This window comes from Oncorhynchus tshawytscha, linkage group LG08 (genome assembly GCF_018296145.1).
Source record: "Oncorhynchus tshawytscha isolate Ot180627B linkage group LG08, Otsh_v2.0, whole genome shotgun sequence".
Lineage (NCBI taxonomy): Eukaryota > Metazoa > Chordata > Actinopteri > Salmoniformes > Salmonidae > Oncorhynchus > Oncorhynchus tshawytscha.
In genome coordinates, this window is record NC_056436.1 from 71,684,128 (window position 1) to 71,826,498 (window position 142,371).

Consider the following 142,371-nt stretch of genomic DNA (forward strand, 5'->3'; position numbering starts at 1 on the left):
AAGCAGAGCCAATACGGGACTTTGCCTTCTCCTATCGAGTTCTATGTAGGAGAATAGAATGTTCTTAAGAACATGGTTCCCCGCCTTGCTAGTCAACCTCGAGAACGTGTGCAGAACGTGGATGATCTGGTGCGTCTTGGGACTCAGTTTGAGAAGGACTGGAAGCACCACCTCCAAACTAAAAACCCTGTTCCCTCATCCCAGTATACCCATAACTCTCCTGGGGCTAAACCATCTCAGATATTTGTACCCAAGATCCAGGACAAAAGTCCAGTTATATGTTGGAGGTGTAAAGTCCAACATCCTCCAGATTCTTGCCCCCTCTATGTCCAGCGTCAGGATTCAGGAAAAGCTCAGAAAGGACAGAAAACTGAAAGTCTAGACAGGCGTGGTGGCTTGCATACAATTGGGTCAGCTTTAATGCCCACCATGAAGCCTTTAGACAGCACAACTAGTGGTCTTATTCCTATTCTGCAACAACTATTGGTTCCTCTGACTGTTAGGAACTGGAGAGGTCATAATCGACACGGGCATCTTACACCCTGATGCAAGAGGCCCTGTGGCAGAACATGGCATTACCTCATGAGGAGCTACGAACATGGGAGGAGGGACCATTGTACTTGGCCAATGGAGAACCTACCACCCCCTTGGGCTGGATTGGTATAATAATAAAACTGCATGGTGAGACTATTAACCTTCCTGTGGCTATTCTTGCAGATTCAAGCCTTGCATTTGCTGTAGTCCTTGGCCTAGATTTCCTGTTCTTCAATGGACTGACCATCTCTATGTCCAAACCCTCCTATCGGCTGCACTCTGACTATTCCCATTTCAACCTGGTAATGCACTGATTTCAGGCTGGAGCCTGCTACATTATGCAGAGTCCGGACAAGGTCAAGTCAGAGACAGAGAAAATATAAAGAGACCAAGACAAAAACATGTTCCACCAGTGAAGTCCGAGAACCCAACTATCACCCTGATTACCGCCGTACCCCCCCTTCTATCCGAGAGCAAAAGCAAACCTGATGCTGATTTCTACATCAAACAAGCGGTGGAACAGGCATGTCTGTCGGATGATGAAAGGTGTTAGCTCTCCCAGATGTTGGACATGAACAGTGAAGTCTGTACTCTTACACTCGGCCGTACAACCGTATTCAAACACAAAATCTATACCCGGCATGAGGTCCCCATTAAGCAGCGTCCCTACAGGCTGTCCCCTACCAAACTGGCAATTCTCAATGAACCGCTCAAAAGCATGTTGGAGAATGGAATTGTGGAATCTTCTTTTTCCGTATGGGCTTCTCCGGTTGTCCTGATTCCTAAGAAAGATGGTGGATATCGATCTGTGTGGACTACAGGAAGCCGAATGCCATAACAGAAAGCGATGCTTACCTTCTACCAAAAATAAATGACATACTGGAATCTCTGGCAGGAGCATCCATCTTTAGTAATCTGGATCTGAACAGTGGCTATTGGCAGGTGTCAATGGATCCCGCTAGTCAGGACAAGACTGCCTTTGTCACCCCTGCTGGTTTGTACTCCTTCAAAGTCATGCCTTTTGGTTTGAAGAATGCTCCAGCAACCTTCCAACGGTTGATGGAGACTGTCCTGGGAGATCTGAGGGGTAGAAATTGTCTTGTGTATCTGGATGACATCATAATCTACTCCTCCTCTGTCGCGGATCATCTGCAAGACATACAGTCCGTCTTCGACAGACTAAAGGCTGTAGGTTTGACCTTGAACTTGAAGAAGTGTCATTTCTGTCTGCCAGAACTCAAGTTCCTTGGTCATGTGGTTAATGCTGAAGGTATTAAGTTGCAGCCGTGCAGGAAGACCACAGCTAAGATCTCTCTTGTTCTCTTTCTCTCCCCGCTATTGTTCCAGTGCTTTACCCTGCAACCAGACGTTCTATTTTTCAAATGCAATTCCCATTGAAGTTCATTAGAGCTGGACTATTATTACCCTGCCAGAAGTATTTGGGTGGACATTTTAGTTAAAAGTGAGGTTGCTTGTAAGTTGTGTATTGTTATTTGAACTGTATTGAGGTGGGGTGTACTAATGACATGTGGCCGAGAAGATTGTGGACATTTTTAAGGCCTTTGTTTCTATGAAGGGGGAGACACTCTACACAACTGTTATAGACCTATAACCATCCTTCCCTACCTTTTCTAAGGTCTTCGAAAGCAAATTTAACAAACAGATCACCGACCATTTCGAATCCCACCGTACCTTCTCCACTATGCAGTCTGGTTTCCGAGCTGGTCATGGGTGCACCTCAGCCACGCTCAAGGTTCTAAACGATACCATAACCGCCATCAATAAAAGACAGTACTGTGCAGCCGCTTTCATCGACCTGGCCAAGGCATTCGACTCTGTCAATCACAGCATTCTTATCGGCAGACTTAATAGCCTTGTTTTCTCAAATGACTGCCTCGTCTGGTTCACCAACTACTTCTCAGATAGAGTTCAGTGTGTCAAATCAGAGGGCCCGTTGTCCGTACCTCTGGCAGTCTCTATGGGGGTGCCACAGGGTTCAATTCTTGGGCCGACTCTTTTCTCTGTATATATCAATGATGTCGCTCTTGCTGCTGGTGATTCTCTGATCCACCTCTACGCAGACGACACCATTCTGTATACATCTGGCCCTTCTTTGGACACTGTGTTAACAAACCTCTAAACAAGCTTCAATGCCATACAACACTCCTTCCGTGGCCTCCAACTGGTTTTAAATGCTAGTAAAACTAAATGCATGCTCTTCAACCTATTGTTGCCCGCACCCGCCCACCTGACTAGCATCACTACTCTGGACGGTTCTGACTTAGAATATGTGGAGAACTACAAATACCTAGGTGTCTGGTTAGACTGTGAACTCTCCTTCCAGACTCACATTAAGCATCTCCAATCCTAAATTAAATCTAGAATCGGCTTCCTATTTTGCAACAAAGTCTCCTTCCCTCATGCTGCTAAACATACCCTCGTAAAACTGACTATCCTACCGATCCTTGACTTCGGCGATGTCATTTACAAAATAGCCTCCAACACTCTACTCTGCAAACTGGACGTAGTCTATCACAGTGCCATCTATTTTGTCATCAAAGCCTCATATACTATCCACCACTACGACAGTGGTATGCTCTAGTTGGCTGGCCCTCACTACATATTCGTCGCCAAACCCACTGGCTCCAGTTCATCTATAAGTCTTTGCTAGGTAAATCCCCGCCATATATCAGTGCACTGGTCACCAAAGCAACACCCACCTGTAGCACGCGCTCCAGCAGATATATTTCACTGGTCATCCCCAAAGCCAACACTTACTTTGGCCGCCTTTCCTTCCAGTTCTCTGCTGCCAATGACTGGAATGAATTGCAAAAATCACTGAAGTTAGAGTCTATATCTCCCTCTCTAACTTTCAGCATCAGCTGTCAGAGCAGCTTACCGATCACTGTACCTGTACACAGCCAATCTGTAAATAGCACACCCAACTACCTCATCCCCATATTGTTATTTATCCTCTTGCTCTTTTGCACCTCAGTATCTCTACTTGCACATCATCATCTGCACATCTATCACTCCAGTGTTAAAACTAAATTGTAATTATTTCGCCTCTATGGCCTATTTATTGCCTTACCTCCCTACTCTTATACATTTGCACACACTGTACATAGAATTTTCTATTGTGTTATTGACTCAACATTTTTTGGGGTAACCGTGTTGTTGTTTTTGTAGCACTGCTTTGCTTTATCTTGGCCAGGTCGCAGTTGTAAATGAGAATTTGTTCTCAACTGGCCCACCTGGTTAAATAAAGTTGAAATAAATAAATAAAAATAAAAACTCCATATTAATGCCCATGATTGGTAATGAGATGTTCGATGAACATGTGTCCACAACTTTTGGTCATGTAGTGTATGTTATACCCACCTAATTTTTGCCTGCTTGAACGGCAATAGCTCAGATACACATGAAAACATGAAATTACCCAGGGAATAGGTAGAACATCGCTCAGAGATGCACAAAAACAATGGAACATTCAAAATGGGTGAACCTTTACTTTAAGTACTATGGAAGAAGTTAGTACAATGCTGCCACCTACTGCAGAAGAACACAAACTAATCAAATTTTATTGGTCACATACACATGTTTAGCAGATGTTATTGCGGGTGTAGCGAAATGCTTGTGTTTCTAGCTACAACAGTGCAGTAATATCTAACAATTCACAACAATACACACAATACACACAAACCTAAAAGTAAAAGAATGGAATTAAGGAATATATAAATATTAGGATGAGTGGCATAAACTAAAATACAGTAGAATAGAATACAGTATATACATATGAGATGAGTAAAGCAAAAATATGTAAACATTATTAAAGTGACTAGTGTTCCATTAAAGTGGCCAGTGATTTCAAGTCTATGTATATAGAGCAGCAGCCTCTAAGGTGCAGGGTTACGTAACTGAGTGGAAGCCACCTATTGATGGCTATTTAACATGGCCTTGAGATAGAAGCTGTTTTTCAGTCTCTCGGTTCCAGCTTTGATGCACCTGTACTGACCTCGCCTTCTGGATGATAGCGGGGTGAACAGGCAGTGGCTCGGGTGGTTGATGATCACCCTCTGGAGAGCATGCAGTTGGCGTGCCAGGCGGTGATACAGCCCAACAGGATGCTCTCAATTATACATCTGTAAAAGTTTGTCAGGGGTTTAAGGTGGTAAGCCAAATTTCTTGAGCCTCCTGATATTGAAGAGGCGCTGTTGCGCCTTCTTCACCACACTGTCTGTGTGGGTGGACCATTTCAGATCATCAGTGATGTGTACGCCGAGAAACTTGAAGATTTCCACCTGCTCCACTGCGGTCCCATCGATGTGGATAGGGGCGTGCTCCCTCTGCTGTTTCCTGAAGTCCATGATCAGCTCCTTTGTTATGTCGACATTGAGTGAGAGGTTATTTTCCTGACACCACACTCCTAGGGCCCTCAAGCTACACTCTAGGCAGTCTCTTCTGCTGATGTGTGTGGGTCTGGAAGTGGTACTCTCTCTATTCTACTCTTTTCCTTTTGGGCATGGTTAATACCTGCCTGGCGCCCGAACAAAATCTTTATCTTTATCCCTCTCAAATAAATACCGCCACAAGCCTTATCAGGTTATTTTGTTGAGTCTAGTCAACCTATCTCTGCAGCAGTAGCATTATAAATTAGCAGAACCAAACCAAGAACCAATCTGCGTTCATAAACGTTATGTTGAATAAATATTGTAGCGACCCTTCTGGGGTAGGGTGGGCAAACCACGTGCCAGAGTAGGTCACTCCCACTAAGGCAAACTTTGAGTGGTTAACATCCCCAAATTAGTGTGGATATAACTAGTGGGGAGAGCCCCATTTGGCTCTCTCGTGATTATCTCTCTGGGTGGATACTTCCCTCTGGACTGTGAGTTACGGTATGGCTAGTTAGGTTGTTTTGTGCAGCTCCCCATTACCTTGTGCAGTCTCTCCATTCATTTGTTCTTTAAGCTAGTAATGTTATAAGATCGGGAACCCCGTAAACACCACAATATATTCTTTCAGTATTAAAAAACGAAAATTATGTATTTTTAAGAAGGTAATCTCATGGTCAAAAAAGTGAGACATAATAGCCAACTTTAAGTTTATTTCAACCTCTGTCAACCTCTGTCTGCCAAGTGGTCTTGACCTTTATGACACTTTGTAATGCTGGTTCAAGATCCACTCCTGTTCATCAATAGTCCAATAAAAGATAATTCAGTGTAATGTGACAAAGTAACAGTTAATATAGTATTTGTTGGAAAGAGGAAAACAAATTAACAAAACAGATGTGCCTCCAAATGAGTATGATGAACACCATATTTTAACTGTACGATCCTTACAAAAAAGTATGAATTACCTCACCAGAGCTGCACAGCAACAGTGTCAGCTGGAAATATTTACTCTTGAGACCTGGTGGCGGCCTGGCGTCAGCCAGGGCAGAGTACATGCCAGAGGAATTTAATATCAGGAGGAAGCAGCAGCAGGTCGCTCAGCGGCTGGCACTCTGCCCAGGAACAACTGGAGGCCTTTGTGTTAAATAGAAAATAAAGAGAGCCCAAGCCTGTTTGTATCTCTTTACTCCCGAAAATGTTTATAACATTAAAGCCTGTCTATATACAGTGCCTTGCGAAAGTATTTGGCCCCCTTGAACTTTGCGACCTTTTGCCACATTTCAGGCTTCAAACATAAAGATATAAAACTGTATTTTTTGTGAAGAATCAACAACAAGTGGGACACAATCATGAAGTGGAACGACATTTATTGGATATTTCAAACTTTTTTAACAAATCAAAAACTGAAAAATTGGGCGTGCAAAATTATTCAGCCCCCTTAAGTTAATACTTTGTAGCGCCACCTTTTGCTGCGATTACAGCTGTAGGTCGCTTGGGGTATGTCTCTATCAGTTTTGCACATCGAGAGACTGAATTTTTTTTCCCATTCCTCCTTGCAAAACAGCTCGAGCTCAGTGAGGTTGGATGGAGAGCATTTGTGAACAGCAGTTTTCAGTTCTTTCCACAGATTCTCAATTGGATTCAGGTCAGGACTTTGACTTGGCCATTCTAACACCTGGATATGTTTATTTTTGAACCATTCCATTGTAGATTTTGCTTTATGTTTTGGATCATTGTCTTGTTGGAAGACAAATCTCCGTCCCAGTCTCAGGTCTTTTGCAGACTCCATCAGGTTTTCTTCCAGAATGGTCCTGTATTTGGCTCCATCCATCTTCCCATCAATTTTAACCATCTTCCCTGTACCTGCTGAAGAAAAGCAGGCCCAAACCATGATGCTGCCACCACCATGTTTGACAGTGGGGATGGTGTGGTCAGGGTGATGAGCTGTGTTACTTTTACGCCAAACATAACGTTTTGCATTGTTGCCAAAAGTTCAATTTTGGTTTCATCTGACCAGAGCACCTTCTTCCACATGTTTGGTGTGTCTCCCAGGTGGCTTGTGGCAAACTTTAAACAACACTTTTTATGGATATCTTTAAGAAATGGCTTTCTTCTTGCCACTCTTCCATAAAGGCCAGATTTGTGCAATATACGACTGATTGTTGTCCTATGGACAGAGTCTCCCACCTCAGCTGTAGATCTCTGCAGTTCATCCAGAGTGATCATGGGCCTCTTGGCTGCATCTCTGATCAGTCTTCTCCTTGTATGAGCTGAAAGTTTAGAGGGACGGCCAGGTCTTGGTAGATTTGCAGTGGTCTGATACTCCTTCCATTTCAATATTATCGCTTGCACTTGGGATGTTTAAAGCTTGGGAAATCTTTTTGTATCCAAATCCGGCTTTAAACTTCTTCACAACAGTATATTGGACCTGCCTGGTGTGTTCCTTGTTCTTCATGATGCTCTCTGCGCTTTTAACGGACCTCTGAGACTATCACAGTGCAGGTGCATTTATACGGAGACTTGATTACACACAGGTGGATTGTATTTATCATCATTAGTCATTTAGGTCAACATTGGATCATTCAGAGATCCTCACTGAACTTCTGGAGAGAGTTTGCTGCACTGAAAGTAAAGGGGCTGAATAATTTTGCACGCCCAATTTTTCAGTTTTTGATTTGTTAAAAAAGTTTGAAATATCCAATAAATGTCGTTCCACTTCATGATTGTGTCCCACTTGTTGTTGATTCTTCACAAAAAAATACAGTTTTATATCTTTATGTTTGAAGCCTAAAATGTGGCAAAAGGTCGCAAAGTTCAAGGGGGCCGAATACTTTTGCAAGGCACTGTACGTATACAGATGAGATGAATAATGTAGGGTATGTAAACATTATATTAGGTAGCATTGTTTAAAGTGGCTAGTGATATATTTTACATAATTTCCCATCAATTCCCATTATTAAAGTGGCTGGAGTTCAGTCAGTGTGTTGGCAGCAGCCACTCAATGTTAGTGGTGGCTGTTTAACAGTCTGATGGCCTTGAGATAGAAGCTGTTTTTCAGTCTCTCGGTCCCAGCTTTGATGCACCTGTACTGACCTCGCCTTCTGGATGATAGCGGGGTGAACAGGCAGTGGCTCGGGTGGTTGTTGTCCTTGATGATCTTTATGGCCTTCCTGTGACATCGGGTGGTGTAGGTGTCCTGGAGGGCAGGTAGTTTGCCCCCGGTGATGCGTTGTGCAGACCTCACTACCCTCTGGAGAGCCTTACGGTTGTGGGCGGAGCAGTTGCCGTACCAGACGGTGATACAGCTCGACAGGATGCTCTCGATTGTGCATCTGTAGAAGTTTGTGAGTGCTTTTGGTGACAAGCCAAATTTCTTCAGCCTCCTGAGGTTGAAGAGGCGCTGCTGCGCCTTCTTCACAATGCTGTCTGTGTGGGTGGACCAATTCAGTTTGTCTGTGATGTGTACGCTGAGGAACTTAAAACTTACTACCCTCTCCACTACTGTTCCATCGATGTGGATAGGGGGGTCTTCCCTCTGCTGTTTCCTGAAGTCCACAATCATCTCCTTAGTTTTGTTGACGTTGAGTGTGAGGTTATTTTCCTGACACCACACTCCGAGGGCCCTCACCTCCTCCCTGTAGGCCGTCTCGTCGTTGTTGGTAATCAAGCCTACCACTGTTGTGTCGTCCGCAAACTTGATGATTGAGTTGGAGGCGTGCGTGGCCACGCAGTCGTGGGTGAACAGGGAGTACAGGAGAGGGCTCAGAACGCACCCTTGTTGGGCCCCAGTCTTGAGGATCATCGGGGTGGAGATGTTGTTGCCTACCCTCACCACCTGGGGGCCCGGCTGGGGATGCCGTCTGGGCCTGCAGCCTTGCGAGGGTTGACACGTTTAAATGTTTTCCTCACGTCGGCTGCAGTGAAGGAGAGTCTGCATGTTTTAGTTGCGGGCAGTGTCAGTGGCACTGTATTGTCCTCAAAGCGGGCAAAAAAGTTATTTAGTCTGCCTGGGAGCAAGACATCCTGGTCCGTGACGGTACTGGTTTTCTTTTTGTAATCCGTGATTGACTGTAGACCCTGCCACATACCTCTTGTGTCTGAGCCGTTGAATTGAGATTCTACTTTGTCTCTATACTGACGCTTAGCTTGTTTGATTGCCTTGCGGAGGGAATAGTTACACTGTTTGTATTCGGTCATGTTTCCAGTCGGGTGGGCGGGTGCGGGCAACAATCGGTTGACGAGCATCCATTTAGTTTTACTAGCATTTAAAACCAGTTGGAGGCCACGGAAGGAGTGTTGTATGGCATTGAAGCTTGTTTAGAGGTTTGTTAACACAGTGTCCAAAGAAGGGCCAGAAGTATACAGAATGGTGTCGTCTGCGTAGAGGTGGATCAGAGAATCACCAGCAGCAAGAGCGACATCATTGATATATACAGAGAAAAGAGTTGGCCCAAGAATTGAACCCTGTGGCACCCCATAGAGACTGCCAGAGGTACGGACAACAGGCCCTCTGATTTGACACACTGAACTCTATCTGAGAAGTAGTTGGTGAACCAGACGAGGCAGTCATTTGAGAAACCAAGGCTATTAAGTCTGCCGATAAGAATGCGGTGATTGACAGAGTCAAATGCCTTGGACAGGTCGATGAAAACGGCTGCACAGTACTGTCTTTTATTGATGGCAGTTATGGTGTCGTTTAGGACCTTGAGCGTGGCTGAGGTGCACCCATGACCAGCTCGGAAACCAGACTGCATAGTGGAGAAGGTACGGTGGGATTCGAAATGGTCGGTGATCTGTTTGTTAAATTGGCTTTCGAAGACCTTTGAAAAGGTAGGGCAGGATGGTTATAGGTCTATAATAGTCGTGTAGAGTGTCTCCCCCTTCGAAGAGGGGGATGACCGCGGCAGCTTTCCGATCTTTGGGGATATCAGACGATACGAAAGAGAGATTGAACAGGCTGGTAATAGGGGTTGCAACAATTTTAGCAGATAATTTAAGAAAGAGAGGGTCCAGATTGTCTAGCCCGGCTGATTTGTATGGATCCAGATTTTGCAGTTCTTTCAGAACATCAGCTGTCTGGATTTTGGGGTAGAAGCTGGAGGGGTTTGGGCAAGTTGCTGCAGGGGGTGCTGGCCGGGGTAGGGGTAGCCAGGTGGAAAGCATGGCCAGCCGTAGAAAAATGCTTATTGAAATGATCGATTATCGTAAATTTATCGGTGGTGAAAGTGTTTCAGTGCAGTGGGCAGCTGGGAGGAGGTGCTCTTATTCTCCATGGACTTTACAGTGTCCCAAAACTTTTTGGAATTAGTGCTACAGGATGCAAATTTCAGTTTGAAAAAGCTAGTCTTAGCTTTCCTAACTGACTGAGTATATTGGTTCCTGACTTCCCTGAAAAGTTGCATATCGCGGGGACTATTCGATGCTAATGCAGAAAGCCACAGGATGTTTTTGTGCTGGTCAAGGGCAGTCAAGTCTGGAGTGAACCAAGGGCTATATCTGTTGTTAGTTCTACATTTTCTGAATGGGGCATGCTTATTAAAGATGGCGAGGAAAGCACTTTTAAAGAGCAACAAGGCATCCTCTACTGACGGGATGAGGTCAATATCCTTCCAGGATATCCGGGCCAGGTCGATTAGAAAGGCCTGCTCGCTGAAGTGTTTTAGGGAGTGTTTGACAGTGATGGGGGGTGGTCGTTTGACCGCGGACCCATCACGCACACAGGCAATGAGGCAGTGATCGCTGAGATCCAGGTTGAAGACAACAGAGGTGTTTTTAGAGGGCAAGTTGGTCAGGATGATATATAAGAGGGTGCCCATGGTTACATATTTAGGGTTGTACCTGGTAGGTTCCTTAATAATTTGTGTGAGATTGAGGGCATCTAGCTTAGATTGTAGGACGGCCGGGGTGTTAACAATATCCCAGTTTAGGTCACCTAACAGTACGAACTCTGAAGATAGATGTGGGGCAATTAATTCACATATGGTGTCCAGGGCACAGCTGGGGGCTAAAGGGGATCTATAACAAGCAGCAACTGTGAGAGACTTGTTTCTGGAAAGGTGGTTTTAAAAAAAGTGGACGCTTGAATCGTTTAGGCACAGACCTGGATAGTATGACAAAACTCTGCAGGCTATCTCTACAGTAGATTGCAACTCCGCCTCCTTTGGCAGTTCTATCTTGTGGGAAGATGTTATAGTTAGGGATGGAAATTTCAGGATTTTTGGTGGCCTTCCTAAGCCATGATCCAGACACGGCTAGGACATCAGAGTTTGTGGAGTGTGCTAAAGCAGTGAATAAAACAAACTTAGGGAGGAGGCTTCTAATGTTAACATGCATGAAACCAAGGCTTGTACGGTTACAGAAGTCAACAAGTGAGAGTGCCTGGGGAACGGCAGTGGTGCTGGGGGCTGCAGGGCCTGGGTTAACCTCTACATCACCAGAGGAACAGAGGAGGAGTAGGATAAGGATACGGCTAAAGGCTATAAGAACTGGTCGTCTAGTGCGTTAGATTCAAGACATAATGTACATACAAGGGTATGGTAGGATGTGCGTACAGTGGAGGTAAACCTAGGCATTGAGTGATGATGAGAGAGGTTTTGTCTCTAGAGGCACCAGTCAAGCCAGGTGAGGTCACCGCATGTGTGGGTGGTGGAACAAAAGGGCTATCTAAGGCATATTGGGCAGGGCTAGGGGCACTACAGTGAAATAAGACAATAATCACTAACCAAAACAGCAATAGACAAGGCATATTGACATTAGGGAGAGGCATGTGTAGCCGAGTGATCATAGGATCCAATGAGTAGCACTAGATGAGTCAGGGAGACAATACTGTAGTTGCTGCTACGCTAGGCGAGCTAGAGACACAGCGATTCAGACAGCTAGTGGGCCGGGGATAGCAGATGGGCATCCGGCGACATCCCAACGGAAGAGCCTATTGAGACCACCTTGGCCGGTTACATCGGCAGACCAGTCGTGATGGATTGGTAGTAAAGGGTCCAGGCCAACTGGCAAAAGAGGTATTGTAGCCCAAGAATTGGCTGGTTGACCTCTTTTGCTCGCCGGGAGATGGGCCTAGCACGAGGCTAGCTCCAGGCTAACTGGTGTTTGCTTCGGGACAGAGACGTTAGCCAGGAGTAGCCATTCGGATAGTAGCTAGCTAGCTGCGATGATCCGGTGTAAAGGTAAAGGACGGGACAAGACAGAGAAACACGTCCGACTGCTACGCCATCTTGGAAGACCCATGAGTTGGTCTCTCCTTTGCCGCTATAACAGTCTCCACTCTTCTAGGAAGGCTTTCCACTAGATGTTGGAACATTGCTGCAGGGACTTGATTCCATTCAGCCACAAGAGCATTAGTGAAGTTGTGTACTGATGTTGGGTGATTAGGCCTGGCTGAGGTGAGGTTAGGGCTCTGTGCAGGCCAGTCAAGTTCTTCCCCACCGATCTCGACAAACCATTTTTGTATGGACCTCGCTTTGTGCAGGGAGTCATTGTCATGCTGAAACAGGAAAGGGCCTTCCCCAAACTGTTGCCACAAAGTTGGAAACACTGAATCGTCTAGAATATCATTATGCTGTAAGCGCTGAGATTTCCCTTCACTGGAACTAAAGGGCCTAGCCCAAACCATGAAAAACAGCCCCAGACCATTATTCCTCCTCCACCAAACATTACAGTTGGTACTATGCATTTGGGGAGGTAGCGTTCTCCTGGCATCTGCCAAACCCAGATTTGTCAGTCAGACTGCCAGATGGTGAAGCATGATTCATCACTCCAGAGAACGCATTTCCACTGCTCCAGAGTCCAATGGCGGCAAGCTTGGCACCACTCCAGCCGACACTTGGCATTGTGCATGGTGATCTTAGGCTTGTATGTGGCTGTTTGGCCATGGAAACCCGTTTCATGAAGCTCCCGACAAAGCTCCCGGCGTTGCTTTCAGAGGTAGTTTGGACCTTGATAGTAAGTGTTGTAACCGAGGACAGGTGATTTTTACGCACTACAAGCTTCAGCACTCAGTGGTCCCGTTCTGTGAGCTTGTGTGGCCTACCACTTTGCGGTTGAGCCGTTGTTGCTCCTAGATGTTTCCACTTCACAATAACAGCACTTACAGTTGACCGGGACAGCTCTAGCAGGGCAGAAATTTGAGGAACTGACTTGTTAGAAAGAAAAGCAATGCATGGCTCTGTCCTCAATTTTATACACCTGTCAGCAACGGGTGTGGCTGAAATAGCTAAATCCACTAATTTGAAGGGGTGTCCACATACTTTTGTATATAGTGTTACAATGGAGGCTGCTGAGGGGAGGACAGCTCATAAAAATGTCTGGAACGGAGCGAATGGAATGTCATTAAACCATGTGTTTGATAGTTTATGATTGCGATAAAGCCGCTCTCACTACACTTGAAGAGAATAAGAATACGACTTTCAGATCGCGAAAACGTATATCATACATAGTCAATACTGGCCGATGTCATAACGCGGGAGGTTGTCTTCTCTCGAATGCGATATTCCTATCACGAAAAATGTGTAATCTAACAGAGGGTCTAACACATTTCTCCTCTCTGTGTGCCTCATCAGTCCAGGGTGCATTGCATTACCTTTGCGAATGTCAGACTACATTCGGCGAGGAACATATATCTGCAGGTTGAACATGGTGAGATTGTAGTCCCCTAAATTGATAGTGCAGTTTGTTTAGGCGATTTTAGAGATAACTAGCTACTTCACATGCTGATATTGACTTTGGTATTATTTTGTAGCTACGTTTGCGAGCTAGCTTGCCAGCCCATAGAGAGAGCATTGCATTGTGGGTTTTGTAGTCGATTTAGCTACAACAGATTTCCACGATTTTTTGCTACCAAACTTATTATAACGACCAAATTAAAAATGTTTTCTCAAAAAATATTGTTATAACATGTTAGTGTTATGTAACACTGTAAATTATAGGAATGAGTGTTTTTTTCCTGGACTGTCCCCCGTTGTCTGCCCTGTTCCAAAATCTTTCTTTGCTATCTAGACACATCAAAAAAGTCTAGGTTACACTGTTAGCGGTTACCATGTGCACTTAGCTACAAGTTTTGCTTGCTAAATGAAGACCAAAAATAATATGATGGGTATGCTCCCCAGCTCTAGGAGGCCTATAGCCTAGACCTAAGTTGTAAGGCATACAGATTGTGATATAATTTAAAAAAAAATTGTTATTATACTGAATTTATGACGATAATTATTGAAATGCAATTATAATTGTCCTTCTGTTGGCCTGTCCATAAAAGTCACCAAGTAGCCATGCGCGTAATCAGTGGTTTAATATGTTATTACGCACGGCGAGAGATATTTTGGGCGGTCTCTCGCTGTCGGCGGCGTGGCGACTTATCTCACCGACAAGGGCTTCTATGTAAACTGAGGCAAAACTAAAACAGATGAAACTCAGAGCACATTCACAAAAAATGCTGCCAATTTTGATGGCTCCAGAAGACGCGGAATCCACGGGAGAAACACGCGCCTGCACATGCGGTCTATTCTTTATTTGAGTTATTTAAAGTAAGCCTGTCGATGCTTGTAATCAGAGTACTACATTGCATAGTGATTTGTCTGGCTATATTTTATTGATTAGGTTACAATATAATATTATTATACTTTTGCGCGATATTAAGGCAGTGCTGTCGGTTTTCAATAGTCCCTTTTTTTGTGTAGAAATGAGGAATCCACATCTACTCAGCGATGGCTGGAAGACAATCAATGCAAAGGATTCAACTGGGAATAAAAAGTTTAAACGGAAAGGTCGGGACCCCAAACGTGTCACCAGTGATGAAGTCAAACATTTCCAATATGATTCAATAATGGACGACGATTCTATGGGGGAACTGATGGAAGAGACATGTAGAAACATTGTAAAAAAAAGACTACAGGACCCTGGTTCAGTTCTATCTGTGGAGAAATCCATTATTTCATCTGGAAACCCGAATACTGCTCTTGACATGAGGATAAATGCTTTACCATCAACAGTTACTGGGAAGCTCCCATCATCACAGTCACAGCCTTCATCCGAGTCAACACCGACAAGCAGAGACTCTTTTCTCAGCACATTCCCGCATGTTACAAGTTATGGCCATCAACAGTCATTTGGGACTGATCACACATTACAGTCCCGGATCGTCCTGTGCCAGCGCTCCGAGAAGTCCCTCTCCTCGGCCTCTCAGACAGCCTACATCAATAGCAGCGACCCGGTTGAATCGCCAAAGAAACGGCTAGGAGAAACGTCTGGCGTCGTCACTGAGATCAAAGCCGTTCAGCAGACACGGAGGCTACTGGCGAATGCCAGAGAGAGGACCCGGGTGCATACCATCAGTGCAGCCTTTGAGGCGCTGAGAAAGCAGGTATTAACACTGAATTCACTAAACAAACAATCCGTACAATGACGCCTCTTGTTCAAAATGTGATGTTCATGCTGAACTCAGAGTAACTTTTTGCACTTAAATGCCCATTTCAGTATGCCACTGTATGGAGATATGGAAATTATGAAAATAACTGTGAATGTCATCATAATATATCATACTTGAGTATGAATGTAGGCTAATATATCCCACTTGAGTATAAATTGTATGGCCTCTTCTATAGATAGTTTATTAAATTAATTTTAGTGTCAACAATTTACAATTTGGTATTATTGACATTATGTTCAAAATATGTGCTCAGTTTGCTACATTAAAGATATGAGAAAGAACAGTCTGTAAGACATGTCAGTCCAAACCGCTGAATTGTCACTCTGATTCTTATTCTGTTCTACATACACAATTATTTGTCTGGTCCCCCAAAAACATGTTCCCCTTCTGCAGGCCTATGTAATAGTCTATTCATGTCATTTATATGCAATCAAAATATCAGTGAAAATCATATCCACATGACACCTCTCACAATGACAGAAAAATATGTCAAATGCATATGAAACAGGGAACAGGCTTCTTAATGACAAAGCTCTTCACACTCCAGGTAGTCCAGTTGGTCTGATACTTGTAGGTGTACTATGAAATATCAATATCAAATACAACTAACTCTTAGTTAACCAAAACCAACATGGAATATCTATCCTTTGAAAACAAAATCAGAGAAGTTGTTGTGAACCATTTTTACTGGGTCATGTCATCACCAGCTGTTTTGGCACTTAGAAAGATATGTTGGAAAACTGTCACATGACATCACCTGACACCGGCAATTGTATCTAAAGAGCATGCATACCGTAGCTTAACTGAAAACTTCCTCAACTTGGTTCTACCATCCTCTCATATCAGTATGATGGGCCTCCTTAACCTAACCAAATGTTAACCCTATACAGGTGCCCTGCTACTCCTATGGACAGAAGTTGTCAAAGCTGGCTATATTAAGAATCGCCTGTAACTACATCCTGTCGCTAGCTCAGCTGGCAGACCTGGACTACACCCCAGATCACGGCAACATGAGCTTCAGAGAGTGCGTGGAGCAGTGCACCCGCACCCTGCAGGCCGAGGGACGCTCCAAGAAGAGAAAGGTAAATTGGATCTAGAGAAGAGGAGGAGGGAGGGGGATGCAGTATTTAGGCTACTGTCCTACGACGGTCTGGCCTGAGATTTTATCCCGTGCATGTCTTCTTTGGCTGAAGGCCTCATGTTGCAATGACTAGGTGGGGTGAGACATTGACATGGAAATGGACTCCTGCAAGTGAAAAGTATTCAAGCACACGTTTGGAGACATTGCTGAGGCATTGCAATAAGTTTATTTAAAGTTAAAGGCTATCAAAAGAAGAGCATGGCCTCTGAAGCATCAGTAGTTACAGAGAGGGAATGGAAAGATAAGTCAAAGCCAACTTCTCCTTCAAATGTGTTTATTGCAATATAGCATATCAATAACATGAAACATATTTCAGTGGATTCAACTATGCTTATAAAGAAGGCTGTTGATAAAGAGCAACCGGTGACCATACAAGGCCAATTAAATCATTGGTCATGGATATTTGACTTTAAAATAAAGCTACATGAATGGAGGTTTTCTTTCTGCTCATTTAACATCCTTCCTCCTACACTGTCATGTCACATACTAACAAATCTATCAGACATTTTAGAAGGACTGGTAAATTGATGACATCATAGCATTGAAAACTTAGCAGAATCGCATTATTGATTTATTTTATTTGACATTTTGCAGGATGAAATCTCTTGACATGCATTCTCATTTTCAAGTGTCCAAATGAAAAAATAACTAAACAAACTAACAACACTTAGTCACAAGAATAATATGGCAACTACTGTCTAATAATAATAACAATGAAATAATAAGAATTAAAATAAAACAACTTACCTTAACAGTATAAAAAAGTTGTTGTACAACTACTAATAGGCCTACAACTAATAAAAACTACTTCTACAACTGCTACTACAACTAATAAAATCTACTGATACACCTACTAATATAACTAATAAAACTACTGCTACAACTGCTACTACAACTAATAAAACTACTGCTACAACTAATAAAACTACTGCTACAACTAATAAAACTACTGCTACAACTACTAATACAACTAATAAAACTACTGCTACAACTGCTACTACAACTAATAAAACTACTGCTACAACTACTAATACAACTAATACAACTACAAATACAACTGCTACTACAACTAATACAACTACAAATACAACTAATAAAACTAGTGCTACAACTAATAAAACTAGTGCTACAACTAATAAAACTACTGCTACAACTACTAATACAACTAATACAACTACTGCTACAACTACTAATACAACTAATACAACTACTGCTACAACTACTAAAACTACAAATACAACTAATAAAACTACGAATACAACTACTAATACAACTACTGCTACAACTAAAAAACTACTGCTACAACTATTAATAGAATTAATAAAATTACTGCTACAACTACTAATACAACTACTAAAACTACAAATACAACTTTATTTATTTTTATTTATTTATCCGTTATTTTACCAGGTAAATTGACTGAGAACATGTTCTCATTTGCAGCAACGACCTGGGGAATAGTTACAGGGGAGAGGAGGGGGATTAATGAGCCAATTGTAAACTGGGGATTATTAGGTGACCATGATGGTTTTGAGGGCCAGAATGGGAATTTAGCCAGGACACCGGGGTTAACACCCCTACTCTTACGATAAGTGCCATGGGATCTTTAATGACCTCAGAGAGTTAGGACACCCGTTTAACGTCCCATCCGAAAGACGGCACCCTACACAGGGCAGTGTCCCCAATCACTGCCCTGGGGCATTGGGATATTTTTTAGACCAGAGGAAAGAGTGCCTCCTACTGGCCCTCCAACACCACTTCCAACTAATAAAACTACTGCTACAACTACTAATACAACTACTAAAACTACAAATACAACTAATAAAACTACTGCTACAACTACTAATACAACTAATAAAACTACTGCTACAACTACTAATACAACTAGTAAAACTACGGCTACAACTAATACAACTACTAATAAAACTACAGCTACTAATACAGCTAATAAAACTACTAATACAACTAATAAAACTACTAATACAACTACTGCTACAACAACTAATAAAACTACTGCTACAACTACTAATACAAGTAATAAAACCTATTGCTTCAACTACTGATACAACTAATACAACTACAACTAATAAAACTACAGCTACAACTAATAAAACTACAGCTACAACTAATAAAACTACAGCTACAGCTACAACTAATAAAACTACTAATACAACTACTGCTACAACTACTAATACAACTAATAAAACTACTGCTACAACTACTAATGCAAGTAATAAAACCTACTGCTTCAACTACTAATACAACTAATAAAACTACAGCTACAACTACAGCTACAACTAATAAAACTACTAATACGACTACCAATACAACTAATACAACTACTGCTACAACTACTAATACAACTAAATGCAAGTAATAAAACCTACTGCTTCAACTACTAATACAACTAATAAAACTACAGCTACAACTAATAAAACTACTAATACAACTACTGCTACAACTACTAATACAACTACAACTAATAAAACTACTAATAAAAATACGAATACAACTACTAAAACAACTAATAAAACTACTATTACAACTAATACAACTACTGCTACAACTACAGCTACAACTACAACTAATAAAACTACTAATAAAAATATGAATACAACTACTAAAACAACTAATAAAACTACTATTACAACTAATAAAACTACTGCTACAACTCCTATTACAACTAATAAAACTACTGCTACAACTACTAAAACTACTATTACAACGAATAAAACTACTGCTACAACTACTAATACAACTAATAAAACTAAGTACCTATAATATATGCATTCATATTTACAAATATCTTCACATGGTGATGTTTCTATTAGTTAAAACACAAACAGTTTGATTTTAATGCCCTGATTTCTATAGATCAATTATTCCAATCATTTGGGCATTTGTATCCGAAAGATAACCTGCTGCGTTAGTTCCCCTAACCTGCTAGTCAAAACCGGCAGATCTGCCCTATCTACTAATGCAATACAGCAAAAACTTCCCTTTGACTGATCAGGAAGCTGCAAATAGAAAAACATGGGGCAGTGTGACAGACAGAGGATGGTATTTCTAACAAAAACGACAACAAAAGAGGGAAGAATACACTCTCTCCAATTAAGACGGGCATTCCTTTGCCTACTAAGGATCCCATTAAATTAAATCATCATCAACTCGTGTTTGAAAGGGAACTGGGTGTTTTGCCAGTTTTTTGTCCAGAACAGAATAAAAAGTGCCCCTGATGAATAAAAGGGGTGATTGATGCCTTTGTGTTTTATGACACTGGGAGTCATGTAAACTGAGGCTGAACTTCCTCCAGCTCTCTTCTGGATCCACACATCTCCATGGCCTCTCTATAAATCAACAAGGTTTTTAATGCATGAATGAGACCCAAGTATGGAGAACGTTCATTTACACATTAACTTCTTCACACTGATTGATCAATTACTGTCCTTCCAGTTCTTAATCTGTCCCCTGTCAGTCCTCTCCTCCAGTTCTTAATCTGTCCCCTGTCAGTCCTCTCCTCCAGTTCTTAATCTGTCCCCTGTCAGTCCTCTCCTCCAGTTCTTAATCTGTCCCCTGTCAGTCCTCTCTTCCTCCCAGTTCTTCATCTGTCTTGTCAGTCCTCTCCTCCCCCAGTTCTTCAAACTGTCCCATCAGTCCTCTTCTCCTCCCAGTTCTTCATCTGTCCCCTGTCAGTCCTCTCCTCTGTCACTTAATCTCTCTCATTTATTCTCCAGATTCTTCTGTCACCCTCTCATCCATTCCCACCCTTTTCCTCCCATCTTTCATGGTGAAACAACATTATAAATGAATCTAATTTAATCTATAATTGTGTAGTTAAATCAAGGTTAAATAAAACAATCTAATCTACATTTTAAACACACATTTAGTCATATCTGTAATTTAATGTTTTAAATGTCATTTAGCAACTCACCTATTGCCAAAACCCATAACATAACATAGTAACATCACACCATAGGTTGATTACCCTGAACTTAAAAACTGTAAACAAGTTGTTTTTCACTTAAAATAACTACTGTAATCTATACATTTTGTAAATTGCAAATTACATCAAAGTTGATGCAAACATTTAAACACTTTTCTTAAAGATAAAAAAAACTTGTCTAATATAACATAATGATGAATTAGGTGTTTATTCATAGATTACATATCCAACATAATTACATGCATACAACTTTTCCCTGCACTCCCAGTTCTCTGATCCCTCTAGCTCTCTCTTCCTCGCTGGGAGCTAATGTGTTTCCCTAGCATAAAGCACATTCAATAGCTGAGCGGTTGTTTTCCTGGCAGTCCCAGACACCAGATGTTCGTAACGCTAGTTGGGAAGTCCTGCTGGCGCCACTCAGGGCAGAGGGCAGGGTGAAGGCACGCGAGCTGGGGCCCAGAGAACTCACTCGCTACAGGAATTGGCACATTCCCCAGTGCGGTACTGGCACATTCCCCAGTTCTCCCCTGGCCATCTGTTCCAAAAAAACACTTTGAAAAAAAAAAATACACTGATCATCACTCTCTCAGGATACAGCACTGAGCAGCAGCTGTTACAGAGGCCGGGGAAAGAGAGGGAGGGAGAGAGAGGGAGGGGGAGAGAGGGGTGGGCTCTGTGAAAGAAAGAAATCCCTTTGTCAGAGAGAGCCAGTGAGTCTAAGGGGAAACTTTCGAGGGGATAAAAAAACTTTTTCCCAATGCATACTTATTAAAGACATTTAGAACGTATTCCTGCGCTTTGCTTAAAGCCCTGCACTCTGCTCGTAATTCACTTATTGTCTACTTGTTGGAACTCTTTTCAATAACATTTCAAATCTAGCACTTAATTAATACTTTATATTTCACATTTGATCAACATGTTATTTAAATCACAGTTTTGTGGATATTCGCATGCAAACTGGAAGACCTATTTTCAGAAGTATTTGGAAAACAAATGAATGGAAATGGAATCAGAGAGTTTTGAAAGTCAAGTCTTCAACAAACAAACATCAAGTCATAAACAAATGTTACAATTCCCTACCATGTGTTAAAGATGGGGAAGAAGGAGCTGTCTTTTTTGTAGACACATTAAGGAAAATATTTTGGTTGGTTTGCATCCAACGCTAAAGAGAGGGAGAAAGAATGTTGTTGTGTCCCACTCAGTTGTATGCTACATCTGATCTGACCAAGCAGTTCCTTTACTGGTATGGGTTATATTCTTCTACCCCTTGTATTTACATAGACAACTCTGCACCTATGAAGTCATCGGATTTGCATGCTTTATTTTTACAGTTCTATTTGTACGCATCTCACCACCTCTTGATATGCACCCACAGGAGATTGTGTTTTCAATGCCTGATACATTCTTTCTTGTCTTTTATAGGAGTAAAATTCTCACAGCATCGGTGGCGTGAGCCAGGCTTTATAACAAGGCCCTTGAACAAAAGAAATTCTTTACAGCTCTGTTATTGAGGTTGTTCAAGGTCACTCCTGGGGGAGACTACAACCAATCACTTGGACATACAGTATGATGGACCTAATTTCATAGGCCTACTTGATACCTGTTGAGCTAGCAGAAATATCAAGAATCTCCAGTTATGGATATGTTTCTGCCCGTTGTGAGTTGGAATGAATCTCATTCGCTTGATGTTTGAACAGTTAAAAGAGGGAGACAGCATTGATGTTCTTTAAGCAAACAAGAAAACATGTCTGGTGGATGAAATCAGATTGTTCAATCATATGACAATTGGAGGCAGAGACAGCAGTGACTATAACCATTCATAACAGTGATTATAACAGTTTTATTCAACTATGAACCCCGATGCCTTTTCAATGACATACAGGTTGTTGTTTTTCTTTATAGTATGATTGGTCATTTCTGCTTGATGGAAGCTAACTAGTGAAAGCTCTAGTAACATATATTTGATTACAAGATAACTTAAAATGACATAGCAATGGTATTTTATTCAGCAACTGTTTTTATGTGTTGAAATATGAATTAAGTTACATGGGTTATTGTCTGCTACCTGAGCTCAGTATTTTAAAATATCCCAGATTGACACATTTAAAAGTGACCTCCCTTTCAGCTGGCCTTTTCTAATGACAAATCTCTGACTGTTGTGTGCTAATCAAGCACTTTTTAACCAAAAATAAAGGAACTGTTGTTAATTTATTTGAATGGATATGCATGATCATTAAACACCTCTAACATCTTTAAATCATTATCTCAAGTACTGCCAACCTAAATCTCACACAACAATCACACGCTACACCTTTAAAGAGCTTATAGCAGCTGTCAAGCTTCCCTCAAAACAAAGTTGTAATTATGACTAGGATCATGAAAGAAAGTAATTTCATTTTCTATCTGAATCTACCTCGTGTATGTGTGTCTAAATCTTGATGTGTTCATGTGTTGTGTTCTCTTAATCCTAGACTACAATACGTATTTTTGAGGCACGTCATAGAAAGGACTTGTCAAGATCACCACTGTTGGTGGCCTACAAGATAATCGATCAGTATTTTCCAGTCGATTTAATAGAATTTGGTGACAGCTTAAAAATGTGTAATGGTAATTTGTATAGTCTATTCGCATAGGATACTGGATCCAAAGGTTAACAGAGAGGATTGAATGATGTTGTTCTGCATTACATTACCTTGTGCCTTTTCAACAAAGTACTTACTTTACAATAACAAGTTACAAATATTAAAATAACTTACTTTTCTAAAAGGGTACAAAAAAGTCACGATGTAATTGCAAATATATTCTAATAAATTAACTGAATTATCCTGTAATAAAGGGCCCATGTGCTGTATTATCAAGAAAATAAGTCCTTAACTTTCACTTCTCATACAGAGGATAATTTGAATAAATAGTAGATATTTTATATAAATGAATAGTATATCTAACAACGTTAGAAACAGGAAAACCTGGTTTTCAAGGTATTTACCCGAGCACATTGCTTTCACTGACAATCTGTTTTCTTCTAGCGTTGCTAAGCTTTGGAAGCTGGAAACCGTTCAGGCTTTTACAGTCCTTAAAATTGGGTCTGGAGCCGGAGAGGAAACACCAGTATCCTGTATATACAACTTCTGTCTGTCTGGAAAAAAGAGGCAGAGCAAATGGAAAGCAAGCTGTGGCGGCCAGGAATCAATCTCATCTGAAAACAGTGAAAATATACAAAACCAACACATTGTTGAATGTGTAGATTTAATTTATTAATGTTCCATTTTAAAGATTGTTAAACAATGTGCTCTCTTAAAAAATAAATTACACTGAATATTACACTGAATATTACACAAAATAAATTACACTGAAGTTTTTGAAGCCCTCAAAAAAATAAAGGGAACACTTAAACAACACAATGTAACTCCAAGTCAATCACACTTCTGTGAAATCAAACTGTCCACTTAGGAAGCAACACTGATTGACAATAAATTTCACATGCTATTGTTCAAATGGAATAGAAAACAGGTGGAAATTATAGGCAATTAGCAAGACACCCCCAATAAAGGAGTGGTTCTGCAGGTGGTGACCAGAGACCACTTCTCAGTTCCTATGCTTCCTGGCTGATGTTTTGGTCACTTTTCAATGCTGGCGGTGCTTTCACTCTAGTGGTAGCATGAGACGGAGTCCACAACCTACACAAGTGGCTCAGGTAGTGCAGCTCATCCAGGATGGCACATCAATGCGAGCTGCGGCAAGAAGGTTTGCTGTGTCTGTCAGCGTAGTGTCCAGAGCATGGAGGCGCTACCAGGAGACAGGCCAGTACATGAGGAGATGTGGAGGAGGGCAACAACCCAGCAGCAGGACCGCTACCTCCGCCTTTGTGCAAGGAGGAGCAGGAGGAGCACTGCCAGAGCCCTGCAAAATGACCTCCAGCAGGCCACAAATGTGCATGTGTCTGCTCAAACGGTCAGAAACAGACTCCATGAGGGTGGTATGAGGGCCCGACATCCACAGGTGGGGGTTGGGCTTACAGCCCAACACCATGCAGGACGTTTGGCATTTGCCAGAGAACACCAAGATTGGCAAATTCGCCACAGATGAAAGCAGGTTCACACAGAGCAGATGTGACAGACGTGACAGTCTGGAGACGCCGTGGAGAACGCTCTGCTGCCTGCAACATCCTCCAGCATGACCGGTTAGGAGGTGAGTCAGTCATGGTGTGGGGTGGCATTTCTTTGGGGGGGGCTGCACAGCCCTCCATGTGCTCGCCAGAGGTAGCCTGACTGCCATTAGGTACCGAGATGAGATCCTCAGACCCCTTGTGAGACCATATGCTGGTGCGGTTGGCCCTGGGTTCCTCCTAATGCAAGACAATGCTAGACCTCATGTGGCTGGAGTGTGTCAGCAGTTCCTGCAAGAGGAAGGCATTGATGCTATGGACTGGCCCGCCTGTTCCCCAGACCTGAATCCAATTGAGCACATCTGGGACATCATGTCTTGCTCCATCCACCAACGCCACGTTGCACCACAGACTGTCCAGGAGTTGGCAGATGCTTTAGTCCAGGTCTGGGATGAGATCCCTCAGGAGACCATCCGCCACCTCATCAGGAGCATGCCCAGGCGTTGTAGGGAGGTCATACAGGCACGTGGAGGCCACACACACTACTGAGCCTCATTTTGACTTGTTTTAAGGACATTACATCAAAGTTGGATCAGCCTGTAGTGTGGTTTTCCACTTTAATTTTGAGTGTGACTCCAAATCCAGACCTCCATGGGTTGATACATTTGATTTCCATTGATCATGTGTGTGATTTTGTCAGAACATTCAACTATGTAAAGAAAATGTAAAGAAGTATTTAAGAATATTTCATTCATTCAGATCTAGGATGTTATTTTAGTGTTCCCTTTATTTTTTGGGCCAGTTGTGATACTGCCTGGAATCAAATCAGGGTGTCTGTAGTGACGCCTCTAGCACTGAGATGCAGTGTCTTAGACCGCTGAGCCACAAACACAGAACCATGGGGTCTGTAGTGACGCCTCTAGCGCTGAGATGCAGTGTCTTAGACCGCTGCACCACTCGGGAGCCCATGTATGATACTTGTAGCAGACTACTGTACTTTCCACTCCATCTAATGGAAGAATAGAATTACTGCAGGGGGAATTGAACCCCTTTGGTCTACTACAAAGGCAAATGAAAAGGGTTCTGATATGTTCCATGACAAATATACATTGTTTAAGCCTATAGTTTGATAAAGACAGGGTGGATGGGAAATTTTATCACGCAACCCAGTCTCTCCACAAAGCACTAACTACCTGCATGTTAATCAACATGGTACAGATTGGTTTCCCACATTATTGGGTATAAAACAAGGAGATGCCTTATCAGACTCTGTTTGCTATGTTCATGAATGATTTGGCAAAATAAATTAAACAGTAAAATATTGGATTAAGATATGACATCTTAGATGCTGATGATATTATTTTAATGGCAGAAACTGAACAAGACCTACAGAAAAAGGTATTATGTACAGTCAATTGTTGCAAAAGATGGAGATGCATGATCAATCAGAAAAACATACAGATATTGCATTTTAGAAAACCTGGTACCAAGAGAAGTGTTTTTCAGGTGTGTTTTGGTGAATAAATGCAAGGTTACTAGCAATTCTAAATATTTGGTCTTTATTTTGATGAACATATGACCTCTCTATACGGCACATCTGCCCGGGCCGACTCAGCAAGTAGAGCTCCTGGGGGAGTTCTAGGAAAAACAAAACCACTCAAAGATATTGGTTATGCTACGTATTCCAAACTGTATCAGACATGCGTGTGTCCTGTCTTGGATTATTCAGCAGGAGTGTGGGGTGCTAAGAGGTGTCTCAAAAATGAACACGTCCATAACAGAGCAGTACGTTATTTTTTTAGGTCTCCACAAGTTTGCACCTATACTGGAAATAACTGGGACATGGGCTGGGATTCCTGTGAGGTGAGATGGTAGGCGTGTATGGTGAGACTTTGGAATAGACTGTTGGATATGCCAATTGCCAGCAGCGTTTTTCAATGGGATCTCTCCATAGGGGGAGCCTGGACAACTGAAATGTCTGACATTTTCCAACAGTCTGACTGTGAACAGTTGTACGAAAACCAAATGAAGTGAGACATAGACGCTATTAAAACACAACTGATGATGCAATATGAAAATAAATAAGTGGAGGAGATTAATCATAAACCTTTTCATTAATGGGGAATTTCTGTGTAAGAAATATAATGTACAACCTCCCGAAAAGCAAGAGATCGCTATGTAAGATTAGGGATATTGCCTCCGCGTATTGAAATAGGTAAGATCAGGGATATTGTCTCTGTGTATTGAAACAGGTCGGTATTGTGGTGAAATGGAAGAGGAAACACCATGTAACTATTGTGACTTCAATGAAATAGAGAATTCTATTAATATGATCCTATGGCCCTTTCTACCACGTTATGCACGTGTCCTTATTCCAGAAAGCCCACCAGATATACCCTGGCATTATGTGGCTCAGCCATGAGGAGAAAGCCCACCAGATATACCCTGGCATTATGTGGCTCAGCCATGAGGAGAAACTGTCCATTGTGTATTTCCATTTGTGGAATTCTTTAATAAAGCCTGGAATAAAAGAAAAACGGTGACTGATAATTAAATTATAAAAATATTTAGCAAATGGCACATACATATATAGGTTGTGTGTAGGCCTGCCTCCCATTTGAATCTTCTCTTTGTGCCAAAGAGTGAGAGGGCAAATACTTATTTTCCACCATAATTTGCAAATAAATGAATTAAAAATCCTACAATGTGATTTTCTGGATTTTTTCCCCTCATTTTGTCTGTCAAAGTTGAAGTGTACCTATGAAAATTACAGGCCTCTCATCTTTTTAAGTGGGAGAACTTGCACAATTGGTGACTGACTAAATACTTTTTTGCCCCACTGTAAATATAATTAGTACCGGCTCCCATCTTAGTCCAAGTCAAGCATTGAGAACATACATTATTATAATAAAAACAATCTAATAATTACATTAGAAAAATGTAAAAACACAACCAAATTCAGACATCTTGTGGACAAACTAAACATTCAACTTAAAATCGAAAGCATAAAAAGGGTAATGTTAATTATCTGTTGTTAGTCCATCTGTTCATTATTCACAATATTTATGGTAATGTTTGTACACTTTTTAGCATCAACTTTATGCTAAGATTTAATTAAGTAATTATACATTATCTCTTAATAAATACAAAAAACATTTAAGTTTAGCAGTGATAATACTTCCCTTATAGAAGGATTTAGGCTTGTCGTTTTCAACTGTGCAGGGGAGAAGTGTACAGCTTCACTGTTCCCCATCATGTCAGCACATGTAGTCCATGCAGATTCAATATGCTGGCATGCACTAGAACATAAAAGAGTTTGCAGTCAAGTCCCCAGATCCATAGACTCAAATCAACTTTTTGAATTCCAGGGTGAAAAGTATTGGAATGATAAGTCAGTGGAAGGTAGATCGTTGGTGTGTCGCTAGCTGCGCTGCGGGCCCAGATCAGTCTCTTTCAGCTGGGGCAGAAGGTGCAGTGCAGGCCCCCTGTGAGGTCTGATACAGTCCCTTCCCTCACCAGGCTCTGGAGGAGAGCCCTTTCACGGTCCACGTTGTGCATGTTCTGCCCCAGCATAGCGGTCATGGGTATATTGTCATAGTAATGCAGGGGCGTCTCCTTCTGGCTGAGGTTGTAACCAAAGCCTGCTAGGCTGACCTCGTCACACAGGTAGGTGGCCAGGTTGAGGGCTGAGATGCCCATGGTGGGCACGTTCTGCACAAAGAGGAGAGCAAACAATGTCAAGTTAGAGGACAGTGAATACAAAATGTACACTGCTCAAAAAAATAAAAGGGAACACTAAAATAACACATCCTAGATCTGAATGAATGAAATATTCTTATTAAATACTTTTTTCTTTACATAGTTGAATGTGCTGACAACAAAATCACACAAAAATTATCAATGGAAATCCAATTTATTAACCCATGGAGGTCTGGATTTGGAGTCACATTCAAAATTAAAGTGGAAAACCACACTACAGGCTGATCCAACTTTGATGTAATGTCCTTAAAACAAGTCAAAATGAGGCTCAGTAGTGTGTGTGGCCTCCACGTGCCTGTATGACCTCCCTACAACGCCTGGGCATGCTCCTGATGAGGTGGCGGATGGTCTCCTGAGGGATTCCTATCAGACCTGGACTAAAGCATCCGCCAATTCCTGGACAGTCTGTGGTGCAATGGTGGATGGAGCTAGACATGATGTCCCAGATGTGCTCAACTGGATTCAGGTCTGGGGAACGGGCAGGCCAGTCCATAGCATCAATTCCTTCCTCTTGCAGGAACTGCTGACACACTCCAGCCACATGAGGTCTAGCATTGTCTTGCATTAAGAGGAACCCAGGGCCAACCGCACCAGCATATGGTCTCACAAGGGGTCTGAGGATCTCATCTCGGTACCTAATGGCAGTCAGGCTACCTCTGGCGAGCACATGGAGGGCTGTGCGGCTCCCCAAAGAAATGCCACCCCACACCATGACTGACCCACCGCCAAACCGGTCATGCTGGAGGATGTTGCAGGCAGCAGAACGTTCTCCACGGTGTCTCCAGACTGTCACGTCTGTCACATGTGCTCAGTGTGAACCTGCTTTCATCTGTGAAGAGCACAGGGTGCCAGTGTCAAATTTGCCAATCTTGGTGTTCTCTGGCAAATGCCAAACGTCCTGCACGGTGTTGGGCTGTAAGCACAACCCCCACCTGTGGACGTCGGGCCCTCATACCACCCTCACGGAGTCTGTTTCTGACCGTTTGAGCAGACACATGCACATTTGTGGCCTGCTGGAGGTCATTTTGCAAGGCTCTGGCAGTGCTCCTCCCTGCACAAAGGTGGAGGTAGCGGTCCTGCTGCTGGGTTGTTGCCCTCCTACAGCCTCCTCCACGTCTCCTGATGCATTCAAAAGTGACCAAAACATCAGCCAGGAAGCATAGGAACTGAGAAGTGGTCTGTGGTCCCCACCTGCAGAACCACTCCTTTATTGGGGATGTCTAGCTAATTGCCTATAACTTCCACCTGTTGTATATTCCATTTGCACAGCAGCATTTGAAATGTATTGTGAATCAGTGTTGCTTCCTAAGTAGACAGTTTGATTTCACAGAAGTGTGATTGACATTGTGTTGTTTAAGTGTTCCCTTTATTTTTTTGAGCAGTGTATTAGAAAACAGGCACGGCCCTCTCCTGTGCTACAGGTAAAGATTGCTGCTGGTTGCTAGCAGAACAATCAGTTTACAGAAAAGGCATTGACACATTTTTTACACCCACAATTTGAACAGTCAATATTGAGTCTCCTTTATCTTGCCAGGAAATGGCAAAGATAAACATTCTACCAACTGGGATGATTATGTGCATAGAATGTCCGACTAGTAGACAACTCTTCCAAAACTGCCCATTATGTCTATACATCAAAGCTTTTTTTATTATTGTTCCTTTAATTTCAGTTTAGTTAGGGTATGAATATGTTTTGTAAGTCTTCAGTGTAATATGCACTGTTTAACTGGTGAAAGGTTGTCTGACCTGGTCCCAGCCCCAGAGGCGTTTCTGTGGGGAGGAGTAGGCTAACAGGTCCATCGCCATCTGCCTGATGATCTCCAGATTCAACAAACGGAACTTTGATAAGTCTACTGGAATCTTCTCTGGCACCTTCTGCCAGAAGAACAGCCAGTCCCAAAGGGACTGAAACAAAAACAAATCTAATGTTAGGTAAAGTAGTAGGCAGTGTCTGAATTTGCATTTCAAATTGCTCAGCCATGTCTGTGCTCCTTATTAAAATTTCAACAACTATGCCTACACATTACCTAATTTCATTCTCTTTAAATTAATATTTTGTTCATGTTTCTGGTGGTGGGCTTTACAACTCACAACTCTCTGTTTGTTGATCATTGCTCTGATCCACTTGAAGTCTACAGCCTTGTAGACCACCGCCACAAACTGCAGCTCAGGGTCCACATCTTCCCAGACCTTGGGGCTTCCCTCTGGGTAGCTCATCCGGATAGAGGTCCGGTTCCCCACGTCTTTACTGTAGTTCCTCAAAGGACCACTATTGAGCCTGTGGTGCAGTGAACAGAATGTCAACGTGACACAGGTCCACTCATGTAACCATTCACTCTTTGGATGAATCAACAATGATATACTATAACAGTTCTACCCTTCTTACTTAGAAATGTTATCATTATAGTGATGACTTCTGTTCCACAGAAAGTCTCATCCTGTTGATAAGCAGCAGGGGACGGCAGGTAACCTGATGGTTAGAGAGGCGAGCCAGCAACCAGAGGGTTGCTAGTTCGAATTCTGGGTCAAAAGTGGAAAATCTACCGGGAAGTGAGCTGGCAACCTGAGGGTTACTGGTATCAAATTCTAGATGCCATTGCCTACCATTGTGCCTTGAGCAAAGCACTTAACCCCCCACAACAACTGCTCCCCGGTGCCTAGTGTGGCAGCTCTCCACACCTCTCCAAAGCCTGTATATGTACATGTATGTGTGTCTTACGGAGGGGTTGGGTTAAAAGCGGAAGTTATTTCAGTTGGACCTTGTATGCATTTGACCAATAAAGTGACCGTAATCTTAATGTGCGACAATAAATTGCCGGTCAAAGGTGAATTCACTACCTGGTCTAGAGATGAGCCATTTGAAAATCCAGGTACACAAAGCAGGTGTAGTCTCACCTAATGACAACATCAAACTGGTCAAGCAGGGCGCCCAGCTCAAGGCCACGGAGGATTCCTCCATTTCCCAAGACCACACAGCGTCTGCACTCTTTCTTCAGCTGCTCTGGTTGAGCAGGGAGGAGGTTGAGGACATCCTTCAGTTTGCCATGCATGTCACGGAACCCGAATGGTGGGGGGTACTTGAACATCTCTCGAGTCAGCAGTGTGTCCCGCCACAGGAAAGGATCAGTCACATGACTAGAGCTCTGGAGCCTTGCTTCTACTCCCTTTCTGGCAAAGGCTGGTCTGCACTGGTTCGAAAGAACACCCCGTACAAAAGAGTGCACAAGCTGGAAAGATCATATAATTGTATCAAATGCACCACTATAAATAAAACACATTAAAAGAAGCTGTCTTTCCAATTCATGATAACGACACATTGATTCTTGAAGAATATAACTTATAAATGCCTCATGAGCTTAGCTCAACTGTACTATACACCCCATCAGAACTCAAAATATAAGCTTGTTTTACTCCATTGTTTATAAACAATGTAATTGTAAACAAATACGGTATAGCCTCAAAACATGGTTAAAACTGTAATTTTAACAACATGAATGGTTAGTCCTTGCACCCATATGGTTACATTTACATTATTCCAGCCACATCCCTGTGTTGTTGTTTGAACAGCAGATTACCCCTTTTGGGGCTCCTGCAGTGGCGCAGCGGTCTAAGGCACTGCATCTCAGTGCAAGAGGCGTCATTACAGTCCTTGGTTCGTATCCAGCCTGTCTCACATCCTGACGTGATTGGGAGTCCCATACGGCGGCACACAATTGGCCCAGCGTCGTCCGGGTTTGGCCGTTTGTAATGTTCACATTGTAATAAGAACTTGTTCTTAACTGACTTGCCTAGTTAAATAAAATGATTATAAAGTCAACGCTGAACGGTTACAAACAAAGATGAAGAGCCTTACCTTTCGGTGGTTGGGATCCACGTGCCATGCCAAAGGCATCTGTGATTCAGTCTCAAACCAATTAAGGGTTACAACTGCCAGTAAGATCATCAACCCAAGGACCATCAAGGGCAACAACAAACGTCTGCAAGAATAATATGTTCACTGTTACACAGTGAACAATGCTTCTTTATATATAATATCATACATGATCATGACGTAATGCCTCCAGGACAAGTTATGTAGTGTGCTTCTGAGCCAGGTAAGGAAATTAAGCTAGTATTTCTAAACAAATTTGTGGCTGCATGATGAAATGCCCATGAGCTCATTCCTGACACAGGGACATGCAAGCACCTGGAGTAGCCTAATAATAACTGAGTAACAACTGAATAACTTATCAAGTAGGCAGTTGGAACTCTGTAAAACAGGGTTTCAATAGTCTTCATTTAGCTAGTGATTATTAATAAATAGGGTGAACAAGCTAACAACATGTACCTGTTGGAGCCACAACGCTTTGAAATCCTCATCTTGTTGTTGTCAGGAAGTTAATGTGCCTCGCTCTGTCCTTAGCGCTGATTAGCCTGTTCCTCATGGGACAGTTCCTACACCCAGTAGCAGGTCAAAGGTAATTCAGCACAGCCAATCCAAAACAGTACAGTATGTGTATGGGGTAAATCCATTTGAATTCAATCACTTTTTGAAAGCATCCCTTTGAATTTGAACGAAAGCTTCCATACACATTTGCCCATTGTAGAAGTGCTCAGAAAGTGACTCTTTGGACCTCAATGCAAAAACATTCAAGAGATAAAGGTGCTCAAAGTTTACCTATTTTGCATACCCCACCATACCATCTGACATCCATGTCTTCATCACTGGAAAAAATAAACGGTTCAGATTTATATGACTTAAGTTTACAAACAACGTTATCCAACTATTTTATTATATATTTGAATAAAACGTTTATATTAAAAAAAATGCATAAATGTCCATTTGTTTTTCTCATATTCGCATATGCTGTAGCTTAAACCCTATTTAAAATCAGATGAGGTTTTTGTGTTGTGCCTGCCGTCGGTTGAGACACAACACCCTCTTGAATACAGGGTGGGTGTCATGTTTTGGCTGATAAAATGTACTAAATGGGGAATACAATTGAAAAAAAATGTCTACTTTGAAATGATACCACAAAGATGGTTGGAGGTCCACACATAAGAGATTGTTGACTTGAATGGGAACATCTGTTTTAAAATTATACTGTCAATACGCCATAGGAAAAATATTGAAATATAAATAATAGAATATAGAATAGACCATTTAAGTTTACATTCGACAGTGGGTGGACCAGCGGCCATCTTTATGCTAGAGATTACAAGTAAAACTGTCCATTCAAATTCAAATGGTGCACCAGCTAAATTGCAGTGGTCTTAAGGGATAAGTCCATTCTATGAATTATATTTATATGATTGAAATGACACTATATTGGATCACTCCAACATGGTATCTTTCCATTCCGCAGAATACATTCCGAGTAAGAATTTCAGATTAGTCCTGTGTACCGGGTAGTGCTGCGGGGGAGTGCCGCCGCACTCCTTCCACCTCTTCCTTTTCACGGCTCATTACAGAGAGGATTTACTTGGTAAGAGCTCTATGTTAGAGTGTACAGTGCATTCGGAAAGTATTCAGACCCCTTGACTTTTTCTACATGTTGTTATGCTACAGCCTTATTCTCAAATTGATTAAATTGTTTTTCCCCCTCCTCAATCTATCTACACACAATACCGGATAATGTCAAAGCAAAAACAGATTTTTAGAAATGTTTGCAAATGTATAAAAAAAAAAGCAGAAATATAATATTTACATAACTATTCTGACCCTTTACTCAGTATTTTGTTGAAGCACCTTTGGCAGTGGTTAGAACCTCAAGTCTTTTTGGGTATGACACTACAAGATTGGCACACCTGTATTTGGGGGGTTTCTCCCATTCTTCTCTGCAGATCCTCTAAGCTGTCAGGTTGGATGGGGAGCGTCGCTGCACAGCTATTTTCAGGTCTCTCCAGAGATGTTCGATCGGGTTCAAGTCCGGGCTCTGGCTGAGGCACTCGGGACATTCAGAGACTTGTGCCTAAGCCACTCCTACTTTGTCTTGGCTGTGTGCTTAGGGTCGTTGTCCTGTTGGAAGGTGAACCTTTGCCCCAGTCTGAAATCCTGAGCTCTCTGGAGCAGGCTTTCATCAAATCAAAGTTCATTTGTCACGTGCGCCGAATTGGGTGGTAGGACACACTGCAAATAGTCCGGGTAGCCATTTGATAACCTGTTCAAGTCTTATGGCTTGGGGACCAAAAGGATTCTGTTGAGAAGCCTTTTGGTCCTAGACTTGGCTCTCCGGTACCGCTTGCCACGCGGTAGCAGAGAGAACAGTCTATGACTGGGGTCTTTGACAATTTTTTGGGCCTTCCTCTGACACACACCTGGTGTAGAGGCTCTGGGTGGCACGCACTACCCTCTGTAGCGCCTTGCGGTCAGAGGCAGTAATGCAACCAGTCAGGATTCTCTCGATGTTGCAGCTGTAGAAACTTTTGAGGATCTGAGGACCCATGCCAAATCTTTTCAATCTCCCGAGGGGGAATAGGTTTTATCATGCCCTCTTCACGACTGTCTTGGTGTGCTTGGACCATGTTAGTTTGTTGGTGATGTGGACGCCAAGGAACTTGAAGCTCACAACCTGCTCCACGACAGCCCCATCGATGAGAATGGGGGCATGCTCTGTCCTCCTTTTCCTGTAGTCCACAATCTCCTTTGTCTTGATCACGTTGAGGGATAGGTTGTTATTCAGGCACCACCCAGCCAGGTCTCTGACCTCCCTATAGGCTCTTGTCGTTGTCTGTGATCAGGCCTACCATTGTTGTGTCCTCTGCAAACTTAATGATGGTGTTGGAGTTGTGCTTTGCCATGCAGTTGTGGGTGAACAGGGAGTACAGGAGGGGACTGAGCACACACCCCTGAGGGGCTCCAGTGTTGAGGATCAGTGTGGCAGATGTGTTGCTACCTACCCTCACCACCTGGGGGCAGCCCATCAGGAAGTCCAGGATCCAGTTGCAGAGGGAGGTGTTTAGTCCCAGGATCCTTAGCTTAGTGATGAACTTTGAGGGCACTATGGTGTTGAACGCTGAGCTATAGTCAATGAATAGCATTCTCACGTAGGTGTTCCTTTTGTCCAGGTGGGAAAGGGCAGTGTGGAGTGCAATAAAGATTGCATCATCTGTGGATCTGTTTGAGCGGTATGCAAATTGGAGTGGGTCCAGGGTTTCTGGGATAATGGTGTTAATGTGAGAAATTACCAGCCTTTCAAAGCACTTCATGGCTACGGAAGGGAGTGCTACGGGTCTGTAGTCATTTAGGCAGGTTACCTTAGTGTTCTTGATCTACATATTGGAGTGATTCAATAGCTCACATATGTAACCTTCGTTCTCCTGTATTCAATAGCATGTTGTCTCAACTGATGGTGGGAAAGACACAAAAACCTCAGATGCAGTCCAAACACGTTAATTTTACTTCCTTTACACACTTTTCCTCAGGGGAATCCCCATCAAAAAAAATGAATGCAGTTGGATTGCCATTTTAAGTGGTAGTCCAATTCACAAACATTGCCCCCTCTGCCCTCGATTTAGTTTTAGGAAGCGAGTGAAGAACTTTGATCAATTGTGGGGTTGATATGACCCAAAATTCAATGCAAACATGTCCAATTTAAATCAACATAGCTGCATTTTTGGCATGTGAGAACAAAATGACTCAATCTTGCTAAAACATATATATATATAAACCCCTTTCTGTGTTTACAAACATTGCAGCACGAGGGCGATGCGCGCAAGTGGATGGCAGAACAAGAGTTCTTATAGAACACCAGCTAAAATAAAAGCCTCTATTTACATGTTGCTTATGTGTGCATTTCACACTACTTTTGGATTATAATTGGATTTTAAGGCTCGTATGAATGTCCTGCTTAATATAAATGTTTGTGTCATCATCGCAAATCAACTGCATTATACTTTTAAAAACACTTCAACCTCACCCTGCAAAATGGCTCGTTATAGCTTTTGCTACAGCCTATATCAATGAGTGTTAGCATCTAGCTAACAACTTCTGCATCCAAAAGTTATTTTGCAAAGAGCACAACCAAATACCTTAGCAACTGTTCAAGAAAGAAAAACAACATCATTGTACGCGTAAGAGAAGCCCCCCCAAATGTTTGTTTAAAAGTAACACAAGTCTAGATTAAAGTTATGTTGAATGGGCGCAGATGGCGATGGCCTTCTTACAGCCACCAAGAGTCGCGCACATCTGTGCGTGACGTCAGTGTGTCGTGTCCTGGAAAAAGGTCAATATAGACTACATTGATTTTGGCGTTGGTAAATGCGAAATTTGCGTAGTCTCGTAGTGAGGAGCCTATAAAAACGTTGCTAGCTTCATAAACATATACATTGTTTTAGGGGGGAATTCTGAAATGCATTGGAATAAATGACCAAGCTATAAAACTAGCTAGCCAGCTATGGGTAACTGTAGCTAGCTACCTGACAGGAGTGTGAGCGACTTTAGGCTGGTAGGTATATTTATAGCTTTAGGTTGGTTGTTTTTAAGCTCAACTTCAAGACTTCCACCAAGGACGTTACCTCTCCGATCATCACTCTCCCTCGCTTGGGTAAGCAACATTTGAGGTACACTCGAATGTGACGATATAAAACGTCATTCAGGGGGTGAGGGTTCAGGTCCGAGGGCTCTTCGCGTTTGGACTGTAGCGATGTAAAGTATGTTCAAGTGCTTTCAATAACTGTTTTTAGAATATTGGTTCCGAAATAATATCCTATTGGTGAGCCAACTGGTAAATGCAGAGGGTCTTTTACTCAGTTATAAGGAATTCTTATCACTTTACAAGGTCCCCTTTCGGAAAAGCTGACCACGACTCCATTTTGTTGATCCCTGCCTACAGACAGAAACTAAAACAAGAAGCTCCCACGCTGAGGTCTGTCCAACGCTGGTCCGACCAAGCTGACTCCACACTCCAAGACTGCTTCCATCACGTGGACTGGGAGATGTTTCGTATTGCGTCAGACAACAACATTGACGAATACGCTGATTCGGTGTGCGAGTTCATTAGAACGTGCATTGAAGATGTCGTTCCCATAGCAACGATTAAAACATTCCCTAACCAGAAACCTTGGATTGATGGCAGCATTCGTGTGAAACTGAAGGCACGAACCACTGCTTTTAATCAGGGCAAGGTGTCTGGTAACATGGCTGAATACAAACAGTGCAGCTATTCCCTCCGCAAGGCTATCAAACAAGCTAAGCGCCAGTACAGAGACAAAGTAGAATCTCAATTCAACGGCTCAGACACAAGAGGCATGTGGCAGGGTCTACAGTCAATCACGGACTACAGGAAGAAACCCAGCCCAGTCACGGACCAGGATGTCTTGCTCCCAGGCAGACTAAATAACTTTTTTGCCCGCTTTGAGGTCAATACAGTGCCACTGACACGGCCTGCAACGAAAACATGCGGTCTCTCCTTCACTGCAGCCGAAGTGAGTAAGACATTTAAACGTGTTAACCCTCGCAAGGCTGCAGGCCCAGACGGCATCCCCAGCCGCGCCCTCAGAGCATGCGCAGACCAGCTGGCCGGTGTGTTTACGGACATATTCAATCAATCCCTATACCAGTCTGCTGTTCCCACATGCTTCAAGAGGGCCACCATTGTTCCTGTTCCCAAGAAAGCTAAGGTAACTGAGCTAAACGACTACCGCCCGTAGCACTCACATCCGTCATCATGAAGTGCTTTGAGAGACTAGTCAAGGACCATATCACCTCCACCCTACCTGACACCCTAGACCCACTCCAATTTGCTTACCGCCCAAATAGGTCCACAGACGATGCAATCTCAACCACACTGCACACTGCCCTAACCCATCTGGACAAGAGGAATACCTATGTGAGAATGCTGTTCATCGACTACAGCTCGGCATTCAACACCATAGTACCCTCCAAGCTCATCATCAAGCTCGAGACCCTGGGTCTCGACCCCGCCCTGTGCAACTGGGTTCTGGACTTCCTGACGGGCCGCCCCCAGGTGGTGAGGGTAGGCAACAACATCTCCTCCCCGCTGATCCTCAACACTGGGGCCCCACAAGGGTGCGTTCTGAGCCCTCTCCTGTACTCCCTGTTCACCCACGACTGCGTGGCCACGCACGCCTCCAACTCAATCATCAAGTTTGCGGACGACACAACAGTGGTAGGCTTGATTACCAACAACGACGAGACGGCCTACAGGGAGGAGGTGAGGGCCCTCGGAGTGTGGTGTCAGGAAAATAACCTCACACTCAACGTCAACAAAACTAAGGAGATGATTGTGGACTTCAGGAAACAGCAGAGGGAACACCCCCATCCACATCGATGGAACAGTAGTGGAGAGGGTAGCAAGTTTTAAGTTCCTTGGCATACACATCACAGACAAACTGAATTGGTCCACTCACACAGACAGCATCGTGAGGAAGGCGCAGCAGCGCCTCTTCAACCTCAGGAGGCTGAAGAAATTCGGCTTGTCACCAAAAGCACTCACAAACTTCTACAGATGCACAATCGAGAGCATCCTGGCGGGCTGTATCACCGCCTGGTATGGCAACTGCACCGCCCTCAACCGTAAGGCTCTCCAGAGGGTAGTGAGGTCTGCACAACGCATCACCGGGGGCAAACTACCTGCCCTCCAGGACACCTACACCACCCGATGCTACAGGAAGGCCATAAAGATCATCAAGGACATCAACCACCCGAGCCACTGCCTGTTCACCCCGCTGTCATCCAGAAGGCGAGGTCAGTACAGGTGCATCAAAGCTGGGACCGAGAGACTGAAAAACAGCTTCTATCTCAAGGCCATCAGACTGTTAAACAGCCACCACTAACATTGAGTGGCTACTGCCAACACACTGTCAATGACACTGACTCTACTCCAGCCACTTTAATAATGGGAATTGATGGGAAATGTAAATATATCACTAGCCACTTTAAACAATGCTACCTTATATAATGTTACTTACCCTACATTATTCATCTCATATGCATACGTAGATACTGTACTCTATCATTGACTGCATCCTTATGTAATACATGTATCACTAGCCACTTTAACTATGCCACTTGGTTTACATACTTATCTCATATGTATATACTGTACTCGATATCATCTACTGTATCTTGCCTATGCTGCTCTGTACCATCACTCATTCATATATCCTTATGTACATATTCTTTATCCCCTTACACTGTGTATAAGACAGTAGTTTTTTTTTGTTGGAATTGTTAGATTACTTGTTCGTTATTACTGCATTGTCAGAACTAGAAGCACAAGCATTTCGCTACACTCGCATTAACATCTGCTAACCATGTGTATGTGACAAATAAAATTTGATTTGATTTTAACACCTAAAGATTTTGCAATTGTTTTAGATGCCATTCCCTCAGGTGTTGCTCTGTTATTCAGGAACGTGTCAAGACCTGACCCTCAGAGCCTACCTTCTATTGACCCTGTTGACTCATCAGTAGGAAAGATTTGTTTCTCTTTTGGTCCATTCAACAACAGAGCGATAAGAACCTTGTTTCAGCAGGATGTTGTATACCTTATGTCATACATTATTGGAATGGATTTATTGGTAATATCTGTTAGAAAAAAGTTTGGATGTTGCCACACACATACCTACTTGTTAACAAAAATTATTCATAAATATTATCCTGCCAACCACTATATGAAGAAATTTAATTAAAACATCAACTCAAATTTCTCCTTCTGTAATGACCACCCATAAACAATGTTGCATCTTTTTAAGAAAACTGTGGCAAAACATCAGATTTATAATTGAACACTTTTATGAAGGTCTTACACGATTGTGGAGAGATGTACTGCTTGGATTCTTTACCTACAATAGGAACAAGCCGAAACATTTTTGTTTAATTCATTTCATTATTCTTTTGTTCAAATTTCTTATTCACAAATGTAAATTTACAAAAACAAAAATTTTTCTTACCCCACAAAAATAAATTGAACTGGATTTTAAGACAATTAAATACTCTACTAACAAAAAAGCTGTTAGAATTATAAGTGTATATGTCCCTTAAGGTCCTTGTGTAATGTATACACACACACGTGTGTTCCCTCATATACTCTCTGTATTGATTTGTTGTTAATGGAAGAAGAAAAAATATGTTGAAAGATGCCTCCGGTTCAGAGTTGGATTTTCAAGTCGGACCATTCAAAACGATTTTCTCCAGTTAGAGCTTGTATTTTTTCCGAGTTCCCAGTTTAAATGTACGATTATATAAACAAATAAGAGTTTGTTTTTGTAGACGTTAAAAAGGTTTAAATTTGTATTTATTTAAATGATTTTCTAAATCGTTAGACAACCCCGTTGTACGCTTTTTATTGATAGCAAACGCAACCGTTTAGCTATATTTTCCAGTGATGAAGTATGTCCATGTTTCATGGTATGGCGGTGTATGCAAAATAAGTCAACTGAGCACCTTTAACTAGTCCTGAATGTTTTGGCACGATGTCAAAAAACAATTGAATTCCAATGGATTTACCCTATGGCTTGACAGTTGGTTAGCTACTGAAGCCCACAGCTAGATAGCAAACGTTAACGCCCTAAAATGTCTGGGAAGATCACGTATTTAACGTAACATAGGAATCGAAAATGTCCAAAATCCAAGGCAACTTGTTATTTTGACACAAACGGTTACGCGCTAGCTAACGTTAGCTAGCTTTTATCATACTATCTATCAACAGCAAGCGAACGTTGGATGCTTATTTAGCCAGCTACTGTAACTACTTACCCATCAGCGGACGTTTATAAGCAGTCATCTTGACAGTATAATGAATGTTCACGTTATCTGACGATATGTTATTTGATGTAGCCAGCAACAGTAACGTTGATAATCATGGAAGGGACGTGGTTGTCACGAGTAGCCACAAAGTCATAATTATGACTAACCCCGTCTATTTCTACAATGTATCTTCTTAAAACCTGGTTTTAAAGATTAGCCTAATCACACGGCTAGCATTATGCCTAACCGTACATTTACCCCAAAAAGCAGGGTTTTCATACAATTTTACGACAGCCAATATACCGACTTTGTAGCTGTGGTAACTAGTGGGAAATCGTACTAATCTGCATAACCAATGAGCGGGGAGCAGATTCATAATTGCTTCCGGTATGTGACCTATCCTTCAAAATAAAAGACCACCCATAGCTTCTTATACCTCAGTGACCCAGAATGGATGGTCTGTGGATGTACACACGTTCATAGAATTACATATAATAGCCACAGCCATAATAATAACCTAATAATACATTTTAATAACCTCAGCCACGCTCAAGGTGTGAAATTATATAATCACCGCCATCGATAAGAGACATTACTGTGCAGCCGTATTCATCGACCTGGCCAAGGCTCTCGACTCTGTCAATCACCACATTCTTATTGGCAGATTCAACAGCCTTGGTTTCTCAAATGATTGCCTCGCTTGGTTCACCAACTACTTCTCAGATAGAGTTCAGTGTGTCAAATCGGAGGGCCTATTGTCCGGGCCTGTTGTCCTCTGGCAGTCTCTATGGTGGTGCCACAGGGTTCAATTCTCGGGCAGACTCTTCTCTGTATACATCAATGATGTCGCTCTTTCTGCTGGCGATTCTCTGATCCACCTCTACACAGACTACACCATTCTGTATACTTCAGGCCCTTCTTTGGACACTGTCCCTTCTTTGGACACTACAACTCTCCTTCCGTGGCCTCCAACTGCACTTAAATGCAAGAAAAACTAAATGCATGCTCTTCAACCAACCACTGCCCGCACCTGCCCCCTCGTCCAGCATCACTACTCTGGAAGGCTACAAATACCTAGCTGTCTGGTTAGACTGTAAACTCTCCTTCCAGACTCACATTAAGCATCTCCAATCCAAAATTAAATCTAGAATCGGCTTCCTATTTCACAACAAAGCATCCTTCCCTCATGCTGCCAAACATACCCTCGTAAAACTGACCATCCCCTACCGATCCTCGACTTCGACGATGTCATTTATAAAATAGCCTCCAACACTCTACTCAACAAAATGGATGCAGTCTATCACAGTGCCATCCGTTTTGTCACCAAAGCCCCATATACTACCCACCACTGCGACCTATATGCTCTCGTTGGCTGGCCCTTGCTTCATACTCGTCGCCAAACCCACTGGCTCTGCTAGGTAAAGCCGAGCCTCATCTCAGCTCACTGGTCACCCCCAAAGCCTAACTTAGCCGCCTTTCCTTCCAGTTCTCTGCTGCCAATGACTGGAACGAACTGCAAAAATCACAGAAGCTGGAGACTCATATCTCCCTCACTAGCTTTAAGCACCAGCTGTCTGAGCAGCTCACAGATCACTTCACCTGTACATAGCCAATCTGTAAACAGCCCATCCAACATCCTCATCCCCATACTGTATTTATATATTTTGCTCCTTTGCACCCAAGTATCTCTACTTGCACATTCATTTCTGCACATCTACCATTCCAGTGTTTAATTGCTATAGTGTAATTACTTCACCACCATGGCCTATTTATTGCCTTAACTCCCTTATCTTACCTCATTTGCACTCACTGTATATAGACTTTTTCCCCTACTGTGTTATTGACTATGTTTTGTTTATTCCATGTGTAACTGTTGTTTTGTGTGTCAAACTGCTATGCTTTATCTTGGCCATGTCGCAGTTGCAAATTAGAACTTGTTCTCAACTTGCCTACCTGGTTAAAAAAATATATAATCTTTTATCTTTATTTGGCCCACCAGAGTGACTGCTAAATACAATTCATACAAATAGGTTCCAATATCAACAGCTGCTTCTGGTATGGATACTACATGGCATGCATTGGTCTTCCTTTAGCCTTAGAAACCAAAGCTATTTTGACTCCACACCCAAACAGACCGTGTTATTCAAATGTATTCAAATAAAGAGGCCATACAATAACCACTTCAATACATATTTAATAGTCAAATACAAGACAACATACAACAAATAAAAAAACGGTCCCTTTCCTCATTGTCATAACAATGGCACTTGCAGTGAACTGGTGCGTTCACTTCCTTCCTTTGAAATATCTAGACATGGAGGCTATGGGTACCTGATGCATTAAACAACATTTATTGCAATGGCTGCTTCAGATCAAAGATCCCAGTCCCTCCTTTTACAACCTTACCCACCACTAAGCAAGCTGAGGGAGAGACCAACTTATCATGGGAGCCTGTTGAGAGAGCAAAGATCAGGCACCTCGTTAAACCAACAACTGATGAGGGGCAGACCATGTATTGCTCTATTTATTTTATGATGCATTACGTCTCCTGTTGTATTATGTGTACAGCCTACAGATGTTTTGTGTAATAATGCCTACCCAACATAGTGGCCTGCTTCAGGAACTTGTAGCTCGTCTCGAAGGTCATCTGTTGCAGTGGAGAGGAGTTGGACTGAATGGCGAAGCGGTTGAGAGGTTTGTACACGCCCTCAAAACACATGTAGTCTGCCACCAAGGATAAATGCCTGGGGTCCACCTCAATACCTGCAAAGGAAAGGAGAGCAGAGAGACAGAGAGGAGATCACACAGCTCTCCAGAACCTGTTGTTGGGAAATGAGTAGATAGCTAAAGAAGTTGTGAGCCTGTTTGTACCGTAGACAGCGAAGACATCTTTAATTTCCTTCTCAATGACTCTCAGGGCCACCTCAATGCCGTACGTGTTTGCCATGGCGTGGACCTCATTGGAGTACAGCCGATTCACATCAAGAATCTGAGATTAAAACAGCATAGCATAGAATGTATAAACAAAGATACCCACATTAAGAAATTATGTTTTTACTGTACAAGTACTCTATACATGTGAAAGTTTGTGGATTTACTTCACTGTGGTTAAACAGCTCGTGCATGTTGATGCCCTCAGTTTTGAGCTCCAGCTCCTTGGAGCCATCTTTCTTAGTGACCTCACTGAGCAGACATCTGGTGATGCCCTTAGTCTCCATCACCACTGCATTTTGGGCCACGGCCACCACCAGAGAAGTCAGGTCAAAGTGCACCTTGCTGACAGGCAGGATGAGCGTAACCTGACAAACAGAGAAATGCAAAAACTCCACTCAATCCACATTCAAAACATTTATATTCAAGTCAAGTACTTGGTTTTGTGAGAAACAATGCGGACCATCAATGAGGCAACCATTGGCTGAAATAAGTATTTTAGTATCTTAAACCCAGAAAGTAATATTCCAAAATCAGACAGAAGGGCACAGACTGGGGGTACATACCTCACACCAGAGACCCTGCTGGCTGTCATAGGAATAGTCCTCGATGCTGGAACTAGTTTCCAGCACAGTGTTGACCCTCATGCTGTCCTGTGTGTGTGTGCTTTTCTGCTTCAACCTCTTCCTTGCCCCAGCACCACCAGGCTCTTCAGTGGCCAGGTCACCGGGCACCTCAACAGGCACCTCTTCAGAGTTCTCCTCTGCCGGCTCCTCTTTTTCCTCCACCAGGTCCTCTCCCTCAGCATCCTCTCCCTCCTCACTCTCATAATCCACTTCTTCCTCCTGATTCTCTCTCCTTTTCGCATCCGAGGCGTCAGCGTCTCCCTCATTCCCCACATCGTCCACAATCATGCTCTCCTCCTCCCCATCCCCTTCTCCACTCTCCTACAACAAAGAAATGACTTACACAAATTAAGATTGGGGCAAAAGTAGCATAATTCTACATTTAAGAACAATGGTCACTTTGGTAATGATTAACTCCAGGCTTTAAAGACAAATGTAAAGTTATGGCTGAAAGGAACAGATGAATAGGGAAAAGTCCATGCTTGTTTAACACACCTGTCTAGCTGAGGAGTCCCCTACATCCTGGTCATTATCTCGTACTGTAGCCTTGCGTGTTTCCACTGCGTTGATAGAGGCCAGCTTGGTATTGCGCTTCTTAATGGCCTCCAGTAGTAGGCGGAAGAATCTGGAAAAGACAAGGTAGCAAAGAATGCCTTACATTGGTTCAGACCGACAACACAGAAGTACATTTGTCAGACTAGTAACCGTGATCTGATTCTCACTCTCTCACACACACACACACACACACACACACACACACACACACACACACACACACACACACACACACACACACACACACACACACACACACACACACACACAGGTTGTGTTGGCAAGAGAATGTGTGGGCCCAGCGCTGGTTATAATAGCTCACCTGTTCTCCATGTAGTGGAGGATCTGATGGGGAGTCAGCATCTTGTCTTCCTGGTAGCGCTCTGGGGAAAGAAAGCGGAAGATGATCTTGAAGACGCGGTCCTTCTGTTGTTTGTTCTTCACCCGGAGTGTCTCCAGGACATCCACTTTGTGCAACACCTTTGAACAACAATGGACAGAATAATGACTCTCACTCACAATTCATTGAAACACAAGAATGGAGTGATAACCATAGAAAAATGTATTATATTTCTGTGGTAGTAACGATTGAATTACTTTAGGATGTAATGGTTCATAAACAGTAAGTAGATAGAGCCAATATAATAACCTCAGCTAGACACACGCGAGTCAGCTTCTTCCTTAGTGTCTTCACCCGCTTGATGGCTTTTTTACTGTTTAACACAGGAATACTCATCATCGGCGTCTTGATGCTGGAACTGGCAATCATCAATATTTCTCTAAGCCTGTGGGTGACGGAGAAAATATTCAGCCACTAATGTCCAGAGTTTGTACATTCTATTCCGGCAAAGAGTCATTGCACCGTTATATTCCAGTGGAGACCATACTGTACCTTGGGATACCGAGGGTAACGTTCATCTCCCCCCTGCCGGCAAAATGGAAAGTGTTGAGGGTCATCTGGGTGGAGGGCTCGCCGATGCTCTGAGCAGCCAGCAGACCCACCGCCTCCCCTGGGTCACACAGGGCTCGCTGCCACTTCAGCTGCAGCAGATGCTTTAGTCTGCATAGACAGTGTTGAGACCATGACATAACCTAAGCACTCAGTAAAAAATACAGTAGCTACAATGGCTTCTAAAATTATGTACAACAGCGCAATCTTAGTTTCTACACCTAAAGTTTGTCATTTTTAGAAGACGTATTCTTTATTTTACCTTTTTTTAACTTAGCAAGTCAGTTAAGAACAAATTCTTATTCACAGTGATGGCCTAAGAACAGTGGGTTAACTGCCTTGTTCAGGAGCAGAACGACACATTTTTACCTTGTCAGCTCAGGGATTCGATCTAGCAACCTTTCGGTTACTGGCCCAACTCTCTAACCACCAGGCTACCTGCCGCCCCTCTAAAATGTCCATTTACGTAAATGTCCATTTAGGTAAATACTATATGCAATATAGACGATCTGGATTGAAATCTCACCTTTGTGCATCAAGGTTCTTCGAGCTTCCCTCAGGTAACTGCTTGACTTGGATGTCCTTTAGATAGGACTCCACAATGCTTTCAAACGTCTCTGACACTGACCCAAATGAGATGTCAGGCCTGAACAGGCTCAGGCAGGGCTCAGGACAGTGTGAAGTCTTCTTCAGGTACTTAGATCTGCTGTCCTGGTCTAGAGAACTCCATCTATCCACCAACTAAGAAACATGGGAAGGTAACATATTAGAATGTTTAACAAAACAGCAAACTACCAGAGTTTGATATGATACATTGAAAAAGTAGAACGACAAATAATACATCCCAAAAAACTGGTATGTAGTTGTAGAGGGATATTTCATCTGATAACATTGCGGGGTTGCAGCAGTGGGACAACACATTACCTTCAGAGTGGCAGTATCCCTGCCATTGGCCAGGTTCTCTAGAGCCTGGCGCTCTGCCTTCTTCAGTTTCTTCTGGGAGAAGAGCAGGAAGGCCCCCTCCCTGGGAGAAAGATGCTCCCTCTTGGCTTTCCACTTCCTGATGGCTTTGAAATGGTTGGTGGCAGCCTGAGGGTCCAGTTTGGCCAGGACCTCATCCAAGCACTTGGACTTTCTGATGACCTGTGAGTAACAGGAAATTCTAAATGGGTGCTGCAAAAAGTAATCTTTAAAAAAAGAATGGATGCAATGTTTGCCATGCACGGTCTTGAAATAAAGACTGAAAGCACGTCTCAATAAACACTTTAGAAAACAGGATCAGTTGACTAGAGCAGGGGCAAATCCTACCTCATAGTTGTCCTGTATGAAGGGAAACTGCCTTGGCTGGAGGAACTGTGTCTTGGGGACGTCCAGGCCATCCTCTCCATAGAGAAACTGGACCACGCTGCCATCACTGTCCCTCACAGTCAGGTCATACTGAACCACCAGGCCCTCCAGGTGTTTGATCACACATCTGGAACCACAATGAGTCCGTTCAGAAAGGGGGAAATGTAAATATTGTGTGAATCCCACAGGACTCTGGTCGAAAGCTGTGTACTATATAGGGAATAGGGTGCCATTTGGGACGTAGACATTCACACTTCTGTAAAAACATTCAGACTTCTGTAATGCCAACTCACCTCTGAAGGTACCCTGATCGACTGGTCTTAACAGCTGTATCTACCAGACCCTCCCGGCCAGCCATGCAATGGAAGAAAAACTCCTGCAACAATGAATCATGAACATTCAGAAACCTTCAATTATGAAGTGGAACAATAAAAACACACAACTTGGGGCAGAGAGAAGTCATGTACCGGGGGCTTGATTCCTGTCAGGAACCTGCCAGACACAAAACCTCCAGAGCGGGGCGAACTTTCATACGGCTGGAAGCATGGCAGAGATTTCCCAGAAGGCATCAGGGGAGGACGTCGACCCTCCAGCTCAATCTGACCCAGCAGACAGGAGATCTAAAAAAATAAAAAAATAAAAAACGTACTCATCAAGTTGCGATTGGTACACAGAGACAAAATGCATATCGGTTGTGTGTCTTAATGGTTCGATGTCTGCTTGGTTCCTTAAAGGAGTACCTGCATGGTATTGACAGTGGAGCCTTTAGCCCCAGACTGCACCATCAGCTGGAGGTTGTTCTCAGGGAAGCTGCAGTGGAGACCCAGGGGCATGACCACCTGGCAGGAGAAAATAGCATCAGTCAAAACCGTACAGCAGTTAACAGTGTTTTCTGCTACCAGGAACTCCTATCAACTTTCCTATCAAAGTCCATTAGAAATATATGCAGAAACTTTAATCCAAAGCGACTTATAGTGATGTGTGCATACATTTTTTACGTATGGGTGGCCTCGGGAATCGAATCCACTATCCTGGCATTGGAAGAACCATGCTCTACCAACCGTGCTACAGAGGACCACTAAGGAATATATTCTTCTTTACAGTGATAGCCTGACATTCACACGCAAACAGATGATGACTACCATCTGATGGTAACCTCTTCACAAAACTGAAGGATGAGCAAATCAAACAATGCAAACTCCCATGTAGCTCACCTTGTTGATGTCGTTGTTGACCTGATTGGCCACCTCCTTAAACTTGAGGTCCACCATGTTGAAGTCTCTCTGGTCTGGGTTGAGGTGGGCGTCCTGCCAGCGGCCCCTAGCCTCACTCTCGTCCACGGTGTCAGGCAGGTTAAAGGCTGCCTGCAAGGCCTGGGTTACACCAGAGCAAACAACTGTTACTGCCACACTAATGCAGGTCATTAAATTTGTTTATTTGTTCCTGAAACGTGGATCAACTGATTGATACTGGCATCTTTACCTTAGTCCCACATGTGACAGACTCTTTTATGATCTGCTTTCTCTGTCTGTTGGCTCCTCGTTTCACCAAGATATCCTCCACACCTGAAATGCATTCAATAAATAACTCTTCAATTTTGAGAGAGCCTTGTGATGGATCCATGAGTCTGTTCAGATAGATCTAGAACACCTGTTAGTATGTCCCAAATAGCACCCTATTCCCTATATTGGGCACTACGTTTGTCAAAAGTAGTGGGCTATATAGGGAATAAGGTTGAAGTTGGGATGAAGCCCATGCCTTACCCATAGTGAACCCCCGGTACAGCTGGAGGTAGGCAGTGAAGAGGCGAGCCAGGCAGCTGAGGAGTTTACCGCTGGTCTCTCCTCCATATAGCTCGTAGCAGCAGTGGACCAGGCCGTATGCTGAGCTGCCATAGTGGGCCTTGTCCAACACCCCCACCAGCAACTCTCCCTGACGGAAGATCACCTGCAGGATCAGACACAGTTAATGGCAAAGTCTAGGACTATTGCACAAAGTTTTTAAAAAATGTTTTAACATACAGCTAATACAAACCATGACACTAATAATAAAATAAATCAAATCAAGGTGGGTACATGTGCAACATTGGTAAGTTGAGTAGTACTTTTAGTGAACAGTCTGACCTGGGAGTCACACATGGTTTCAGGCTTGTAGCCAGGAACACAGCGTGGAGACTCCTTGATCCAGGCCTTACTGGGGATCTTGGCCTTCCCAGTCAGGTTCAGAGGGATGTGGTTTCCTGGGATGACGTTCATCAGTAGTGTAGACACCACCTGAATGACAAAGGACACCTGTGTTATTACCTGTACAATTATGAATTATGACCTACTAAACCTCTCAACCCATGGGTAGGTCCTTCTGCACCTGTTTCCCAGTCCAGAGAGGGAATGGTTTGAGTATGGCGGGCGGCAGCAGCTTGACTCTGCCGACCTTGTCGGTCAGACCTCGGTAGACCAGCTCAGTGTACTGGTCACGGGAGAAGAAGCAGCCGCGGATAGTCATCCTAGTGCCTGATACCATGTGATCCTGGATCAGACCTGCCAGAGGCTTCCCATCCTGGGGGACATAGACAAGGCAGTGAGGCTGTATAGCAACAGTAGGTGTTGAGGGTGAGAAAACAATAGCTTATCTAGCAAAAAAAATAATACATTTAGTAAGGCTGAGCAATGAGCATTCACCTTGGGCACAAGGTACTGCTGGTCAGTGCTGACAAGTGTGTAGGCCTCAGCCCTGCCCAGTTCACTCTGAGGGAAATGGGCATTCATCTCATCCCCATCAAAGTCAGCGTTGTAGGCCTTACAGTTAGCGTAGTGAAGCCTTAACACTTTCTCCCCTGGCAGGATGCGGGCGCAGTGAGCCTGGATGGACGGCCGATGCAGTGTTGGCTGCCGGTTGAGGAGCAGGACGTCGCCATTCTTGATGTGACGATTCACCTATGAGAATATGAACATTGCTCAATAGATGGCAAATATAATAGAAAGATGAAATGGAAGATTAAAATGTTGCTTCATTAAAGATGATATAACTAGTGGGAAAGTATATGAGATTACAATAAAAAATGAATTAAGGAATCAAGGTTAATAAGGAATCAAGGAACCATTAGATAGGGAGAGGAAACGGCTGGTGTAAGTGGTGTTAGAAAGATTGGCCTTACTATCTTCATGGGCATCATGTGCTGCCCGGTGCAGGGTGTGAGGAGCTGCTTGGCGATGGCCTCTCTCTGGGTGAGGTTAGTACTGCTCAGGATGGTGCGGGACCCGTCCTCGTTAATGACCATGGAGGCCCCAGGGTGAACATTGGGCCCGTTCAGAACTGCCTGCCTCAGCTCCTTAACATTCCAAGGCGTCACAGGTTGGGGGTAAGTCAGCTTGGTGGCAAACACCTGTAGCAAAACAGATGGAGTTTATCATGCGAGCTCACACAACGCTCCAACTATCAATGGACATGCAGAATGCAGGCAAAGGCAATGACTCTTACCATGGGTACCCCAATCTCATTGGTCCCAATGTACATGTCAGGACAAATAACAGAGCGTGCTGCATAGTCCACACGTTTGCCCATCATGTGCTTCCTGAACAAACCATCCTTCTTCTCTAAGATCTGAAAGAGAAAACAGGGACAGCATGAACAAAAAAAATGTATGGGTTGGAAGATGAAAGTATACTGACATTTTTCACTCCCTTTGGCTAAAAGGCTGCATTTATAGAGCAGGTGGCAAGAGATTTCCATGGGAAAACATACCTGACGAATGCCAGGGTACTTCTCCGTCATCAGTTTGTCCATGTCACTGTCAAAGACTATATTGACGTGACTCTGGAGCCGAATCCAGGTGTTGTAGAGTTTATCTGTGAGTGTGGCACCGGGGATCCCTGCCAGGAAGGCCTGGTCTGTCTGAGAGGGGTCGGCTTCCTGTACCTTTAAATTTAGAGTACAGAGGAATGGCAACACTTTGCACACAATTGGTTAACTTTATTTCATGCAAAAGACCCAGATATATATTTCTAGGTATGTGGAGCCGTGTTTGTGTCTTGACTTAATATAATGTTTACATACCCTACATTACTCATCTCTTATGTATATACTGTACTCGATACCATCTACTGTATCTTGCCTATGCTGTTCTGTACCATCACTTATTCATGTCTTTATGTACATATTCTTCATCCCTTTATACTTGTGTGTATAAGGTAGCTGTTGTGAAATTGTTAGGTTAGATTACTCGTTGGTTATTACTGCATTGTCAGAACTAGAAGCACAAGCATTTCGCTACACTCGCATTAACATCTGCTAACCATGTGTATGTGACAAATAAAAATTTGATTTGACTTTGCTTTTGTTGTTTTTCCCAAATGTTCTGTATGTTTTTTTCCTTAAGACTTAGCGAGGTAAAAGAGAATCAAAATACAGTACGAGATGACGAACTAATAAAAGGTTAATTTATAGACATACATGGAAAATCAAGTGTGTCACCTTTGACCTTTTCATTCCCTCAAAATAATGTTTAAAGAGCAAATGCGACCCCACTCCATCAGTTCACATACCTCCTCCAGCTGCAACTCCTTTTCCTTCAGCTTCTCTCCAGCTAGAAGTGCTAGGAGCTTCTGGATAACGCCACTGTCCTTCATCACTGCCTGCATGTTAACCGTCTGGCCGTTAGTGAACATCTGGTCTCCCAGACGGTTAATGGGCCGATACCTGGGGAAAACAAGAGGGTTACTCTCATAAGTTACTGGAAAGCTTCACAACTAGGAGGTTTTTGTGATGCAATTCCAGACACCATAACTAACAGAAGCAAACAACTACATTCAAAACAAACCCACAAATTGTAAGGCTGTTCTCTGAGAGATTCCTCACCTGCATGGAGGGACCACCATAAGCTCCAGGAAGAAAAGGTCAGGGTAAAAGCCACTGGGTGAGCTCTCCAACTCCTCCAGTCCAGAGAACAAGCACTTCAGGAAGAAACCTTCTTTATCCCAAAGTTTGGCGATGTGATCCCGTGCCGTGCTAGGGGTCAAGTATCCACGTTTTCCAGCCATCCCATCTTCTGAAAAAGGAGAAGAGACCAAGGGCACTCATTCAAACTTTCCAATTCAGGACAACAGAGTTGCAGAAATGTCAACATCTTTTAGTCCTCTACCGTATTACCAATCTTGAAGCAGAAGACTGAATGGAATGCATTACCTTCATCGGGTCCCTTGATGGCACCATCTTTATACATAGCCGCAGGCAAGGTGACAATCAGTTTGCTGTTGTGCTCCCTGCGCACTTGTGATCGGCCACTCCTATTTGGGAATAGTAAAAATCAGTGTGAAACTTCACACAGGGGACAGAATTGCTATGAAATAAATGGTAATTGGTCAGAATGGTATATACTTACTTGCAGTGAGGGCATTTCCTGGAGTTCATTTGGACCCTCCAGAAGAGTGTTATAAGCTTGTTCTTCTTCTCACAGATATGCTTGATCTGAGAACACAAAACATTACATTTCATCACATTGGCCTGAATTGTGATGTTCAGTTTCTATGACACATTCACAATCAGCTCTTACTGGTGAGCTGTGATCGTCGCCTGTCTTCCGTTTGTTGACATGAGCACAGTAGTCCTCTAACACCACCTGGATCTCAACCCCAGAAGCTTGGGCATTGCCTTCCAGGAACTGCAACAGAGATAGGGTCAAAACCAGTTGTGTGAGTGATTAAAACTCAGAACTTAGATGAATTTTATGAATCAAACACTATCAAATCAAAAGACATGCATACATTACCAGAAACAGGAGTGTGATTTCAGAGATATCATTATTTTTGAATATTACCACTCCTGTCTGTGTGATGCTCACCTGGTTCAGCACATGCTCCAGCTCATAGACCTCCTGTAGAGCTCCCACATCCAGCAGCTTCAGCTGGTTCAGCAGGAGATGGATCGCTGCTCTGGGGCAGGACAGCATGTGGCAGTTCAGACATGACCCTCGGATCAGCAGGTACAGTTTCTGGTGCCAGAGTAGAAGTGGGAGAGGGTATTACTTTAAAAGAAGACTACCACACTGTAACTTGTAGCCTATCGACTGTGTTTTGGATCGTGTAGCAGTTTATCTGGGAACAGGCCATGTACTTGTAATAACTACTGGGATAAGCGTGTTCAATGTTGTTCACTTACATCAAAGAAGAGTGGGTTGTATACAGGTAAGGGTAGCTCAATGTGCCCAAGGTGCCCAGGGCAGTTGTTGAAGTCTTGCATACAGGTGGAGCACACCTCTTTGGAATCAGCTGGGCCCAATGACAGGTCATAGAGGCCATTGGGGGCAACATTACCAACATTATCCAGGAATCTGAAGTTGGTTATGTTCTTGACACTCAACTTTCTGTGGAGAAATGGGAACATGACATGATATCGCTACATGACTGAATGCAATATTTTATCAGTTAACTAGTAGCATAATATCCATAGTAGCAGTACCACAAACGGACAGTCCAAGAACAGTGAACACTAACCAGTTATTAACTATAGTTAGCTAGTCCAACACACTCCAATACAAACGCAAAAGTCATGCAGGGGCATGTTATTATGGCTTCAGAGCATATGCACTCATAACAACTTGTATTCTTACCTTATTTCTTCTGCAGTGTACATTCCAAATGTCATTCCCTCCAGCCGCCTCCATGGTACTTCTTTCCCAAAAAGCATACTTTAGAAATTCCAAGTAAATTGTTTCTATGAATGTATGCGTTTCTTACTTGAACTGTGTAAAATCCACATGCGCTACGAAGTTACAATTCTCCAACACGTGGGACATTCCTCTTCATGGACGGTACCATTAAGAGATAGGGGTGAAAAGAAAGCACGTATTATCATTCAACTGAACATGTGAATACATAACCGGTTAATTGATATGAGTCATTACAAAATATGTATTGTGTCATTCACCATAACCAAAGCTACCTAATCAATCACATAATACTATCCGTTGGTGGGTGTTACTGCAGCTCCCCCCTATGAACAGTTAAATCGTAATTCCTTACCATGAGCCTCCGGGGTTGTTTCCAAAATGGCGGCCCCCGGTAAATACGTAGGGCATTACATTTACAAGAATGGTCGCTTTCTTCTAAGTAATTTTGAACAATTCTGTTTTCGGAGGTAAGTTTTACTTTACGCTGGCATTGCAGTGACAGCTGTTAATGTATTGGTTGTGTGTTTGTTCCAGTGACTGACAAGACAGATCATTATAATTTGCTTTGTCACTGACATGAGGTCACATAAGTAACTGCTAGCTTGCTGTCAATGCACAACCGAACTATTTTCATGAACCTAATTCTAAATGTGTTGATATGATTGATTAATGCATCATTAATTTCAGGAACTTTGGATGGAGTGTAGTCGTTTGTCAACAAAATGCATCAACTGAAAGAGGTACATTTAAATCCAATGAATGGCACCCAGTAAAGTATCTCAAGCATAAAGAGCCAGACCAGGATAGTGTACTTCATAGATGGTGTTAATTGTAGAATCCTTCTTTTTCTAAATATATTACAGAGTCTGCAGAGGCAATTGTCATTCCCAAAAAGAAAACGTGGTATGTTGTATTCAATTTATTTGAAATCACTCAAGACCGAGTTACCAATTTGATATTGTGACGAATAATAACCATTCTTGCTCTGACAGGAGCAAATGGGCTGTGCTGCAGGCTCTTGCATCCACCGTCAACAGGGTAAGAAGTCTGCATTGCATTTCCATGTATATTTTGACAGAAGTAGTAGTAGGCCATGATAGCCTAAACAATGCACAATCATCATTTTCAGGACCCCACTGCACCACATTACATGTTCCAGGATGATCCTTATCTTACTCCAAGGACGTCTGCAGAGTTTGTAAGTAATGGACAGGAGTTTTTTGGAACTGTGCTGCTTCTTTTTAGCCAGTTTGCACTGATGTTTTTTTGTCTTCTGTTTTTTTGTCCTCTACAGAAATTATACTCCCTCTCCCAGGAGTCTGGCAGAATGGCAGCTAACCATATTGTCAACAAAAACCCAAAGTTCTTCCAGAAAGACTTTGCTGAACCACATATTCCAGTAAGATTGATTCTAGTGTGTTATTTTGAATTGGGAAAGCTGCACGATGATAGATAGGTAATTGAGACTGCTGTGTGTCTGTCCTACAGTGCTTAATGCCAGAGACCATGGAGCTGTGTATTGAGGAAGTGAGTGAGGCAGCGCTGCTGGAGCGCATCATGCTGAGGAAGGTGAAGGCTGCAGTAGACATGTATGATCAGCTGCTACAGACGGGTAAGTCACCCACATTTCTATTAATTGTCATGTATTATTTACAGAGTACAATTGACATTGGGGGTGTATTAGGGGGGGTTCAATAAGGCTGTCCTCCTCCTTAGAAATGTTTGTTTGGCAAGTGTCTGCCCGTTCTCTCTATGCAGGCACCACCGTGTCTCCTGATGCTTCTAATGACCTGCTGGACCTTATTTGTCTCTATGGAGATCGTGACCCTGTGCAAGATGACAAGCCAGAGGCAGAAGATGTGGTAGGACATTATTTATGTGGCCTCTACTTGTTTATACTTATTTTATTTTTTTTCCTTTTTCTCCACAATTTTGTGGTATCCAATTGGTAGTTAGTCTTGTCTCGTCGCTGCAACTCCCGTACGGACTCGGCAGAGGCGAAGGTCGAGAGCCGTGCGTCCTCCAAAACAAAACCCAACCAAGCCGCACTGCTTCTTGAAACAATGCCCACTTAACCCGGAAGCCAGCCGCACCAATGTGTCGGAGTAAAAACCTGGCGACCGTGTCAGTATGCACTGCGCCCGGTTTGCCACAGGAGTTGCTAGTGCTGGATGGGACAAGGACATCCCTGCCGGCCTAACCTGGACGACGCTGGGCCAATCGTGCACCGCCCCATTGGTCTCCTGGTCGCAGCCGGCTGCGACAGAGCCTGGACTCGAACCCAGAATCTCTAGTGGCACAGCCTTAGACCACTGTGCCACTCGGGAGGCACCGTTGTTTATACTTTATAGCTAGTTCTTCTGTCACAGCTCAGTGTTTACCTCTGGACCTCTGTTGGTTTTCCCTCAGGCTCAGGAGGTGCAGGAGGAGGGCAGGAGGAGGAAAGGGAGGCTGCGGAGAGCCTCCGACTTAGTGAGGATAGTTTGGAGGTGAGTTGTTTGAGTGGCGTTACGTTTAGAGAGAAAACGATGCAAGTAATGCCTTAAGTTGACATGTACTATCCTATAAACGTATCACCCCGTCATGCAGGGAGAACAACAATGCAGAGAGGATCTTTAACCTTCTTCCAGAACGTGACACACGAGCATACTCTGCTTTGATCAGAGGCATGGTGAAGGTGCGTCAGATGTTGAATTAGACAATGTTTTCTGTAGAGTCGGTTTGTTTCTAAGGTGTTTCTGATTACATGTGTGTATTAAATCCCCAGTATGGAGCTCATGTGAAGGCATTCAATACATACACAGACATGCTGAACAACAGACTGACTGGTGAGTATATTTACAAAGACAACATGCCAAACAATACAACTTTATTGTCCATGCGAACAGATGATAATACTTGGTGTGTGAATTGGAACATTTCTTGTTGTTACCACCTCCAGCGGATGTCCACACCTTCAATGCTCTGATCTCTGCGGCACCAGAAGTCCGGGAGAGGTACACTGAGAAATGGGACCTGATTGTTGTAAGTGTATAGGAAGCAACTTACACTGTTGGACCTTTTCCTGTTGTCTAAGGACTGCCCTGTTTTTATGTCAATCTCATATCTTTCTCCTTTTTTTTCTTCTTCTCCTTCCTGGGTTCTTAGGACTTACTAAATCAGATGAATGAGCAGAAGGTGAAGCCCAATCTGCTGACGTTTAATGCTTTGCTGAAGGCCCTTCGTCGCTGTGGCTCCTTAGCCAGGGCTCAGTCTCTGCACACGCTCAGTGAGATGAAGGCTATGGGCATTGGTGAGTAGGAAAATGCATCACTGACCAGTAACACTCCTGAAGGAAATGAATGTCAGTATATGTGACTTATAGCAGTGTCCTAACAGATGATTTATTTTCTTTTAGCACCCAGTTTGGCTTCTTTTGACCATGTTCTGGGCATTTTCTACAAAGCAGGTGAATACCTACAGTACCAGTCAAAAGTTTGGACACCTATCCATTCAAGGGTTTTTCTTTATTTTTTTACTATTTTCTACATTGTAGAATAATAGTGAAGACATCACAACTATGAAATAACACATATGGAATCATGTCGTAACCACAAAAGTATTAAACAAATCAAAACATATTTTAGATTCTTCAAAGTAGCCACCCTTTGCCTTGATGACAGCTTTGCACACTTGGCATTCTCTCAACCAGCTTCATGAGGAATGCTTTTCCAACAGCCTTGAAGGAGTTCCCACACATGCTGAGCACTTGTTGGTTGCTTTTCCTTCTCTCTGTGATCCAACTCATCCCTAATCATCTCAATTGGGTTGTCGTCAGGTGATTGTGGAGGCCGGGTCATCGGATGCAGCACTCCATCCGTCTCCTTCTTGGTCATATAGCCCTTACACAGCCTGGAGGTGTGTTTTGAGTCATTATCCTGTTGAAAAACAAATGATAGTCCCACTAAGTGCAAACCAGATGGGATGGTGTATCGCTGCAGAATACTGGGGTAGCTATGCTGGTTAAATGTGCCTTGAATTCTGAATAAATCACAGACAGTGTCACCAGCAAAGCACCATCACACCACTTCCTCAATGCTTCACGGTGGGAACCACACATGCAGAGATCATCCGATCACCTACTCTGCGTCTCACAAAGACACAGCGGTTGGAACCAAAAATCTCAGATTTGGATTCATCAGACCACATTATAGATTTCCACCAGTCTTATGTCCATTGCTCATGCTTTTTTGCCTAAGCAAGTCTTTTACAGTAGTTTCTTTGCAGCAATTCGACCATGAAGGCCTGATTCACGCAGTCTCCCCTGAACAGTTGATGTTGATGGGTCTGTTACTTGAACTCTGTGAAGCATTTATTAGGGCTGCAATCAGAGGTGCAATTAATTGGCCATTTCTGAGGCTGGAAACTCTAATGAACTTATCCTCTGCAACAGAGGTAACTCAGGGTCTTCCTTTCTTGTGGCGGTCCTCATGAGAGCCAGTTTCGTCATAGCGCTTGATGGTTTTTGCGACTGCACTTGAAGAAACTTTCAAAGTTCTTGAAATGTCCATATTGATTGACTTATTTGAGCTGTTCTTGCCATAATATGGACTTGATATTTTACCAAGTAGGGCTATCTTCTGTATACCACCCCTACCTTGTCACAACACAACTGATTGGCTCAAATGCATTAAGAAGGAAAGAAATTCCTCAAATTAACTTTTAACAATGCACACCTGTTAATTGAAATGCATTCCCGGTGACTACCTCATGAAGCTGGTTGAGAGAATGCCAAGATGCAAAGCTGTCATCATGGCAAGGGTGGATATTTTGAATAATCTCATATAAAATATATTTGGATTTGTTTAACACATGAGTCCATATGTGTTATTTCATAGTTTTGATGTCTTCACTATTATTCTAGAATGTAGAAATAGTATAAAGAAAATCCTTGAATAAGTAGGTATTGTAGATATTTTGTCTTGATTTCTATTAAACAGTTTCTTGATTGGTTTGAGGTGGTATGTTAGGGGAGAGTGGTTCCATGTTTCTGTTATTGTCTTTTTCTCTCGGTCCTGTCTAGCGTCTCCTTCCCAAGGGCAGACTGATATCCTACAGGAAGTGATGACTGAGGTGGCAGGAAGGACATTCGTTGCTCAGGATCCAGATGATGGTATGCCTGTAGCATTTCGATCTAAAGGCTGATAGTAGAGGTCCATATATCAATAACTTAATTGACAAAGTGATTCATGCCATTTTGAATGTAGCTTTGACTTTATTTTCCCTCCCAGTAAACTTTTTCTCCAGTGCCATGAGAATTGTAAGTAGTCTAGAATACATCTATATATGTTTTTGAATATTTCAGTATGTTTGTGGTGACTGTTTAAGACCTGATGTCTCTGTTCCCAGTGTCTGGATACCAAGGACATTGAGGCAGCATACAAGGTGCATGACCTGCTCAGTGTGGGAGAGAACTGGAGGATGCTGGGAGATTCCTTCCAACAGAGTATCTATTAGTGAGTAAACCTTCTAAAAAAAGGCTTGCAAATCCACATCGGAGAGTAGCATTTCTTCACCTTATTTCTGGTGGTTTTGCGCCAATACACTGTCACCTCTGACCTCTTGTTGTTTGTTCAGTGGCAGAATGTTCAACCTGCTCTGCATGATGGAACACATAGATGTGGTGCTGAAGTGGTACAAAGAACTGATTCCTTCTGTAAGCACTGACATGGCAACATTGACATGTACATTTTATTCATACTCTCACATGCATTCTAAGACTAATGTTCTGAACTTTTTTGGTCCATAGCTCTATTACCCCAATCCACAAGGAATGAGAGATCTGCTCCAGGCACTGGACACTGATAACAGATTGGACATGATCCCACAGATATGGAAAGGTGGGTTGGAAGTAAATGTACTGCCTGATTCATTAACTAGGTTTCCATCCAATTGGTAACAGATTTTCATGCAAATTTTCCAGAATCTGCATAAAGAACATTTTCTCACCCGTGGTATGTTTCCACCAAATGGACTAACAATCTGTTTGTGATAACGTAGAGCAAACAAAATATACATTTTCACGTACCGAATAAAAGTTCAACATCTTTCAATCGCATGATCAACTCTACCAATACTTTTGTCACCACTGTTGCGTTACATAGCAAATGCACTCTACCCAACGGCTCGTTAATAGTGCGGGTAGGCTGGTCTACATGAGATTATTTACATTTCTCAAACGGCAGTCAAGCATCATGTCACCAGAATAGGACCCTCAATATTTTTTGGAAAGGAGCATCAAGATCACACTGCACTTTCACCACCCTGTGAAGTTCATCATTTACTTCATCTGTAGCCTAATAAACTGCATGGTTTCCCGAGTCGTAGTGGGAGGACAACACACCATGTCATCGTGTGCCTCCAAATTTACTTAGATATGTTATTCTATCAATATTTGCACAAAGCTGTTTCCACTGGCATTTCTTGCATAATTAATTTGAACTGAGAAAGACCACAATTGTCTGCATTCATTAAATTACGCCAAAACTTGTTGCTGTCGTGATTAAAAATATACGATATGACTTCACTCAAATACTGTGGATGGAAACATGTTTATAGTAGAGGAATGAAAAATACAAAACAATAACCAACATGTGGATTGTCTGACAAAGCAGTTTGGAATCAACCTCTACTTTGGTTTCCCCCCCACTCCAGACATCCGACGGATGGGGCATGACAACAAGTCCGATTTAGTGGATGAGCTGCTGTCACTCATGGCCAGGGACAAGCACAGTCCTGAGGTGAGGCATGGAGAGACAGACACCTAGCTAGAAAATAAACTACCATTTATTTTTACTGTAAATAGTCATCTATTCTACATTCTGACTGATCTATTGGGATTCATGCAGATCCAGGAGTCTTTTGCAGTGTGTGCGCTGGATGTTAAGAGCCTGTATGAGCAGGGGCAAGGAGCCAGGATGGCTCTGGAGTGGACAGCCACTGCCATGACCAACATAACCTCTGTCCTACTGGCAGCCCAGAAGAAGCAGCAGGCATGGTGAGTAGACCTGGACACAGAAGCCACATGGTACTTAAGTTGGAGCCAATTGACATGAAACATTCAGTATTTTAATCCTTCTTTTAAATCTAGGGATATGTTGAAGCTCTTCAAGACCAAAAACAGAGTTCCATCGTAAGTCTATTTTACATAGTGTTTACATTAAGTGAATACTATCTAGGCACCCTAGTTCTGACCCATCTATTAACTGTAATCTTTTAGTGAGGAGCTGATGGAGGAGTTCCTGGCCAGCATCAAGAGCAGCAACGACCCTCAGCACGCCATGGAGCTGGTACAGATTTCAGCTAGCTTCTGTCTCCCCAGCACCCCCAAACTGGCGGAGAGGGTACTGCAGGCGTTTGAGCTCTCTGAAGAACAGAAGTATGACTACGTAGTCTATTTTTCATGTGTTAGCAACTCTTTTTGGCACCAGATGTCTTACGCCCTTGTTCCCTTTCCCATGTAGGACTATTCTGTCCGAGCTGGAGGTCTCAACTGAAGTCAGCGAGTGATGTGAAGTCTAATACAGAATCCAGGACTTAATCTACAGTTGAGCCAAACCTCTGACATCAATACCATTCTGAATGGCCACAGAGGTTGAAATGCAAAATATGAATTGAACAGTAACATTTGTAGCCAACACCAGTACTACAATTAATTCATTGTAAATGCAGAGACTGTGATTTTGAAGCTAAGCCATTAGCTAAAGTGTGAAAATTGTGATTAAGTGTACAACAGACCACAGATTAATAAATATGTACCAACTCACTCAACAGCCACAATTTATTGATATCCAATATTAACAGGGAGGAAATAGCATGACAATTGATTCTGCACAACATGATCAAATTGAACAAAGCAAGAAACACATTGTGAAAGAGGCTAGTGAGAAACATCTTACAGGACCAAGGTTCCAGCTATCTAAACCAGTGGTTCCCAACTCCAGTCCCTTTAACAGTACACATTTTGTTGTAGCCCCAGACAAACTCACCTGATTCAACTTGTCAAGCTTTCAGGTGAGTGTCTGGGGTTACTGGAGTTGGGAACCACTGATGTAAACAGCACACCCAGTAAGGGATCTCATCCATTACACCTGCTGAGACCACAGGTACATCAAACGCATTAGTACTACTCAGTAAGTCATTTTCTTGTAGATGCTTGGGAAGGTTCTAAAGAGGGCATGTTTTAATACATTTCTGGGATACACCCATCAGTGGTATAGTGGTGCTTCAAACAGATTTCCTCTATTCATAAATTAACTCCTCATGGAGAGGGCAGAGCTTGCTGTTGATGCAGATGGGGCCACTCCCATGACCTGGACTCAGCTAAGGCGCCATGGTAGTGCCCAACCCCACTGCATTGGCGTATGCAGACAGGAGGCTGACCACCTGTTTCGTTTCTAGTGTGAGCCGGGCCTCTTTGAGCCAGTCCTGAGCCACCCTGCGCGACTCGCCCTTCAGCTGGTTGACAAGCTTGGCGGCCAACTCCAGGTCTCCATGCTCCAGGCTGTAGGCAGCGTAGGAGAGCAGCTTGAATGTGTCGAGATCTTCGGCAGACAGCTTGGCGGGGGGAGCCTCCTGTGCCTTCTCAAAGAGCAGCATGGCCTGCAGGTAGGACAGGAAGTACTGGTAGAGGCTGTTGCGGGTCTCGTCAATCAGGGCAACACGGCGGGCCAGCTGGCGGATGGCGTAGAAGCGGGCGCGGAGAGAGGCCTCGCTGTAGACGCCGCGGCTGAGTGACTCTGAGGGCAAGGCAGTGGCCAGGGCCTGGGCAAACTCATCCTCGGCACAGCTCTCCTTGATGGCCTGCACAGCGCCCTCTAGGGGCTCGGTGGGGTCGTTTAGGGCAGCAGTCTTCAGAGTGTAGTTCAGAGCCTCCACTGAGAGCCACAGCTGATGGGCCTTACGGGCCTCCTCCTCTGCTATAACATGACCTGTAGGGTAACATGACTACATTTTAGTATCTCGTACAGAACCCACCACAAAAGCATGTGTCTGTCTCACTCACTGTCAATGGCCTCCTCCATGCCCTTGAGCCTGGCGTAAGCTGCATTCATGTCCAGGGTGAAGCTGTCCAGTTGGTCCTGCGTCAGACGACGGTACTCTGTCTCCTTCTCCATCAACGAGCTGTTCAGGATCTGGAGACAATTAAAATCATGTTCATTCAGTTAGCATTAAATATGATTACGGGTTCTTAATGTTTGCATTGTTAAATATTAACAGGAAGTAGTTCAGCTGTAGCAGTGACAAGCACTCAAAACAAATAAACTGGTTTGTTGAATGGCTAAACTTATCTCCTGGATTTCAATATGAAGGATGTTTGATAGGCTGTGGTTATGTGTCACAGTAGATGGGATGTTTAATATGGATATACTTGCCTCCTCTGCCTCGGAGCGCAGTTCCTGCTCCTGCACCTTGAGGACGTCACGCAGGTGGTCTGTGTGTGCTGCAGCCTGCCTACGCAGCTGGGTCCGCATCTCTGCCTCCATCACCTCCCGAGTCTCCTCTACCTGGTGATGGACACAGATGGGTCTCATTCTACTCGGGTGTCCAACAGAGCAAACGTTTAGCTAGATTGCTACAACCTACTGTGCGAGGAAAGGAAAAGTCCAGCCATCAAAACAGATGAATGCTGCCCTGTAACAAGGCAAAGACCTTAGACAAATAAAGGCCCTTGAGCTCACCTTCTTCTCCTGCTCCAGACGCATCTGTTCTCGGTTGTGTTCCAGTGCAGTGGAGATGGCCACCTCCAGGGCCTTCTTGTCCTCTAGCTTCTGCTGCTCTAGGGCAGAATCAATGTGGATCTGCTCCCTCACCCTCTGCTCAGCCAGCTCTCGGTTCAGCTGGTCGATGCGTCGGTGGGCATGAGCAATCAGGGAGTTGAGGTCATCTTGAGTCAGCTTCCCTGCTGGGAGACGGCCGAGGCCAGTCCGTGAATTTAAGAGCCGATTTATCCTGTGCCCCCCTCTCTCCATGGTTCTATGGCCTAAACCAGTTATCTTCCCTTGCATCCTCTCATCTCAAAACTCAAAGGTGGGGGGCTTGAACCTTCTCCAATACGGTTGACAAGGAGAAGAAGAGTCGCAGAAAGACTACCTGAACCTAAGCATGTTATTGATGCTGTGCAAAGTTTTTCAAAGGCTTACTGCAAAGCCTGTTAAAATGTGGGTGGGTAATGGGAGTAAGATGTAGGGGTGAAGCTGACTTACTGAGTCCCTTCCAGTTGGCCTGGATCTCTGGAGTGATGCTGTTCAGCTCCTTCTGGAACTGGGCCTTGGCCTCGTTCACCAGCTCGCTGTACTGGGACACAATCTTAGCCTCAGACTGGGCTGTCTGGACCTGCAGTAACGATGCACCAGGATAGGTTAAACAGACATCTAACCAGAAAGACAAGTATGCAGAGTATGACGTAAGAAAGACAGTATTGATCATTCCATGTATGTGTCCAAAATAACACCCTATTCTTCATGTAGTGCACTACATTTGACGCGAGTGGTACACTAATATATATACAACAAAAAGATAAAACGCAACAATTTCAAAGATTTTACTGAGTTACAGCTCATAGAAGGACAGCCACTGGGGAGCCAGGCCCAGCCACTGGGGAGACAGGCCCAGCCACTGGGGAGACAGGCCCAGCCACTGGGGAGACAGGCCCAGCCACTGGGGAGACAGGCCCAGCCACTGGGGAGACAGGCCCAGCCACTGGGGAGACAGGCCCAGCCACTGGGGAGACAGGCCCAGCCACTGGGGAGACAGGCCCAGCCACTGGGGAGCCAGGCCCAGCCACTGAGAATGAGTTTTTCCCCACAAAAGGGCTTTACGAAAGAGAGAAATACTCTTTAGCAGCCCCCCTCACCAGACGATCCCACAGGTGACCAAGCCAGATGTGGCGGTCCTGGGCTGGTGTGGTTACACGTGGTCTGTAGTTGTGAGGCCGGCTGGACGTACTGCCAAATTCTATAAAAACGACATTGGGTGATGGCTTATGGTAGAGAAAGTAACATTCAATTCGCTGGCAACAGCTCTGGTGGAAATTCCTGCAGTCAGCATGTAAATTGCACGCTCCCTCAAAACTTGCGGCTTTGTGTTATGCGATAAAACTGCACGTAGAGTGGCCTTGTCTCCAGCACAAGGTGCACCTGTGTAATGATTATGCTGTTTAATTAGCTTATTGATATGCCACACCTGTCAGGTGGATGGATTATCTTGGCAAATGAGAAATGCTCACTAACAGGGATGTAAACTAATTTGTACACAAAATATGAGAAATAAGCTTTTTGTGGTTATGGAACATTTCGGGGATCTTTGATTCGATCTATTGAAAAAAATGGGAACAACACTTTCATGTTGCGTTAACTTTTTGTTCAGCATATGAAATAGGTTGGAATGCAACCCATGTGTTAACAGTGTAAAACAGGGCCAGTTTACCCTGGTCACCACGCTGTCCAGATCTACCACCATGCTGTGAAGGTTCTCCTCTGCAGCCAGGATAGATGGCCGGGCTGCAGCAATCTTTAAGTGCTTGGCTCCATCGATCACTCCTCTCAGCTTGTCCAGCTCAGCCCTAAACACCAGAGATGCAGAATGAATCCCTCTTGCACAAAGCCAAACATAGAAAGCACAGAGTCATTGATCCTTTAAAAGTTAGTTTTCTGTTGTATAATTTTATAAAATAATATATACAGTACTGCAAAAGTTTAAGGCAGGTGTGAAAGAAAATGGTGTAAAGAATGCTTTCAAAAATAAACATGTTAATAGATTATACTTATCAACTAACAAAATGCAAAGTGTGTTACCAGAAGAAAAATCAACATCAAAATCAATATTATTTGTTGTGACCACCTTTTGCCTTAAAACAGCATAAATTCTTCTAGGAACACTTGCACAGTTTGAAGAAACTAAGCAGGTAGGTTGGCCCAAACATATTGGCAGCCTCAGGTGCTTCTCTCTCTCTTCTAATCCCAGACAGACTCAATGTTGAGATCAGGGCTTTGTGGGGGCCATACCGTCACTTCCAGGACTCCTTGTTCTTCGTTACACTGAAGATACAGCGAAAGTCATTAAGAACTGTTTGGGGTCGTTGTCATGCTGCAGAATAAATTTGGGGCAAATCAGATGCCTCCCTGATGGTATTGCATGATGGATACGTATCTGCCTGTACTTCTCAGCATTGAGGAGACCATTACTTCTGACAATCTTCAACTCCATTTTCAGAAATGCAGCCCCAAACTTGCAAGGAACCTCCACCATCCTTCACTGTTGACGGCAGACCCTCATTCGTGTACCGCTCTCCAGCCCGTCGGCAAACAAACTGCCTTCTGCTACAGCCAAATATTTGACTCATCAGTCCAGAGCACCTGCTGCCATTTTTCTGCACCCCAGTTCCTGTGTTTCGTGCATAGTCGAGTTGCTTGGCCTTGTTTCCACATCGGAGGTATGGCTTTTTGTCCGCAAGTCTTCCATGAAGGTCACTTCTGACCAGACTTCTCCGGACAGTAGATGGGTGTACCAGGCTCTCTCTTTGCAGTTGGTAATCAAGCCCACTACTGTTGTGTAGTCTGCAAACTTGATGATTGAGTTGGAGGCGTGCATGGCCACGCAGTTGTGGGTGAAAAGGAAGTACAGGAGGGGACTGAGTACACACCCTTGTGGGGCCCCAGAGTTGAGGGTTAGCAAAGTGGAGGTGTTGTTTCCTACCGTCACCACTGGGGGCGGCCCGTTAGACCAGGACCCAGTTGCACAGAACGGGGTTGAGACTAGAGGTCGACCGATTATGATTTTTCACCGCCGATACCGATTATTGGAGGACAAAAAAAGCAGATACCGATTAAAAATGGATTTGTAATAATGACAATTACAACAATACAGAATGAACACTTATTTTAACTTAATATAATACATCAATAAAATCAATTTAGCCTCAAATAAATAATGAAACATGTCCAATTTGGTTTAAATAAAGCAAAAACAAGTGTTTTTACTTCTCCAAGTGTTGGAGAAGTAAAAAGTGCAATATGTGCCATGTAAGAAAGCTAACGTTTAAGTTCCTTGCTCAGAATATGAAAGCTGGTGGTTCCTTTTAACATGAGTCTTCAATATTCCCAGGTCAGAAGTTTTAGGTTGTAGTTATTATAGGAATTATAGGACTATTTCTCTCTATACCATTTGTATTTCATATACCTTTGACTATTGGATGTTCTTATAGGCACTATAGTATTGCCAGTGTAACAGTATAGCTTCCGTCCCTCTCCTCGCCCCTTACCTGGGCTCGAACCAGGAACACAGACAACAGCCACCCTCGAAGCAGCATTACCCATCGCTCCACAAAAGCCGTGGCCCTTGCAGAGCAAGGGGAACAACTACTCCAAGTCTCAGAGTGAGTGACGTTTGAAAAGCTATTAGCGCGCACCCCGCTAACCATTTCACATCACATCATTACACCAGCTTAATCTCGGGAGTTGATAGGCTTGAAGTCATAAACAGCAGAGCTGCTGGCAAAACACATGAAAGTGCCATTTGAATGAATGCTTATGAGCCTGCTGGTGCCTACCATCGCTCAGTCAGACTGCTCTATCAAATCATAGACTTAATTATAACACACAGAAATGTGAGCCATAGGTCATTAATATGGTCAAATCTGGAAACTATCATCTCGAAAAACAAGACTTTTATTCTTTCAGTGAAATACGGAACCATTCCGTACTTTATTAATCAGTCTAAATATTCCTGTTACATTGCACAACCTTCAATGTTATGTCATAATTACATAAAATTCTGGCAAATTAGTTCGCAATGAGCCAGGCTGCCCAAACTGTTGCATATACCCCGACTCTGCGTGCAATGAACGCAAGAGAAGTGACACAATTTCACCTGGTTAATATTGCCTGCTAACCTGGATTTCTTTTAGCTAAATATGTAGGTTTAAAAATATATACTTGTGTATTGATTTTAAGAAAGGCATTGATGTTTATGGTTAGGTACACATTTGAGCAACGACAGTCCTTTTTCACGAATGCGCACTGCATTGACTATATGCAACGCAGGACACGCTAGATTAACTAGTAATATCAACCATGTGTAGTTATAACTAGTGATTATGATTGATTAAGTTTAATGCTAGCTTGCAACTTACCTTGGCTTCTTACTGCATTCGAGTAACAGGCGGCTCCTCGTGAGGCAGGTGGTTAGAGCGTTGGACTAGTTAACCCTAAGGTTGCGAGATTGAATCCCTGGGCTAACAAGGTAAAAATCTGTCGTTCTGCCCCTGAACAAGGCAGTTAACCCACCGTTCCTAGGCTGTCATTGAAAATAAGAATGTGTTCTTAACTGAGTTGCCTAATTAAATGAAGATTTTTTTTTAAAAAGGTGTTTGAAAAAGGCAAAATTACCGATTGTTATGAAAACTTGAAATCGGCCCTAATTAAATCGGCCAACCTCTAGTTGAGGCCCAGGGCCTCCAGCTTGATGATGAGCTTGGAGGGTACTATGGTGTTGAATGCTGAGCTGTAGTCGAACAGCATTCTTACATAAGTATTCCTTTTGTCCAGATGAGATTGGGCAGTGTGATGGCAATTGCGTCGCCTGTGAACCTTTTGGGGCGGTATGCAAACTGAAGTGGATCTAGGGTGGCCGGTAAGGTGGAGGTGATATGATCCTTGACTAGTCTCTCAAAGCACTTCATGATGACAGAAGTGAGTGCTACAGGGCGGTAGTCATTTAGTTCAGTTATCTTCCCCCTCTTGAAGCATGTAGGGACAGGGAGCGATTGAATATGTCCGTAAACACACCAGCCAGCTGGTCTGCGCATGCTCTGAGGACGCGGCTAGGGATGCCGTCTGGGCCAGCAGCCTTGTGAGGGTTATTGTTTAAAATATTTTACTCACGTCGGTCACGGAGAAGGAGATGGGGGTGTCGCAGTCCTTGTTAGTGGACCGTGACGGTGGTACTGTATTATCCTCTAAGTGGGCAAAGAAGGTGTTTAGTTTGTTCGGAAGCGTGACGTCAGTGTCCATGACGTGGCTGGTTTTCTTTTTGTAGTCAGATTTCCTGTAGACCATGCTACATGCGACTCGTGTTGAAGCCGTTGAATTGCGATTCCACGTTGTCCCTGTACTGGCATTTCGCTTGTTTGATTGCCGCGGAGGGCATAAATACACTTTATATTCAGCCATATTCCCGGACCTCTTTCCATGGTTAAATGCAGTTTGTGCTTTGCGCGAATGCCGCCATCCATCCACGGTTTCTGGATTGGGTAGGTTTTAATAATCACAGTGGGTACATTGTCTCCAATGCACTTCTATATAATCTCACTCACCGAGTCAGCATATAGGTTGATGTTGTTCTCCGAGGCTGAACGGAACATATTCCATTTCGCGTGATCAAAACAATCTTGAAGTGTGGATTCCGATTGGTCAGACGTAGAATGGTTCGAGTCACGGGTACATCCTGTTTAAGTTTCTGCCTACAAGACGGTAGGAGCAAGATGGAGTCGTGGTCGGAATTGCCGAAGGGATGGCCTTGTATGCATTGCGGAAGCTTGAGTAGCAGTAATCGAGTGCATTACCCCTTTGCGTAGTGCAATCAATATGCTGATAGAATTTAGGTAGCCTTCTTCTCACATTTGCTTTGTTAAAATCCCCAGCTACAATAAATGCATCCTCAGGATATATGGTTTCCAGTTTACATAGAGTCAAGTGAAGTTCCTTGAGGACCATCTTGGTATCTGCTTGAGGGGGAATGTACACAGCTGTGACTATAACTAACAAGAATTCTTGGTTGGTAAAATGGCCAGGATTTGATTGTAAGGAATTCCAAGTCGGGTGAGGACTTAAGTTCCTGTATGTTATGATTACACCATTAATCATTAAGCATACACCCCCGCCCTGCCTCCTCACAGAGAGGTGTTTATCTCTGTCGGCGCGATGCATGGCGAAGCCCGGTGGCTGAACCTATTCCGACAATATATCCCAAGAGAGCCATGTTTCCGTGAAACAGAGAATGTTACAATCTGATGTCTCTCTGGAAGGCAACACTTGATCCAATTTAATCTACCTTGTTGTCAAGAGATAGGACATTGGCGAGTAGTACACTCGGGAGAGGTGGGCGATGTGCACGTCTACGGCGCCTGACCAGGAGACCACGCAGTCTGCGGCGCCGTTGTTTTGTGTCGGCTTCTGGAATTAGATCCATTGTCCTGGGTGGTGGTACAAAGAGGATCCGCTTCGGGAAAGTTGTATTCCTGGTCATAATGTTGGTAAATTGACATTGCTCTTATCTTATATCCAAATTTTCCACCATAATTTGCAAATAAATTCATAAAATTTTTTTCCCCCCTCATTTTGTCTGTCATAGTTGAAGTGTACCTATGATGAAAATTACAGGCCTCTCTCATCATCTTTTTAAGTGGCAGAACTTGCACAATTGGTGGCTGACAAAATACTTTTTTGCCCCACTGTATACCGGTACCCCAGCACATAGACTCCATACCCCTTGTGTTTAGCCTCGCTTGTTATTTTACTGCTGCTGTTTAAATATTTGTTACTTTTATTCTCTACTTAATAAGTTCAGGAAAAAAAAGTGGTAAAGCATTGTTGGTTAGGGGCTTGTAAGTAAGCATTACACTAAGGTCTACATCTGTTGTATTCGGCACGTGACAAATACAATTTGATTTGAAATATGCTGATTAAAATACATTTACATAGCAATACTTCTGACAGCCAACTTTCTAACTCCGCCCATAACTTAAGGACTTTATAGCATTCCCAGAAGGCATTGATTACTGAGTCATTGTAATGTTTAATCTGGATGAGTAAATCTAAGTGGTGCAACACATCTGATTAATAAACCTAGATTTACAAAACCTAGATTCATTTAAACCATGCTGGTGCATCTTTTGTGCTCCACTGTAGATCATGAGTTATGCTTTTTCTTATTGCCATCATTTCATTTTTTCCACATGCATGTTTTCTCCTGAGATTTTAGGTTATCCTAAAAATATTTTTAGGGGGCATTGAGTTTTCAATATTGGTCAGGTACAGCAGGAGATCTGCAAATACATTTAGTTTATATTTATGTTTACCAATACCTGTTACGTTTGGTCCGGTCTAATTATTTCTGCAAGCGGTTCAATTGCCAAGAAGGGGGAGAGGGGACATTCTTTCTTGTGCCCATTCCTAAAGCAATTTCATCAGAAAATGCATCATGTGTGTATATTTTTTCTTTAGGACAGTTATAATCTTTTTATACAATTCATTTCAGCTGGAAAGTTGAAAGCTTCCAAAGTTTTGAATAGGAAAATCCATTAAAGCCGGTTGAAAGCCTTTTCGGCATCAACAACCATTGAGATACATCTCTTGTTTTTTTAACTATAAGTTCATTTTAGTGAGCATAAAATAGTAAATACACCACTTCAAACTTTAATATCACCAAATGTATTATCAAATCGGCTGAAACAAAATAAAATAGTGTATACTAGTGACCACAACATAATGTTAATAAATTATCAAGCGGCTCTTACTTGGCCTTGAGGACGGCTGCTCCAGCCTCGTCTACTGATCGGCTGCGTTCACTCAGTGCATCTTCCAGGACTCTCCACTGGGTAGACTTCTTATCAGGGGGTGCCTAAATTTTTTTTTTTTTAAATCACATAATGAATGATTCACAATACAAATGTTTAATTATTAAAATCACATTTATGCACATCCATATCAGGTATATTATATAGAAATAGCCATATTGCAAAAGGCTGCAATATTCACTCTGCATGCACACACACTACATATCTTTCCAAACATGATGCATAGCGTAAAAAAAATGCTGCTGCTTTCAAATAAACCTGTTCTGTATGATAACGTTTGTTCTTAGGGGTAGCCCCCTTTTTTTCAATTTTCACCTAAAATGAGACACCCAAATCTAACTGCCTGTAGCTCAGTCCCTTGATGCAATGATATGCATATTCTTGGTATCATTTGAAAGAAAACACTGAAGTCTGTGGAAATGTGAATGAGGTAGAATATAACACAATAGATCTGGTAGAAGAAAAACATTTCTCTTCTTCTTCTACCACCATCTTTGAAATGCAACAGAAAGGTCCCAAATCTAGCCATCACCCTGCTTCTAAATCTGATGGTGTCAACAAGATGGCAGCAGTGTATGTGCAAAGTTTCAGACAGATAACTTGAAGTATGAGCAAACTACATGACATTTAGTGTGAAGTCACCCAGGTACATCTGGGCAAATCGTGAAGGAGACATTTACATTCACATAACATTCTTCTGCAAGAATATCGTCAAATCTGTATACTTGGACTTTGATTTAGCTTTTCCAGTATTAGTAGCCATATTTTAAAGTTCAACATTTGTAAAACACCCAGTTTTCATAACTCTTCATATTCTTATAATTCTTGTCCAAAAGGAAAAGGCACACTGTCGCACAAGGTTAGCAGCTACATTTAGCCACAGATACAGGGTTTCCGGATACTCCCGTAAAGCCCAACTAATTGGCTATCTAGCTAGCTTAGTTTGACCCCGATTGGTGCCTATTTGACAAAGTTAGTCGATCAAGTGAACACCGGCCACGTCATCAGCGTGCCATGAAAGCGTTGCTCTCTGATCAAATGTGGTGTTCTATAGGATATACTACACCCCTAATGATATAGTGAAGTCTGGTTACGTTCTAGGATCTCTGAGGAATACATACAAATGTGAACGGTTGAAACAACAATTAGGGTAAGATTTTTATAGATTCCTTTCTTAGAAAATTGAACGAGTGGAAATACAAAAATGATTGTGCATGCTATATGGACCTTTTTAGGATATGAAAAAGGATTTAATCTAACAAAACTTCATGTTCTCTCTGGGACCCTTTGGATGATAAATTAGAGCAAGATTTCAGAAGTACACATTTCACCTTCAGAGGTGAATTTATCAAACCTACTGCGGAGAAAAAATGGTTTTGTTGTTAGCGCTCCTCAAACAATAACATGTCATTCTTTATAGCCATGATAGCTACTGTAAAATAGTCAGTGCAGTTATATTAACAAGAATTTAAGCTTTCAGCCAATATAAGACACTTATATGTACCGACATGTGTTGTTTTTCTAAAATCTACGATCGTGACAAGGCACTGCATGATTTACAACTGTCCCGTTGACGGGACGCAGATCCCTAAAGATTTATTCTCTTGATCTTATTCTCTGAAAATAGGTGCGAGTTGTGGTGGTCCAGATCTACTGCAGCATCTCGTTTGTGCAATGCCCCATTCTGATAGAGACTGGGGAGGCATGTTGGGATGGAAAATAACTCATCCCTGCGGCATTCTCTCTTTGTCATGCCCAACAGCACTATATTCCAAGAGTTCACCCAAGCGTTTTGCAACATTGCAACTCATATCGGTTTTGCAAAATGTGAAAAAATATAATTGCAATATGATATTTTGCCTATATCGTGCAGCACTATTTTAATGTAATGAAAAACTGCTAGACTTGAAAAGCTAGCAGAACTCCCTTTTCACACTTGAGAATATGTCCACCCCCCTCAACTCAGCCCCCTCCCTTGCCTCCGATGGCTAACAAAACAAACATCTACAAAAGATTTGCATTTAATTAGGGCATCACAACAGTTTGGGTTACACTTTTTCAGAATGTGTACCCTTGTCCCTTCCTCTCCTCAGACACTGAGGCCTTCTTCAGTTTCAGGGTCACAAAACAAACATTCGCAACAGAATGTGAATGTAATACGAGGCTAAAATCTTTTGAAAAATCTTGCCAGTTTGGGTTGTTTTTGAAGATATGTCCCTTCCTCACCTCAGCCTCCATGGCCTCCCTCAGTTGGCGGGTGTGCTGGGCAATGGCCTGCAGAGCTGCCTCCTGAGCACCGATGGCCTGCAGGGTCACCTTGGCTGTGCTGCCCAGAGCATCTTCCAGATTGGATGACAGAGCTGCAACAGTACACACACACAGCCTTGTTACCTTGTTTGTCAATCATGATGCCATATAAGCAATCCCCATGTCAAACCTGCACTCCATAATGTAACAAGACCATGCATCAATGGCAATCTGCTGAAAATAACCATGCGTCCACTGTACTCATGTATTGCATTTGTCTTCATTGTACGTAATGTTTAAGCCAGAGTAAATGCATGTTGTTACGGTGTATCAGGCTCCATAACTCATAGCAAAAGGTGACAGGGAAAGATGAGACACCTACATGTCAGGAGGTCCTGCTCAGCCTTATCCTGCTCAGCAAGACGGGCAGCCACTTCACCCTCAGGACGCTCCTTCACTGCAGGCTCATGTTCACACTCAGTACATTTGGCTGCCGCTAGGGGGATACAGAACACACTCAGTACATTTTGCTCTGCAGACAAAATCATGGCCACAAAAACACATGCCCTACATTCCATTCACACATACATGTAGCGCTTACCTGCTACTACAGATTACACTGTACAGTCGTGGCCAAAAGTTGAGAATGTGAAAATGAATATTTGTCAAAGTCTGCTGCCTCAGTTTGTATGATAGCAATTTGCATATACTCCAGAATGTTATGAAGAGTGATCAGATGAATTGCAATTAATTGCAAAGTCCCTCTTTGCCATGCAGATGAACTGAATCCCCAAAAAACATTTCCACTGCATTTCAGCCACACCACAAGGACCAGCTGACATGTCAGTGATTCTCTCGTTAACACAGGTGTGAGTGTTGACGAGGACAAGGCTGGAGATCACTCTGTCATGCTAATTGAGTTCGAATAACAGACAAAGCTTCAAAAGGAGGGTGGTGCTTGGAATCATTGTTCTTCCTCTGTCAACCATGGTTACCTGCAAGGAAACACGTGCCGTCATCATTGCTTTGCACAAAAAGGGCTTCACAGGCAAGGATATTGCTGCCAGTAAGATTGCACCTGCACCTAAATCAACCATTTATCAGATCATCAAGAACTTAAAGACTTGCTCAGGAATGGCAGCAGGCATGTGCATCTGCACGCACAGTGAGGTGAAGACTTTGAGGATGGCCTGGTGTCAAGAAAGGCAGCAAAGAAGCCACTTCTCCAGGAAAAACATCAGGGACAGACTGATATTCTGCAAAAGATACAGGAATTGGACTGCTGAGGACTGGGGTTAAGTCATTTTATCTGATGAATCCCCTTTCCGATTTTTTTGGGGCTTCCAGAAAAAAGCTTGTCCGGAGAAGACAAGATTAGCGCTACCATCAGTCCTGTGTCATACCAACAGTAAAGCATCCTGAGAGCATTCATGTGTGGGGTTGCTTTTCAGCCAAGGGAGTGGCCTCACTCACAATTTTGCCTAAGAACACAGCCATGAATAAAGAATGATACCAACACATCCCCCGAGAGCAACTTCTCCCAACCATTGAGGAACAGTTTGGTGACGAACAATGCATTTTCCAGCATGATGGATCACCTTGCCATAAGGCAAAAGTGATAACTAAGTGGCTCAGGGAACGAAACATCAATATTTTGGGTCCATGGCCAGGAAACTCCCAAGACCTTAATCCCATTGAGAACTTGTGGTCAATCCTCAAGAGGCAGGTAGACAAACAAAAACCCACAAATTCTGACAAACTCAAAGCATTGATTATGCAAGAATGTGCTGCCATCAGTCAGGATGTGGCCCAGAAGTTAATTGACAGCATGCCAGGGCGGATTGCAGAGGTCTTGAAAAAGAATGGTCAACACCTGAAATATTGACTCTTTGCATCAACTTCATGTAATTGTCAATAAAAGCCTTTGACACTTATGAAATGCTTGTAATTATACTTCAGTATGCCATAGTAACATCTGCAAAAATATCTAAAGACACTGAGGCAGCAGACTTTGTGAAAATTAATGTTTGTGTAATTCTCAAAACTTTTGGCCACGGCTATAGTATGGCATGAACAGGTATAGTAAAATACCCACTAACATGAACTCCCCCCTCATTCACAGCATATAACCTCTAAATAAAACAAAAATTGCAGAGTAATACAGATACATATCATATGCATTACAAGCTAGTGCAATCTAGGATTAAGGGTTTTGTGAGGGGTAGTGATTAGTTTAGGGGCTAGAAGGGGACAGCATGAAGAGTCTTTATGCAGAGGTGTACAGTAAACAGAGGTGAAAGGGTGAAATGGCAAATAAAATCACCAGGAGAATAATGAACAGGAAAGAAAAACAAGTATTAGAGAAGAGCAGGCATATAGCATGGAGCCATGCACCCTAGGACCCCCTATATTAGTGAAAGAGAGAGCGCCATGCACCCATGCAGGGGAGGCTGTAGCCACCCGGTTCTGACCTGCCAGGACCCCCTTAAGGGCGGCTGGGGGAGGCACGGCCTCTGCCTCGTGGGTTCCAGGGGCTGGCACAGAGGGCACCTCGCCGATGGCTGAAAGGATTTGTGCCACTTGAGCAGAAGCTTCTGCAACAACACAGTGGAGCTCAACATCAGTGGACTGACTGGTCTTCTTGGCAAGGCCATGTTATGGTAACCAACAGGACATATGGAACTGGCACACAAGAACACAGCAGCAATACTGACTCATAGCATAGCTGTAGATAAGAAGGCAAAACTCGAAAGTAACACAGGCAAGATACCCATTATCTCACTCCAGTGATTTACACTGACAGACGAGATCGGTCACCTGATCGTCAACCGGTCTTCTCAAAACCCACAGCAGACATGTGACCTGCATCAATTCCTCTACTTCAGTACTGAAGACTCATTAAGTTGAGATGAAATACTCAGTTCCTATCAACAGTCACATCCTTCACTGGTTTGATGGGATCACAATTTTATCAACACCACAGACAGACTCAAGGCCCTTAAACGAAAAAGAGTTAACCTAGCTAAATAACATTGAAAGTTCTGCAGAGGTCTAATGACCACCTTGGTAAAGCCATCAGCTAATTAGGAAACTCGCCACATGTCAAGATATTGAACAATTAGCTAAGAAAGAAAATCATGAGTAAATGAAGGACTTTCTCTCCAAGAAGATACCCATTTGAGGGGAAAACTAAGATTATATAATCGCATAAATGATCTAAAGGCATAAAATACCATGCGATTATGCACTGTTCAGTGATTTAGAGGATGACTCTTTGCTAACCTGAAAAGTGTAATCATGCATCGATTGATAGTAAGAAAACTTAACAGTTCAAGTCCATATGTATTTGTAAGAACAATGAAGTAAACCATCCCAAGTACACAACACAATTTCAGCAGATCATTTCAGTTCAACAACGGAGAGAAGACATGGGTTTGTTGTGAAAAATTTGATTCCAGAAGCATGCAACATCTAATGGATGATATTCCCATTAAGCACCTGATCCCTCTTAATTGAATAGTCTTAAAAACAATGGTGTGCCAACGGTTCTTAGTACTTGACTCACAAGATAATATTTTTTCAACACCTCAGAGAGCATGAAGTACATCAGCTCTCTCAGGCACAGCTGTAACTCACCCTCTAGGGTCTCCTGAGGTGCTGGAGCAGGGGGTCCCTCAGCATCTGGCTGCTCTGCTTTCTTCTCAACCTCTTTGGTCTTTGGCTTCTTCGAGTCTTTCCACACTTCAGACATGGAGGAAATCTGAACAGGTTCAACCTTCCTCTTCAGGACAGTAATAGAATAATAGTGTCAGGGAAGATTGAATTGAATGTGAACATCTGTACATGGTTCTTTTGTTAGATGAGCTAGCTTGTGTTTGACAACAAACTAAGTCAAATTTAATGACATGAATGACAAACTATGACTCCTCAAAATGTGCTCTAGAACACGGGTTGTTTGACTTACTGGTTTATTTATAACAGGTGGTGCTGCTGCTGGGCCGAGAGCCAGTCCAAACACTTGATCTGAGTATGGTATGGATTTCTCAACATTGGCCCTGAATTTGGGATCCCAATTGGCATATAGAATTGTGCCACCAACTCCTCCACCTACAGTGAGGACACTGGCAGCTACAATCTTTCCTGCAGAAGACCTGTAAGTACAGTCAGATGTAAGATATTCAAACACACAAGAAAGCAAACAAAGCAGCTGCCATTCAGAATGATAAAAGGGAATATCACATTGATAATGGCTTTAGTGCTTGTGTGCAACTTTAGGGTAACTTACTCCTTCATCTCTTTGATTTATTTACAAGCAAGGGTCAAGGACAGTAAGGTAGCTGCTCTATCAATTAACATAAACAGCTCAATGCAGCATTTGGCTACTTAAGTAACTCAGCAGGAGGCAAGTCACCTACCCTGAGCCTCCTGAAGTGTAGCTACGACATTGCTGGAGGGGGTGAAGGGGGACACCATTCCCACACAGGCATTTCTATGGAAAGGAGAAGATCAGCATACACATGCACTATCCACAGGAGCACCACATGTCTATTATGGGACCTATACAAAATACACAAGCACTTGTTCTATTAAAATTCATTGGAATAGGATAGCTGACAAGAAAAGCTCATTAATCAGTTATTACATGTGTGCAATGGAAACATTTCCACAAACAAAAGCTACTTTCTTCAGGTCACTCTATGAACTAAGAATTTGCCAAGGTCATGTCCCCTTGATATGAATGTGCATTTGTCCTTTCTTTTTCAAGTAGCTAGTTGAAATGAAACGGATTGTGCTAGGAAACAGTAGCAGAGACCGCATTTCCCCTACACATTAGATACTTGAACGTGTAGCAAAACAACTTGACTACAACATTTGCGTTATCACACATGTCCACAACATTAATACAAAAATGGATAATACAACCACAGAGCCCCGCCTCCAATTCTACGGTGTGCATTGGTGCGCGCTCGTGTCACTCTCGAGTCTTTTTTATTCGGAAGGCAGTGCAGTCAATCAATAGAAATACGCCTCTTTCCACTACGTAATTACGTGATTTGCATTAAATTACACGACTTGCGTCAAGTTACGTTCAGTAGCCTAAGTTTAGCGCAGCTTTCTTTCAATGAAGGCATTTAACATGACACTTTATGTTATGGCATTGAATTCCCACCTTTCCGTACACTATATGTTGTGAGGAGAGGTCGTAAAACATGTCTGAAGACGTAGACTGTTTATTTCTCCCAACAACAAGCACAGTGGTGTAGGCCCTGTCTCTGGGTCACTGAATGACCGCTCGGCTAGCATAGCTAGCAGGCTAGCTAGCTAGATGTTCCATTTAGAACACAGTGATACTTACCCGCGCTGCAGAATTTGCCCCTTTCAAGCAGACACGCAGCATTGTTGTTGGTACTCCCTTTCTTCGTTATTTATGACAAACTGTTTCAATTCAGCAAAGCATGATAAAAACTGTCAATCTCAAGCATTAAAACACACGAGATACTTCCAAACACCGTTTCGCCGAGGGTGACACACAGTCGAAGGGGTGCGCATGCGCAATGGGTACGGACATAGAGCTAGATAGAGGCCCAATTTTTATATCTGTGTCATTATGGCGTACGTGACAGCACGGGCAGCACCATTGAGGTTAACTTCAATAGGAATCCCCACCCAGTTGACTACTCTGACTCCTGTAAAATGGCGGAAGCTTGTTTGGAAGCCCTCAATGGCGTTGCTCATGCTAAAATGGCCTTTTGGCCACTAGAGGCCTCTATTATTCTCTACGAGTACGCCCAACTGCGAAAAGAAAGCATTACGTCACGGGTTCATAGCTCTTTCGTTTATAGCTGAAGAACACATCAATATAACATGCATCATATTTTTGGTTACCATTGAAACAAATATTTCACTTTTTATTTTTTGATTGCAAAGGCATATAAAACAATGTATGACGCGTTCATAATGAGCCCTTTGCCACAAAAATCTATGGTGTTGCAAAAGCTATCAACATTTCGGGCTCCCGAGTGGTGCAGCGGTCTAAGGAACTACATCGCAGAGCTAGAGATGTCACGCCGTCAGGACCCAACGCGGTCAGGGTATGAGGGGTTTGGCCGGGGTAGGCCATTATTGTAAAATAATAATACTTCGCAAGTCGCCTAGTTAAATAAAGTTTAATATTTATAAAAACATCCCTATCATACCTGAAAAACAGAACCTAGTGACATTGCAACAAATTATCTTTGGCAGAGGAATGTCGCGTTCAAAAACACTGGGAACTCGGAAATCTCTAACTTCCGACTTCAAGTGCGTTCAAGAAATCTGGGAACTCGGAAAAAACAAGCTCTGACTGGGAAAATCGTTTGAACGGTCATCAACCGCAATTCCAAATCGGAAACTCAGGCATCTTTCCAGACTTACCGACCTGAAGATCACTGACGTCATGAGTTTATTTTTTTTCTCCGAATTCGAAGTTGTCTTGATTGCAGCATTACTCCGCCAAAATGTTCTGGTGAGATAAGCAATTTCGTTATATGGAGGCATATGAGTGTCGAATACCATACTTATTTGATCGCACGTGGCATTCAGGTGTTTTTCCGAAAAATATCCCCCCTACTCTTCACTCCGTTGACAGTTTAGCCTACATTTCACTGATCTTAGTAGCAGAAAGCATTTTTTTCAAGGCAGCTGTCAATGATTCCGTTAGGCTGTTATTTTTTTATGTCTGTTTGATCGAGGGGGAGACACTAGTTAGTAATGTCTGCATTTTTCGATTTGTTCAAAGTGTATTAATCTATAAATATCTTTGCCAAAATTCATCATCTCTCCCATGTCTTATTCGACTAGTAGTTGTTCTGAAATGTGTATTGCTTGACTAGATTTTACTCCCTCCTATAAGTTTAATATAACACATTAATTATTAATTTCGGTTGCCTACGTGAAGTTTGTTCTATAGAAAGTACTTGACTCGTGATAAAATTAAGGAATTTAGAAGAGGGAGGGAGATTTCGGCAAGGCCATTTTCTTGCCTGCCGAAATCCTCCCCTACCCCCTTCTATCTTGGGAATGCAAGGCCTGGCACACTTCATATCGTTTTGGCAGTTCTTGTTGACCAGTATTGTGTGCCACAGAAAGTATTTGACTCGAAGGGGGGATTTCGGGAGGCAAGAAAATGGCCTTGCCGAAATACCCCCCCTTATAATTTCCTTAATTTTGTCACTAGATTCAAATACTTTGTGGCACACATCAGAGTCAAATACTTTCTATAGAACAAACTTCGTCAGGATAGACAAACGAAATGAATCATTAATGTGTGTTATATTAAACATAGGAGGGAGTAAGATGTAGGCAAGCAATAAACATTACAGTTACTAGTCAAATAAGACATGAGAGAGATGATGAATTTTGGCAAAGAGATTTATTTATAGACTAATACATTTCAAACAAATAGCCAAACCGAAAACTGCAGACATTACTAGACATTAGGGAGATTTGGCACAACACCGGCAGCTTTGGGGAAAACGACTTAGTCGTAGCTGTTGTTCACACGCGCATCTGCCCACTCATTAATCTCTCATGTACAGAAACTTTCGCAAGATAATTTTACTGCAGCGTAACGTGTTTAGCCACTCATAGTTTTTTGAATGTTTTATTTAACTAGGCAAGTCGGTTAAGAACAAATTCTTATTTACAATAACAGCATACACCGGCCAAACCCTAACCAGGACGACGCTGGGCCAATTGTGCGCCGCCCTATGGGACTCCCGATCACGGCCGGGTTGTGATACAGCCCGGGATCGAACCAGGGTCTGTAATGACACCTCTGGCACTGTAATGCAGTGCCTTAGACCGCTGCAACACTCGTGTCCAACCTGATCTTGCCTGCATTCAATAATCAAGGACATGCATTTCCATTGTTAGAGTGGTCATTCAACTATCTTGTCAATATAATAGATAATCTTCGGTTATTTTGTCATGGTTAGTGCTGTCCGGTATCCTAAGGACATCCCTACCGTAAAATCTAACCATTTTACTTCAATGGGGCGAAGTCAGAGTTGGACATCCGTTTACCAAGGAACATTTTGTCATAGGCTGAGCCGAAATGGCAAATGTTTGCTGGGAGATAACTGTAGTTACTTAAACTGTACAACCGGTACCTGGTTTCTGGGTTCAGGAATGGGAAATCCAGCAAATACCAACCGACAAGAAATTCCACATGAACATTTGTTGTTTATTTTAATGAGTAACATGTTACATGTCAACACTTCCAATTCTCTTTTCAAACTCCAACAACACAGATGACAAGAACAAGTGAATAGACTTGTTGGGGTCCCCTACCTACATGATGTTAATCCGTTAAAAAACACAGACAAGAGGCATTGACATGCTCCAACAATACATGAAAACGGAGTCAGCAGAGCTGCATAGCACATCGCTTCAAGGGTCATTCCATTATGAACAAAAAACTTTTTCGTGCTGCAGGGTAAGAGAATGCACTGATACAATTAACCTTAAAAACCAAATCACATGCCTGAAATATAACTTTCTAAATACATCTGGGAATGATTGGCTTCAATGCCCATATATAGAATTCTTAGGTAGTAGAGCAACTCCACATCAGATTGATACTGATCATGAATTAAGTAGACCATGTTGACAGACAAGATTGTGCAAAGAGAGGACAAAATGTATCCTACTTGGTTTCCTGGTGATTTCCTTGTTCATAACAGTTCTGAAACTTTTGTTTCTCCAAATGACTTCTTGGGGTGGGGCAAAACATCAAGATAGGGCATTAAGGTCTCTTCATGACATAGTAGATGATCAAAAATGCATTTAAACTATCTGAACAAAAGCCAGATTTAATCTATTTAAGCTATTATTTTTGAGACTAGTAGTATTAGAAATAAATTTCCCCTTGCAACGGATATACCCTATTGTGTGTAGGTTTGGTTTACACTACCAAAATGTTTAATGAAAACCAACTACAAGGATCCAAGGACTGACGATGGACACATCAAGTATTTCTATAAGTTAAGTGCAGGACAGGAGGCAGGTTGGCAGACAGAAACATTCTGCTATTCCTGCTGCTCCAGTAGGTCCAGACCAGATGATCTAACTGGCTTCCTCTTGTAGGATGGCCCCCTGCACACCGGGCAACAGTGCTGTCCACCTGCCAGCCAGACCACAATGCACTGCTGGTGGAACACGTGGGCACAGGGCAGTCCCATGACAATGCAATCAGTCTCAAAGTTCTCCAGACACACAACACACTCTGTGCAGTGTATCATGTCACTGGGCCATTGGGACCAATCCGCTTGTTGCTCTTGTGCTTCCCTTTTCATGCATGGTACATCCCCTCCATTTTCAGAATGGCAACATGAATCAGCGGCACAAGCTCTCTCTTTACCACAGCCATGTTCTTCATGCTCACTGTTTAAGCCTTGGGTCTGTCCTCCTGTAGTGTTTTGTATGTTGCTGTCCAGATCTCTGCCGCTGTTCTCTTCAGAGTTTGGCCCACAGACCTGTGTGCACTTGAACCTCCAGGTGGGCAGGTTGTTGATGTAGTCAATGGGGATAAGCGGGTGAAGCCAGAGATCGGGAAAGGCCAACCTCTCCAGAAGGAAATTGGGGTCATCGTCCCAGTCTGACTCGTTGGGGAAGTTATGAAATGAGGTTATGGGATGGACCAAGTAGCTGGTGTACCAATCCCAGAGGCTGGACAGCCACTCCAAGTTATTGGGGTTCTCTTCTTCATTGTTGCATCTCCTCTTCTTCTCAAAGTAGTCGATGAGAAGCCCGTGTGCCAGGTAGGTGCTGAGGAACAGGGCGGGGTGGGAGGAGTAGAAGGTCCAGTCGGTCCTCACCCAGGAGGCGATGGTGGTGGTGTCTGCGTAACGCAACAGCTTGAGGCTGTAGTCGTAGAAGCCCTCCAGATATGGCAACTGTAGGAACCCCAGAATAGGCAGCCAGGAGATGATGAGCAGGGAGTTGTAGGTCCCCAGCGTACTGATGAGAACCACGAAGCGCTTGATGGTGGCGCCCTGTGTTATGAACAGGTCCAACCAGGCCATGAGGTTGACCATTACTAGACTCAACACAAACAGGTCATTGACCTCTGGCTGAACAGAACGGAGGAAAGTGTCCATGGCCTGTAGGGAGATGAACTCTCCAATGCTGTTCCCATATCTGTAGATGCCCTCCGGCATTTTCAGGATATACGATGGCAACTGTTGCACACCTATCTCTTCCAAGGAGGTTATATTGTCCCAGCTCTGCACATCTACAAAGATGAACTCGATCCGACCTGTGAACTTGACACTGAGTGCTGAAAAAAAGGCTGGAGGTTGTGCCAGCTTGGCAAATAGGAACATCTTTACTGGGTGCTTCTCACTGGGGTGCCATTCTTCAACAAGCTGCTGAGACATGCGGATGGTTTTTATACGGGACGCTACGTGTGCCGTCATCCACTTGAAGATGTGCTCTGTCTCAATGCGTCTGCCATTGTACTCTTTCAGCATAACCTTTCCTTTTGAAGCATAAGTCTGAGGCACAGACATTATAAGTGTGGATTTCATCCAACCCCGTTTACGACAATATCTGCAAGAGATAACAGGATCATCATCAAGGCTACTAATATGCAAATACTGATGTGGCCTATACCAGAATGCAACTTGAAGAATTACCATACACCTTATGGAGCAGGGGACTGTGAAGCAACACAAACATAGGCACAGACATGCATACACACACATGATAACATACACACACGTACACATTAATTTTGTGTTGTAGATATGTGGTGTGGAGTAGGGGCCTGAAGGCACACACCTAGTGTGTTGTGAAATATGTTATGAATATATTGCAATGTTTTTAAAATTGTATAACTGCCTTAATTTCACCAGTCCCCAGGAAGAGTAAGCAGCTAATGGGGATCCATTTAAAAAATATATATATATATGTTACTAGGCAAGTCAGTTAAGAACAAATTCTTATTTTCAATGACGGCCTAGGAACAGTGGGTTAACTGCCTTGTTCAGGGGCAGAACAACAGATTTTTTACCTTGTCAGCTCGGGGATTCGATCTTGCAACCTTTCGGTTACTAGTCCAACGCTCTTACCACTAGGCTAACTAAATACAAATAACATGCACTTAAATCAAATTAAGTATTATGCAGTTCAAGTATGCATCCAACTTACCTTGAGTCACTGGAGCAGTTAAAAGTACCAGTGCGAATGCCAAACTGAGAAACCTTTTGGACCATTTTACCCCAGTTGGCTTTACTCAAAAGAGCATCTCGATCTTGGGCAATTACCTACAGAAAGAGAAAGGATGATATGTTAACATCAGCGTTTAATGTAGGAATTGTATAATTTATTTCACTGCTTGATGTTTTGTGTTAATGTATCTTCATCCTCAATACATGTGAAAAGTAGCAGACATTGAGGAACAAAGTACAGTGTTAGAGTCAATACCACAATTACTTATTTTAGTCTAAAAATTTCAACAACATTTTGAACTTTCAAAAATGTTCCTTCTGGAAGAGCTCCTACATTTCTGTTAAATTGTAGCTATGTGAGGTAATATATAAGATTCTGTATTACTTTTGGAAGAGGTCTAAAGGGGGCATGCAATAAAGCAATCATATCCACCTACCTGGACCAACCAAATGCCATCTTTGGTGTCCTCCACCAGCTCATAAAAGTGCATCTCCCCAGTGAAGGTAGTGCTGGACTCAGACTGGGACTCAGCTTGCTCCTTTTCATTTTTGATGGCAGAGTACAACTCCCCTTGCATCAGGTCACCTAGAATAATAAAACACAGTTATGTGAGGAGTACTGTTGCAGATCGTGATATGTGAGGAGTACTAGCAGATCATGATACGCAAATACTAGCAGATCATGATACGCGAGTACTAGCAGATCATGATACGCGAGTACTAGCAGATCATGATACGCGAGTACTAGCAGATCATGATACGCGAGTACTAGCAGATCATGATACGCGAGTACTAGCAGATCATGATACGCGAGTACTAGCAGATCATGATACGCGAGTACTAGCAGATCATGATACGCGAGTACTAGCAGATCATGATAAGTGAGGAGTATGAGTGAATCATGAAACCTTTGAGTGAGACAACTTTGACCCACTTTCTAGCAGCTTTCAGAATGACAAGTGCACTGATACAGTCAGACAGTTTTTCCACCACCAATATTGATTTATTTGTACGGAATTTAAAACAAGCCAGAGTAGATCAGATCACTGTATTTGCAAGTGTTTTGATAACATTGGTTTGTCATTAAAAGCTTTACCTGACTTTTCGACTAGTTCTCTGACATCCCTCTTCTCTGCAAGCCCAGAGTATCCCAGTCCTCGACATTCTAGAATGGTCTTTAACTTATTGAAACTCAGGGTTACAGGATCAACCAACTGGGTGGCAAAAAGACCAGTTTCATACCAGACAACTGCTTCAAAAAATCTGGCTAAAACGAATAACACCATAAAATACAGTAGGAGAAAAAATAGTTTTAACCACATCTTACACTGTAAGAGGGTTACTGTAGTTACCGGTGTAAATAGCAGGGTCAGAACCCGTATCTTTTCATTGGTGTCTCCAGGTTTTGTTTAGTCTACTCGATGTAGCAGTTGTCACTCACTGCAACTTATGTTACAGTAATCAGTTAGATAGCACAACTTCAAGGCTTATCTAGTTAGCTATATGTATCAGGGTACAGACGCTCAAAACAAGGCCGATTTTAGGCAAATACACTACCCGATGCCCTTAGGGCAAACTATTCGTTCTCGGTGTCCACCATTTTCACAAATAGTTTCGGTAGCTAGTTACATGCATCTTGAACGCTAGCAAACCAGACGTGAGAATTTCCTTAGCTAGCCAGGTATTTTCGGCCCTGACAGCACAGCAAAATAATCACGAGAAAAGCAATGTCACCGGAAGGATAAATAAAGTCCCCCACTCGTTAGCTCATTTCGCAAAACCATCTGATAAATTATGATGCAGTCTGGTGATCGCTGTAGTCCTGATGATCGTCGTCTTTACGGCCAGATCAGCTGGTGTACATAACAAAGTGACGCTGTCACTACACACGTCATAACAGTTTCCGGTTCCACCCCCACGTGCCGATTATATAACAATATCCTTGGTTCCAACTTAAAGTCCCTGTCGATAATTACAAAGACCATGGTGTCCTATTGTACCGTGCCGAAAGACTATGAATGACATGAAAGTAGAGGAATATAATATTTTGATGCTGTGGAACAAAAATAGTGTTGCTGTAAATTATAGGGTTGTACTCTTATTGCTACATGACTATGGGCTACAGATTGTGCCTGGCCCCAGAACCACTACACCAGATTCCATCTGGCCCTATTCTGTTGCCATTAGATTCTGTATGTGGCCTATTGTGAAGTCATCAAGTCAGAAATTCTACCCCCAGAATTGGTCTGTCTGTGCTGTGATGTCATCTGAATCCTTCTGGCCCAAATGCCAGAGTTCTGTATGGCTCTTGATACTGTTCAATACAGTATCAGAACCATCATTACAGAACTGTACAGATACCATTCATTTTGCTCATCTGGCCCAAACAGGATGGTTTTTATCTGTTCACTTTGCCTTTGGATACGTACAATGTCATACACCCAATGGTGTCACAAACTACATATGACCTAAACAGAACTTTCATATTATTTGTAAGAAGGTCAACTGTGCAGTCAATGTTCATTGTGTACTGCGTATGAATGAGCATGTAAACACTTGAGTTGCATTCCTGATTTGAGTAATGTTACTTAGATTTCTGCAAATGAAAAATGTTTTTGTAGATGTAACACACCTGAATGAAAAACAGACAGGAATTGATAGATTGACCTTTTTATTTCAGAGTTAAAACAGAAGGTCCACTGGAGTAGTAAAACATTGTTTAGGAACATTTGTGACATTTATAAAACATTTGGTTGATGAGGGAGTAGACCATTTACTATTAACGCCGTGTTTACTCCAATACTGGAGAGCTACTGTCCTTTAGGTTAACTCCAACCCTCATCTAGCACACCTGATTCTAATAATTAGCTGGTCGACATGCTAAATAAGGTTAGTTACAACTGGGGTTGGAGCAAAAACCCACAGAAGGGTAGCTCTCCAGGAATGGTGTTGGAGAGCCTGCTCTGACACAATATCCCCCATCTAAACTTTTGTAAGAAGTAACAGGTGTATAACATGTTAGAGCAGGGGAGGATCAGAAATATTGAGAATAATTCAATGTGGGGAAAGACAGGTTTGGGGGAAAGATATGAACATGTTAAGATAAAGTGAGGCACATCTTGATCAAAGCCTTTAGTCCTAGAATCAAAGGGTGAAGGCAACAACATGGATAAAGATGGGTTGAGGAGCACAAAGTGTGGAATTGGCAAATGTGGGATCATTCTTGAGCTTTAGAAGACATCTATACCCATTTATCCATATAAACAATATTCAATTTTTTACATAAAACTATTGTCATTTCAGTAGCACCTCATTTTAAGTGTATGGATATGTTACAAATGTATCCTTCAGGATTTGTTTGACTATTTGAGGTCATCAAATTCTACTGCATAATTTGAGATTATTTACAAATTAGAAAATGGAATCCTTTTCCTGTGAGGATGAGTTTCTGTTTTAGTGGCTAGGTATTGGAATACTTTTCAAGGTATCGGTCATAGGCATCATAGATGGCTTGCCTGTAAGACAAACATACCAAATAATTATTTCAGAATATTACAGAAAGACAACAATGGGCATATGTCTCTTTGTGAAATTGTGGAACCATTTACTCACCGAAAAAGTCCCTGTTTGAAGAGGTAGGCGCTGACATGGCCACCGTTGAGATACCGCACCTCACAGCCTGGCCAGATCTCTTGTAGACTGCGCACACCGGTGCGTGGAATATAAGCATCTTCCTTTGCCTGTATCAGAATGATTAGACTGGGATCCAACGGCACTGGAAAACCAAGACAGCCAGGCTTGAGTGTTACTCAATTGAGCTAAACAAGTTCTACTGCACAACTACAGCATTTTTGGGGTCCCAGCTCTATAAGAATCTGTCAATTCTCACCTGAGAAGTTAGCGATGTGTGTGCACTCATCCATGACACCCTTCATGAAGTCCAGAGACTCAGTGTGGAGGGACTGGCGCTGCCGCCCACTGCCCTTGTTGATGTTGGTATGCTGCATGTTCACAGAGGAAAGCATCTGGTCCAGCCCATGATCGTGGTCCTGTACATTAGCTCCTTCCCCGGCCCGGGAGTGCAGGGCAGAGGTGCGCATCCCCATGCGGTCCCTCTCGGGGGAATGCAGACCCAAGATGTCCGTGGAGAGATCCAGACCAGAAAGCGTGTCAAGTGAGCTCTTTAGAAACTCCTGACCCATCTTGAAGGAATCAACCTGAAATGAAAGGTTGTCTTGTCAATTATGAACCAATTGACTGCACTAATAATGTATCAATTATTAAAGAATGAATCAATCTGTAAAGCCATTTATGACAACTGCTGTAAAAAGGATTGATTGAATTGACATCAAGCTATAAAACAGATGGTACGATATAGTAGGATATGAATACCTAACATTATGTTATGGAATTAAGGTTTACCCCACAGTACTCCAACAGTCTGATGATTTCCTGTTCGTACACAGAGTGCATTGCATACTGCTTCTCCAGTTCCCTCCAGTTCACAGCTTTGCTCAAAACACCCTGTAAAACACAAAATATGTATTTCAGGGCATAGCACTTAACAAATTTGGGCAGTTTACTGATTTGCTTTTAGTTTTTAAAAATAAATTGAAGACTGAGAAATGGGCTTTGTAAATTTGAGATGGATAAAGGAATACTTACTGTTGTAAAAACATTGGAAGCTGTGGTCCAGGAGAGACAGGGAATCAGCGGTATGGGCTTTGGCCAGTTGGTTACAGCTAAGGATGCCATCTGTGAGAAGATGAGAGCTTCCACTGATTGTTCTATCTCCTTTAAGAATGAACTTAACTGATGTCTACTTTTGGTAACAGAATGAATGATTGTGTGGCGTGTACTTACATGCCCTCCCATTGAGATACCAGTCATGCCAAGGGGCCAGTAGTCCTCCCTCTCCAGCCAGTGGAGCAGCACTGCAGACTCCAGGATGAGTGCTGCTCCCATCACAAAGAGGTCAGACACATTCCTCAGGCTGGAACGACTAGACAAACACCAAGCATAAAGCACAAATCATAACGACATTGCCTTGACACTCGAATAAACGGTAGATGTTTTGAAAAAAACAAGACAAGGTTATGGGGATGACTTACACTTGTTCTTTTGGTTTCCGGTACCCATGTACAAGTCGTAGTTAAGGAATTGGAATAAGAATATTTAAAAACAATGTAAATAGTATATTAATACTTATTTTACTATTTCTCTAATTAAAAGGATATAATAAGGGTTTTCCAGGAGAAGTGAAGCCATTCCTGCCTCCTTTATCATGGGTCTGGCCATGAGGGTCCGCCTCTTCCAGAAGAACTGAAAATAAAGCTATTTTCTATGAGAGGTTGTACATCAACGGTTGATACCTGGTTTGTGCAGTTGATCGGGGGAAGCTATTAAATTTGATTGACAGATGTAGCTACCCTGTTAGTGCAAAGAATATTATGAAGCATTTAGTAGCTAATGTAACTTACATGATCTCCAGTCCCAGCCAAGTGAATACATACAGGCTTGTGGTTTTTCCACTTCTTTGGAACTATAAACTGGAACCTTAAAACACACAAAAAACATAGGCCTTGGGATTAGTGTCTGCTTTGATACCAAAGACTAAAAATGGGACCCAATGCCTCTCTGCTTGGCTGTTAACATTAAGGAGATGGATTTGGGGTGAGGCCCTGTGATAGCATCCTGTTCAGAGGGAGAAACTACCCTATGGGCTGTTCTGGCTCAGACAAGGCTTCTTACTTTACTTAAATCTGAGATCTGCATAAGGTGAAACAGCAACTGTTGAAACTGGTCAACTTTTTGTTGTTGTATTACTATATATTTTACAGAATTTTATTTTTTTACGGTCAGGAGGAGGATCCAGCATCATGGGAAAAATAAAAGAAATCACAGTAGAATACTGTTTTTCTGTCAGTTTCACCGCTACCGATTCCAGCTTTGACACAAAAAAAACTGCATAATATAAACTCAGAGGTAAGATCAAATTGATCATAGATTTTTCCCAAGTAATAGGAGACATGGTCTATTATTACTATATGGCAATCTGCAAAATTTGACTCATTTAGTGACAGTATTATTTCCATTACCTGGCTTTGATGGACTCTGATGGCAAGATACCAGGAACAATGTGCTCCAGAGGAGATATGAAATACCCATTGTGTATTTTGCAGTCAGACTGGTCTTCTACCTAAGACAACAGCAAAAAAATATAAACAACAGCAAGATGTTTCACCATAAAACAGGTTGAGTCAATGGCAATGTGCATATTATTAAAATGTGAAATGGCTCACTAGGCTACAGACCAATGAAAAAAAATTGGAAAGGCACTGTAAGAGTTCAGACCAAAATGCATTTGTTAAGACTTTAGGCTGATTGAAGTGAGGGAGGGGTACCTTGTCAATAAACACAGGATAGTCCTTAGGTACCAGTTCCTTACACTTCTCTCTATTGCCAACGATTTTCCGTAACTCAAATATTCTGTGGAAATATGAAAAAGTGGTTAAATTTACACTGCCACAAAAATAAGAATTAGGTGAAAATGTACCTAGTGATTGCCATATGACAGTGGGCATATTTTAGGCTACCTTTTCAGATCATCAGGCTTTCCCCAACCTTGGATGAAAAGCTTGGTGAGGAGAAGCTTTCTGTAAAGAACATCCAGCCGGCTCACACCCATTGACAAGGATCTCTCATCTGAATGATAAGCCAGAAAATAAGTCCATTAGATTTCACTTAATGTCTACCAGAAACATTTATTCCTGAAAACCAGAAACACAGGCTCTCTCGAACCCCGTGGAGTTCACACAACAAGTGACAACAGGCACGTTTAAGAGTGTCTGAGATCCTTTGTACGTGTAAATTCAGATTGCCATCCTAGCGTCGCCTTCATGTTGGTGCTAACAAGCAGCCTAGATAGTGCTAGGAATCAATAGTCAATCCAGTAGGGGCTGGAAACTATAGTGAGCTTTGAATGGTCAATAGCAACGTGACGTCCCGAAATGCAAGACAAAAGTTTCGATTTCCCCAATTTGGGTCCAGCCCTGTTCATGCTCCTTTGGCCATACTTGCAGCGCCCAACATCCCCCCGCCCACTTAATTGAAAATGAATGGGGCTCCGTTATTTCATAACCTCCAATGTTTTAGACCAGGGGTGGGCAAACTTTTGGGCCCTAGGGCCACATAGGGATTTAGACATTCAATGGAGGGCTGCATTTTTGGGGGGACCAAATGTTCGTTAAAAATCTATTGGTGGGGGTGACGCAGCAATCTAAGGCACTACATCGCAGTGTTTGAGGCATCACTACAGACCCGGGTTCGATCCCAGGCTGTGTCACAGCTGGCAGTGACTGGGAGACCCATGAGGTTGAGCACAATCGCGGACCGGGCTCATGCATGCTGACACGGGCGCCAGGTGTACGGTGTTTCCTCCAACACATTGGTGCAGCTGGCTTCCGGGTTAAGCTGGCATTGTGTCAAGAAACATTGCGGCTTGGCAGGGTCGTGTTTCGGAGGACGCACAGCTCTCGAACTTCGCCTCTCTAGAGTCCGTACGGGAGTTGCAGCGATGGACAAGAGTAACTACCAATTGGAAACCACTAAATTGTGGAACAAAAAAAAATACCTTTCTCGTCCCGCTGGCTGTACTTTGCCCCGGTTGTTTTAGACGAACGTCTATTTGTGAGCTCTGCGACAGCCGAACACAAATGGGTTTTTACAACTAGGCTCAGACCAACATGGTAGTGTTGGCATTGTTTATACATTTAATCTCTATAATGTCGAAATAAACATAGCTCCAACTCCCATGTCACAAACTCAGTCCCAGAAAATAAAACCTGTATAGTAGCCTCAAATGTAACTCTATAAATGAATCGCGCCAAAGCTGGTTCCTGTTCCAGTCATGTCTTTGGTCACGTTCGCGAAGTCAAACAAAAACACCCTAATGATTGGTTGACAATAGAGCCTCACACAATGCAGGCGACGACTGCAGGATGAAGTTGGTAAAGAGCATTTAGAGACACTTGCAGTCTAAACTTAATGACCTTAGATCACATTATTTATGTCAAGTTCATGCAGCCGCAAGTCGGACAATGATTAAATAATACAACACACGTTGTAAGGCTATGACCAACGATGATCACTGACTTGACAAAAGTGATCCACTCGAACACGCCCAACGTTAGCTATCGTGAATTAACATGCCTTACCATTACATTAATTGTTGTATGCCGATGTAACGCCTGAAGTAATCACGAGAGACAACAAAAAAAGGCATTAGAAAGAGGATATTATACCTCAAATTGAAACGGAGTGTGGTGGCCTTTCGCTGATAACTCAGTCTTGGAATTGTATGGCTATCGTAGAGGGCGAATTCCACTACCGCTGGGCTCCCCACGTCCCATCGTGCCATGCGAATTGTGAAACGGATGTAGCTAATTTCTTTTTCTGTGGTGTTTGTAAAAGTCACTTGGAGATTGCTGCCACCTTTTGACAAGGAATAGTGACAAAAAATACATATATACACTACTCATACAGAGTTTACTGGTGCAAAATAAACTGTTGGATAACAAAACAAATTGTGTATTTTGATGTCCAAAAATGTTATGGTGTGACGAATGATATAAATCTAATTGGGTGTTATTTGACCTATTGGGTACATTGATTGTCCAGCAGGTGGCGGTAGTACTCAATATTCTGCCTGGGTTTGTGTTCACTAGCTAGCTAACGTTACATGTCAGCAGAAGGCATCAGGAGACAGGAAGCTATTCGTCACTGGCTAACTAGTTGGCTTTGCTAACGTTACTGTTTGCTGACTGATGTACATTCTGAATTCGACATATAGTTGGAAATGTTACTTATGTAGCTAAGCACTTTTTTATTTTTCAGTCGTTCTTCAACACTCAGCCAGTTAGCTTACCCGAGTTGCCTAGCTAGCTAGCATTAGCTGGCTTGGTAAGTAGCTAGTTTGTTAATCGCCTTTACTACAAGCTACCATTTCTGTCACTGTGTGTACGTCGACAATTGATCATAACATGAATGTGTCAACGTGAATGTAGCCAGCTATTTCCACGAGCCAATGCAGTCCTATGTTATTGCCTCTTTCTTTCTGAATTGACTCTGGTGATTGTGGTTGTGCCTAGCTAGCTAATAATACGGCCATTGTAAGCTAAATCACAACTTTGTGATTGTATTTGTAGGGCAGACATCAGCTGTAACAACTGTGAATACTTGTGACTTGTTGTTTGATACACATGTTGTTTGTTTATTGTGTTTTGACCGTTTTAGGATTCTTTTCACAATGTACTCGCAATTCTGCTTGTTTCTGCCAGATGTACAATGTCTTGTTGAAGTTAAAAAAATATATATATATATTTCTCATCATACGAACATATGTTGTGCACCTGTCATTGCAGACGTACATAGCTATCTATAGTTGTAAACAGTCTGTGTTGTCTGTTCCATGTTTAGATTGCAGCAGCATCAATCATGATGAGTCCGACCCAATGGGATCTGCCCCCGGAGCTGTGCTGCCGGCCCATGGCCTTTGTGGCCCTGACTGGGCTGGATGTAACTTATAACGCCATCCATAGGGCAATATGGGATGCCTTCTGTGCCAACAGGAGGGCCGACAGGGTCCCCATCTCATTCAAGGTCCTTCCAGGAGACCATGAATACCCAAAGTGTAGGACCAAAGTAAGTGCTGCTTGATGAGGTTACCCACTTACATAATTTGTTCCCAAACACAAACATTTGGGGCGTATACACTAAAGCACAACGGTAGCAAAACTGTGTGCAATGGAAAACGTAAACAAGCGATCAGATAGTAGACGAGGCTACCTTCCCGTTTCAACTTGTATTCTTCAGTTTCATGCCTACAAGTGAATATGACCCTATTGTTGTTTTCTCAGAGAACCTCCTATGAGTGGTACATCCCCAAAGGGATCTTGAAGACAGGCTGGATGAACAAGCACCTGAACCTGGTGCCTGCCTTGCTGGTGCTGTTCTATGAGCTGGACTGGGATGATGCAGTTTGGAAGGAGAAGCAGTCTGAGTGTGCCACTAAAGTAGAGATAGTCAGGTACAGTAGTACTACTCCTCTTCACTGGTCATCAATGAAGATCTATAGGTGGGTTTGTTGAGTTGAAGCAATGTATATCATGAATATGTCATTCACAGAACAAGCCTTCAAGGAAGAAACACCAAGGTTGCAGTTGTTTTAATTCAGAAGAAAACCCCTCTTCCTCCAGGTAATTGCATCTACAGTTATACAGATCATAGATGTTGATTGTACTTTTAAGTTTTATGATCAACATAGCCACAATATTACATCTGTAGGACTGACAACCATGTCAGTACTGTAGAGATTGTATTGTGTCATGCAATGTATGTTTAGGCTGCATACTTGGACTCTGACTGAATTTGTGCTGCTGCTGTCTGCCAAGGTGAGGACCTGGTGGCTTCAGAGAGGGCTGCTTCCCTGTGCAATGCCTGTGACCTGTCTGGGAAGTCTCTCTTCGTCCTCCCTCACACTGATCACCTCGTGGGCTACATCATCAGGTAAGTAATTCCTCTTGGTGGGACCCGGGATCAGATCAAAGGCCCTGAGCAAAATTACCGATAGCCGTGTTGACACCATCATCTCTTAATATATGACATGTACAGTACCAGTGAAAAGTTTGGAAACTACTCATTCAAGGGTTTTTCATTATTTTTACTATTTTCTACATTGTAGAATAATAGTGAAGACATACAAACAATGAAATTACACATGGAATCATGTAGTAACCAAAAAAGTGTTAAACAAATTAAATAAAAGTAGCCACCCGTTGCCTTGATTACAGCTTTGCATTCATTTGGCATTCTCTCAACCAGCTTCACTTGGAATGCTTTTCCAACAGTCTTGAAGGAGTTCCCACATATGCTGAGCACTTGTTGGCCGCTTTTCCTTCACCCTGCGGTTCAACTCAACTCAACCCAAACCATCTCAATTAGGTTAAGGTTGGGCAATTGTTGAGGCCAGGTCATCTGATGCAGCAATCCATCGCTCTCCTTCTTGGTCAAATAGCTCTTACATAGCCTGGAGGTGTGTTGGGTCATTGTCCTGTTGAAAGACATATGATAGTCCCACTAAGTGCAAACCAGATGGGATGGCTTATCGCTGTAGAATGCTGTGGTAGCCATGCTGGTTAAGTGTTCCTTGAATTCTAAATAAATCACAGTGTCACCATCGCACCTCCTCCTCCATGCTTCAGTGGGAATCACACAGGCAGAGATCATCCATTGACCTACTGTGTCTCACAAAGACACTGCGGTTATAACCAGAAATCTCAAATTTGGACTCATCAGACCAAAGGACATATTTCCACCAGTCTTATGTCCATTGTTTGTGTTTCTTGGCCCAAGCGAGTATCTTCTCATTATTGGTGTCCTTTAGTAGTGGTTTCTTGGCAGCAATTTGACCATGAAGGCCTGAGTTAATTGCAGTTAATTGGCCATTTCTGAGGCTGGTAACTCTAATGAACTAATCATCTGCAGCAGAGGTAACTCTGGATCTTCTTTTCCTGTGGCGGTCCTTATGAGAGCCAGTTTCATCATAGTGCTTGATGGTTTTTTTGACTGCACTTGAAGAAACTTTTTCAAAGTTCTTGAAATTTTCCGCATTGACTGACCTTCATGTCTTAAAGTAATGATGGACTGTCATTTCTCTTTGCTTATTTGAGCTGTTCTTGCAATAATATGGACTTGGTATTTTACCAAATAGGGCTGTATACCAACCCTACCTTGTCACAACACAACTGATTGGCTCAAATGCATTAAGCATTAAGAAGGAAAGAAATTCCACAAATTAACTTTTAACAAGGCATACCTATTAATTGAAATTGATTATAGGTGACTACCTCATGAAGCTGGTTGCAAGAATGCCAAGAGTGTGCAAAGCTGTCATCAAGGCAAAGGGTGGCTACTTTGAAGAATCTGAAATATAAAATATATTTTGATTTGTTTAACACTTTTTGGGTTACTACATGAGTCCATATGTGTTATTTCATAGTTTTGATGTCTTCACTATTATTCTACAATGTAGAAAATAGTCTAAATAAAGAAAAACCCTTGAATGCGTAGGCGTGTTGAAACAGTTGACTGGTGTTGTATGTTACCCTTATCACGAAGCTTCCCTAGTATGTGTTATGTACTTATTTGCAGGCTGGAAAATGCGTTCTATGAGCATGCACAGACTTACTATTACACAGAGATTAGGAGGGTCAAATCCCACAAAGAGTTCCTCAACAAAACAACCCATCAGGTGAGACATGACAGAAATAATGTGTGTGTTTTCCTGGTTCCCTATGATCTCCACCACCACTATGTTAATCAATGACTCCTCCAAGTCTCTCTCATTTTTATTTTAATTACTTAATTTGCAGCTAAGCTCATGCTGGTTATATCACTGCAATGTCATCAACTGGTGCATGTTGTTGTTGCAGTTGCTGTTTGTGAGACACCAGTTTAAGATTGCATTCTTCAGTGAGCTCAAGCAAGACACACAGAATTCCCTAAAGTAAGTTCAACACAGCTCTACTGGCTTGTGTGTGTGTGTGTATATATATATATGATTGGTCTTACAATGCATCTCTCTAGTGCTGTCTGTCTGTCTGACACATCATTAGTACTGTTTCTGATGCAGGTACTACAGGACTGCCTACAGCCTTGTACATGAGCTGAGAACCCACGAGACCAACATGCTGGAGATAAAGACCATGGCTGGATTCATAAACTACAAGGTGCTTTTGGATCATAATGAACTGGAATGCAGACATTGCGCTCCCAACATATAGACTGTGCTGTATACCCTGTTGAGTTACATGTGTAACAGAAAACCTCTTTTCAGATCTGTCGACTATGCTTCCAACACAACACACCTTTGGATGCCATTGCTCAGTTCAGGAAGCATATTGATCTGTGCAAGAAGAAGATTGGTAGTGCAGAGCTGGCATTTGAGCACACAGCATGGATGTCCAAACAGTAAGAAGTCAATACCCACTTCCCTACCATTCTTCCCTACCATTCTTCCCTGATAATAACCCATCTCCACTCATTTTCTCACTCCCAGGTTCCAGTCTTTTGGTGACCTGTTTGATGAGGCGATCAAGCTGGGTCTGACGGCCATCCAGACTCAGAACCCTGGCTTCTACTACCAGCAGGCTGCCTACTACGCCCAGGAACGCAAGCAGCAAGCAACTCACCTGTGTGCCCATGAGGTACAGCAATGCATGTGTGACTCAGACACCTGTCTTTCACAAGACTGCAGCAGCTTGAGAAGGGAAAATGTATATAGAGCCACTATTGCTGCACTTCCAACTGAGACTTACCTCATACCGGTGTGCCTCAAGGGTTTTATGTTAATGTCAACGTTAATGTAATTGTGTGACACTAAAGACTTAGGGTGTGCAGAACTTCTGCATCATCAAGACAGTAGTTTTGTGAGAAGGTGTTAGAGTTCACAGTTAGCCATTGTTATGTAAATGACAGCGGAAAGTACCAGTGGCCTGGCTTTGTCCCCAAGTGAGAGCAGGGCCTCTGCAGCCGTATGGCCTAGTGAGACACGGGTGCTGGCCCATGTAGATGGAAACAGAAAAGTCTGAGCCTTTTGGGTGAAACAGTGGGGGAGATCTCAGATGGAAACTCAACATATGAGTATATAATGTGTAATGTATGGCATTGATATGGGCTAATATTTTTGTTGATGTCTGCATCGTAGATTCTTCATTCAGTGCAATCATTCTAGTTTACACACAGCACAACAATCGCGTCAGAAGGCCTCTATGCCCCCTCATGGCATCCCCCCCCCCATGACCGTTATCACATGTTGACGGACCTTCACTGTATTTCCCTTTCGCAGGCCAGTGTGAGCTACCCCACCCCAGACCACCTGGAGACTCCCAGCGGGGCTCTGGACTTCTATGGGCAGAGAGCCTGGAGACAGGGCCACCAGAGTGAGTATGCCCATCTCGACACTAATCTTTCAGCACTAAAAGTAGCTTTTACAGTGGGGGAAAAAAGTATTTAGTCAGCCACAAATTGTGCAAGTTCTCCCACTTAAGATGAGAGAGGCCTGTAATTTATCAGAGGTACACTTCAACTATGACAGACAAAATTAGAAAAAAAAATCCAGAAAATCACATTGTAGGATTTTTTATGAATTTATTTGCAAATTATGGTGGAAAATAAGTATTTGGTCAATAACAAAAGTTTATCTCAATACTTTGTTATATACCCTTTGTTGGCAATGACAGAGGTCAAATGTTTTCTGTAAGTCTTCACAAGGTTTTCACACACTGTTGCTGGTATTTTGGCCCATTCCTCCATGCAGATCTCCTCTAGAGCAGTGATGTTTTGGGGCTGTTGCTGGGCAACACGGACTTTCAACTCCCTCCAAAGATTTTCTATGGGGTTGAGATCTGGAGACTGGCTAGGCCACTCCAGGACCTTGAAATGCTTCTTACGAAGCCACTCCTTCGTTGCCCGGGCGGTGTGTTTGGGATCATTGTCATGCTGAAAGACCCAGCCACGTTTCATCTTCAATGCCCTTGCTGATGGAAGGAGGTTTTCACTCAAAATCTCACGATACATGGCCCCATTCATTCTTTCCTTTACACGGATCAGTCGTCCTGGTCCCTTTGCAGAAAAACAGCCCCAAAGCATGATGTTTCCACCCCCATGCTTCACAGTAGGTATGGTGTTGTTTGGATTCAACTCAGCATTCTTTGTCTTCCAAACACGACGAGTTGAGTTTTTACCAAAAAGTTATATTTTGGTTTCATCTGACCATATGACATTCTCCCAATCTTCTTCTGGATCCTCCAAATGCTCTCTAGCAAACTTCAGACAGGCCTGGACATGTACTGGCTTAAGCAGGGGGACACGTCTGGCACTGCAGGATTTGAGTCCGTGGCGGCGTAGTGTGTTACTGATGGTAGAAGTTGTTACTTTGGTCCCAGCTCTCTGCAGGTCATTCAGTAGGTCCCCCCGTGTGGTTCTGGGATTTTTGCTCACCGTTCTTGTGATCATTTTGACCCCACGGGGTGAGATCTTGCGTGGAGCCCCAGATCGAGGGAGATTATCAGTGGTCTTGTATGTCTTCGATTTCCTAACAATTGCTCCCACAGTTGATTTCTTCAAACCAAGCTGCTTACCTATTGCAGATTCAGCCTTCCCAGCCTGGTGCAGGTCTACAATTCTGTTTCTGTTTTCCTTTGACAGCTCTTTTGTCTTGGCCATAGTGGAGTTTGGAGTGTGACTGTTTGAGGTTGTGGACAGGTGTCTTTTATACTGATAACAAGTTCAAACAGGTGCCATTAATACAGGTAACGAGTGGAGGACAGAGGATCCTCTTAAAGAAGAAGTACCAGGTCTGTGAGAGCCAGAAATCTCGCTTGTTTGTAGGTGACCAAATACTTATTTTCCACCATAATTTGCAAATAAATTCATTAAAAATCCTACAATGTGATTTTCTGGATTTTTTTTCCTAATTTTGTCTGTCATAGTTGAAGTGTACCTATGATGAAAATTACAGGCCTCATCTTTTTTAAGTGGGAGAACTTGCACAATTGGTGGCTGACTAAATACTTTTTTGCCCCACTGTATGTGTTTAGACTTGTGTGTACAGCTCAAATCAAATGTTATTTGTCACATGAGCCAAATACAACAGGTGTAGTAGACCTTACAGTGAAATGTTTCCTTACAAGCCCTTAAGCAAACATGCAGTTTTAAGAAAAATACAGGCGTTTAAACCAAGAATGCTGTTTTGATCAGTTTCTAAATATTGATTGAAATGTCTTATTTTGTATTTGCAGGTATCGATCCCCCACACATGGAGAAGGAGAAAGGAGGGATCCTGGCGCTGCAAATGAAGGAGAAGGATGTTCCCCACTCCGTTAGTCCACATTCACTCACTCATTCAGCACGACACAGCCATTCTCATGTTCTACTAACGCTGAATCCTCTTTCAGTGCATGAAGGCTACATTGCTACACAGGGTTGGGCTTGCGCAGTCCATGAGTGTAGACCTATAGTAGGTTAATGGATAGCAAGCTCTCACCCTCATGGTAAATTGTGGAAAAAGGCCATGCCAGGTTCTCAGGTCAAAGGAGGTTCAGTTTTATGGTGTATGATGGTGAATAAAACCACTAAGCAGATCAAAAGTGAATTCTGGATTTGGATGATACTGCAACATTACAAACTGAAATGACTGATTTGCTCCATGAACAGTGAGGATGGATTATTTATTAACAGCGTTACCATATTGCCAGGTCTGTTGTTCAGTGGACGTTCATTTGAAAGGCCAAAGTTTCCACTCCGTAAACAGAAGGTTCAGTCTTGTGGCATCCTTCACTAGTGATGTAGAGCAGTATCTGGTAATATATGATTCACTTTTAGTAGGAATACCATGAGAACCGCACCGGAGTTTTCTGCAAAATACTGATTCTTCTTGGTTTAACTTGGTTTGTTATGCCAAAAGTGTGTGAGAGAGAGTCTCCCATTGTTCTGTTTGCTGTATTACAGGAGCTAATCATTGCTCTGCTCAGCAACGCTGTGGCTCAGTTCAAGAAATACAAGTGTCCTCGGATGAAGAGCCACCTGAGTGAGTTTTACCCTGAGCTGAAGGGGAACAGTGCATTTGGAGAATATTGTTAACATAAGCATCGCTTTTGTGTGCGTCTACATGTACTTGTCAAAGTTTGTCTGTCTGTCTCCAGTGGTGCAGATGGGAGAGGAGTACAACCATGCCAAGGACTACACCAAAGCACTGAAGTAAGCCTGACTCAGCAAACACAGTGGGACACAAGTCAAATGTGTTACTAAGTCAATTAGAGTATAATAACAAATCCCCACTGTCATTGGGCGCAAGCCTGACTTCCAGAAAATTACTGGACCAATTGCAACCATTGATGGCGACTAGATTATCGGCAACGGATCTCCTGTTATACCATAAACAGGCGCTAAAATCACTTGCACAGCTGATCTCAATTGCAACCAAATCGGCCATCGATTTACCTCTCCCTAAGTGAATCTCGGTGTTTACTCTTAGTCCTGTTTGCATCCAACATTTGTCAAGAAATGTCTTCCTCGGGCAATTTGTCTATTTGACAATCATTCTGTACAATTGATATAAAGTATTTAATTTCCTTGTTTACCATGGCAAATCTACCATGGCAAGGTAGCTTACCCTACACATTTTATGAATGGAAAAAATCATGGTGTAGGATACATTTATCGCTTCCAATTTATGTATCCATTAATGTTTTTACTTGTCTTAAAAATATAGCTTATGGCCATTTCTTATCAAGAGGGGAAGGACGTATTTCTGAACTGTAGGCAACACATTTGAAACTAAATTATAATTGTTTTTTTAATCAAATTATATTGTATTCTAATAAAGCTATTTTAAAGTTGCACAAATTATATTATAATTGTTAAAGTAAGGTATTTTAAAGCTTTAAAAAACAACAGACATAGCATACAGTGTTCTCTACGTCATTGTGATGAGCTTGTTCATGGTTAAGCTGGTAGTGAAGAGTAACATTTCCTATGTTGTGTGGACGGCAGAGATTATTTCTTTATTTGTAGAACAGTGTGATGACACTGAATAGTGAACCTTTTATATGTTCCTACAGGACTACAGTAATGAGGCCAGTAGAGCTACTGTGGCGTATTAACTCGCTATTATTTTGGCAGTCAAAGCTGAAATATTATAAATGTGATTAGATTGAATAATTAAAAGTTTCGGATAAGAGAATCATTGTGAAACTTACCTACCTATGTTGGTCTGTGTGTCTATATGCAGACTGCTGGACTATGTGATGTGTGACTACCGTACAGAGCGCTGGTGGAGCCTGCTCACCTCCATCCTCAGCACAGCGCTACGGTGCTCCTACCTGATGGCCCACGTCAAGGACTACATCACCTACTCCATGGAGCTGGTCGGACGAGGTACAGGATGGTATAGTACAGGACACTCTTCAGCTGCACCCAGCTCTCCCCAGATTACATTTTCTGCTTCTATGGGCTACTTAGTCAGTTTAATATGTTGCTTATTTACAATGTTCAGTTTGTTTAGAGCCTGGCCATCACCTTATCAACAGCAGCAGAAGTCCATTGTCATTTACATTTTTCCTTAAGTTCCCTTTTGTCTATTTCTCCAGCTTCTAGTCTACGGGAGGAGCAGAAATCCAGGATTGAGAAGAATCTCATCAAGGTCCTGATGGTGAGTTGAAGAAATGGCACCCGTCACATCACCCGATGTTCATGTGACTGTGTAGCCCCTGTTCTGTGGATGTTAACGCTGAGCCTGTGTCTGTGTTCATAGAACGAGGTCCCAGAGGCAGAGCCAGATTGTGACCAGGCCTCAGCCAAGGCTGCCCAGGCCCTGTGGAGCGACCGCATGTCTCTGGCTGGCAGCAATGAGTTCACCATCGAGGTGCAGGACTACGTACCCTTTGGTTAGTACACTTCTACAGTGTACCTACCGAGATCATACAATTATGCATCAAGATCTTAAACGATACAAGAGAGATTCTGTGAACAGCTACCTAACATATACCACACATTGGTCTTTCCAGTCCAGTGCAAGGCCAAGTTCCTGTCCCCTAGTTTCCACGTGGATGACCCGGTCCAGCTGCATGTCTACCTGAGGGCTGACTGCCCTCACCCTGTCCGCTTCTCTAAACTGTGTGTCAGCCTCAGCAACCAGGTACAGGCCCACTACATAACTCTACTACCCCACCACAATCCATGCAGGTACAACCACTCTCTGTTGACTCGGACTCTCTGGTGGCTCTCTGTCCTTTTTCAGGAGTATAACCAGTTGTGTGTGGTAGAGGAGCCGTGTAAGTCTCAGGATATCCTAGAGGCCTCCAGTCAAGAGAACATGTGCCTGGTCCCTGGCAAGACACGCATATACAGCTTCAAGTTTGTGGCTAAAACTGAGGATGTGGGGAAGAAGATAGAGGTAAGGGAAAGTGTGTCACTCAGGGTGTCCTAAACTCTGCTGTACTGGCATAGCAGACACAGATTTAACATAACCAAGAGAGATGAAGAGCATCACCTTTTTACCTGTGATCTATCTTATGGATTTGTGCACACTGTGTGTTTAGCTTTGTGTGTTTAACTTTGTGTGTGTGTGTGTGTGTGTGTGTGTGTGTTAGATCACAGCGGTGGACCTGATGCTGGGCAGTGATAACGGCCGCTGCGTCTTCCTCAACTGGCGAGGCGGGGGAGGAGATGCTGCCTCGTCCCACGAAGCTCTGCTGGCGGCCAGGTCCTTTAAGAGCAGGGGGCGTGTCCCAGAGCAGCATGTGGAATGGGACACCGTGTCTATCCAGGCCAGCACCATGTGAGTCTCCATAGTGTTCAGTTTAATCACACTATGTCACGTCACTGATTTACAAGATCCATGTATGACATGCTTCACTGTCTGCACACCAAGGTAGAGAGACATTTTCCATAATGCACTGCAACATTTCAAGCAACGGGAGCTGTGATGCTGTACCTTGCCATTGTGTGTATCGCATTGTTTACTAAATCTCTGGTTAAACTAACCAGTTAAAACGAAGGTAATTAGCTCACAGCATAGAGGAAAATGTCGCCCTCAGTTTTTTTCATACTGTCATAAGTTCAAAACATAGTTGAGTTGGTAACAGACGGTGCGTCATCCTAATCTGACAATGTGTTTTGTTCTTCAGGATAATCTCTCGCATTCCCAAGATCTCTGTTCAGCTGAGTCATGAGCCCCCTGCTCTGAACAACGAGATGTACCGCATCACTGTCTCCATCCAGTCCAACGAGGAGACAGTGACCAAAGACGTCAAACTCACTGCCGGACTCAAACCAGGTAGGCAGCATTACACCAGAACTGTTTGACACAGCACAGGATCAAATCAAATTGTATTAGTCACATGTGCCGAATACACAGGTGTAGACCTTGCAGTGAAATGCTTACTTACGAGCCCCTAACCAATAATGCAGTTTCAAAAAAATACAGATAAGAATAAGAGATAAAATAAAAAAGTAATTCAAGAGCAGTAGTAAAATAACAATAGCAAAACTATGTACAGGGGGGTACTGATGCAGAGTCAATTTGCAGTGGCACCGGTTATTTGAGGTAGTATGTAGATGTTGGTAGAGTTATTAAAGTGACTATGCATAGATGACAACAGAGAGTAGCAGTGATGTAAAGAGGGGATGGGGGGCAATGCAAATAGTCTGGGTAGCCATTCTACTAGATGTTCAGGAGTCTTATGGCTTGGGGGTAGAAGTTGTTTAGAAGCCTCTTGGACGTAGACTTGGTGCTCCGGTACCAGGGTAGCAGAGAGGACAGTCTTTGACTAGGGTGGCTGGAGTCTTTGACAATTTTTAGGGCCTTCCTCTGACACCGCCTGGTATAGAGGTCCTGGATGGCAGGAAGCTTGGCCCCAGGGATGTACTGGGCCGTTCGTACTACCCTCTGTAGTGCCTTGGAGTCGGAGGCTGAGCAGTTGCCATACCAGGCAGTGATGCAACCAGGCAGGATGCTCTCGATGGTGCAGCTGTAGAACCTTTTGAGGATCTGAGGACCCATGACAAATCTTTTCAGTCTCCTGAGGGGGGAATAGGTTTTGTCATGCCCTCTTCACGACTGTCTTGGTGTGATTAGACCATGTTAGTTTGTTGATGTGGACACCAAGGAACCTGAAGCTCTCAACCTGCTCCACTGCAGCCAAGTCGATGAGAATAGTGGTGTGCTCGGGCCTCTTTTTCCTGTAGTTCACAACTACAGAACCAGAAACTGCTTGACACAGGATAGAACCCTGGAAACAGACTTCTCAGAATGGGATTTAAATGGGAAAACTCAGTTTAAGGAATTCTATTTCTATGGACCTTACAGCATTGGGAAAACACTGACATACATTGGTTAGGTATCACAAGCTTTGATATTTGTCCCACCACCTTAAGGTCAGGATGCAAACCTCACACAGTCCACCCATGTGACCCTGAACGGTTTGGAGATGTGTGATGAATCCCATCCTGCACTGCTTCCAGACATTGCCATTGGAGACCTCCAGCCGGGAGAAAAGGTACATCCCCCACCCACCCTCAGGCCTGCACAACCTCATTGTCCATCATGAAAAAAAGCATGGCCAATGGAGAATCTCCATTAATATAGCTTTTTGGGCCAGGACTACGCTTCATCTGTGTCTGGGAAACTGCCCCCCCTTGGTTTGCTGAGATCTCTTGAGGGACATCAGCAGTGTGTTGTTTGTACTAATCGTTCTCTATTGAACAGGTTGAGAAGTGTCTGTATGTTCGCTGTGTCACCACTGGAGCCAGAATCTTCCTGTTCCATGTTGCCTATGCCTTGAGCACCAAGGTGGAGGGCAAAGACATCACCTGCAGGTGTCACAAAGTGAGTTTGTGCACTGAAACCTCACTCATTGCTAGTTTCAGTATTTGTGACTTGTGTCCATAAATATGTATGAAATTAACTGTTTGTTGACCATAGCTTTCTTTTTTTGTAGGATGAAACTGTTACCATAGAAACCATTGTTCCATTTGAAGTTGCTATGAAGTTTGTATCCACAAAGGTTTAACTTATTTTCCCTCTATTGATGTTGTTGGCATTGTTGTGCAAATGTAGTTTTGAGTGCTGTTTTAATGGAGTTTTGAGTGCTGTTTTAATGGAGTTTTGAGTGCTGTTTTAATGGTGTTTTGGGCGCAGTTTTAATGTGGTGTTGAATGCAGTTTTGAGTGCAGTTTTTTTGTTCAATGTTGGTAAGTCAGTGCTTGTCAGTGCAGCGACTTCAGTGATAATGGATCATGTTGTGTTTCAGTTTGAGCACCTGGATAGAGTGTATGTGGACATCCCCTTTCTGCTGATGACGGACATCCTGAGTGCGTCCCCTTGGCCTCTCCACCTCGTGACCAGCCAGCTGCAGCTGGCCCCCACCATGGCTGCCATGGACCAGCCCCAGTCCCAGGTGGAGCAGGGTATGACACCACCGTCTCTATGGTCGTGTCCCAGTTGGCACCCTATTCCCTCTGAAGTGCCCTATGGACCCTGGTCAAAAGTAGTGCACTATATAGGGATTTTGGGATGCACACTAAAGCTCCCTCTGACATAGCTCTGCAGGGGAAGCCTCAACATCTCCCATCTAAGACCATATATTCTAATGACCCCAGTCGTTGTAGTTTCAGTGTGTGTTAGTAGTTTGTAGCATAGAAACACACCCGAGTTCCTTGTAGCCTAACCTTCAGGTTTGGTTGTTGTTTTCCACCAGTGGTGCTTCAGACAGGGGAATGTGCCAGCGAGTGTTTCAGCCTTCAGTGTCCCCCTGTGCTCAACGGGACGAGCAGCGTGGCGTCTGGACAGTACCTCATCACCTGGAAGAGGTGTGTCTGCTTGACTCCAGCCGGCCATTCTCCTGTTCTCTACTTTAACATTTCTCCTCCTGTCAAGCACAATGGGAAATTCACAAGGTCAAGACATTTTCTTTTCCTTTAACTCATTACATTTGTATTGCTATTTCAGGAAATCTTGGTGTGCAGATGCACCTGTCGTGACGACTGTTGCCACCCTCCCCCATGTGATGGTGGAGACCATTCCTCTATATGTTCATGCAGGTACAGCATGTCTTGATCTGAATGATGTATTATTTTCACAGTTGAGTCTAAAAATAACGAATATGTCTGTTTTCCAGTTTTTCTGTCCTATTCAGATGTACATAACAATGGTTCCCTGTGTTTGGTGGTTACAGAGCTGCCGTCGTTTGGAAGGGTGCGGGAGTCTATGCCAGTGAGGTACCACATCCAGAACCGGACGGGGCTGGTCCAGGATGTGGATATGTCTGTGGAACCTAGTGATGCCTTCATGTTCTCTGGCCTCAAGCAGGTAGGTCTCTGCAACATGCCCCCCCCCTTGGTAAACACATCAAAGAAACTGTAAAGTAGCACAAACATATTACTCACTGGCTTTAACTGCAACCGTCATTTGGTGTTTATTTCTGTGCAACTCAGCGACGAGTCCACTACGAGCCTGATACAATCTTGAGTACTATTGTGAGATTCCATACAGCCTGAGACAAATTGAGTAAAGGACAGTGCAATAGTTACAAGCAGACAACTCTCTACTACACTCCTTATTGTTGTCAGTTCAACATGCAAGCCCAGGGTACAACTTAACTGAGTGCCAGAGTTCGACTTGACACTGGTCTGTTTTGAGGCTGGAGTTTCCACCATTATTTGTATTCCAATTTAAACTGCTGCCTAACAACACATGTAGTAGAGAACCGATGGTTTTCATTCAGAATTAGACTAGAATAGACCATACCATTTGAGGACCCATGCGGTCTCTTGCTCTACATGCCCTTAGTGTCACGGTGTTTCCCCAGGTGCGTCTGAGGATCCTGCCTGGAGCGGAGCAGGAGATGTTGTATAACTTCTACCCTCTGATGGCAGGGTACCAGAACCTTCCCCAGCTCAACATCAGCCTGCTGCGCTTCCCTGCCGTGTCCGGACAGCTGCTTCGACGCTTCCTCCCATCACGCATCTTTGTCAAGGTACACTTAGAACCCAAATAAATCAAATGAGGGAACTTCTTCTCTATTCATTCTAATTCTATGTTAACAGCCACTAGGCTCTTTCTAACCACATGGCATATTCTGTAGATCCATCTCAGTGTTAGCTGCAGTGCTGTTAACTGACAGTAATATTGAAACATACAGTGCCTTGCGAAATTATTCGGCCCCCTTGAACTTTGCGACCTTTTGCCACATTTCAGGCTTCAAACATAAAGATATAAAACTGTATTTTTTTGTGAATAATCAACAACAAGTGGGACACAATCCTGATGTTGAACAACATTTATTGGATATTTCAAACTTTTTGAACAAATCAAAAACTGAAAAATTGGGCGTGCAAAATTATTCAGCCCCTTTACTTTCAGTGCAGCAAACTCTCTCCAGAAGTTCAGTGAGGATCTCTGAATGATCCAATGTTGACCTAAATGACTAATGATGATAAATACAATCCACCTGTGTGTAATCAAGTCTCCGTATAAATGCACCTGCACTGTGATAGTCTCAGAGGTCCGTTAAAAGCGCAGAGAGCATCATGAAGAACAAGGAACACACCAGGCAGGTCCGAGATACTGTTGTGAAGAAGTTTAAAGCCGGATTTGGATACAAAAAGATTTCCCAAGCTTTAAACATCCCAAGGAGCACTGTGCAAGCGATAATATTGAAATGGAAGGAGTATCAGACCACTGCAAATCTACCAAGACCTGGCCATCCCTCTAAACTTTCAGCTCATACAAGGAGAAGACTGATCAGAGATGCAGCCAAGAGGCCCATGATCACTCTGGATGAACTGCAGAGATCTACAGCTGAGGTGGGAGACTCTGTCCATAGGACAACAATCAGTCGTATATTGCACAAATCTGGCCTTGATGGAAGAGTGGCAAGAAGAAAGCCATTTCTTAAAGATATCCATAAAAAGTGTCGTTTAAAGTTTGTCACAAGCCACCTGGGAGACACACCAAACATGTGGAAGAAGGTGCTCTGGTCAGATGAAACCAAAATTGAACTTTTTGGCAACAATGCAAAACGTTATGTTTGGCGTAAAAGCAACACAGCTCATCACCCTGAACACACCATCCCCACTGTCAAACATGGTGGTGGCAGCATCATGGTTTGGGCCTGCTTTTCTTCAGCAGGGACAGGGAAGATGGTTAAAATTGATGGGAAGATGGATGGAGCCAAATACAGGACCATTCTGGAAGAAAACCTGATGGAGTCTGCAAAAGACCTGAGACTGGGATGGAGATTTGTCTTCCAACAAGACAATGATCCAAAACATAAAGCAAAATCTACAATGGAATGGTTCAAAAATAAACATATCCAGGTGTTAGAATGGCCAATTCAAAGTCCAGGCCTGAATCCAATCGAGAATCTGTGGAAAGAACTGAAAACTGCTGTTCACAAATGCTCTCCATCCAACCTCACTGAGCTCGAGCTGTTTTGCAAGGAGGAATGGGAAAAAGTCCAGTCTCTCGATGTGCAAAACTGATAGAGACATACCCCAAGCGACTTACAGCTGTAATCACAGCAAAAGGTGGCGCTACAAAGTATTAACTTAAGGGGGCTGAATAATTTTGCACGCCCAATTTTTCAGTTTTTGATTTGTTAAAAAAGTTTGAAATATCCAATAAATGTCGTTCCACTTCATGATTGTGTCCCACTTGTTGTTGATTCTTCACAAAAAAATACAGTTTTATATCTTTGTTTGAAGCCTGAAATGTGGCAAAAGGTCGCAAAGTTCAAGGGGGCCGAATACTTTCGCAAGGCACTGTATTTACATAGAATACAGTTGCAAAATTAACCAACTTAAACTCGAAATTCACCTTCCATCAACCAGTGAAGTGTTGATATAATTATGTTTGAGTAGACTGTGTAGTGCAAAATCAGTAAACTATCCTAATAGTTATTTTTTTAAATATATTTCAGCCCCAGGGCCGACAAGCAGAAGATGCCTCCATTGCAGCGGCTTGAGATCCATAACAAGACCCCACCCCTAAGTGAATACTAGTTTACCTGAAACACATCTCTCACCTATTGGGCTCAACTGGAAAATGTTGTACCACAGATGCATTCACTTTTTGACCTCCTGTAAATCACGCTTTTAAAAGGATGCTTTGTGCATTAACTACAATAGTTTACTTTATAATCTTGATTGATCCGTAACTGATTAATATTGTAGCTTACTGATCTAAAACCTTAGGCTTTTGTTATCATGTCATGTAGCTGTTACACAGGGTGTGTTTGTAAATTCACTCCGGCTATTTACTCCGATTTCAGAGCACTCTTGTCTTAGTGTGCCAGAGCGCAGAATAACTGATGGATTTCTGAATGAGCAACACACACTGAATATGATCAGTGTCAGTAAACGTAGACAAAAAGTGTAGTTAAATTGTTGCCAGCAGTAAGTTCGTCACCAACACTCTGGATAACATGAAAGCCTAACCAGCTCTGTTAGGGTGAGTAAAATAGTCAGAGTTAGGTGTTAGGCGTTCTCTCATTTGTGTCTGGAAGTAGCTAGCAAGCTAGCCAACTTCAGCCAGTTAGCTTGGATGCTTGCCATTGTGAGGTCAGAACGCTCGGCTCATCCCTACTCCTCGGCCAGAGCAGAGCATCCAGTGTGCACTCTGAACACTCCGAGAGCGAAACGCTCTGAATTTACGAATAGTGCGCACTCTGGCACTCTAGTGAATTTACTAACACACCCACAGTAATTGCCCTCACATTTTACTTGATCAATGATGCAGTTCCTCATTAATCTTCAAACTAAAACATTTGGGTGAGTTATGATTGTGTGTGTGTCACTGACTGTCAAATGTAATGAATACAGTATAACTAAGACGGCATAGTATTAAAGGTTTTTGTGAAGATTGTACAGCCTCTCAAATGCCTTGTTTTAACTTGAACCAACTGTAATGATGTGATGTCATCAGGCCTGCCCTTGAATTCAAAGTTCAGTGATGTTTCAGCATTTAGACAGGTGAAATCCAACTCTGCTGTGGGTGATCCTTTCTACTTTTCCTGAGAACAGTCAGGTAGCAGGTGATGGCTAGTGGTTCAAGTAGTATTTAACAGAGTTGGAGTCATTTCAGGAAATATACTGAAATTCCAGTTCTCTTAAATGCTTTTCAATGTTTTAATTTCTAAATTGACTGGAATTTAAATGGAATTCACCCCAACCCTGGTATCTGATTTATGGGGAATGAGACTCATCATGGGATAAGTAAAAGATTTGCTTCCATCTGCCAATTTATTGGTGTGCCATTGGAAGTTCCCACCTTCAACAATGTTTGGAGTATTTGCTCAGTGGTAATGTGGAAGCAGGTATCACACATTGAGAAGAAGGGTTGCTTTATTGCAGGGATTGACAACAGGCAGCCAGTGGACGATGTAATTTGACACCCAAAGTTTTCTGGGCAAATTTTTTTTATACAGTGCCAGTCAAAAGTTTGGACACCTCATTCCAGGATTTTTCTTTATTTTTTACAAATTTCTACACTGTAGAAAAGTAGTGAACACATCAAAACTATGAAATAACACATGGAATCATGTAAAAAAAAAAACATTTTTTAAGTGTTAATCAAAATATATTATATAAGTAGCCACCCTTTGCCTTGACAGCTTTGCATATTTCCCTGATCTCTGGAAATGTCTGCATGTGTGACGATGCATGGATTGCTCCTTTCACCATAACAATATTATTTTTGAGAGTGCTATCCGGGTTTCTTATGTCTGGAATTATTTATTTTTTATTGAACCTTTATTGAACTAGGCAAGTCAGTTAAGAGCAAATTCTTATTTACAATGGCGGCCTACCCCGGCCAACTCTGTGCCAATTGTGCACCGCCTTATGGGACTCCTAATCACGGCTGGATGTGATGCAGCCCAAACCCAGGACCTCATACAGGTGAAGGTGTGTGTTCTCAGTCTGATCTTCTAGGGTATCATTAGAACTGTCTACATGATGTGACTTGTCGAACTGGATCTACTGAGCAAACATAATGCCACAATATGCAGCTTAAATGAGGAACCATTTAGACATGTTGAGACATATTCAATTATACAGTTTGATGTTAGGGAATGTTTACTACATCAGTTCAAAATACAGATTTAGGATCTTAATTTGAGCCAATTTGCTACAGCAGGAAAATAATCCTGTAGCAACACGAAATGTGAATTATTTGGATTATAATTAATGGACATATTTTGGGTTGATACATTTTTTGTTACAACAAATCAAGTCTGAAATTTTAAGGTGGAAATAAACTTTAGAAGCCTTTTTAAACCTTGAATACACTACAAGTTTGCATTTCCTGCTGTAAAGGAAAATTCTAAGCAACAAGAGAGTGATCAAATGAAGATCCTACATCTAAAGTGTAAACTATATGAAGGATTTATTTTTTTATTACTTGTCCAAAGAAACATGAAAGGTTTGTCAAACTGGCTAAACTCAGGAAATAGATTGTTTTTAGTTTCAGACAAACACTGTTGTTGTTCTGCTGGGATGGACATTAAAATCTCAAAGGCACTTAGCCTTTGGGCAAGTCAAGAGCACATTGTTAGAACTGTCAGGTAAGTGCAGTTGAGTGTCAGACAGTAGAGGTCAAGATTTTTGCCTTCAGCAAAAAATGGCCATCTTGCATTAAGCATACTGAGATGTCAGATAGGATTTTTGCCTTTGAAGGCAAGTGACCAAAGGGCAAGTGCCTTTGAGATTTTAATGTCCATCCTGTCAGAAGCTAAAAACACTCTACTGCCTGGGTATAGCTAGGTTCACAAACTTTTTGTGTTTCTTTGGATGAGGAAATTATTTGGTATGTTTGCTAAGGGGATTGGTCAAAAGCAGGCAAACAGCAATCCGTATCTCCTAAAATGGCAGAAAAATTTGCCCATCATAAAGAAATTGATGTCTCAAAAGACAAAGTTGGCCACTGCAGGCCAAGTGAGGGCTCGCATCAATTAGAACTATCAAATGTATTTATATAGCCTTTCGTACATCAGCTGATATCTCAAAGTGCTGTACAGAAACCCAGCCTAAAACCCCAAACAGCAAGCAATGCAGGTGTAGAAGCACGGTGGCTAGAAAAAACTCCCTAGAAAGGCCAAAACCTAGGGAGAAACCTAGAGAGGAACCAAGCTATGTGGGGTGGCCAGTCCTCTTCTGGCTGTGATTATAACAGATTATAATTAGATTATAATTAAATTATAACAGAACATGGCCAAGATGTTCAAATGTTCATAAATGACCAGCATGGTCAAATAATAATAATCACAGGCAGAACAGTTGAAACTGGAGCAGCAGCACGGCCAGGTGGACTGGGGACAGCAAGGAGTCATCATGTCAGGTAATCCTGGGGCATGGTCCTAGGGCTCAGGTCCTCAGAGAGAGCGAAAGAAAGCGATAATTAGAGAGAGCATACTTAAATTCACACAGGACACCAGATAGGACAGGAGAAGTACTCCAGATATAACAAACTGACCCTAGCCCCCGACACAAACTACTGCAGCATAAATACTGGAGGCTGAGACAGGAGGGGTCAGGAGACACTGTGGCCCCATCTGAGGACACCCCCGGACAGGGCCAAACAGGAAGGATATAACCCCACCCACTTTACCAAAGCACAGCCCCCACACCACTAGAGGGATATCTTCAACCACCAACTTACCATCCTGAGACAAGGCCGAGTATAGCCCACAAAGATGTCCGCCACGGCACAACCCAAGGGGGGGCGCCAACCCAGACAGGAAGATCACATCAGTGACTCAACCCACTCAAGTGACGCACCCCTCCTAGGGACAGCATGAAAGAACACCAGTAAGCCAGTGACTCAGCCCCTGTAATAGGGTTTGAGGCAGAGAATCCCAGTGGAAAGAGGGGAACCGGCCAGGCAGAGATTTTGGAATGAGATGTTCGATGAGCACCTGCTTAATGTGGATATGCCGCCCCCCTTGCTGCTATAACAGCCTGCATTCTTCTGGGAAGGCTTTCCAATAGATGTTGGGACATTGCTGCGGGGATGTGTAATGCATATTATCCTTGACACACTTGAGTTGGTTAAAAAAAGCAATATCCCAAAATGGTGTGTTTAGTTCACTTCTGCTGTTCCTCAGGGACCTCTGATAGGACTGTCTATATCCTGATGGGCCTCCCCACTGACTGCTAACCTGATGATTAATCTACTGCTGCCTGAGACACAGGAGACTGACCTGATGATTAATCTACTGCTGCCTGAGACACAGGAGACTGACCTGATGATTAATCTACTGCTGCCTGAGACACAGGAGACTGACCTGATGATTAATCTACTGCTGCCTGAGACACAGGAGACTGACCTGCCAGAGGACCTCACCCAAATACAGACAGTCCACTGCTGGTGCGTTTGACACTCACTCACTCACTCACTCACTCACTATATATACAGTGCCTTGCGAAAGTATTCGGCCCCCTTGAACTTTGCGACCTTTTGCCACATTTCAGGCTTCAAACATAATGATATAAAACTGTATTTTTTTGTGAAGAATCAACAAGTGGGACACAATCATGAAGTGGAACGACATTTGTTGGATATTTCAAACTTTTTTAACAAATCTAAAACTGAAAAATTGGGGGTGCAAAATTATTCAGCCCCTTTACTTTCAGTGCAGCAAACTCTCTCCAGAAGTTCAGTGAGGATCTCTGAATGATCCAATGTTGACCTAAATGACTAATGATGATAAATACAATCCACCTGTGTGTAATCAAGTCTCCGTATAAATGCACCTGCACTGTGATAGTCTCAGAGGTCCGTTAAAAGCGTAGAGAGCATCATGAAGAACAAGGAACACACCAGGCAGGTCCGAGATACTGTTGTGAAGAAGTTTGAAGCTGGATTTGGATACAAAAAGATTTCCCAAGCTTTAAACATCCCAAGGAGCACTGTGCAAGCGATAATATTGAAATGGAAGGAGTATCAGACCACTGCAAATCTACCAAGACCTGGCCGTCCCTCTAAACTTTCAGCTCATACAAGGAGAAGACTGATCAGAGATGCAGCCAAGAAGCCCATGATCACTCTGGATGAACTGCAGAGATCTACAGCTGATGTGGGAGACTCTGTCCATAGGACAACAATCAGTCGTATATTGCACAAATCTGGCCTTTATGGAAGAGTGGCAAGAAGAAAGCCATTTCTTAAAGATATCCATAAAAAGTGTCATTTAAAGTTTGCCACAAGCCACCTGGGAGACACACCAAACATGTGGAAGAAGGTGCTCTGGTCAGATGAAACCAAAATTGAACTTTTTGGCAACAATGCAAAATGTTATGTTTGGCGTAAAAGCAACACAGCTCATCACCCTGAACACACCATCCCCACTGTCAAACATGGTGGTGGCAGCATCATGGTTTGGGCCTGCTTTTCTTCAGCAGGGACAGGGAAGATGGTTAAAATTGATGGGAAGATGGATGGAGCCAAATACAGGACCATTCTGGAAGAAAACCTGATGGAGTCTGCAAAAGACCTGAGACTGGGACAGAGATTTGTCTTCCAACAAGACAATGATCCAAAACATAAAGCAAAATCTACAATGGAATGGTTCAAAAATAAACATATCCAGGTGTTAGAATGGCCAAGTCAAAGTCCAGACCTGAATCCAATCGAGAATCTGTGGAAAGAACTGAAAACTGCTGTTCACAAATGCTCTCCATCCAACCTCACTAAGCTCGAGCTGTTTTGCAAGGAGGAATGGGAAAAAATTTCAGTCTCTCGATGTGCAAAACTGATAGAGACATACCCCAAGCGACTTACAGCTGTCATCGCAGCAAAAGGTGGCGCTACAAAGTATTAACACAAGGGGGCTGAAGAATTTTGCACGCCCAATTTTTCAGTTTTTGATTTGTTAAAAAAGTTTGAAATATCCAATAAATGTCGTTCCACTTCATGATTGTGTCCCACTTGTTGTTGATTCTTCACAAAAAAATACAGTTTTATATCTTTATGTTTGAAGCCTGAAATGTGGCAAAAGGTCGCAAAGTTCAAGGGGGCCGAATACTTTCGCAAGGCACTGTATATATATATATATATATATATAATACCGTTATCTCTTTTTTTAATCACTTGTGTGTACTGTAGGTGCTGGCCCAGATGTAAGCACAAGAAAGGACACGTCAAAAATAACCAAAATATTGATGTGGTAAAGGAGCATCAGCTTTCAGAGGAGAACGCTGTATAAACCTAGATTACTGTATTCTATCCTATTATATGCCGCTCTGACATTGCTTGTCCAAATATTTATATACATATTCTTAATTCCTTTACTTTAGATTTGTGTGTATTGTTAGATATTACTGCACTGTTGACGCTAGAAACACAAGCATTTCGCTACACCCGCAATAACATCTGCTAAACACGTGTATGTGACAAATAAAATAATTCGATTTTCTTACTGGAGCACCCATTGACTTCTATAGAATCTTCAGGTGGTGTCACAGGAACCCTCAGCTCACAGCATGACAGGAATCTATTGTTGAAACATGTGGAGAATGAAAAAAAATAATTGTGTGTGCAAGTTTTCATTTGTTAAAATTACTTAACATGCTTGTTTGAGGATGAGCTTCTTCGCTCTTGGTGTGTATGAGGGTGCTGCATGTGCTCTCAATGGCCTTCACCAGTGGTATTCAAGGTGGGGGTTGGGTCATGGGGGAATTGCAGTGGGGTCACTACATAAAAACAATTTCATTGTTAGGGAACAAACAATTAAGAGTACAGATTATTGTATGTGAAATATGCAAAAAAAATTTGAGAAACAATTTATGATTTTCGTTGAGTCAATGTCTTTATTGGTACTTTTCATTTTTGATTAGAGAAATGAAGGTTATTTGTTAATATAAAAATATACATTTGACAAAGTTGAAGGTTCTGTCAATATATTTGGGCTGGGGTGGGGTCGCCAGAAGTTCCTACCAAAAAAATGGTCTCCTCGCTGAAAAGGTTTAAATCTACAGTGCACCCCCCTCTGCTGGTGAGATGCAGACTAACTATGTGCATCGTTGAAGGCCTGTTATTCCTTTATGTGAATTTCAAACATTCCACAGAGGTTATCAGATATAGGGAAAATGAACTTCCCTTTGTCAGTATGATGGAGAAAACAGGATCCAGGTGAAAGAAGAAACCAAATGGTGTTACTGGGAAATCAAGAGGTTGGGGATCCCTGGGGTTCGATTTGAACTGGGACGTGGACATGAAGCTGGGGATGTGGTTGAGACTAGGGTTCAACTGGGACGTAGACATGAAGCTGGGGTTGTGGTTAAGACTCGGGTTGAACTGGGACTTAGACATGAAGCTAGGGTTAGGATTATACTGGGATATGGACATGAAGCTAGGGTTAGGATTATACTGGGATATGGACATGAAGCTATGGTTAGGGTTATACTGGGATATGGACATGAAGCTATGGTTAGGGTTATACTGGGATATGGACATGAAGCTAGGGTTAGGATTATACTGGGATATGGACATGAAGCTAGGGTTAGGATTATACTGGGATATGGACATGAAGCTAGGGTTAGGATTATACTGGGATATGGACATGAAGCTATGGTTAGGGTTATACTGGGATATGGACATGAAGCTAGGGTTAGGGTTATACTGGGATATGGACATGAAGCTATGGTTAGGGTTATACTGGGATATGGATGAAGCTAGGGTTAGGGTTATACTGGGATATGGACATGAAGCTAGGGTTAGGGTTATACTGGGATATGGACATGAAGCTAGGGTTAGGATTATACTGGGATATGGACATGAAGCTATGGTTAGGGTTATACTGGGATATGGACATGAAGCTAGGGTTAGGGTTATACTGGGATATGGACATGAAGCTATGGTTAGGGTTATACTGGGATATGGACATGAAGCTAGGGTTAGGGTTATACTGGGATATGGACATGAAGCTAGGGTTAGGGTTATACTGGGATATGGACATGAAGCTAGGGTTAGGATTATACTGGGATATGGACATGAAGCTAGGGTTAGGGTTATACTGGGATATGGACATGAAGCTAGGGTTAGGGTTATACTGGGATATGGACATGAAGCTAGGGTTAGGGTTATACTGGGATATGGACATGAAGCTAGGTTAGGGTTATACTGGGATATGGACATGAAGCTAGGGTTAGGGTTATACTGGGATATGGACGTGAAGCTAGGGTTAGGGTTATACTGGGATATGGACATGAAGCTAGGGTTAGGATTATACTGGGATATGGACATGAAGCTATGGTTAGGGTTATACTGGGATATGGACATGAAGCTAGGGTTAGGGTTATACTGGGATATGGACATGAAGCTAGGGTTAGGATTATACTGGGATATGGACATGAAGCTATGGTTAGGGTTATACTGGGATATGGACATGAAGCTAGGGTTAGGATTATACTGGGATATGGACATGAAGCTAGGGTTAGGGTTATACTGGGATATGGACATGAAGCTAGGGTTATACTGGGATATGGACATGAAGCTAGGGTTAGGGTTATACTGGCATATGGACATGAAGCTAGGGTTAGCGGTTGAAGTTACCGTTAGGGGTTGAAGTTAGGGTCATCTACTTGCAGTCTTCTCTTTGTACTGAACTCTTGTTCACCTTTTCTTGGTAAAGTACGTGATTTTAGGGGCAGAGATGGCAATCAAAGTCATCTGATCACTTATTGTGCTATCATATCAGCCTGCTGTTGGCACTTTCTTCCTGATGGGAGATCAATCCAGGTGTAAGCCTGTTTTTCTCACCACAGCTGTGAAATTTATACTATTTCCATATGCTCTTTATATCAGTGCCCTTTAGAGAGGAAAATCCAGGAACATGTCCAAGAGAAACCTGAACCTAGTAAGGGAAACAACATGTTACGATACACTACCATGGCATCCTGCCAAAAAGGCCTATCTGGGAGGTATTTTAGTTCTCTTTTTTAATCTGGTTTGAATCTGGCATGGACAGACATTTCACCCACTCACGCTTTACATTTCAGGGGTAATAACACCATACAAGTGACAGATATCATCTGTTAAACCTTCTAGACTGTAATAAATCTGCCATATTTGTACTGTAGAGAAAGTTTGGGCTTTTGCTTCACTGTTTTCCCTTCACTGAATTCACTCACCTACACTGTAAGGACTGACTTATCTACACTGTAAGGACTTACCTACACTGTAAGGACTGACTTATCTACACTGTAAGGACTTATCTACACTGTAAGGACTGACTTATCTACACTGTAAGGACTTATCTACACTGTAAGGACTGACTTATCTACACTGTAAGGACTTATCTACACTGTAAGGACTGACTTATCTACACTGTAAGGACTTATCTACACTGTAAGGACTGACTTATCTACACTGTAAGGACTGACTTATCTACACTGTAAGGACTGACTTATCTACACTGTAAGGACTGACTTATCTACACTGTAAGGACTTATCTACACTGTAAGGACTGACTTATCTACACTGTAAGGACTTATCTACACTGTGAGGACTGACTTATCTACACTGTAAGGACTTATCTACACTGTAAGGACTTATCTACACTGTAAGGACTGACTTATCTACACTGTAAGGACTGACTTATCTACACTGTAAGGACTGACTTATCTACACTGTAAGGACTTATCTACACTGTAAGGACTGACTTATCTACACTGTAAGGACGTATCTACACTGTAAGGACTGACTTTGGTCTAATCCGGTTGTATGGGAAGTCTCATGTCTGTCTGATGCTCCTCGGGCTCATGACAACTGATCGCTGGCCTAGGTCAGGTGCAGGACCAAAAGGGACCAGCATGTGGTAATACCCAAACCAATAGGGTTGCTCATAAGCCGACTTCGACCCCCCAAAAGTCAAGAGAAGTAAGGTGAGTTATATATGATTACCTCCCTCATATATGCCCAACAACCATAGAACACGTGTTGAGTGCTTGAGTCACACATAGAGTAGCCAAACTTAACTTTACTAGATAATGTTGTATAGGTGACAATGCACTGGTTTAATATACTGGTTTCCAATAAACACAATTGAAATGGACGGATGGGGTGCCAACCATTTCTTTAGGACAGTAGAGCTAGAAGAGATATAAAAGTAGTTAATTTGCATCTTCTCAAATAGTTTAGGGGTTTTGTTCATGGACAGCTACAGAATCTATTTCATAGGCCCTATGCCTGAACAGTGGTATTTTTGTCTGGTTGGCTGGCACCAGCTGCACTGTGCAACAAGAAACAACCTTTACTCAAGTTTATCTGCGAACAGCAGCCTGCAGGTGGCGTAATAACACCTTGGAGGCCCGCCTGAGGATTTCTCCAAGGATTTTACCTTGCCTGTTGGAGAAAGATCACCGGTACCTTGAAATTGGACTCCCTGTGCTCGCAAGGTAATAAGGGGTTTACCTTCAATATACAATAGGCGATGGCACGAGTTTGAGCGCGGTGCAGTAGGGACAGGTGTCCCACGAGATCGAATCCTCGGTAACCGTTCTCTGTTAGATTAAATTATTAGCTACCAATTTGTAGCCGAATTCGATACAATTCGCCCCGGGTTAACCAGGGTTGAGACGTGGATGTCATTTCGATTAATTTGAGGAGTACGTTCGACATAAAACATCAGACAGGTACGTTGCCTTGACGAGGCTGGATAGGAAAAAATAGGAGCTGTGCAGCCTACTGTGGAATGTGTGCTATGTCTTCGTTACAGAACAAAGTCGTCTGCCTAGCTACCCTACTCGGATTTATGTATAAAACGGAATGGTGTCATGTTTGATGTTGTTCATGACTTAACGTTCACGACTTAGGACAACTCGACAATGGAGTCTTTTCTGCAGATAGCGCCGCACTCCCTGGCCATCGTATTGACTCGGATCGGCAAGGGTGATTCGACTGGTGTGTCTGAGAGCGACGAACTGCCGCGCCATCACACCGGCTATGAGATTTTTGCGGATTTTAAAGCTGAGAACACACAGCACGTTTGGAATCAAAGAATATCTGACGCCATATCGGACACGTTTTTCCTGGGCTGGATTGACGAGCACGTGCTGTTGATCCAGGGTAAAGAGGATCACCTGGAGGTTCTCAGAGAGGGATGGATGAGGAGGTCTCTCAATCCTCCGCGAGGGTTCCACATCAAATATTTAGGTAAGCAAAATGATGGCATTGTGTACTTTAAAACAATGCCATCAGCAATATCCTTTTATGTATATGTTGTTGTGTTTTTATTGTTGATGCTATGCGGCACACCAGCATCAATACAATGCATGGACATCAGAAGTGGTGTTAACCACTGTTTGGCCATTTTGGGCTGCATTCAAAATCTTCAATGTTCGTTTTGCAACACTTTTAGACAATTAATGTAACATGCCTAAGCAGGAATATACTTTCTCGGGCCAAGGGCTATTTCAACATCTACCGACAAGCAAACATGAACTAAACAGAGGTCTTGCCATAGGAACCATAGCAACGTATTTGATATGCTCTTAGTCAGCTGTTTAAAGACATTGAATACACCTCGGAGGAGGAGAGCGACTTGTCTCAGTTTATGAATAGAATCATGCATGCCAATCACTCTGGTGGTGTAAGCTTACACACCCAGGCCTCAATTACTCATCCTATACATCAGGGATGGGCAACTGGCGGCCCCCCTTCTGTAGGCCACAGATCAATTTCCAATATACATTGAGCTCCAAAGGTATTGGGACAGTGACAATTTTGTTGTTGTTTTGGCTCTGTACTCCAGCAATTTGGATTTGAAATTATATAATGACTGAGTTTAAAGCGCAGACTGTCAGCTTTAATTTGAAGGTATTTGTATCCAAATTGCGTGAACCATTTATAAATTACAGCACTTTTTTGTACATAGTCCCCCCATTTTAGGGGACCAAAAGTATTAGCACAAATGCACTTATGTGTATTAAAGTAGTCAAAAGTTATGTATTTGGTCCCATATTCATAGCACACAATGACTACATCAAGCTTGTGACTCTACAAATGTTTTGGAGGCATTTGCTGTTGGCTTTGGTTGTGTTTGAGATTACTTTGTGCCCAATAGAAATTAATCATAAATAATGTGTTGTCATTTTGGAGACGCTTATTGTAAATAAAACTTAGGGCACCCAAAAAGCTAGGACCGCCTCTGATGTGTTGGTATGGATGTGGGTACACAGACCCATGAGCCACTGGCCTCTCATGATGAGTTCAGGTGTTTGAACAGATGTTGGTTAATTAGTTTAATGGCTCAGCACTACATTCTGCAAAAGTCACTTTGTAGGTTGGCTGTAGATACATGGGAAATATAATTTTTTACATTTAGCCTGTAACATTGTTATTACCAATGTTGTATTTCTCCAGACTACATTTTAGTGCATTTTCTACAGTAGAGAATGAGTGCTTTATCACAAACATTCCTCCTTTTATTCTCTCCAATCAGAGCAGAAACATCACACACATCTCTTTATTCTAGACAGGCCGACAGGCATGTTTTCAAAGTAGCAATAGAGTAGTGTTTACATCACTTCAGACCTACTATCCGGTGTAGCCATAGCCTATGTGGTAGAAAAGAAAATCGGGAAAAAGAGCCCTATATGAGAAGTGGGAAATGTAGGCTGCATACAGTGCGTTCAGAAAGTATTCAGACCGCTTGGCATTTGGTTACTTTAGAGCTTTATTCTCAAATGTATTTCACACAATAACCCATAATGATGAAGCAAAAATAGGTATTCATACATTTTTGCAAATGTATTAGAAAGAAAAAATATATATATATAACATTTAAATACAGTGGGGCAAAAAAAGTATTTAGTCAGCCACCAATTGTGCAAGATCAAATCAAATCAAATTTATTTATATAGCCCTTCGTACATCAGCTGATATCTCAAAGTGCTGTACAGAAACCCAGCCTAAAACCCCAAACAGCAAGCAATGCAGGTGTAGAAGCACGGTGGCTAGGAAAAACTCCCTAGAAAGGCCAAAACCTAGGAAGAAACCTAGAGAGGAACCAAGCTATGTGGGGTGGCCAGTCCTCTTCTGGCTGTGATTATAACAGATTATAATTAGATTATAATTAGATTATAACAGAACATGGCCAAGATGTTCAAATGTTCATAAATGACCAGCATGGTCAAATAATAATAATCACAGGCAGAACAGTTGAAACTGGAGCAGCAGCACGGCCAGGTGGACTGGGGACAGCAAGGAGTCATCATGTCAGGTAATCCTGGGGCATGGTCCTAGGGCTCAGGTCCTCCAAGAGAGAGAAGGAGAGAATTAGAGAACGCACACTTAGATTCACACAGGACACCGAATAGGACAGGAGAAGTACTCCAGATATAACAAACTGACCCTAGCCCCCCGACACATAAACTACTGCGGCATAAATACTGGAGGCTGAGACAGGAGGGGTCAGGAGACACTGTGGACCCATCCGAGGACACCCCCGGACAGGGCCAAACAGGAAGGATATAACCCCACCCACTTTGCCAAAGCACAGCCCCCACACCACTAGAGGGACCACTAGAGGGATATCTTCAACCACCAACTTACCATCCTGAGACAGGGCCGAGTATAGCCCTCAAAGTTCTCCCACTTAAAAAGATGAGAGTCCTGTAATTTTCATCATAGGTACACTTAAACTATGACAGACAAAATGAGGGGGAAAAATCCAGAAAATCACATTGTAGGATTTTTAATGAATTTATTTGCAAATTATGGTGGAAAATAAGTATTTGGTCACCTACAAATAAGCAAGATTTCTGTCTCTCACAGACCTGTAACTTCTTCTTTAAGAGGCTCCCCTGTCCTCCACTCGTTACCTGTATTAATGGCACCTGTTTGAACTAGTTATCAGTATAAAAGACACCTGTCCACAACCTCAAACAGTCACACTCCAAACTCCACTATGGCCAAGACCAAAGAGCTGTCAAAGGACACCAGAAACAAAATTGTAGACCTGCACCAGGCTGGGATGACTGAATCTGCAATAGGTAAGCAGCTTGGTTTGAAGAAATCAACTGTGGGAGCAATTATTAGGAAATGGAAGACATACAAGACCACTGAAAATCTCCTTCGATCTGGGGATCCACGCAAGATCTCACCCTGTGGGGTCAAAATGATCACAAGAACGGTGAGCAAAAATCCCAGAACCACACAGGGGGACCTAGTGAATGACCTGCAGAGAGCTGGGACCAAAGTAACAAAGCCTACCATCAGTAACAAACTACGCTATGTCCCCCTGCTTAAGCCAGTACATGTCAAGGCCCGTCTGAAGTTTACTAGAGAGCATTTGGATGATCCAGAAGAAGATTGGGAGAATGTCATATGGTCAGATGAAACCAAAATATAACTTTTTGGTAAAAACTAAACTCGTCGTGTTTGGAGGACAAAGAATGCTGAGTTGCATCCAAAGAACACCATACCTACTGTGAAGCATGGGGGTGGAAACAACATGCTTTGGGGCTGTTTTTCCTGCAAAGGGACCAGGATGACTGATCCGTGTAAAGGAAAGAATGAATGGGGCCATGTATCGTGAGATTTTGAGTGAAAACCTCCTTCCATCAGCAAGGGCATTGAAGATGAAACGTGGCTGGGTCTTTCACCATGACAATGATCCCAAACACACCACCCGGGCAACGAAGGAGTGGCTTCGAAAGAAGCATTTCAAGGTCCTGGAGTGGCCTAGCCAGTCTCCAGATCTCAACCCCATAGAAAATCTTTGGAGGGAGTTGAAAGTCCGTGTTGCCCAGCAACAGCCCCAAAACATCACTGCTCTAGAGGAGATCTGCATGGAGGAATGGGCCAAAATACCAGCAACAGTGTGTGAAAACTTAAGACTTACAGAAACCGTTTGAGATATTGAGATAAACTTTTGTTATTGACCAAATACTTATTTTCCACCATAATTTGCAAATAAATTCATTAAAAATCCTACAATGTGATTTTCTGGATTTTTTTCCCTCATTTTGTCTGTCATAGTTGAAGTGTACCTATGGTGAAAATTACAGGCCTCATCTTTTTAAGTGGGAGAACTTGCGCAATTGGTGGCTGACTAAATACTTTTTTGCCCCACTGTAAGTATTCATGCCCTTTAATCAGTAGTTTGTTAAAGCACCTTTGGCAGCGAGTACACCCTTGAGTCTTCTTGGGTATGACGCTACAAGCTTGGCACAACAGTATTTGGGGAGTTTCTCCCATTCTTCTCTGCAGATCCTCTCAGCTCTATCAGGTTGGATGTGGAGCGTTGCTGCACAGCTATTTTCAGGTTTCTCCAGAGATGTTAGATCAAGTTCAAGTCCGGGCTCTGGTTGGGCCTCTCAAGGACATTCAGAGACTTCTCCCGAAGCCATTCTTGCATTGTTTTGGCTGTGTGCTTAGGGTCGTTGTCCTGTTGGAAGGTGAACCTTCACCCCAGTCTGAGGTCCTGAGTACTCTGGAGCACATTATTCATGAAGGGATCTCTCTGTACTTTGCTCCGTTCATATTTGCCTCAATCCTGACTATACACCCAGTCCCTGCCGCTGAAAAAATCCCCTCAGCATGATGCTGCCACCACCATGCTTCGCCGTAGGGATGGTGCCATGTTTCCTTCAGACGTGACGCTTGGCTTTCAGGCCAAAGAGTTCAACCTTGGTTTCATCAGATGAGAGAATATTGTTTCTCATGGTCTGAGAGTCCTTTAGATCCCTATTGGCAAACGGGCTGTCGTGTGCCTTTTACTGAGGAGTGGCTTCCGTCTGGCCAGTCTACCATAAAGGCCTGATTGGTGGTGTACTGCAGAGATAGGTGTCCTTTTGGAAGGTTCTCCCATCTCCACAGAGGAACTCTGGGTCTCTGTCAGTGACCATCAGATTCTTGGTCACCTTGTTGACCAAGGCACTTCTCCCCCGATTGCTCAGTTTGGCCGCGCGGCCAGCTCTAGGAAGACTCTTGGTGCTTCCAAACTTCTTCCAGTTAAGAATGATGGAGGCCACTGTGTTCTTGGGGACCTTCAATGCTGCAGACATTTTTTGATACCCTTCCCCATATCTGTGCCCTCGACACAATCCTTTCTCTGAGCTCTACGGACAATTCCTTCGACCTCATGGCTTGGTTTTTGCTCTGACATGCACTGTCAACTGTGGGACCTTATGTAGACAGGTGTGTGCCTTTCCAAATCATGTTCAATCACTTAAATTTTCCACAGTTGGATTCCAATCAAGCTGTAGAAACATCAAGGATGATCAATGGAAACAGGATGCACCTGAGCTCAATTTCTAGTCACATATCCAAAGGTTTGAATACTTATGTAAATACAATGGGTTTTTTTTAATACATATGCAAAAATTACAAAAACAGGTTTTCCTTATTGTGTGTAGATTGCTGAAAAAGTATATTTAATATATTTTAGAATAAGGCTGTAACGTAACAAAATGTGGAAAAAGTCAAGGGGTCTGAACACTTTCTAAAGGTACTGTATCTACCTAACTGTCAAACTCCACAATAGTGAAGTGTTGCCCTGATGTGTTTTTCAGTACTCGCTGCTGTAGACTCTCTCCTTTCTGTAGGATAAAAGTGGGTTGGAGTTGGAGCGGTAAGAGATGAAGCATTGCTGCTGAATCACATTGCATCAAGGACTGTATTGTGTTTGAGTCCCAGTGCGGAACACTGCCAACCACAGTGCAGCACTTGGGTCATCATTGATATCGAGTCCCAACATTCTCTAAGTGTTTGCTCTTAACCACGTGACAATGTTCCTTCCTCGCTATTATCTTTCAGTTACTGTACGTGTGGTCTCTGGTCTTTTTATAGGGCATCAAGGCCCAAGGAAGAGCCATGCACCCTTACATCTGTGTTTGTGACTAGTAGTCAGGGGTAGGAGGAGGCAGAAAGGGGAACCCCCTCACCTACCAGGACACCCATCCTTTAAACTGTTCCTTCATCTAGTCTGCCTCATCCACCTATGGTAACATGAAGGTCTCTAGAGCCTTTGTAGTTGTAATTTGTCTGAGGATAAAATTACACCGTTATCAAATTACCTACTCCTGTGACACACACGCATACATCTACACACCTATTCCCGCAACACAATTACCGGTAGTTGAATTCATCAGATAAAAAAACGTTTCTCTACAAAGATGAGCAGAAGAACAGCCCAGCAGCATTGAGGTGATAATGTAGTGCTCTGGTACTGTTCTGTTCCTCTACCCTGGCTCTGACTGCTGTGTGGGGGAGTCAGTGGTGTGTTCCGTGTGGACTCTGTCTCTGCAGGCAGGAGGAGGGCGCTACGTGTCACAGCTCCTCGTAAATCTCCTCTCCTCTCTCATCAGACCACTGTTTCCCTGCCAGCTGGGTTGGGCTCACACCTCCAGGCAGGTTGTTTCCTGGCCTCTCTCTCTTGCCCCCCCACCTCTTCTCTCTCTCAGACACACACGTGTGCACACACAAAGGCATTTTATTTTTTCCCTTTATCATTCAGTACTTCACTTGGTAATGTTAAAAAGAATGGTAGCTTACCTTTTTACAACAACCTGGTTCAGTGCTGCCACCTAATGGGGTTGGACTGCCTATGTAGTGCCTTCTTGTTTGAACAAATAGTTGTATTTTATTTAATATAATTATTTGGCCATATGTTTTATTATTAACATAAGGGCCTAATGAACACAAGGCCTCTATATGGCTCAGGTTGAGTAGGTATCAACATGTCTTAGAATCTAGACACAAAACAGGTGAGCAGGACAGGATAGCGCTCTCTCTCTCCCTCCCCCTCTCTCGCTCTTGATCTCTCTTTCTCTGACTCTCTGAGAGAAAGGTGGATCAGACTCAGGTGTAGACAATGCCTGTGAGAGTCATTATGTTGTGGTCATGGGGTTCCTTTCTGATCTCTCTTTCTCTGACTCTCTGAGAGAAAGGTGGATCAGACTCAGGTGTAGACAATGCCTGTGAGAGTCATTATGTTGTGGTCATGGGGTTCCTTTCTGATCTCTGAAGTATTTCCAGTGGGGAAGGCACTCAAATCCTTTAAGCAGGATCATCCCCCAGTAATACTGCTTTTGGATAGGGGCAATCCCATGGTAACAGAATTGCACCGAGACTCTTAAAATGTATGCCAAACAAAAACCATTGATTTAAAAGTTGAACAACTGAAAAATTAAAGGCGAGACGCACACTCTAGGAGCTCAGATGCAATAATTGAATAACCTAATAACCAACATTTGGACAGACAAGCTGTCCTCTTCAGGGTACAATGACAAACACTGCAGGGTGACTAGTTTATATAGTGTCAAAGGACACACACAGGTGTCTGTAATCATGGCCGGGTGTGGCCTTATATCATTGGTTAATTCTCAGATGTAAAAATAACATACCAAAAACATGAATGGATAGCATACGATCATAGATACAATGTGGCTACAAAGGCCTACAAACATTTACAATGACAAAATCACAATAATCACAAGAATGGCTTCAGATCAACGTCTACGCTGAGACTGAAAGGACAATTTATTGTTAAAACGAGAGGCTGCCTGGATCTTTAATTTAAAGACTCTTGCTCCCTTCAGTAAATGAGGCCCGACGGGAGCAAGAGTCTTTTTAAATTAAAGATCCAGACAGCATTGTACATTTTTGTAGGCCCATGGAGCCACATTGTATCTATGATCGTATGCTTTCCATTCATGTTTTTGGGATGTTAATTTTACATCTAAGAATTAACCAATGATATCAGGCCACACCCGGCCATGATTACAGACACCTGTGTGTGTCACACATTTACTGGTAGAATTGTGCAGATGCAAAGTTTGGTAACAGAATTTCTATAAAATCTCCCTCAGTTTTTCATGTGTCCATATTTTCTGCTCCAAATGAAGATTCAACATGTCTGCAGGAACAATGGGGTGTCTGCTATGACATGACACCTTGACTTAAACAACAACAACAACAACATTTGGTTATTGAACCACAAATGTATAAATATGCAATATCCTTCTTTGCATATTTGGGTATTCTACATACTGGGTATTATTTTAATTAGCTCTGCCCCCAAACAAGACCATGTGGTTGGTCCGGACCGGACCAAATTCGAACCAATCATAGACGTCTATGTTTCACGAGTTTGGACATTAAAGTACAGAACAGTAGAGCGTAGTACATCATACTTCAGTACGAAACAGTACAGTACATTATAGTGTACTCAACTCTTGCATACTGTGCTGTCCAAACTTGGGAACCCAACTGTTGATGTGACTACTATGACTTCCCATTGTAGCCAGTTCAATTGCAGAAATTCCGTTACCAATTATTTTTTTCGGAAGTACAATTTGGTAACGGAATTGAGTTTTAATCACTTAATAATACAGAAACAATTGATATCAGTTAAAACACGAACACATTTTTAGGTCTACCTTGTGTTATCTTTCATGATCCTCCCCCCCTCAAGAGGGAGAGAAATTAGAAAATAACTTAAAGATATGTGGGTTTTGGGTAACAGACTTTTAAGGCACAAGGCAATGTTTCTTAAGCTTATAGAAGACAGAAAAATCCATCCCAAACGTAATAAGTGTTGATATTAGTTGGCAGGGGTCTGTACTTCTACATCATTGTGTTTTGGTGTATTTGCGGCAGTTTTGTCTGGTAAATGTTTTCTAAGACCCCTTTTCCATCTGTTTGACCACAAATCAAAGCCTTTACTTATTCCACATTTTTAGGATGTAAAATGGTTGCAAAATGTGTATATGCCTTAATTTCTCAAGAATATAGACTTAGCTTTCATTTGACACTCAATTTGACATGCGTCTATAACTTCACATGTTGGTGCTCATGGGTCCTTTTACATGGAAATTACCATAGTTGACTCCAGTTGTAATACACTGGAATAACATAAGTCACACATCCGGCGACATCCTGTGGATGAGCTAGCTAACTTCTTAGTAAATATTTAGGGCTTAGCCTTGAATGTGCAAAAACATTAGTTAACTTCAAGCATCGGGACATACAAGTACCATTCAGTCTATTTCTAACTGTGATGCTTGAGTTGTCATTGGATGTCATTGCGATTCTAACTGTATTTTGTTGGACTTTTCTTTGAATGCTCTTCAGGTAGGTTTGTTATGGTAACGAAGTAGCCAAAGAAATGCAACAAAAGGTAACATAATTGTAAATATTTGACTTTTAAGTCCTTCTTTGTCCACTAGGTGCCACAGTTGCATAGCGAAGAATACCACCCCACCATTTTAATGATGTCCTCTTTATGGTGCACATACCAGTATCTGGAGCTATTTCAAGAGATAAGACAGGGAATTCATTTTTATCCATAGACATTTTTAGACTGACACGAATAACTGATCTGGTGAGTAAATAAGTATGGCCTGGAGCACAAGCATCAGATGTTGTAACACACTGTAATATGCACTGCTCTTGCAGGCGTTTTTTCTGAATGATTCTGCTAGCCAGCTAGAATGAGGTAGGCTAGAGGGACACATACCATTTGGGGCTCTTTGTTACCTTCCCTACAACACATTTGTAAGGCAGCTCCCATCCTGTTGCCTATTTGCAAAGAGCATGTTTAGTCTTGTTGTGATCTCTTGTCAGGTTAAGTCTACTCAAACTGACGTGTTCTGGTCTAATTGCATAGTTTCAAGGGGGTTCTAAAGACGGCACCTGAGAACCATTTACTTTGAGTAAACACTATACTGTACCAGTTGTCACTGACCTTTTCTGATTGAACATCACTTTCTGATTTAAAATGCAAGCTGAGATCTACTGCTCAGATTTTTTTTAAACATGACTTAAAAAATGTAAGCATATGCAACATTAACTCATTAAAAACAGTTCTGTTTTCAATGAGGTCTGTGCAGTAGGCTATTGGCCCAATACATTATCACTGCGTATTGGCCATGCCTGGTTTGCCCTGCCAATGCTGTTCTTCTCAAATTATATTTTCAAATTTTAGGTGTATGATCACACTGGTAATAGATAATTTGTTGTATTACTTATGAGGCACAGCTGAGTCAGCATAATATTATTCATATTTGTATTTTTACAGAAAGTCCAGAATCCAGTAGAGGGAGGTGGGAGGTAGAGGGAGGTGTTTAGTCCCAGGGTCCTTAGCTTAGTGATGAGCTTTGAGGGCACTTTGGTGTTGAACGCTAGGCTGTAATTGATGAATAGCATTCTCACGTAGGAGTTCCTTTTGACCAGGTGGGAAAGGGCAGTGTGGAGTGCAATAGACATCGCATCATCTGTGGATCTGTTGGGGCGGTATGCAAATTATGGAGTGGGTCTAGGGTTTCTGGGATAATGGTGTTGATGTGAGCCATGACCAGCCTTTCAAAGCACTTCTTGACTACAGATGTGAGTGCTATGGATCGGTAGTCATTTAGGTAGGTTACTTTAGTGTTCTTGGGCACAGGGACTATGGTGGTCTGCTTGAAACATGTTGTTATTACAGACTCAGTCAGGGACAGGTTGAAAATGTCAGTGAAGACACTTGCCAATTGGTCAGCGCATGCTTGGAGTACACATCCTGGTAATCCTTCTGGCCCTGCGGCCTTGTGAATGTTGACCTGTTTAAAGGTCTTACTCACATCGGCTACGGAGAGCGTGATCACACAGCCGTCTGGAACAGCTGATGCTCTCATGCATGCTTCTGTGTTGCTTGCCACGACGCGAGCATAGAAGTAATTTAGCTTGTCTGGTAGGCTCGTGTCACTGGGAAGCTCGCTGCTGTGCTTCCCTTTGTAGTCTGTAATAGTTTGCAAGTCCTGCCACATCCGACGAGCGTCTGAGCCGGTGTAGTAGGATTCAATCTTTGTCCTGTATTGACGCTTTGGCTGTTTGATGGTTCGACTGAGGGCATAGCGGGTCACTGTGCGTACGGTCACTGTGGGGATGATGTCATCAATGAACTTATTGATGAAGCCAGTGACTGATGTGGTGTAGAGGTTGACCGATTATGATTTTTCAACACCGATAATTGGAGGACCAAAAAAAGCCGATTCCGATTAATCGGCCAATTGTTTGTTTTTTATTTGTAATAATGACAATTACAACAATACTGAATGGACACTTATTTTAACTTAATATAATACATCAATAAAATCAATTTAGCCTCAAATAAATAATGAAACATGTTCAATTTGGTTTAAATAATGCAAAAACCAAGTGTTGGAGAAGTAAAAGTGCAATATGTGGCATGTAAGAAAGCTAACGTTTAAGTTCCTTGCTCAGAAAATGAGAACATGAAAGCTGGTGGTTCCTTTTAACATGAGTCTTCAATATTCCCAGGTAAGAAGTTTTGGGTTGTAGCTATTATAGGAATTATAGGACTATTTCTCTCTATAACATTTGTATTTCATATACCTTTGACTATTGGATGTTCTTATAGGCACTTTAGTATTGCCAGTGTAACAGTATAGCTTCCATCCCTCTCCTCGCTCCTACCTGGGCTCGAACCAGCAACACAATGACAACAGTCACCACCGAAGCAGCGTTACCCATGCAGAGCAAGCGGAACAACTACTCCAAGTCTCAGAGCGAGTGACGTTTGAAACGCTATTAGCGCACACCCCGCTAACTAGCTAGCCATTTCACATCGGTTACACCAGCCTAATCTCGGGAGTTTATAGGCTTGAAGTCATAAACAGTGCAATGCTTGAAGCACAGCGAAGAGCTGCTGGCAAAACGCATGAAAGTGCTGTTTGAATGAATGCTTATGAGCCTGCTGCTGCCTACCATTGCTCAGTCAGACTGCTCTATCAAATCATAGACTTAATTATAACACACAGAAATGTGAGCCATAGGTCATTAATATGGTCGAATCCGGAAACTATCATCTCGAAAACAAAACGTTTATTCTTTCAGTGAAATACAGAACCATTCCGTATTTTACCAGGTGGCAACCCTAAGTCAAAATATTGCTGTTACATTGCACAACCTTCAATGTTATGTCATAATTACGTAAACTTCTGGCAAATTAGTTCGCAAAGAGCCAGACGGCCCAAACTGTTGCAAATACCCTGACTCTGCGTGCAATGAACGCAAGAGAAGTGACACAATTTCACCTGGTTAATATTGCCTGCTAACCTGGATTTCTTTTAGCTAAATATGCAGGTTAAAAATATATACTTGTGTATTGATTTTAAGAAAGGCATTGATGTTTATGGTTAGGTACACATTTGAGCAACGACAGTCCTTTTTCACGAATGCGCACCGCATCGATTATATGCAATGCAGGACACGCTAGATAACTAGTGATTATGATTGATTGATTTTTATAAGATAAGTTTAATGCTAGCTAGCAACTTACCTTGGCTTACTGCATTCGCGTAAGGCAGGCAGGCAGGCTCCTCGTGAGGCAGGTGGTTAGAGCGTTGGACTAGTTAACTGTAAGGTTGCAAGATTGAATCCCCGAGCTGACAAGGTAAAAATCTGTCGTTCTGCCCCTGAACAAGGCAGTTAACCCACCGTTCCTAGGCTGTCATTGAAAATAAGAATGTGTTCTTAACTGACTTGCCTCGTTAAATAAATGTGTTATTTTTTTATAAATAAAAAAAAGTGGCAAAATCGGCGTCCAAAAATACTAATTTCCGATTGTTATGAAAACTTGAAATCGGCCCTAATTAATCGGTCGACCTCTATGGTGTACTCCTCAATGCCATCGGAAGAATCCCGGAACATAATCCAGTCTGTGATAGCAAAACAGTCCTGTAGCTTAGCATCTGAGTCCTCTGACCACTTCTTTATTGACCAAGTCACTGGTGCTTCCTGATTTAGTTTTCTTATAGTCTCAGCTGCATGACAGTAACAACCTTTTCATCAACAGTTTTTCTGCACATCCATTCTACCTTGCTATTAGTTACCAATCACATTGTAACACTTATAGAGCACCAGCTGAATAAACAGGCCTTTATTACACCAGGATCAACTTAGCCAACCTACAATTATGGTGGAGGCCACTGTGTTCTTGGGGACCTTCAATGCTGCAGACATTTTTTGGTACCCTTCCCCAGATCTGTGTCTCGACACAATCCTGTTTCGGAGCTCTACGGACAATTCCTTCGACCTCAAGGCTTGGTTTTTGCTCTGACATGCACTGTCAACTGTGGGACCTTATATAGACAGGTGTGTGCCTTTCTAAATCATGTCCAATCAATTGAATTTACCACAGATGGACTTCAATCAAGTTGTAGAAACATCTCAAGGATGATCAATGGAAACATGATGCAGCTGAGCTCAATTCCTAGTCCCATAGCAAAGGGTCTGAATACTTATGTAAATAAGGTATTTCTGTTTTTTTATTTGTAATAAATGTGCAAAAATGTCAACTGTTTTCGCTTTGTCATTATGGGGTATTGTGTGTAAATGGAATATAATTCAATCCATTTTAGAATAAGGCTGTAACGTAACAACATTTGTCATTATGGGGTATTGTGTGTAAATGGAATATAATTCGATCCATTTTAGAATAAGGCTGTAACGTAACAACATTTGGAAACAGGGAAGGGGTCTGAATAAATGATTTTAAAATACGTATTTTCGGATTCTGTCTTGTAAGATCATAGTTCATTGGTTTTGAGCCTCTCCCAGAAAGATTTTTTCCGTAATTTTTTTTCTCTGAATTGTCAGATAATTCCTGATAGTTTAAAGCAGCAATTAGTAGTTGAAACAATAACAAAGCGACTGTTTTAGTAACAGGCTGAGGGATGGGGCTGGAGAAATGGAGCCAGAGCTATGGGTGTAAGGACTGACTATCCATGATATCAACATTATAGTTTTAACCATGTTTTTAGGTTAAAGTAAGTTTTAAGTTACTCGGCATACACATCACGGACAAACTGAATTGGTCCACCTACACAGACAGCGTGGTGAAGAAGGCGCAGCAGCACCTCTTCAACCTCAGGAGGCTGAAGAAATTCGGCTTCTCACAAAAAGCACTTTTACAAAAAAGCAACTTTTACAGATGCACGATCGAGAGCATCCTGTTGGGCTGTATCACCGCCTGGTATGGCAACTGCTCCGCCCATAACCGTAAGGCTCTCCAGAGGGTAGTGAGGTCTGCACAACGCATCACCGGGGGCAAACTACCTGCCCTCCAGGACTCCTACACCACCCGATATCACAGGAAGGCCATAAAGACCATGAAGGACAACAAGCACCCGAGTCACTGCCTGTTCACCCCGCTATCATCCAGAAGGCGAGGTCAGTACAGGTGCATCAAAGCAGGGACCGAGAGACTGAAAAACAGCTTCCATCTCAAGGCCATCAGACTGTTAAACAGCCACCACCAACTCCAGCCACTTTAATAATGGAAAAATGGATGTAAAAATGTATCACTAGCCACTTTAAAAAATGCCACTTAATGTTTACATACCCTATATTACTCATCTCATATGTATATACTGTACTCTATACCATCTACTGCATCTTGCCTCTGCCGTTCTGTACCATCACTCATTCATATATTTTATGTACATATTCTTCATCCCTTTACACTTGTGTGTATAAGGTAGTTGTTTTGAAATTGTTAAGTTAGATTACTCGTTGGTTATTAGGGTTAGGGTATTAGGGTTGCATTGTCGGAACTAGAAGCACAAGCATTTTGCTACACTCGCATTAACATCTGCTAACCTTGTGTATGTGACAAATACAATTTGATTTGATTTCGTGTTTGTTTACATTTACTTTGTTTACAAATATTGGGTAAAAAAAGCTTATTTCAGGTTCTGATGGGATATGACATTTGAACTAAGTTCATGAGGCATTTATATTCTTCAAGAATCAATGGGTACGTATAATTAATTTATATGTCCAAAAATGAATGTAGCAACTGCTGATTTCCCCTTTAAAGCAAAAGGTACAGGTAACTGCCAAAATAAAGGAAACGCAAACATAAATTGTCTTAATAGGGCGCTGGACCACCACGAGCCACCAGAACAGCTTCAATGCACCTTGGCATAGATTCTACCAGTGTCTGGAATTTTTGGATGGATGAGACACCATTCTTCCACGAGAAATTCCATAATTTGGTGTTTTGTTGATGGTGGTGGAAAACGCTCTCCCAGGCGCCATTCCAGAATCTCCCATAAGTGTTCAATTGGGTTGATATCTGGTGACTGAGACTACCATGGCATATACTTTACATTGTTTCTATGCTCATCAAACCATTCAGTGACCACTCACACCCTGTGGATGGGGGCGTGGTCATCCTGGAAGAGACCACTCCCATCAGGATAGAAATGACTAGTTTACCTTGCCTTCCAAGGGGTTGAGAGGACCTAAACCATGGCAGGAAAATGCACCCCACACCAGAACCGAGCCACCGGAACCCTCATTTACTCATGTGTTTCCTTTATTTTGGCAGATACTTGTATAGTGCCACAAGTGTGACCCAGTTCCTGAAAATGGTCACTAAAATGCAGCATCTAATCAGAAAATACCACTCTAGTATTTGGAGAGGGCGGGGCATCCTTGGAGCTAAACATTGTTGTGTAGAAAGCAATGGTGTGCTTTGTAATGTGGGCTAGTGTTACTGAATGGCTTGCCGCAGGGAGAGTTATTGCATGAAGCAGTTATCCTTTTTCATAATGGGAAGCTAAAGTGTTTCTGAGGGCTTGCTGTTGTTATTGTGGTGAACGTTGTGTTGCACAAAGAGTGAGAGGTGTGTTTTGGTGATGTTTTGATGTGCGAGGAGGAATTAGAGGGGGAAAAAATCTCTACAGCCAAATTCTCTTCTAACAATCACGATATAGTATATAGGCTTGGGTTAGATAATGAATTACATAACATGCTTATAGCTAATGTAAACTCACATAACATGCTTATAGCTAATGTAAACTCAGCAAAAAAAGAAACGTCCCTTTTTCAGGACCCTGTCCATCAAAGATAAATCGTAAAAATCCAAATAACTTCATAGATCTTCATTGTAAAGGGTTTAAACACTGTTTCCCATGCTTATTCAATGAACCATAAAGAATTAATGAACATGCACCTGTGGAACGGTCGTTAAGACACTAACAGCCTACAGACGGTAGGCAATAAAGGTCACAGTTATGAAAACTTAGGACACTAAAGAGGCCTTTCTACTGACTCTGGAAAACACCAAAAGAAAGATGCCCAGGGTCCCTGCTCATCTGTGTGAACATGCCTTAGGCATGCTGCAAGGAGACATGAGGACTGCAGATGTGGCCAGGGCAATAAATTGCAATGTGAGACGCCTAAGACACGCTACAGGGAGACGGGACGGACAGCTGATCGTCCTCGCAGTGGCATCACGTGTAACAACACTTGCACAGGATCGGTACATCTGAACATCACACCTGCGGGACAGGTACAGGATGGCAACAACAACTGCCCGAGTTACACCCAGGAACGCACAATCCCTCCATCAGTACTCAGACTGTCTGCAATAGGCTGAGAGAGGCTGGACTGAGGGCTTGTAGGCCTATTGTAAGGCAGGTCCTCGCCAGACATCACCGGCAACAACGTTGCCTATGGGCACAAACCCACCATCGCTGGACCAGACAGGACTGGCAAAAAGTGCTCTTCACTGACGAGTCAGGGTTTTGTCTCACCAGGGGTGATGGTTGGATTTGCGTTTATCGCCGAAGGAATGAGCGTTACACCGAGGTCTGTACTCTGGAGCGGGATCAATTTGGAGGTGGAGGCTCCGTCATGGTCTGGGGCGGTGTGTCACAGCATCATCGGACTGAGCTTGTTGTCATTGCAGGCAATCTCAACGCTGTGCATTACAGGGAAGACATCCTCCTCCCTCATGTGGTACCCTTCCTGCAGGCTCATACTGACATGACCCTCCAGCATGACAATGCCACCAGCCATACTGCTCTTTCTGTGTGTGATTTCCTGCAAGACAGGAATGTCAGTGTTCTGCCATGGCCAGTGAAGAGCCCGAATCTCAATCCCATTGAGCACTTCTGGAACCTGTTGAATCCGAGGGTGAGGGCTAGGGCCATTCCCCTCAGAAATGTCCGGGAACTTGCAGGTGCCTTGGTGCAAGAGTGTGTTAACATCTCACACCAAGAACTGGCAAATCTGGTGCAGTCCATGAGGAGAAGATGCACTACAGTACTCAATGCAGCTGGTGGCCACAGCAGATACTGACTGTTACTTTTGATTTTGACCCCCCTTTGTTCAGGGACACATTATTCCATTTCTGTTAGTCACATGTCTGTGGAACTTGTTCAGTTTATGTCTCAGTTGTTGAATCTTGTTATGTTCATATAAATATTTACACATGTTAAGTTTTCTGAAAATAAACGCAATTGGCAGTGAGAGGACATTTCTTTTTTTGCTGAGTTTATAAGACAATATTGTGTGTTAGTAGCCATTGCTTTAGTTTTTGCATATTTCTCATTGAGAATTAGAACTCCTTTTATGAAATGTCTTACTTACATACTACTTAATCATGTTACTACAGCTGATATTGTTGTCTTATACAATTACCTTTCCTCTTCGTTGGCTACAATGAGGAATTAATGGCCAGGCCATAGGACCAGACCATAGGACCAGGCCATAGGATAGGACAGGACCAGGCCATAGGACCAGGCCTTAGGATAGGACCAGGCCATAGGACCAGGCCATAGGACCAGACCATAGGACCAGGCCAAAGGACCAGACCATAGGACCAGGCCATAAGACCAGGCCATAGGACAAGGTGTAGACCAGTGTGTAGAAATGGGACCAGTGTAGAAATGTTCTGGGTCGTCTCCGGACCAGGCTCCCTGTAGCAGGGGGACCAGGCCATAGAAATGTTCTGGGTCGTCCAGGACTGGCTCCCAAAGGAGCAGGGGGACGTGTGTAGAAATACCTGGCCATCTCCGGACTGGCCAGGCCATGTACCAGGGGACGTGTTTAGAAATGTTCTGGACCTCCGGACTGGCTCCCTGTAGCAGGGGGCCGTGTTTAGAAATGTTCTGGGTCGTCTCCGGACTGGCTCCCTGAAATGTTCTGGCAAGGGGACGTGTGTAGAAATGTTCTGGGTCGTCTCCGGACTGGCTCCCTGTAGCAGGGGGACGTGTTTAGAAATGTTCTGGGTCGTCTCCAGACTGGCTCCCTGTAGCAGGGGACGTGTGTAGAAATGTTCTGGGTCGTCTCCGGACTGGCTCCCTGTAGCAGGGGGACGTGTGTAGAAATGTTCTGGGTCGTCTCCGGACTGGCTCCCTGTAGCAGGGGACGTGTTTAGAAATGTTCTGGGTCGTCTCCGGACTGGCTCCCTGTAGCAGGGGACGTGTTTAGAAATGTTCTGGGTCGTCTCCGGACTGGCGCCCTGTAGCAGGGGTAGAAATGTTCTGGGTCGTCTCCGGGACTGTGTGTAGCAGGGGGACGTGTTCTGGGTCGTCTCCGGACTGGCTCCCTGTAGCAGGGGGACGTGTTTAGAAATGTTCTGGGTCGTCTCCGGACTGGCTCCCTGTAGCAGGGGGACGTGTGTAGAAATGTTCTGGGTCGTCTCCGGACTGGCTCCCTGTAGCAGGGGACGTGTTTAGAAATGTTCTGGGTCGTCTCCAGACTGGCTCCCTGTAGCAGGGGGACGTGTGTAGAAATGTTCTGGGTCGTCTCCGGACTGGCTCCCTGTAGCAGGGGGACGTGTTTAGAAATGTTCTGGGTCGTCTCCAGACTGGCTCCCTGTTTGTTTCACTCTTCCTTGCTCTATGTCACTCATTGCATTGTCTTTATTTCCAGGCTGAGATTTCTACATTTACTCAGACTAAATTACAGCCCACCCAGGCTGCCGCTGCCTTACAAAAAAGCTTTCAAAATAACCCCAGAATGGATACAGACATTTCACCACGGCTCAAATCAAATCAAATTGTATTTGTCACATGGGCCGTGAAATGCTTACTTGTGCTGAGCTGAGCAGGGAATCCTACAGATGAGCAACTAAAATGGAACAAGGGCCTAGTGCTTTTTCCAATGGCCTTTCAAATGTTTTGTCATTGTGTTTATATGTAACCAATATAAACACCACAACCGTAAATATCGCTGTGGTTTGCGAGTCTCAAGTTATAACATCACTGGCAACACTTGAAGTTGATATTGGAAAGTGGCCAATAGTTATCATGCTAGATCAAGCCATAGCTTGCACATAATCCAAGCCATTCAGCAAGGGCTCAACTCTGCTACAACAAACTTTGTTCCATTGGGTGGACTATAGAATGACAGAGTCATCAGGTTTTCATTAAGCGCTTTCATCCTACCCCCTTCATGTCTTTTTAAATGATGCTGCATGGTGCTTTAGGAGTTGTGTGAATCCTTCGAATTTGGGGGTATTTGTGTGTTTTCTTTGTTGGGGTGCAAACACACACATGCGCACACACACACATACTCACACACACATTTGGAGACAGGCAGTTGAGTGGGTCATAGCTGTGTTATTTTAGTTGATTGGAGAGTGATTGTGTCGTGTACCGGACACTTACTGTGCCAATTGGCTGGCGGGGATTGGCTGTTCTTGAGCAGGTCTTTCCACATGTGTGGACGGCAGGTCGACTTGTGTTCCATCACATCTAGAAGGAGAGGACGGCCCTAAACATTTAATCCTGTCAATTGGTTAATTACCATGTATTCCTTTATCGTGCCTCAACTGCTAGAAGCAGGCCTTGTTAGAAACGGAATAAATCAGAATTTTAAGTGCTAACACGTTTTCACCACATTTCTGTAAAAACTGTGTTATATTATTTTAAATTCTGTCTTGACTTTTTCCTTACAGAACAGAGAAAGTTACCCCGCTGCCCAAATGGCAGGATTGTTGAGCTCCAAACCTAAGACTGTTCCGATCCAATACAGCCACTTCCCTACTCTGTCTAGGAGACTTACAGCCAATGAGGGACTCTTTAATCTGATGAAATATTTCTGTCTGAAATCGTGGCAATGTTTTTGTCCCTGGGCCAGTGGCCAATGGCCCTGAATTGTGGAGAGGATACTGAATAGACTGTTCAACTGGAATGGTAGAAATATCAGAAAGTCAGTCACCATTGTGATTCATGCAACTGCTACACACAGATGACCATTGAGGGGAAGAAAAGGTCAGAGATCAAACCATCAAAAAGGGATTTGATTATCTGGAAGGTAGTGACAGCTTTGGTATTACATGTACATGATTATCTTTAAAGATGTTCATTGGTGGCTGCTGTGTCCTACTAGGTAGGATGGGGCACCATGAGGGAGTTGGTTCTCCTCAGAGTTCCCTGTGTGCCCATGAAATCCCTGCTTCCACTCAGGTCCTCTCCCTGAGGACACTACCCCCCCTGTTATTCCAGCTGATCTTCCCACAGTGCTCTCTGCCTGACCGGGGTCAGAGGCCGTGCAGAGGAGGAGAGGAGAGGGGGACCTGCACTCTCTCAGTCCGGGCCTACTAATGACATGTGAGCATGCAGAGAGCATGAGATCATTTTATTACCCAAACAGTGCTGGAGCTGCATTAAAAACGACTTGGTTGGGGATGAGGGGTTGTATGGAGGGGGGTGGGGGGTTTCGCTGGTGGATCAGCTAGCTAGCTACCATTTTCAGAGCTCTTTCTGGCGCTCATTTTCAGAGCTCTTTCTTTTTCTGGGAAATGGAACATTGGTCAAATTAGGAAATGGGAGAGCAGCAGCAAAATATTAAATCCAGGAGGGCTGT

General features: G+C 43.0%; 8 protein-coding genes across 13 annotated transcripts; 3 read left to right on the forward strand and 5 right to left on the reverse strand.

The window, feature by feature from the left end:
- The first annotated feature begins 14,231 nt into the window (after positions 1-14,231).
- On the forward strand, positions 14,232-22,652 carry atoh8 (atonal bHLH transcription factor 8). Of its 2 annotated transcripts, XM_024428916.2 has the most exons (4): positions 14,232-14,455; positions 14,609-15,291; positions 16,248-16,439; positions 21,864-22,652. In XM_024428916.2, the coding sequence occupies exons 2-4, from the start codon at positions 14,611-14,613 to the stop codon at positions 21,867-21,869; spliced, it is 879 nt and encodes a 292-aa protein (XP_024284684.1). In that variant the 5' UTR covers positions 14,232-14,455; positions 14,609-14,610; the 3' UTR covers positions 21,870-22,652. The 2 variants fall into 2 exon arrangements, with proteins under 2 accessions (XP_024284684.1, XP_024284683.1); XM_024428915.2 differs by having other exon boundaries at positions 14,232-15,291.
- Positions 22,653-25,892: 3,240 nt separating this feature from the next.
- Positions 25,893-41,338, reverse strand: st3gal5 (ST3 beta-galactoside alpha-2,3-sialyltransferase 5). The gene is made up of 7 exons (XM_024428914.2): positions 41,006-41,338; positions 32,633-32,739; positions 32,159-32,282; positions 31,201-31,532; positions 30,397-30,583; positions 30,052-30,210; positions 25,893-28,257 (listed from the first exon to the last, which is right to left on the reverse strand). Exons 2-7 carry the CDS (start codon positions 32,662-32,664, stop codon positions 28,000-28,002), a joined length of 1,092 nt encoding a protein of 363 aa, XP_024284682.1. The 5' UTR covers positions 32,665-32,739; positions 41,006-41,338; the 3' UTR covers positions 25,893-27,999.
- Positions 41,339-43,174: 1,836 nt separating this feature from the next.
- On the reverse strand, positions 43,175-54,370 carry polr1a (RNA polymerase I subunit A). Its single transcript, XM_024428907.2, has 32 exons — positions 54,009-54,370; positions 53,558-53,762; positions 53,241-53,390; positions 52,953-53,060; positions 52,782-52,867; positions 52,586-52,686; positions 52,259-52,448; positions 51,946-52,099; positions 51,146-51,319; positions 50,882-51,004; positions 50,559-50,786; positions 50,083-50,337; positions 49,769-49,960; positions 49,528-49,677; positions 49,168-49,351; positions 48,887-48,969; positions 48,619-48,777; positions 48,145-48,243; positions 47,872-48,024; positions 47,698-47,780; positions 47,366-47,531; positions 46,982-47,200; positions 46,584-46,798; positions 46,001-46,168; positions 45,758-45,893; positions 45,431-45,588; positions 45,049-45,178; positions 44,494-44,874; positions 44,095-44,295; positions 43,868-43,985; positions 43,595-43,759; positions 43,175-43,447 (listed from the first exon to the last, which is right to left on the reverse strand). The coding sequence occupies exons 1-32, from the start codon at positions 54,083-54,085 to the stop codon at positions 43,347-43,349; spliced, it is 5,112 nt and encodes a 1,703-aa protein (XP_024284675.1). The 5' UTR covers positions 54,086-54,370; the 3' UTR covers positions 43,175-43,346.
- A 46-nt stretch (positions 54,371-54,416) lies between these two features.
- ptcd3 (pentatricopeptide repeat domain 3) lies at positions 54,417-61,872 on the forward strand. Its single transcript, XM_024428913.2, has 24 exons — positions 54,417-54,535; positions 54,756-54,808; positions 54,932-54,971; positions 55,061-55,106; positions 55,198-55,266; positions 55,363-55,467; positions 55,557-55,680; positions 55,827-55,930; positions 56,478-56,557; positions 56,658-56,745; positions 56,836-56,896; positions 57,010-57,092; positions 57,216-57,360; positions 57,466-57,516; positions 59,131-59,220; positions 59,339-59,367; positions 59,457-59,563; positions 59,685-59,763; positions 59,857-59,947; positions 60,762-60,847; positions 60,956-61,104; positions 61,198-61,239; positions 61,327-61,485; positions 61,571-61,872. Exons 1-24 carry the CDS (start codon positions 54,447-54,449, stop codon positions 61,614-61,616), a joined length of 2,016 nt encoding a protein of 671 aa, XP_024284681.1. The 5' UTR covers positions 54,417-54,446; the 3' UTR covers positions 61,617-61,872.
- Position 61,873: 1 nt separating this feature from the next.
- Positions 61,874-79,609, reverse strand: immt (inner membrane protein, mitochondrial (mitofilin)). 3 transcript variants are annotated; one of them, XM_024428910.2, is made up of 14 exons: positions 79,286-79,609; positions 78,345-78,418; positions 77,894-78,080; positions 77,566-77,710; positions 76,401-76,523; positions 74,312-74,425; positions 73,909-74,042; positions 71,623-71,726; positions 65,535-65,670; positions 64,313-64,442; positions 63,788-64,008; positions 63,482-63,613; positions 63,112-63,241; positions 61,874-63,037 (listed from the first exon to the last, which is right to left on the reverse strand). In XM_024428910.2, the coding sequence occupies exons 1-14, from the start codon at positions 79,325-79,327 to the stop codon at positions 62,430-62,432; spliced, it is 2,280 nt and encodes a 759-aa protein (XP_024284678.1). In that variant the 5' UTR covers positions 79,328-79,609; the 3' UTR covers positions 61,874-62,429. The 3 variants fall into 3 exon arrangements, with proteins under 3 accessions (XP_024284678.1, XP_024284677.1, XP_024284679.1); XM_024428909.2 differs by having other exon boundaries at positions 63,788-64,011; positions 79,286-79,608; XM_024428911.2 differs by lacking the exon at positions 76,401-76,523 and having other exon boundaries at positions 63,788-64,011; positions 79,286-79,608.
- Positions 79,610-82,132: 2,523 nt separating this feature from the next.
- Positions 82,133-87,018, reverse strand: rnf103 (ring finger protein 103). 2 transcript variants are annotated; one of them, XM_024428906.2, is made up of 4 exons: positions 86,236-87,018; positions 85,577-85,725; positions 85,120-85,235; positions 82,133-84,519 (listed from the first exon to the last, which is right to left on the reverse strand). In XM_024428906.2, the coding sequence occupies exons 1-4, from the start codon at positions 86,459-86,461 to the stop codon at positions 82,998-83,000; spliced, it is 2,013 nt and encodes a 670-aa protein (XP_024284674.1). In that variant the 5' UTR covers positions 86,462-87,018; the 3' UTR covers positions 82,133-82,997. The 2 variants fall into 2 exon arrangements, with proteins under 2 accessions (XP_024284674.1, XP_042181830.1); XM_042325896.1 differs by lacking the exon at positions 82,133-84,519 and adding an exon at positions 85,031-85,051.
- A 775-nt stretch (positions 87,019-87,793) lies between these two features.
- abhd18 (abhydrolase domain containing 18) lies at positions 87,794-93,588 on the reverse strand. The gene is made up of 13 exons (XM_024428905.2): positions 93,443-93,588; positions 91,736-91,844; positions 91,544-91,628; positions 91,238-91,338; positions 90,620-90,695; positions 90,377-90,461; positions 90,251-90,278; positions 90,003-90,141; positions 89,805-89,894; positions 89,562-89,663; positions 89,029-89,356; positions 88,752-88,914; positions 87,794-88,654 (listed from the first exon to the last, which is right to left on the reverse strand). The coding sequence occupies exons 2-13, from the start codon at positions 91,825-91,827 to the stop codon at positions 88,600-88,602; spliced, it is 1,344 nt and encodes a 447-aa protein (XP_024284673.1). The 5' UTR covers positions 91,828-91,844; positions 93,443-93,588; the 3' UTR covers positions 87,794-88,599.
- A 272-nt stretch (positions 93,589-93,860) lies between these two features.
- trappc11 (trafficking protein particle complex subunit 11) lies at positions 93,861-111,626 on the forward strand. Of its 2 annotated transcripts, XM_024428903.2 has the most exons (30): positions 93,861-94,100; positions 94,617-94,841; positions 95,057-95,226; positions 95,325-95,395; positions 95,591-95,705; positions 97,350-97,449; positions 97,631-97,704; positions 97,831-97,927; positions 98,035-98,168; positions 98,257-98,404; positions 99,046-99,139; positions 101,000-101,079; positions 101,709-101,787; positions 101,903-101,957; positions 102,991-103,136; positions 103,349-103,410; positions 103,513-103,645; positions 103,766-103,896; positions 103,999-104,154; positions 104,351-104,538; positions 104,888-105,036; positions 106,137-106,258; positions 106,468-106,587; positions 106,700-106,765; positions 107,012-107,168; positions 107,459-107,570; positions 107,710-107,801; positions 107,936-108,069; positions 108,569-108,736; positions 110,681-111,626. In XM_024428903.2, exons 2-30 carry the CDS (start codon positions 94,635-94,637, stop codon positions 110,723-110,725), a joined length of 3,405 nt encoding a protein of 1,134 aa, XP_024284671.1. In that variant the 5' UTR covers positions 93,861-94,100; positions 94,617-94,634; the 3' UTR covers positions 110,726-111,626. The 2 variants fall into 2 exon arrangements, with proteins under 2 accessions (XP_024284671.1, XP_024284672.1); XM_024428904.2 differs by lacking the exon at positions 106,700-106,765.
- Positions 111,627-142,371: the final 30,745 nt, after the last annotated feature.

What these genes read in the sequence shown, in the direction of transcription:
- atoh8 (XM_024428915.2), top strand. Translation starts at nt 14,611, where the DNA reads ATGAGGAATCCACATCTACTCAGCGATGGCTGGAAGACAATCAATGCA. An exon ending in TTGAGGCGCTGAGAAAGCAG is followed by an intron (nt 15,292 to 16,247) that starts GTATTAACACTG and finishes AACCCTATACAG; the next exon opens with GTGCCCTGCTACTCCTATGG.
- st3gal5 (XM_024428914.2), bottom strand. Translation starts at nt 32,664, where the DNA reads ATGAGGATTTCAAAGCGTTGTGGCTCCAACAG. An exon ending in CAGTTTGATGTTGTCATTAG is followed by an intron (nt 30,584 to 31,200) that starts GTGAGACTACAC and finishes ACTGCACCACAG; the next exon opens with GCTCAATAGTGGTCCTTTGA. An exon ending in GCCTCTGGGGCTGGGACCAG is followed by an intron (nt 28,258 to 30,051) that starts GTCAGACAACCT and finishes CTCTTTGTGCAG; the next exon opens with AACGTGCCCACCATGGGCAT.
- polr1a (XM_024428907.2), bottom strand. Translation starts at nt 54,085, where the DNA reads ATGCTTTTTGGGAAAGAAGTACCATGGAGGCGGCTGGAGGGAATGACA. An exon ending in AGGAAATGCCCTCACTGCAA is followed by an intron (nt 52,687 to 52,781) that starts GTAAGTATATAC and finishes ATTCCCAAATAG; the next exon opens with GAGTGGCCGATCACAAGTGC. An exon ending in GTTACCCTCGGTATCCCAAG is followed by an intron (nt 45,894 to 46,000) that starts GTACAGTATGGT and finishes CGTCACCCACAG; the next exon opens with GCTTAGAGAAATATTGATGA.
- ptcd3 (XM_024428913.2), top strand. Translation starts at nt 54,447, where the DNA reads ATGGCGGCCCCCGGTAAATACGTAGGGCATTACATTTACAAGAATGGT. An exon ending in TTGCATCCACCGTCAACAGG is followed by an intron (nt 55,107 to 55,197) that starts GTAAGAAGTCTG and finishes CATCATTTTCAG; the next exon opens with GACCCCACTGCACCACATTA. An exon ending in ACAAAGAACTGATTCCTTCT is followed by an intron (nt 59,764 to 59,856) that starts GTAAGCACTGAC and finishes TTTGGTCCATAG; the next exon opens with CTCTATTACCCCAATCCACA.
- immt (XM_024428909.2), bottom strand. Translation starts at nt 79,327, where the DNA reads ATGCTGCGTGTCTGCTTGAAAGGGGCAAATTCTGCAGCGCGG. An exon ending in GGGCAAATTCTGCAGCGCGG is followed by an intron (nt 78,419 to 79,285) that starts GTAAGTATCACT and finishes TCCTTTCCATAG; the next exon opens with AAATGCCTGTGTGGGAATGG. An exon ending in CCTTAAGGGGGTCCTGGCAG is followed by an intron (nt 74,426 to 76,400) that starts GTCAGAACCGGG and finishes GTATCCCCCTAG; the next exon opens with CGGCAGCCAAATGTACTGAG.
- rnf103 (XM_024428906.2), bottom strand. Translation starts at nt 86,461, where the DNA reads ATGTGGTTAAAACTATTTTTTCTCCTACTGTATTTTATGGTGTTATTC. An exon ending in ATGGCATTTGGTTGGTCCAG is followed by an intron (nt 85,236 to 85,576) that starts GTAGGTGGATAT and finishes CTCTTTCTGTAG; the next exon opens with GTAATTGCCCAAGATCGAGA. An exon ending in AACTGCTCCAGTGACTCAAG is followed by an intron (nt 84,520 to 85,119) that starts GTAAGTTGGATG and finishes TATCTCTTGCAG; the next exon opens with ATATTGTCGTAAACGGGGTT.
- abhd18 (XM_024428905.2), bottom strand. Translation starts at nt 91,827, where the DNA reads ATGGGTGTGAGCCGGCTGGATGTTCTTTACAGAAAGCTTCTCCTCACC. An exon ending in CGGAAACCAAAAGAACAAGT is followed by an intron (nt 90,142 to 90,250) that starts GTAAGTCATCCC and finishes GTGTTTGTCTAG; the next exon opens with TCGTTCCAGCCTGAGGAATG. An exon ending in GACTGTTGGAGTACTGTGGG is followed by an intron (nt 89,357 to 89,561) that starts GTAAACCTTAAT and finishes CTTTCATTTCAG; the next exon opens with GTTGATTCCTTCAAGATGGG.
- trappc11 (XM_024428903.2), top strand. Translation starts at nt 94,635, where the DNA reads ATGATGAGTCCGACCCAATGGGATCTGCCCCCGGAGCTGTGCTGCCGG. An exon ending in ACCTCCAGCCGGGAGAAAAG is followed by an intron (nt 106,259 to 106,467) that starts GTACATCCCCCA and finishes TCTATTGAACAG; the next exon opens with GTTGAGAAGTGTCTGTATGT. An exon ending in CCAGTCCCAGGTGGAGCAGG is followed by an intron (nt 107,169 to 107,458) that starts GTATGACACCAC and finishes GTTTTCCACCAG; the next exon opens with TGGTGCTTCAGACAGGGGAA.